The sequence below is a fragment of the Corvus kubaryi genome, unplaced genomic scaffold (assembly GCF_017639235.1).
Source record: "Corvus kubaryi isolate FWS band 111438036 unplaced genomic scaffold, C.kubaryi_AGA036_p1.0 37354, whole genome shotgun sequence".
In the NCBI taxonomy this organism is placed as follows: domain Eukaryota; kingdom Metazoa; phylum Chordata; class Aves; order Passeriformes; family Corvidae; genus Corvus; species Corvus kubaryi.
This window is the reverse complement of record NW_024581116.1, coordinates 14,736,416-14,880,594: the sequence shown is the minus strand read 5'-3', so window position 1 is coordinate 14,880,594 and position 144,179 is coordinate 14,736,416. Positions and strand designations below refer to the sequence as shown.

Sequence of the window (144,179 nt, the reverse complement as noted above, 5' to 3'; positions counted from 1 at the left end):
AGACAACACAGCAGGAAGATAATGATGGTACAGTATATTCTGAGTCTCACATTAAAGACCAATCCAATCCTACACTGTGACTGAGGGTGTGAAGTTAGAGCAGTCAACCACAGTCTTACCCACCTGGTAACCTTCAGTGTTCATACCTTCTTGATGTAAGATGGAAGGGGTGTTTTACTCTTTCAGCATAAGCAAACCTCAAATTTACACATACTTACAGAATGATCATTGCATTTGCCTGCAGGCTCCCTGCAGTACCAGTTTCTAATCAGATAATGTATTTTCACTATGTGTAATGTCTAGAAATTCATTCTGAATTACCCATGATTACAAAGTTTTAAGCTGGTACAAAGAGAAACTGTCATAAAATGAAATAAGACCCTGTCTAAATAAATCACTGATAATGGAGAGCAAGGACATTATTTCTTTTTGTCATTTTAATATTGACCAGCACTGGCATAACCAAATAAGAAGAGTTGTTAGCTTCAGAGATTCCTACTACATTGGGAACAGAAGTGACAGTATGCCAGTATGCTGCATGTGCATCACTTCTGTCTCCTAGGCATAACAGGGAAGCAATTTATCACTATAGTGCACCTAACATGTTCCCATATATTAGACAGTCCCTTCGTCATATGTTTTTGCCTCCATTTCAACAGCAGGTATGAAATGTCACACTTGTATTTACTACTACTGGGTTCTGCTGATGCAGGCTCTCAAAAGCCTTTGTACTACAAAAGCCAATCTTTCACGAGAGAAGACATGAAAAAAATGTACAAAGACTGTGCCAAGGTAGGTGTCTGCATTGGATTGGCTGCTGTTGGCAGAAACCCAAGGTCTAGGTAAACTGTTTTGGAAGTGGTTCAGATGCTCAGGCAAAGTCTAGACTACAACCAGCACACGAACTTCACCGGCTGTCAGGAGATTTCCAGGGAGACAGCTGGCAAGTGAGGAAGTCTATCAGCCTGTGGAGGCCCAGACATGTTGATGTTGCCTTTTTTCATGCTTCAGCCAGAGCAGCCTGAGGATGGTCTTTGTCTTTGGAAGGGCAACTACCTGTAACTCTGAACTTGTTTCAGTCATTTCAAAGTGAAAAGTGTTTTCCATATGCTGAAGATTTGTTGTTTTATTTATGATTCTGTGATGGCTTACTGTAATGAAAGAGTGCAATATGGGCAGTAATCTCACTGGAGCAGAAATAAAAAATTATCTTCATGTATTAAGATAGTTAAGACTTCAAATATTGTTAATTTCTTAAAATAATTCTTAAATGAGAAAACTGAATCCACACAAGACATTTGCTTCCAGTCTGTGCAATGGGCTTGGCTCTCAATGCTGCAGTGACTAAGAAGTGCTCAGATATCTCTGATAACAGAGATGTAGTGGTTTGGTCCAAAATACTCATTACTGTTTATCTGCTGTGAGATAAGAATTAGGAGAAATGCAAAACAGGCACCAAACTTGAAAGAATATAAAGAAGTTTATTAACAGACCTAAAAGAAGAAAAAAAAATTATACCACCTTCAGAACTCTCCTCCTCCCCCCACCTTCCTCCCTTCTCCCACCGACAATGTAAAAAGACAACCCTTAAGATGTTCAGTCTGTTTACCACTGCCATAATAACCTTGTTCAGTCCATTTAGAAAGAGAAGTCTCTTCTTGCTCATGCTATGAAAACATTATCACAACGAGACAGCCGCCCACTTCCAAATATTGTTCAGTCCATTTAGGAAGAGGAGTCTCTCTGCCTGCGTGTGAGTCCTTTCCCCCGACTTGCAGCTTTTCCCGCAACTGCTTTCGAGGGTCCACTCTTGAAGATTTTTGGGGTACAATTTTAAGGTTGAGCCGTTCAGAAACAAAAACAGAGGCCCTTCTCCTTCCCTGGGAGCAAAGGGTCTTCATCATCTTCATCGTTAGGACTATCTCTGGGAGCATCTCTAGGAACTGAGGTTTTCTCCTTTCCCATTTGGAGCAAAAGTCCTCATCTGGTTCATCTCTACGGACTGAGGTTTTCTCCTTTCCCGTTTGGAGCAAAAGTCCTCATCTGGTTCATCTCTCCCTGTCCAAACTTCTCATGAAATTACAGCTGCGTCAGCATCTGCCTATCTCAGCGCAGGTGCTTTTGCTCACGAGTTGAACACTCCACCCCCCATATCTTCATGAAATTACAACAGGGTACTCTGATATATCATAGCTTCACAACAGACTTTCAGCTTTAAGCATCTCCTCTCTCTCTTCCCTCAGGTTTTCAGCTCTTTACAGCAATAAAAAGGGTTAATCTCACCTCGGCCTTGCAGCTTTGCAGCTGGAATGTTGAATTTTTCTTATCGCAGTGGAGAGGGGGGAGAGCCGAGCCGCTCCGGCTGCCCACGGCAAGGCAGTGGGGGGGGTTCCACGGCTGGAACAGGTCCATCGGCTCCAGGATGGCCGTGGCCTGGCCCGGCCTGGCCCGAGCAGGGCCTGGCCGGGCCCGCTGGCCCCCACACGGGGCCTGCAGCCACCTGTGCCAGCGCCGGAAACGAGAGAGAGCTTGGGGGGGGGAGTTTGCCTATTCTTAAATGTGGATCACAGAGGTGATCACAACTTTAAGTGGCTTAGAGAATTGTCCATATTCAAACTGGCCAGCTGATAGGTTCTATCAGTTCCCAGAGGAAACTGTAAGCACCCCTTAGCAAGGACATCCCTTCCGGGACTATGCTTGCTAACCTATCACACAGAGATTACATATATGTTTTAACTAATCATGTACAGAAAAATTTTGCAGCTTTTAATTCTAATTTTGATCCATTTCCTATAAAATTCAAAGGTCCTTTCATTAACTGAAAGACTTGATGGTGATGTGAGATTTATAAATCTGGATTTTAAGTTAGGTAATTCAGATTACTTGGGATAATCCAAAGCACATTCTTAGTTTGACCAGCAGATGCTTTGTGTCCCAAAATGATGAATTCAGAAATTTTTAATTTACCTCTTGGGAAAGCAGAGACTGCTCCTCCAGAATAGGGTACACGTCTGGGCCACACCTGCATGCTGAGCTGCTGTTAAATTCTTAGCACAGTCCTGAGAATGTTTAATGGACTAATACAAAATACTTCTCTTTCCAGGAGGAGAGCAGATGACTCAAGAAACTGTCGAGGCTCCTCCTCTGGCTGAGACACCGTTTGCCACTCCAAAAAACAGTATTTGATATTTTCAACCTTTTACTCTGGGGCTTTGCAAAAGTTCCTAAACTCTAACTGTTTGAACTGTACAAGCTATAGACAGATCTTAAAATGACTGCAACACCCAGATGAAGTCTCTGCCTCAGTTTCTCCAACAGCTGTGCCCATTCTCTGCAAGCTAGGCTGGATCAGCTCAGAATTCACAAATCTTCCTGTGCAGAGCTTGCCCCAGAGAAATGCTTCTGAATCTCCTGCTTATGAAAGCACAAACAATTTTCCTAGTTTGAATAAAACTCTTAGCGTTGTCTTACCCTGTAAGGGCTATTAAAATGTTGCCAATTTATGCATTGAAACCAAGCATTATGGCATCTTGTGTTTACCTTCAATAGACAAGAAAAAATGAAGCAAAAGCTTCATTGCAAGCATTTAGTACAAGGAGTTCATAATTTTAAATTCATGAATTGCAAATAAACAGGCCTATAATAGGTGATGAACATAAGTGCCAAGTAGTTTTTATGTCCATTATATTCTCACCTTAGCAAATCAAAATGATTAAAAATTACTTTGATGGCAAAATAAGAACAGGTTTAGAAGGGAAGATACTACTGCTTAAAAAACAGTATTTGTCTCACAGTAATAGGTGAAATTTGCCCAAATCACTCATTTTGGCCATCAGCGTTTATGTGATGGAGCAGTGGAAAATGTACAGTTGGGAAAAGACCTTTTTTGCTATTTTAATTTAAATCTGCTACACTGTCTCATATAATGCAGATGAGAACGCATTGAGGGAACATGCTGGTGAGTCACATGGATTAAGTCAGCCTGGCCAAGATTTTATTAAACTGAGAAAAGCAAAAGGTTATACAATTAAGTGCAATAGCAGAAAGATGACAGGGTGCACTTTTTCTATCCAGAATACACACACAGCAGAGAGTACCAGTCTCTGTGTGATTAGTTGTGTACTGACACATCTAATATGCGTTTCAAAGAATTTGTAACAAAAGACAGGCTACTCCAGCAATTTGTTTCTCAAAATACATTAACTTCCTTGGGGCTAAATTGCGGCGCAACTTCCAGAGCCATACAAGGGAACAATAGGACTCAGACACTCCTTAAAAAATTATACTGTGAGTGACTGAGCTTGCCTTGTAGTCTGCTGCTGGGGCATTGGAACATTATCCAGGCCTTTGAATGGGTTTCACAGAAAACCCACAGTTTGGCCCTGAAAGAATAAATCTTCATCATTATATTATGCCTGAATTGTCAGCATTAACATACCAATGGTTACTTTTGGAAGTTGCATGGTGTTGCTGGTTAATAAAATGGTCAAGTACATGTAAAGAGGGAATTCTGAATATTGCAGGGGAATATTTATAATTTAAGTTTTTCAAGGCAAAATTCAGTATTACTGTTGGTTTCAGAGTGGTGGCACAGTCTGCGTTGGGGCTGAGGGAGGAAGTGTAAAACGGGAAAGGAAGGTTTAAGGGGGCAAAAGTTTCGATGAAGGGAGCTTAAAAAAGAGGGTAGTGAAGGAAAATTTGTGGCAGAAAGGAAAAGCAGCAGAAAGCTATAGGTGGAAATGCTTTCCTTTCCTGATCAGAGGTGGGAATAGAGGCAGCAACTTCATGCGGGTGGGAGCAGTGCATGCCAGCCTGGGAAGCCGGGCAGCGTGGCAGGGCTGAGTGCGGCCGGAGCCTGGGCACAGCCGCACGTCCAGATGGACCTTGCAGACACTGCCTCGCGCATTTTCTCCTGCAGCCAGCACACCCCTGCAGCCCTGCTCGCACAGGCACCAGCACACACACACGAGTGCCCCTCTGAGAAGGTTACAGTAACCAGCGGATATAATTTTACTTAATCCTTTATGACGTTTTTAATTAAAAAGGCTTTAGTGCTTTTCTAGCGTGACATTTGATTGCACTCTAGATAATGCACCCTTGCCGATTCTGGCAGCAGTAAAGCGCTCAGAAAATATATGAAATATTTTTATAAGGAATTCTGTCTGATCTGTCTTCAATGGGAAACACAATGATTTCAAACCATGTGTATTCTTTTCAATAAAACAGCAATATATGCCACAGCAAGATAACTGAAGAAAATCACCCTGTCCAAATTACTGTACACTCTAAACTGTTTTCATTCTTGCTGCTTAGATTCACATTTTTTTTAATGTAAGAATTAACTGAAATTTGTTGCACCATTTTGAAGCGCTGACTGAAATGAAACCTGCTACAAGCTGTTTCTAGCCTGTCTGAAAAAACCTGGATCTGATTCTCTTGTCATCCCTACCATTTTAATTTACTCGACTTAATCCTCATTTTCATCTAAAGCAGAATCATAGCTCCTCACTCCTCAGAAACTGTCAGAATTATGTCTTATTTTTTATCACTATTATATATACTCCTTTGATTTATTCAGATGTATTCCTTTATCCACTTTGGTCAGCAATAATCACACTTTGCTTAAACACAGTACCTTGTTAATCTCTGACACTGAGCTGTAATGCTATGCTCTTACCTGGATTTATGCAAATCTGAAAGCAGAAATGCTGCTACTAAGGACTTCACACACTTTGATGACAGGCATGCATTTGCAAGATCAAAGAACAAACTTCTAGTCCCACTGTAGTCATCTGAAGGTAGCCATTGACAAAACGAGCTCCTAGATTTTTCTCAAAATAATAGATCTCCTAGAGAATTATTTAGCTGGTTGTTTCGGTGGTTTGTTTGTTTGTTTGTTTGTTTTCAAAAACAAAGCTTTTAACGTTTCAAATTGTTTCTACCAGAATTGAAGGAAAAAAGTATTTTTTATTAATTCTGAGGAAAAGAAATCCTGTCTAGAGAAAAGTTGATGCTTTTAACAAAAAAAAACCTTTTTTTTTTTTTTTGCAGTTTGTTGCAAAAACCGTGTATGTTTGTTTTGTCCTGAGAATAAAAATTCAGTGGAATATTCCTGAAGAAAGCTTCAGTCATGGGAAACAAATTAGTCATTTTTGTGACAAATTTGTCTATAGGTCCATCACAATAGTATGTAAATGCTTCCCAAATGGATTTGTCCTCATAGCATCCTTATGACATCAATAGTTCTTCCCCTTCTTTGGTGTGGATGATGCAAAATGCACATCAAGACCTCCTCCTCATTTGTTAAACCCTGATTTTAAATGCCAAGCCCCAGATTTTTCAAACCATGCTGTTAAAAGGTGCTTTATTTATGGTAGAGTGTTTTATTTACCCTGTGTGTAATTCCCACTGACTCAGACTCTCCCTGAAAGCTCAGCATTGCTGCCAGCCAGGTATCCCCTGACAGGCACTGCAGTGAGGAACACGCACATCTGGGCCACTTGCTCAGGGACACAGGGTGACCTGACCTTGCAAGAGCATTGGTGCTCGACTGGACCTGCCCCAGCCTTGGCCCATCAGCCTGTACAAGGAGAAGGATGGACTGGCAGGGGACAAGGCGTGTGTGTTGCAGGAAGGAGGTGGCTCCTCAGGGGACAGCTCTGGGGGCTGTGTGTTGTCTAGGCAGATTTCTTTGAATTTGATAGATACTTGAAAAAATCAGTCCCACACTGGATATGCTGTAAGACTATTATCTCAGAGGGGCTGGTGAGGAAATTGTTACCCCCCCACTGAGATGGCAAAGGGCTTCACAGTCAGAGGACACACTACTTCAGTGACCCATCCAACCTTCCTGTGGCTGCAAGCCCTTCGCTGCTTTCCATTTTTATGGTAAGATGAAGGTCCTTTTTAACAAAGCATTGCTAAAGCCCTGTCTTGAGCCATTTCCTGAATCCCATCCACCTCTTGTAGTGGGTGAAGTGGGGATAGAGAAGAAAATGTTTTGTCCGACTGGATCTGGTGAATCCTGTCTCATTCACCAGCACAGGAGCCTCAAACAGTGCCATCTGCCCTTTGGCCGCATACAGAGAGTGGTCCTCTGTTGTGCATATTCAAGTGCATAGCTCCTTGCTTTTGGGTTATCCCCAAACTTTTTGATCCTTCGGCTGATATAACAGAGCTCTTCTTTTTCCCAGTGAGCTGGGAGAGCTGGTGGAAGCAGCCCTGTGCCATCGTGCATGATGCCCAGTGCTGGATGTGGGTGATGAGGCTGCAGGGAGAGCTCTGCCCAGCCCTGTCAGACCATGCTCACCAGCAGGAGCATCAGGTTTCTTTAACAGCTTGCCACTGCAGTGCAGAGGCTTATGACTTGCCCAGATGCTGGTAGGCTTTGGGTTGGGTTTCTTTGTGAGTGCTGCCCTCATGTTTCTGACACGTAGTCAGGAGTGGTTCATAACCCAGGTTTCTGCTGCAGTGCAAACCATGGAGATGAGAGTCCTTTAACCAAATGGTGGCTGAAACTTTCTAAAATGGGTGACGCAGCTTGTCTTTTCCTACGTGCCATGCTGGGAAGTCAGTGTGCTGGTTTTGAAATGTTTCTCCTGAATATTTTGCTAACACTTTTCCAAAAAACATTAACTCTGGGGCAAGCATGATGCAGGGGATATTTCAACTCAGAAAAACTAGCAAAGTTATGAAAAACTAAAAATGGTGTCTTAAGACATTTCAAACAACATTCATGTCTTGGAGTGACTTTATGATGTATATCCCCTATCACCGCTCTATGCCTAGATGTGATTCCTGTGCCTTTCTGTGTCTTTAAAACTGGGTGCGAGAGAAGGTGAAAAAAAAAAAAAAGCCAGATAAACTTTTCAAAGCAGTTTGTGCTCCAAGGACACAGAGATAGCTGCTACTGCTGCTGCAGAGCGGAGGCAAGCACCTTCCTGCTTTTCCCAGCTCTTGGCTCCCTTTGTCAGAAGAGAGAGACGGAGAGTTAAACTCATTTGTTTCCCTGGGACTTCCGTTTCTTCTTCTTCTCTTCTGGAACTGTTTGGCAGCACCAGAACATACCTGGGAGACAGTGTATCTCTGGCCCGGAGGGGCCTACACCAAAAACCCAGCTCTGAAGAGGAGGAGAGAAGCCACACCCACAGAAAGGACTCTAAAATCTTCCCAGGTTTCTCTCCACAGCGAGAGGTTTTATTATTTAGCATTATTATTCTTTTCCCATTGTGCATTGTGTCTGTTAAATAAATGGGTTTTTTCCTTTTACCTTCCTCTGAGGAAAAATTCTTTTTTCCCGAACCTGGTGGGGGAGGGCTGGCTGTAACCTGCCTTCTATCAGAGAACGTTCAAATTTGGACCTTCCTCCAAATTTGTCTCAAACCGGGACAATTCACCATAAAGAACACTATTTATAAAGTTTAGAAAAGGCATGGACTTACACAATACCTGTAACTTTTAAGGCACTACAGCTATTTTTTCAACAGTAAATCTTTCCCTTGCTTTAAAATCAAAATTCAATACAGCCTTGACTATGGAGCTAATACGTTATGCCCACAATGAAAAAGAACTGGCTGGATGGCCAGGCCCAGAGAGTGGTGGTGAATGGAGTAACATCCAGCTGGTAGCTAGTCACTAGTGATGTTCCCCAGGGCTCACTTTTGGGGACAGTCCTGTTCAATAGCTTTGTCAATGACCTGGCACAGGGATTGAGGGCACACTCAGTCCATTTGCAGATGACACCAAGTTGTGTGAGGGGTTTTGCAGCGGCAGTGAGCTGGCAGAAGGGGGTTTTACCCCTCGTGTGCCGACACAAAGAAGCCCGGAGGTCAACGCTGAAACCCCTCTGGAAGGTGGCACTCAATGCCCATCACACAATGAAAAGGGGTAGAGCTCCTCACCCTGAAGGGGCTGTATCCTTCAATCGCCGTTAAGCAGGCACGCAGGCGAAGGCAAAGAAGAAAAAGAGGGGACTCTCCATATGTGTTCCATGCAGGTTTATTCCCGTGAAAAGACAGGGACGAAGAAGCCAGTTGGTGGGAGGGTCCAGGGATCTCATACTGGGTACAGAATAGGTGGGGAAAGGGATCTCAGCCAATGGGATAGAGACAAGCAGGTGGGATTGACAGCAAGGGAACTAACACATAGGAGGGACTGAGGGAAGGATCCAATGGGGCATCGAGGAACAAAGAACTTTCTAGAACTGATAGATATTAAAGAAGGGAAATGAATATACATAACTTCATACAAAAAACAGGGAAGGGAAACATTAACCAGTTGGGAGAAAACATGCAAAAGACAGAACAAGGGACTCATGGGTTCTCACCATGATTGAAAGTTACATGCTAAACTTGGGTTGCTGACCACCACAGCTGGTTGTTTGAGTTTTTGTCAGGAGACAGAGTGGCTGGAGCCACTTGTACTGCCATAGTTGTGCAGCAGTGTTGATCTCCCAGAGATTAGAAAGGCTGTACGGTGATGTTGGGCCCAAGGCCAGTGGTATGAGATTCAGTAAGACCGAGTGCTGAGTCCTGCCCTTGGATAACAACAACTGCAGGAAGTGCTACAGGCTTGGGGCAGAGCGGCTGGAAAGCTGCCTGGTGGAAAAGGATATGGGGGGGCTGAGAACCAGCTGAACATGAGCCAGTGTGTGCCCAGGTAGCGAAGAAGGCCAATGGCATCCTGGCCTGTATCAGCAATAGAATGGCCAGCAGGACCAGGGCAGTGATTTTCCCCGTGTACTCAGCACTGATGAGACTGCACCTCGAGTCCTGTGTTCAGCTCTGGGCTCCTCACTACAAGAAAGATACTGAAGGGCTGGAATGAGTCCAGGGAAGGGCAACAGAGCTGGTGAAGGGTGTGGAGAGTTAAGTCATATGAGGCACAGCTGAGGAAGCAGGGGGTGTTTAGCCTGGAGTAAAAGGAGGTTCAGGGGTGACCTTATTGCTCTCTATAACTACCTGAAAGGAGGTTGTAGCCAGGAGGGTGTTGGCCTTTTCTGCCAGTTAACAAGTGATAGACAAGAGGAAATGGCTTCAAGTTGTGCCAGGAAAGGTTTATATTGGATATTAGGAAAAATTTCTTCACAGGAAGGGGTTTTTCCAGCATTGGAACATGTCATGGAAGTGGTTGAGTCACCACCCCTGGAGGTATTTAAAAGATGTGTAGATGTGACCCTTTGGGACACAGTCTAGTGTGTTTTAGATTAAAGGTTGGACTCAATTGTCTTAGATGTCTTTTCCAACCTAAATGATGCTATAATATTTAACACCAGTAATTCATATTACTCCTACCATTATGTGGTATCAGGAGAAGGATGGGGATGAATTCCAACTTTAGAACCAATGTTCTATGGAGTGCAGTCCCCTTTTTCTTAGTAGCCCAATTTGATTCAAAGAATGCTTCAAGGCATGCTTTAAAAGCAGCAGGTTCTCAACTACATATGTCAGATTGCAACCAAGAATGAAATTTTATAACTCGCTGAAAAATAAGATCTGTGATGGAAAAACGTGACACACCCTTATGTATTGCATCCTGAATGAACCCAGTACAATAACAGAAACTGATAAAACTTGAGAGACACAAAGGACACGTCTGTAACAGCAAGACAGACTGATGGTGTGTGTGCTATGCTGCAGAGTTCTGGAGATCTTGACTTTTTAATCAGAGTGCCTGGCTCGTAGCCTTAGCAGCATGCCTTCTGCATGGCTGCATGGAAAACCAGCCCAGGATGTCCTTGAACAAAAAATGTTGTTAAAAATCCCGCTTATTTTATGCTAGTTGTAACAATCAAAGCCCTTGAGCCCCAGGTCCCTGAAACATATAATCTTACACTCTTTAGTGCCCTGAGCATGATCTGTTTCTCTGTGAGGGAAAGAAGCTGCAGCTCAGACACATAGAGCAAATGGAGCATAGGGGAACTAGGGCTACCGTATTATTTAGGTACTTGAGTTCTGCTGGTTTTCAGAGTGTTAGGTTTCCTTATTATCAATGAGGATCTGAGTTTGGGTGATTTGCACATAGCCACACGAGAGAAATGACAGAAAAAGCAAACCTTGCTTCAGCAGTGCTGTTGTAGAGTATTGTGTTTAAATTCTGTGCAACTGAGGGTCATATTAATCACTTTATTTAATATTCCACTTTTGCCTTTCTATTAGAGGGATGGTATAATGTACTTGTAATAGCTACATCTTTACACCATTTAGCAGCTTATGCAGTTTAGCCAGGTGGATTGTAAAAAGAAATCAAGAATTAGAAAAAAAATCAAAAAACAAAGAACCCAAAAAAAACCCCACCAAAAAACAAACAAAAAAAACCCCCAAAAAACAAAAACAAAACAAAAACAAAAACAAAAACAAAAAACCAACACCTAGCACATGCATCAAAATGGGCTTTAGAATTTCTTTGGGGTTTCTACATCTAAATGCAACCACGTACATTCTGAGCCATGCCTCCTCTCCTTCTAGCTCTTTATGATTTCTGTGTTTCTGTCACTCTAAAGCTTGAATCCCAAACTGCCTTATTCAGTACTCTCACTCCCTCTGGTGGCTCTAAAAGATTCCTTCCAGAGCTGCAAACAAACACTTCAGAAGAGACAGATTTCCTCTAATGTGCTGCAGATTTCCCTTTATGCACAAGCGTGCTTCATACATGGGATTAAAGAAGGAGTAAAAGAAAAGAAATTTAAAGAAAAGGAACTGGCATCCTAACTGGTTTAGGCACTCGAATGGAGTGAGATGGGTGGGTTGCAGCCCACCATCTGATCTGCAGTGTTTCCTTGTTTGATGGAATTTATGGCACGGTGCATTTGGAAATCAAACTGCTCACATAGCTCGTGCCAGATCTGCTCCCTGTGTGGGGAAATCTGGGCAAGCATCAGGAAAATCTGCAAGGTTCCCTCCACAAGCCTTCCAGCAGATTGTTTTGTCAGATGTTGGCCACCCTGCAGATAAAGCCTCAGGCTCTGTAGATCTCTGAGGGTGCTGCCAAAACCCAGTCACCTCCTGTGTGTTGCTGGGGCTCTGCCCTCCCTCCCACCTCCTCACAGACGTTGTGGAGCAGAACCCAGCTCCCTGTATCTCCCTTTGGCCCCCATGATCCTGCAAGGAGAGGATTTCGTAGTACCGGGCCTGCCTCAGGCAAAATACACTCTAAAATATCTTTTCCCAGAGGTCAAAACAGAGGATCCTTATGTCAAGAGGCAGTGTTCCTTTCTGTGCAAGTCTCTGCACGGAGCAACATGGACATCAATAGGTCAGGCATGCATAGGTCAGGCATACAGGCAGACAGCCAGTGATGGAAAAAGCCTGCAATCTGAGATCTCTCTGCTTCTGTCTGTGATGGGCAGACAGCCCTTACAAAGGACAAGGTTTGACAAAAGAAATAAGTTATTTGTCTAAAAGAAAAGCTGTTCTTTCCATGCCCTTTTATGCTATAGAACAGATTATGAGGAGGGGAAGTCCTTTGACATTCTTTTAAGTATTTCCCATACAGCTCTGTTGCTTCATATATTTAATTTTTCTTATTGAGGCATTTGAAAATGAGTATATCCTGAGGCTCTGAACCCTTTCCAGTGTCTGAAACAGAGCGAGACACTTTCTCACTGCTGACCAACATGCAGGACCTGCTAGCCCAAGTCTCAGCATGTGCACAGTTCCTATCAAAGATCGGGGCTTAGTGCCCAGGGCTCTCCAAATCTGAATATTAGATTCCAAATCCACCATGTGGATCCTGTTAACTCCACACTGAGAAAGAATACCAGAGCTCAGAGTGATAATCTGTAATGAGCCTAACCCAAAATCCCCAGCCAAAGCAGCTGTGACCTCTGAAGGAGCTCAGACCCAGATCCAGACTTCTGTGACTTACCCCAGCTCCACAGGCTGTGCATGCAACATTAACACAACCCCAGTCCCAGGGGACAAAAGCAAACCACAGACTTGCTGATGCCCCAGCTGTGCTTGATTTACTGAAACTGGATTACAGGCTTTCCCTATCACAACTGGCTGTACCACTGTCATGGCTGGAAGCAAAGCACATGATTTGTTTTCTCCTGCAGTGTGCTAGCTAGTGTGTTCCTGCTTATTTTCAATACTGTAAACCAAAGTAAAGCAAGGTTTGCTATTTACTCAAAAGCTGTTTCTCTGCAGAGTGAGAATGAGAACAAGAGCTTGATTACAGAAATCTTTCTACTCCTCCTTCCCACTGGTCATCTCCTCACCCCTTCTTGTGCCAGTACCTCCAATTCTGCAGCTATTTTCTGCTCCTTTACCTGGCAATGGGAAATGCTAAAATCACTCACTTCTTCAATTTTTCCTGCATGATATGAATCAACACCATCTAAACTATATTCATGTCTCTCTCAGTAAGTACAGCTGTGAGGAAGAGAACAAAACAAAAACAAATCTTCAAATAGAGAGGTGAAACAATGGTGAGAACAAGCCTCCTGCAAAGCTTTCAAGCCTGCTGTGTTTTTATTGATACAGACCCCTCTGTAAGCAGGATTTCTTACAGCTTCAGCATTTATAGTCTTGAGTGAAGGCAGGGAGAGATATGAGAGAAGTTGAGCTTCAGAACATTCTTGAACAGTTTCTCGGGCCGTAATTTTGGTTTAAGAGTTTTAGTTTTGTCTACAATGCATCTCCCATCCCTATTGCTGATGTTCTCTAAAAGCTAATCAACACAGCATTTTTTTTGCTGTCCTCCAAAGATGAAGTGAGAAATCTGAATAGGTATCTGCACTTTAAATGCAGAGTGTAGACTTTGATCAAGGAACTCATTGCAGAAATTATGCATAGCTTAAAGGTCTCCAAAAATAGTGAAGTGGAAAGACTGAGAAGAAGGCCCATGTTAGATCCTCCTCACCATCAGGTGCACCACTCACATCTGCCCAGGAGCACAACCTTACTTTGGTGCTACCCTTCCAGTGAAAAGCCTGTCCAGGGCTTGCCCACCTACCTTGAAGGAACAGGGACAGAAATGTTTCTCCTGTACACAACAGATTGACACAATACACTCCAAGAAGACATAACCACAGGTCAGGTCCTTACTCTGCCTTCAAAGGTTCAATCTCTTGTCTCTTTTCTCTGGTAAGAGTCAGGCTAAAATTGCTTTGGGAATAAGAGAGTTTTTGCTCTTGTAACCCTGTGGGGAAAAGATTAGGAAATCACAAGCCTCGTCTTATATATGTGAAAGCAGTCATGCTTCACTAACAGATCACAGTGCTTTCTGAGAAGATATGCAGTAGTTTTAGAAGTGTGCTAGATGGCACTGAGGGCTAGAGAGCCAAAACTGTGTATGCAGATCATTGCACTCACTGGAGTGTCCCTTGCACGGATCAGGTTATGCATGAATCATTTCTCCCCCCTGGTGAGCTATACAGGGGGAGGCAGCCCAGGGAAACATCTGGGATCCACTGACCTACAGTTGCCATTTCTTAGGGATCTACATTAAACTTCCAGGCAGGAGACACTTGAAACAAAATACCCATCATATAATAAAGTCATGTATTAGAGACAGATGTAATTCCCTATGCCTTCCCACAGCATGTGTGTGTGCACACATACCCACACACAGGTACACGTGCACAGTTCAGGATGGTGTGCATCCAGTTCAGCCTTCTTGCATCTTTGTATCCTTTCAGTTTTGCATCAGTGTGATTCTATCATAAATTACGTTTTTTTGAAACAAAAATGCCTCTACTGTTGCAATTTTTTCATTTTTTCCCATTACTGATTTTGTATGGGATATTTACTGCACTTTGTGTGGCATGGCCTTTCAGGAGAGAAATGTATGTTCCTTTGAGCCTGCCTTTTGTTAGAATACTACTCACTTTTCCTGTCTCATTCTTTTTCCTGTCTCATTCTTTATAATGGCTTGGGCTGAGCACAGCCCTTGATGGCTCCCCTGTAACTCAGATCTCCCCTCTGCCTGGTGGGATGCAAACTTGGAGCAGGTCCCAGGTTGTTTTGTTTCTGTTGGAAGACTTTTCCTGTTTGCCTTTGTCCTCCTCAAGGGGCTTTCTGCATCCTCCTGCAATCTTGTTTGATTGTATTTCTAAGGCATGGGCAGTGCCCCAGGGTTCTGTGGTCAGGCTGGTGAATTTGTGTGTACAACTGGCTGCAGACCATTCTGCTCCATTCTCCAGGACAGTTCCACAGCTGCTCTTTTGTTTTGCCCTGAAAAAATCAGGGTAACAACACCTGTCTCTTCTGATAACTGTGAAATTTTCCTGAAAATCCACCCTGTAGATCCAGTGCTACTGGAGACTTACATAACAACATGCTTTCTCCCAGCTGAATTAGATTTATAGGAAAACCTTTGTAAAAACCAAGAAATTTCTTCCTAAGGTCAAACACTTTGAGAAAGTGAATCTAGTTTGGGGGATTGCTGGCAAAGCTACATATAGGTGCATCCTTTGAATTGCAGCTGCAGACAACAAAGTCCTAATTTCCTATGAAGAGCCCACGTTAGATCATTTCCGATCTGTCTGCTCAGTGAAACTCCCACACAGAAAAAAGGACAGGCTTTTCACAGTACCTTGAGAGCAGTTGTTGCACAGATGATGCATCCTCCAAGAAGGCAGCTGTAGCTGTAAAGGAGATGAACTCCAGAGCTGAACTCTTTGCTGTGTTACCAGAGTCATATGGGAATGCTGCTTGGAGCTGAGGAGCTGCACTGCCACAGGGAAGCACACCCAATTCAAGGCTTCTGATCTTAAATATCACAGTTAAACCTAACAGCAGTTCAGAAGCTGCAAACTGCTAAATAAAAGCTAATTTTAAGTACTTCCCCTTTACTAAAATAGCCCATATTCCATTTACCAAACATATCTCATAAGAAAATTGGAAAAGCAGAGCAAAACCCATAGTGTTTGGGCAATACACATACATAGTGCACAAAAATGATGTACAAACTACATTACCAAGGAAAGTCTATACAGCTCATTTGACACCTAGGTAATCAGCTCTAGGAAAATATGGTTGTAGAGTGAATGAATTTTTCAAATTAAAATATTAGTTTTTGCCGACTTGACACAGAAGCATTGCATCCCGTTTTGGAAGAAAACAATAAATAGTCTTAAGATGTTTGAGGATTTCTTTTTTGGAGAGACAAGATAAGAAGCTTAGGCTGCCACCACTTTGGAATGCAGGAGGGAAAGGCAAGATTCTGGTAGCTGCAGTCATGAACTGGAGTATTTGCCCCAAAAGTTTGCTGTCTGGGAACAAGGAATAGATGCAGCTGGATACAGACCAAACTTCACAGACAGCAGCACAATATCGTCTGTGTGTCAATACTATGAAATCTGTTTCCATCAGCAGATGAGACTCCTTAGCCTGGTGCATCATTATTGCTCCAACCTCTTCCAAGTCTGACCAACACCAGAGTCAAGGAAGACCTACATGGAAATGGTCAAAGAATCACAGAATCATAGGATCATTTAGGTTGGAAAAGACCTTCAAGATCATCGAATCCAACCGTTAACCCAGCACTGCCAAGTCCACCCCCAAATTGTGTCCCCAAGTGCCACATCTACAAATTTTTTTAATACCTCCGGGGATGGCCACCACTTCCCTGAGCAGCCTATTCCAATGCTGGACAAATCTTTCCATTAAGAAATTTTTTCTAATATCAAATCTAAACCTTTCTTGGCACGACTTGAAGCCATTTTCTCTTGTCCTATTGCTTTATTATTTGGGAGAAAAGACTAAACCCCACCTCACTGTGGGGTATGCCCAGTCCCTGCCCTGGAGGGATCTCTGCTGAGATAAGAGATTTTGCAATCGCCCAGCAGGACTCCCTGGAAAAGCAACCACTTCTTTGGTCATGGCGAAAAAAGACAGACCCACAATCCTTTAGGAGACCCTATGCAGATCCTTTGTAACCCATTGGCCTTCACCCATCCCCTGTATCCCTATAAAAGCTTTCCCCTTTGCTGGAGGGAACCAACAATAAAGCTGCCTTCGTGTGGAACCAGCCACACGAGCCTCTTGTCTCTCTCTCTGGTCTGGCTTGGCCTGGAGGCTGCCCTGCAGAGCTGAGCTGAAACCACGAGCTGATATCTCTAAAGAGCTGACAGCCTCTGCAAGGGCCCCTCTGCCAGCAGCTGAGGGAAGACACCGGACCTCGGGAAGGCGATTCCTTTCGGGACCATCTCCCTGGGCCGGTCACCTCTTCCTGGGTCAGAGCCACTGACCCCACACCAGCTGTAATACCTCACCACAGCCTCCTCTCAGGTACTTGTAGATAGTGATAAGATCTCCATCGAGCCTCCTTTTCTCCAGGCTAAACACCCCCAGCTCCCTCAGCCACTCCTCATAGGATTTGTGGTCTGGACCTTTCACCAGCTTTGTTGCTGTTCTTTGGAGACACTCTGGCACCTCAATGACTTTCTGGTAGTGAGGTGCCCAAAACTGAGCACAGTACTCGGGGTGTGGTGTTTGTATCACCAGCAAAAGCCTCAGCACTGGCTCAGGAGACTTACAGCTGTGGGATGTGGTCTTGAACATCTGCAAAAGTTGTGTCTTCTTTCTTCTCATGGGAAGCTGTGCCTATTTGGTTACAACATCCTGCACGAAATAAAACTGAAAGCCCAAGCAATTCTGCAGCCTGCACTAAGCTTTCACTAGTGTAGCTGTCCCCAGGGAGGGGGAGAGAAGCAGAAAAAGTAAATTACCCTACTGGAATTCATTCTGTACTTGCTACATGCTTAAAATGCAGCTTTTCTGTCTGGGTATTTTCATAAGCAATGAGGTTGCAGACATAGCATTTTTCATCATATTTCCCCTGCTTTGGAGTACATGACATGCACTGTCTTTATGGCTGAATAAAAGGTCATAACTGGCCAGCTGGTAATACAAAATGCATTTTTACACTAATGGAAAGGTATTCTAGCTTTTTTTCCTATTGCACTGACTGCATATTTACATAAACTCTACATCTGTTTAGTTAAGTTAAGCCAGGGGGTGATGATCTTTGTCTTTACGAAAGAGCTGATTTAATTTTATTGAACAAAGCTTTCCATTTAGAAGATCAAAGTCAGTGAAGCCCCCTGAAGCAACAACTCAAAAGTTTCTTCAACTATTTGAATTAATAAAATAGGGTAACTGGGACTAAAAAAGCAGGAAAAAGAAAAAAAGAAAATAAAAACTCCTTGGGGGCTTTGTTTATCCTGAACTTGGAGAGAGACATTTTTCCTTTTAACAAAGTCCCATTGAGTGTCCAGACTCTCCTGCCTCTGAAAAGGCAGGAATTGATAGCAGAGGCAGCATGCACAGTTTTAAACAAATTTCTGAAAGCTGGTAATGTTATGGGGAAAAGACACAAGATACAGCACAGTGAAGAAAACCTAGTGAAGAACTGGCCTCTCTAGCTGCCATGTGCTAGTTCCAGGCACTAGTGAACTCCTACTTGATAAGATATCAGTTTTTATATAAAATTTCTTCATAACTATACAGAAAATAATGATAAAAATCATGAGTTTGAAACTGTAGCTGTTGTGGAGATAAATATTTCACATCTTCTGAAAGAGCCTGCATGTTGCCTCCTAGCATCTGACTTTGGGGAAATTGTCTTGAAAACTTTTATTTTGGGGAGGAGAATGGCTGAACACCTGCCTTACATTTCACTGCGGGAGTTTGGTATTTGCTTGCAAGTAGCGCCCTCACCTCCCAGACTGACAGCAGCACTCACTACTGATACACTGGGTGAGCCCCATGGCTACACCTCATGCTATGACAGGATGGGGTCAAGCATGCACAAAATCCACTCTTTGCACCTGTCCTGAGGTTATATCTGCCAGGTAGCCCAGGAACATGGACCTGGCCCCAAAGTCCGTTTTAACTCCAAGGAGACCTTTTCAAGAGATCTGTGTTGCTTCTACCTCTCTTCTACACAATGCATCCACATTAGCACTTCAGCTTGGATCAGCAGTGCTGTGGCAGTGTTCCTCCTGACCACCCATCCTTATCATGCTTTGCTTCATGTGCTGGTACAGTCCTGGGATCTATCAACTGGACTCCATCCAGACAAAAGCCAAACAAAAATGATCTGGTGTAGGAGCACACTTACTGCACTACAGCTGCTAACATGAGGTCAGTCAATGTGACCAGATTAGAGCTGGTCTAAAATAAATCTCTGAAATACACAGAGGGCACACACTGGGTCCCCTGTGCCAGCTCCTCTGTGCTACAGATTGTCCCTACTTGTTCCAGGCCACCTGCTAATGTAGACACAACCCAAAGAGACTGCACTGCTGCTTTCTAAGCCTCTCACTGCTTAAATGGGTGAATGGTGCCATTTTAGGCACCATATGGTATCCCTGCAGGCCTCCAGCTGCCACTCTGCAGATCAACAGCTCAACCAAATGTCTCGTGTCATATCTGGCAGCCCCACGCAAACATCTCAGATACCTTAGGGAGACTAACTGCTGTGGATGTCTATGTTTAGACAACTGAATACCATTTTATTTTAGCATCTATTCCCCTCTAGACCAAAAAAATTGAAGCAAAAGAGATTAAAGAGGAGAAAGAAAATGCTTGAAATACTATGATGTGTTCTATGAAATAAAATACATGATATAGAATAAACAAAATAATAAAAATAGCATTTATTGTAAAATTCCCTCATTTAAAACTCTTTTTTTAATAAACTAAAAAGTATACAAAGCTTAATCTGACAGCAACAAAAGTATTGCTTTGTCCTTCAAGAAACAGATGAATTTTACGAATTGCATTTATTGTTCAGCAAGGGCTGAATTCACTGGCTTTAACAGAATAATTTCAAAGCTTGAGATTCAGTTTCTATTTGTGTAACTTACTGGCCTAATGCCCCAGATGCTCTGGGGACTGTAGCATCAGAGTCTTTGCAGGACCATGTCCTAAAGCTAGTAAATCAATAAATTATCAAATTACTAATTTTGCTGGGATAGTAATAAAAGAAACAGGCTTTGGCATGTTTCCTGTCCTGAGGGTGACTGACAGAGAGCAGTCCTTGTCTGTACCAGCAAACTCCTGGCATCCAGCATGGGCTGGCTGCAGATAAGCAGGGATGCTCCCTGGGCTGACCACACTCAGGACTGCTTGGCAGAGGCCGCTGGCCACGGGCCAGCACTGTGCCATGGCTTAACCTGCCAGTCTTACACAACAAAGACTATCCAAAGCAGAAGAAAAGCACATTTACCTGCCAAGGAACAGCCTAAATTTCTGAATCTGCATGGAAATACTTGGAGATTACGAGCCTTTCAAACACTTGAACAAAAATTCTGACCTCTTGTGGCCATCAAACTGTCCAGGAAAAGTTTCTGTGAGTTTCTAATCCAGGTGATGCTCTTGCCGGGTATGGGATGGCCATTTGTGCATTCCTGCTGCTCCTCTCCCAGACCTGCCTGTGTACTAGGAGGCATTGACAAACCTTTGACAAACATTTGAACATCTCTGTGGGTCCAGAGGAAGTCACAAATGTGATCAGAGGGCTGAAGCACCTCTCCTACAAAGGCAGGCTGAGAGAGTTGGGGCTGTTCAGCCTGGAGAAGTGAATGCTTTGGGGAGACCTTAAAGCAGCTTTCCAATACCTAAAAGAGTCTTATAAAGAAGAGGGAAGATAGTGACAGGACAAGGGGAAATAGTTTTAAACTAAAAAAGGGGAGATTTAGATTAGATATTAGGAAGAAATTCTTTACTGTGAGGGTGTTGAGGCACTGGAACAGGTTGCCTAGAGAAGTTGTGGGTGCCTGATTCCTGGAAGTGTTCAAGTCCAGATTGAATGGGCCCCTGAGAAACCTGATCTAGTGGATGGTATCCCAGCCCACAGCAGGGGGTTTGGAACTAGATGATCCTTAAGGTCCCTTCTAACCTAAGACTTTCTGTGATTCTGTGATTTGTTCTGAATGTAAAAGTGCAGTCCTTTTAGACACTGTGGACAAAAATCTGGCAGAAATGCCACAGAAATGGGAAGCATGGGAGTGATTCCGCACATTAATATCCTGCACATGGCACACAGCTTCTTGCAGACCTTTAATTCTAACAAAGATGTGAGAAAGGGAATGTTGGTTTTGTCTACCGTTCTCTGTTGTTCTCCTAGTCTGCATCAGTAGCTTTGGGTTATAGAAAAACTTAGACTATGAATATATTCTGCACGTGTGTAATTAACAATGTCTGATGTCAATTTTTGCAGGTATATATATTATCAGCACCATTTCGAATACAAAGCTACACTTGTAAGAACTCAGCATCAAAACCCAGAAAGTCTGGCTTCATGTGCAAGTTTGCGTGCGGGGCTCAGGACTGCTGAACAACGAATCAATATGATTTCACAGAAGCCATTTATTGTTTACATTACACTCTACTTATGCATTTTGCAACCACTGTACACGTGCTCACACACTACTTGATTGGTCCCTCTACCTTGTCCACACGCTCTGCACGCACTTTTCAGAAAATGTCACTGGTTCTAGTCCAGTGCGGCACAGTCCTTCTCTATTTCTTGCTGTCTTAGTATTCTGCTTCTCAGCTTCTTCTTTCCCAGTTTAGTGCAGTTTGCATTTCAGTAACCTCGATGAATTCCTGAGGGCTCTGATAAGAATAACTGAAGATGGTTTGGCTGGGGCACACTAACAGGGTTCAAATACATTACAACATTTGCGTAAGGAGAAAAGGCCAGTGGAGTTTCTCAGGCCCGGTTATCTTTTACCTACACAATGTTTAGGACAGGCACATATTTGCACCCTGATCATTCCTATGCAGTGGTGTCTTCTGGATGAGAATTTCCTCTATCCAGGACTGAATACATGAATGCTTTATAATTTCTAAAATAATTGGAGCATCTACAAGTGTGCATTTTCAGTCTGCATGTGTGGCAAATCCAAAGGCTGCTGAAATACAAATAATATACAAAACACAACAGCATCTATTTCTAGGATTTATAAATTTATAGAATGTATAAATTATATAATATATTAATAACATACTCAAAACCATTAAACAGTGTATGAATAAAATGTATTTTAGAAGTTTTTCTTTCTATCACCGTGTATATACAGACTGGATATAGGAATTACAGTACTGAGTATATTTTTATTTAGAAGATAGATTCATTGATAATTGCACTTGCTTAAAACAGGAAAGTAAATAAAAGTGCTTTAAGTCAGATTTACATTTTAGTTTGGTTTTTTTTTCTGAAACTGCAGCTTAATTTCTGACCTCACAAAGTCTTATCCATAAGTTTAGCTTTATACTTAGGAGTTACAATAGTGAAACTAATGTATGTAAAAAATAAGCCTTTGCAGACCTGAAGTCTTGATGTAGCCTGCTTCCACATTCAACCTGTGCAAACACCCACTCAAGAAAGAAAAGTGAAAAGGTGCAATCATTGCCATTGCTCAGAATTTCTGCAGTTTTTCATTTCTCATTCTCTCAAAACACTAGTTCACATTAAAAATATTAATAGGACAGAGAAAAATTTTTGTAAAAAATATTTTAGTGATCATTTATAAGTTTTTAATTCAGGTTCCCCTCAGGTCTCTGTTTCTCATTTGCTGGCATTGTCTGGTTTCCCTCTGAAAATAATTGATATTTCAGTTGCATATATAAACAGGCTTGGACTTTATTACTTAGAGCCCTTGGTGTTTACTGGCACTCATTTACAACATGTTTTTTTCCAAGATGCCCATCACAGCAACAGCTGCTCATCCTCTATTCCAAAAAAACAGCACTGGGCCACTGGATTTTCTGTTCCTAAATGTTATGACATTTAATTACAATGAAATGTCATTTTATTGTTTTAGTGCTGATGATATTTCAGCATCTCCTTGGGCATCTAATGCTCCTGATGCAGTCCAGCAAATTTTGGTACACAATAGATTCAGGAACAGGTTCTCCTGGTGATGAAGATGCATCATGATAGCATCTCAAAATGTCCTGGTGTCAGAGAGCACTCTGAGGTACTTCGTACATGACAGTAGTATGTTTGTTTCTTTACTAACAATGCTGAATGATGTGAGTAGCATTTTGCCTTATACAGAAAAGTACAGTAGCAACCACAAAACAGATAACCTTCACAGATTACTGGTGAAAGAATAAAATAGTATTCAGTATTTCTGTGAGGCAAAATGCATCACTGTGCATTTCCAGGTACCAAAACCAGTGGGGCAATAAAAAGTATCTTTTAAGTGCTACTACACAAAAGTTGCTTTCAAAAAGCACAGTGTTTCTTAATTAGTTGTAGCACTGTCTTGAGAACCTCTTCTTTGGAGGGGCTGGCATCAACCTCTTGGCATGCAGGATTCACCATCCTTCTGTATGACTCTTCAACTCTATTTAAAACAAAACAAGAGAAATTAAACTTCAAAAGGCAGGCATATGAAATGGCATTAGTCATCAGTCTCAGAAGACAGTGCTTGCACTGCAAAGACAGAAGATAGAAAATCTAATATGAAGCTAAGAATGAAATCTACTGCAAAGAGCAATAAACCATTAGTAACTATTACAATGTAAATCTCAAAGCATATAGTTTCCTTGACATTGATTCCCAAAGCTCCAGCCACTTTAACATGGCATGGCATAAAGGCTTATCACTGTATACAGTCTGGTATAGCAGTAGAGTGGACAGTCTGCTCCTAGCACCTGAATTAATTTTTTCAGTTTCTGCCAAGGTATCTCTGAACTATTTGGCATTGCATTGTGTAGGTGTGCTCATTGACTGATCTCAGCTTTGACTCACTGGATTACAGAGTTGACATATCATTCAACCTCTTCCTCTGATCAACTAACTGGATAAATAAAAGGATGAAATACAGGATGAAAACCTCCTCACTTAGGCTATAAGTGTAATGCAGAACTCTCTCACATTTAGCCTTTGAGGGTGTGAATGAGGATGTGAATATTATTTTCTATGTTCCCATAATGCCATTCAGGATGGAAGTCACAAGACAAATCAATGAAGATTTTGGATGTTTTCATATTTAGATTGACATAATTAACAGGTGGAAATAACTAAGGGCTTTCTGACAAGAATAAGTAACAGAATTAAAACATAAAAGCTTCTTAAATGTCAGTGTGTCCCCTAGCTAACTCATCCCTCTGCAGGTCCCTCTATATGAGCTCTGTGTCCACAGAGTTTCTGTCAAAATTAAGCAATCACAGAAGCATAGAATCATAGAATGTTTCTATGGAATGGACTCTAAAGACCATCTAGTCCCAACCCCCCTACCATGGGCAGGGACACCTCCCACCAGACCAGGTTGCTCAAGGCCTTATGCAACCTGACTATGAACACTGCTAGAGTTGGGACATCCACAGCATCTCTGGGCAACCTGTTTCAGTATCTCACAACCCTCACAGTTAAAAATTTCTTCCTAATAGCTAACTTAAATTTCCCCTCTTTCCATCTGTATCAATTACTCCTTGTTCTATCTCTACAGTTCCGGGTGAAGAGTCCCTCTCTGGCTTCCCTGTAGGCCCCTTCAGATACTGGAAGATTGCTATGCGGTGTCCACTCAACCTTCTCTTCTCCAGGCTAAACAGTCCCAACTTTCTCAGTCTGTCTTCATAGAGGAGGTGCTCCAGTTCTCTTATCAACTTTGTGACCCTCCTCTGAACTTGCTCCAACAGTTCCATGTCCTTCCTATGTTGGGGACACCAAAACTGGACTCAGCACTCCAGGTGGGGCCTCACAGGAGCAATGTATAGGAGGAGAATCCCCTCCTTCAACCTACTGGCTTTTGATGGTGCATCAACCCCCAAATCTTTCTCTGCAGGGTGCTCTCAATCACTTCTCCGTCCAACCTGTAGATGTGCTTGGGATTGCCACGACCCAGATGTAGGACACTGTCCTTCCCTTTGTTGAACTTCATGAGGTTTGCACAGGTCCACCTCTCAAGCCTGTCCAGGTTCCTCTGGATGGCATCCCTTCCCTCCAGCATGTCCACTGCACCACACAGCTTGGTGCTGTCAGCAAATCTGCTGAGGGTGCACTTGCTTCCACTGTCCATGTCACCAAAAAGATGCTGAATAATATCAGCCCAAATAGCGACCCCAGGGGACACCACTTGTCGCTGTTTCCCATGTGGACAATAAGCCATTGACCACAACTCTTTGTGTGCTGCCATCCAGCCAGTTCTTCATCCACTGAATGGTCCATCAATCAAATCCACGTCTCTCCAATTTGAAGATGAGGATGTCATGTGGGACATTGCCAAACACTTTGCAGAAGTCCAGGTAGGCTTTGTCAGTTGCTCTGCCCTATCCACCAATGTTGAATTTGTCAGGCAAAATCTCCCCTTTGTAAAGCCATGGTGGCTGTTGCCAGCGACTATTTTTAAGGTATATCATCACCAGAAATTTAAAACCCTAGAGGTAGATTTCAGCCTTGCTTGTAGATATGGAAACCAATATTCAGGTGTCTCTGCTGAGGTATCTACACAAACACTGGGTATTTAAGTTTCCACCTTAAACAAAGACGATCTAATCAATACATTGGCAGAGCCCAGACAGAAATTCAGCACCCTCTAAAGTAGGATACCTAGGGTGACATTCAGTTGCTTAAGTTAATGCACCTAGTACTGCTTGAGATGTTCTGGACTATCTCATTTAGCTTCCAGTTCCTAGCCCAGAAAGTCTCCACAGGTTCTGCATCACATCTGTCACGCTCATATCAAAAGGCTTTAGATACTGAAGTTTAGATCACTGAGCTCCAAATGAGTGGTGAGGTGAATCACTTTGAAGGCTCCACTGAATGTATTGACTATACTGGTACCTGAGACACTTTGCATAACTAAGGAAATCTACAAGAGGACATTTAAATTTTATTCTCTTAATCTGGAGCTCAATTCCAGAATTTCCTGGGGAAGCTGTGTGTTTCAACTTCTTGCCTCCCAGTCCTGGAACTTTTAGGTCTCTCTCCTTCATGACCTCACTAAGAAAGGTGCTCAAATAAAAGCAGCAAAGCAAAATAGAAGTATTTGAACTCAAAGCTTCTTTACAGGACAATTAAATTCTACATCTGCATCTTTCAAACAGTTTCAATTAGACGTGACAGAATTTACTCTCCCTGTCAGCCATGAATCCTTTCCAAAAAAAAAACCCAAACCAAAAGCTTATACAAAGGAAATTCTTATCCCAATAATGTGAGAGGCACGTTTGTTATTGGTCCTACAGGAGCCAAGATTGCCTCCAGCCTCGTATTCCCCATTAAAGGGTACCTTTGGCGAAACAAATTGTTAGCTTCCAACTCAGCTTCCTCCTTTGTTTTCTGCAGCCCCCGATGCTGAAGTCTCCGGACTCGTTCGTCAGGGTCAACAGTCAGGAGAAGAACAAGATCAGGTTTAAGCAGATCTTCAGGCCACTGATACACTTCATCTTGAACTGGTGGAAGATCCTGGACTTCTCCACTTGTTTCAGTAGCAATTGTGTAGGCAGCTGTGCTGTGCCAATATCTGTCAGGAAAACACCAAATGGAGGGAGAGAAATTTTAAAGAGGACACTAATTCTTCAGTAATGTAGGAGACAGTTGCCACTATAACAACAAGTCATTAACAATGAGACAGGTGACACCATGGCTTTGAAGAGAAAACCAAGTAACAGTTCTGTGCTATCCATTATTTCTTAACAATGATATTGCTCGGTGCACTATTCAGAGCTAATGTGAACTGTTAATTAAAACATTATGCAAAGACTGTTCCAGATACTCCTGTCAAAAGAAAGTCTCCTCATATATTGAGACAGGTCAAAGAAGAGATTCACTATATCTCAAAATACTTTACTCTGAGTCCCCTTTTTTGTGGTTCCTATCCTACTTCAAGAAACAGATTTGGTAGAGAACATGCAGTCTTCACAAACATGTGAATGAACACAGACATTACTAATGCTACTAATTTCACTTTCTTTAACATTCTCACCACTACAAGGCACTGTGTTTGATAGATTTCAGTGGATTTGAGGCTGGTTGAAAATAGCACTCACATGCAAACAACTCTGTGTGTGTGTGTGTGTGTATTGCAGCAGGAGGTTACAGTACACCTACTGAAATAAGCCAAAGGGTTCAAAGTGCATCTAGACTTTTTATTAAAAGTAATATTGTAAGCTGCCTACACAGTTAGTGAAAACCAGAAATAACGCAAACAAACCCAAAAAAGTGGGAAGCATATTTCTGGCTTTACATTCACAAAGAGTGAGTCTACCTAAAACTCAGTCATTCCAATTCACCCATATCTCAGACACGTCTTAGAGACAGCCATGACCAGCAGCCCACAGTTTCCTCTGGTTTGTCACAAAACAGTTTTAGCTCAGGATGCACAATCTGTGCCTCCACTATTCCTAACTGAAGATGTAAGAACTTTCTTGTGTCCTAAAGCTAGTTAGGACTAGCTTTAGGAAGTTCCCTATTTTTATGTTATCATAAGTGTTACTCTTTAGAAGACATAATGTTTATCTGACTCTCTGCAGAGTGCTTCCAAAAAACCCCAATACAAGCTACAAAAAAACCCAAAACAAAACCCCTGAAGAAACATAATCACTGACTGCTTGTAACACTGAACAACTGTGTGATGGCACTGATATAAGAGGGCTTCTTAAGTACACAAACCTGTCTACGATCACAGGTGCCTGAGTGGATGCTTTTGCTATCTCTGAAGCCAGAATGTAGTTGCCTGCAGCATAAAATGCTCTTTTAACGAGTGTTGGCTCATCATCAAATACCGTCCTCCACTGGCTGATGCAGGCTGGTGGGGACCGCAGCAGAACACCATTCAGGGTGTCCTTAACAGCCTGGGTCACCGTGGTTTTGCCTACATTTACAGAAGGAAAGATTTGTTATATTATTTACCAGATACACCTGAGTTTTAAAAACTGAAAAACGCTCCTGTCTGTTCATGTGGAGCACAGGTTCTGACATCTGAATATGTAACCTGAGTATCTTGTCATAAGGTTTCCAGCGGAAACTGATTCTGAGTCTGGTTGCAGGAATTCCTCCCCTTCCTGCTCTCTGGGCCTTCCAGTACATCCTTTCACCAACTCTTAGCCTTCACTCCCTTAAATACATTAACTGCATGGCAATTTCTCTGTATAGTCATGGCAATTACCCTATATATTCATTTATAATATTTTTCTAGGTTGCAATTTATGTTAATGTTGTCATGCTGGTCATCCAGTTCTTTCTTTTTATGGAGATTTTCAATTCTCTTTAACTGACAAGTCAGAAAGCAAAGCTATTCAGAGGCAAGTAATATTTCTCCCTGAGACAAACTGCTGTCAGTTTCCCAGACTACCACTATTTTAGTTCATTTATTTGAAAACTCTCCAGTAAAAGTATGTTTCATCATCTGCACAAGAAATTTAACTTTCAGTACTCCACTCTGTATTCTTTCATTTACATAGGTAACGAATCAAACCACTGAATGTAAATTAACATACACTAATCTTTTACAAGTAAGGAAGAGAGATTGGCATTTATAATTACTAACTCCTTTTGTGTCACAGGAATCCAGGCTGGGTTTTTTATTATTATTTTATTTTTAAGCCTTATTCCTGAACAAAAACCATAGCAGTTGCTCTTTTCAACAATTTCTCATCTGTAGTTCTTCAACCATACATTGCTCTTACCTGTGGCATCCAGCCCCTCAAAAACTATGACGGGAAAACCTCCTTTTTTTTGGTGCTCTGGACATTTCTCCAGCAGGTCGAGTACTGCTTCAGCCTCTGGGATCCGTCCCGCACACTGCAAGGAGAGATCATGGAATCATAGAATGTCCTGGGTCGGAAGGGACCTTTAAAGACCATCCAGTCCAACCCCTCACGCAGTGCACTGGGACATCCTAAACTAGATCAGGTCTCTCAGAGCCCTGTCCAATCTGACCTGGAATGTTTCAAGAGATGGGACATCCATCACCTCTCTGGGCAACCTGCGCCAGTGTTTCGCCACCCTCACCGTTAAAAACTTCTTCCTTACATCTGCTCAGAATCTGCCCTCCCTTCGTTTGAAACGATTACCCCTCGTCCCCTTGGCACCCGCCCGTCGCACGGCGCTGAAGAGCCGAACGTCGGCCCCGCGGCCGCGGTGCTGACCTGGCGCAGGCGCTGGCGGAGGGCGCTGGCGGAGGGCGGCAGAGCGCGGACCACGGGCCGGGGGCCCGGTGACCCCGGGGCGCAGCGCCGCAGCATCGCCGGGCCCGGAGCCGGGAGCCGGGAGCAGGGAGCCGGGAGCCGGGAGCAGAGAGCCGGGAGCCCGGGGCAGGGGGCAGGGAACCGGGAGCCGGGAGCCCGGGGCAGGGGGCAGGGAACCGGGAGCCGGGAGCCGGGAGCAGGGAGCAGGGAGCCGGGAGCAGGGCGGAGAAAGGCGGGCGGAGGCGGAGGAGGAGCAGGAGCCAGCGGGAAACGAAACTGGCCCGGCCGTCTGGGAAAGCGCCGATCTTCGGGGACCAGCCCGGAGCAAGGGGCAGCTCCTCGGAACGCCCTTCTGCCTTCCCCGCCCTGCGTGAGTGGCACCGGGATGAACGGGCTCGGTCCCGCGGGGAATGGCTCTGTGCGCGGATGGGCGCCAGCAATCATGGGATGTAAGGTCCCGCCCGCCAGCAAGAAAGGGTCATATTCCCACGGGCTCTCGTGGCTGAATCCTGGCTATCTCCTAAAAAAAGAAAAAAAAAATTAAAAAAAAAAGAAAAAAGAAAAAGAAAAAAAGAGAAACAAAAAAACCCCAGAAGTGCAAATATGCTCCGCTGCTTGAGACTGGCCCAAAATTGCAAATAAGCTGTAAATAAACTAAAGTGTTTTGTTGAGTAGCAGTGCCCAAGCACCACTGGGCTGTCAGGCATATCAATAACTTGACCCCATTATTTGGCCACTCAGTGCCTTGATAACAAGACCAACAGACACAATTTTTGGGAGCAAACCGGACATTAACAAGCCTGTTTTCATAACTTTGCAGTGGCCAATTTCAGCTTTCATCAGCTCAGAGGCAGGAACCAGAAGCACTGAAAACAGCAATAGCACTGAGTCTCATGACAGCTGTTATGAGTAACACTGCCCAAAATGTAGTTTTTGAGTTTTCAGAAGATGTAGCTTAAAATGCTGGACAACCTGCATCTCTGTAGAAAACTTTTCCTCTTTTTCAATAGTTGAAAAACTGCCACTTAGAGATATCTAAAGTTAAACTTTTGATGCATTTTCTGAACAAATATACTCTACAAGCTATTATACCCTACAAGAAATTCCTTGGAAACTTGTCTTCCTCTGGTCATTTCAAAGACATGCACAAATACCTTTTGCTGTAACTGCAGGGAGCAGGGAGCAGCTCATAGGCAGTAACAGTTGCAAATCATCTGTACTAGTTGGAAACTGCCCGTCCCGAAGAAGCCGGTGAAAGGCTGGGTGGAACTGGAAATGTAGCCTTGGAAGCTCTGCAATACAGTCTCAGCATCATGTATCAAAATTCATTTGGGTTTTTTTAAGGCTGTTTCATACCTGAGAACTCCAGCACCATTCCACATCACTCAAACATATGGCTATGGCATTGGGTATGGATACCAGAAGACACAGGGTAAAACACAGTTCATTATACAGGAAGCCAATAGATAGTTTTAAGACCATAATAATATGCACTGATTAAGAGTAGGGGCTCTTCTCAGCCAATATTTTGTCTGTCAGAATGACATGCTGTACATATGCCTGGCTTATCTGTGGTCCCTTCTCCTAGTCCCTGTGCTCCTCCAGCATCCACATTCACCAAATTAGGTAGGTTAAACAGTACATCTTCATCTTTCCCTTTCAGCACCTGTTGTAGACCGTTGCTTATGGAGTTACCTAAATGTCTTTTTGACTCTGTGATGGAATCTACCTCCACAAACCCCTGTGGGCTCCAATTCCAGAAATGCAACTGTTGCATAAAAACTTTTCTTTTATAAGTTTTAAACTCACATCCTACTTACTTCAGCAAGTGACCCTTCTAACAATATTACTGATTTTGGTGAATAACAGTTCAACATTCAGTTTATTTATTACCTACAGGATTTTTTTAAACGTCACTCAGATTTCCCCTTCAGCTTTTCATGCCAGAAATGACAGCCTCCATCCCTTGCAAGGCAGCTGCTTCGTCTCCTTGATCATTTAGAAACAAGGATAACTTGTTTAACTCCATAAGGTCCTGCCAAGATGCGGAGACCTGAACTGGACCACTAGTTGGAATTTGGTTACACTTACCAAAGTTTCACAGACTGGCAGAGTAATGCAATCTACCTTGTTTCTGAGTGATACTAAGCTTTAAGTTGACTTTTTTCTCTGCTGCCTCCCACAGAGCCATTGATTTCAGGGGAGTAGCAATAGTGATTAAGATCTCCGTCATCAGCACAAGTGCCACTGCTGAGCTCAGCATCAGGTACACAAGGTTTCAATGATTCTTTCAGATCTGCACTGCCTCACCTTTATCCATACTGAAACTTATCTGCCACTTTTCTAGTCATTTGTTTGCTTGAGGTCCAGCTGACTTGAAGCCAAGTTTCATTTCATTTCACTTGTAAAGCTGGTCATTTCCCTCATTGACCTCATTTCCCTCACTGACCTCTTGGCTTCTTTCTCTTCTGGTTGGTTTTTGTTGTTGATTGGTTTTTATTGTTTGTTTGCTTTTGCTAGTGTAGCCTTTCCACTCTCTGAACAAATGGAAAGCGCTTACTTTCGTTTTCCCTATTCCCGTCTCACTGCCTTGATATAACCTTGTTACAACCATTCCTGAGCGAAGCTGCTGGTGATTCCTTCATTTATAATAGGCTTAGGAGATCATTCATAATAGGCATGTGATGCCTGTTCTCCTGCCTAATTACTTAAAAGTACTGTCTTGCAGGAATCAAGTAAAAATATAGGAAAAAAGAGTTGTCTTTTATGCCCAAGATGTTTTGTTGTATTTAAAATCAGTGGGGGAGTATGACTCAGTTTTGAAAGTAACTTATAGTAAGCATTTTTCAGCCTCTTTACAAGGACCTTTATAGTTTTGTCCTCTGTATAATATGAAGCAGTGTTGAAGAACAAATATGCTAATTACTTACAAAACACTGCTCAGGAGCATTTTCACATTTTTGAGTGTCCACTGTGCTTACGCAGAGCTATAGGGAAGAGATACAGAGACAACAAAAGGCCATATGAATATTCAAAAAATTCTGATCCACACAAGGTAGAAAAAGAGAAAAAAAAAACCAACTGAAAATTGATTAGCCTGTAACTTAAAAATATATCTAAGTGTACAGTCCTGTAAACAGCTGTGTCACACACAGGCAGGAAAAACTTAAGTTGAAGGCACATAAAATTTATAGGTACATGGAATACATGCAAATAAAACTGCACTTTTAATGCAGAATAAACTTTCAAGAATATCACTAAAGGGCCCTCCAGTAAAGAAAAAGGTTTGGAGATAAGACCATAAGAGCACCGATGTCAGTATAGTGTCAGGCCAGGAGAGATTCCTCTTCTGCCCATGACAGTGGCCACTGCCAGATGTTTGGGGAAGGCTGTGGAAAGGACACAGAAGGATCCTTCTTGCAACATACTTTTGTCAAGAAAGGATCATCAGATCCTTTCAGTCCCTCCCAACCTGGTATTCTATCATTCCACAATTCTCTAATCTTGTTCTAGATCATAGAAACTATCTTTTAAAATACTTTCTGAATGGTAAATCACATGTACACTACTAAGGGCCCGTGGTGGACTTCTTTCAAATGTGCCTAATCTGTATCTATATTTATATTGTGTGTTTCATATGTCTTTCATAACTTAATTGCATGTGAGTTTTAGCTTTCTGTTTGGTAATTTCCCATCGGATTTCTGCATCCAAAGGAGAGATGAGTCACTCTAAGTACAAGGTCCTTGACAGAATCCCATTTATAGTGCTGCAGATGCAATGAGAAAGAAATAATTTCCAGCTGAGACTAGAGCAAGAAGTAATACATTTATCAAATGCTAAAAATTACATCTGCCATCGAATGACTTGCCTGGTTGTCCTTGAACCATTTCTAGTCCTCCCAGGTGACGTGATATGACTCCTCCTTTAACCTTTTTTATATTACTGGTTTGTATCAGTACTTTGGTTTCGCTAGTAAGAAACTGTTTGACTGAAACTGCCAAACAGCCACACAGGAAAAAGCAATATATTTATTTAAAATATAAAATTACATTAATTAGATAAATATTAGATAGTTGTTTTAAAAGTTTTGCTTTCCTAGCAACTAAGCACAAGAGTATTATGTATGTTTATCCATTTGGATTCTTCCATGCTAGTTGTGTACTTATTTATTATCTAGTGCACCATTAATAACATTATTCAATCATTTTTGGAAAATTCTATTAATCTTTAAAGGGTTTTTAGATGCAGATTTGGAGAACTGAAACATTTTTAGTACTGGGACTCCATCAGGCCACTATAAGATGATTTCTATAGGAAGCTAGAGGAAGGAATCATACTTCCTACAATTTTCAAAGAACATTTATGCTTTTCTGAGACTCTTCCAGAAGGCATCAGGACAGAAAAATCCATTACAGTTCTTGCTTGCAATATTTCGTGTAGATTCAAAGCCTGTGCATAAAAATGCACACTTGTGTTTTCTTGTAGGTCTCACCATAGAGCCTGTGAGCTAAGACAGTTTGGGATGTCAAATGTGAATGTCTTTCTTGATGCTGCTGGGACTTGTACATATGCAGGGGGCACATCCCGGTCTGGGTTTACTTTGTGAGGCTCTTTAGTAATGCAGAGAGTGTCATCTGAAAACATAATTAGTTGAGGAAAAAAATAAAAATAACTTTAATTTCCATTTTCTAAGAAAGCACTGATAGAATTACAAAGTTTTGGGTACGCTTGGGTGCAAAGTTCCCTGCATGTTTTGTTCCTTGAAACAGAGATCTGTGATTTCAAAGAAAAAACAGTCCAAACATGCTAATGTTTTAGTTTTCTGATTCATTGAGCAATATTTTTATGACATGTTTTTGGAGTGTTTGGGTATTGGATGTAAGTCTTGTGTTGAGAGAAATTGATAACCATCAAGGATTCTTTACTGACTTTGGAGATTAAGTATTTTGAACTTAATTTTTCTAGCCAGCTGAGGTACTAGGCAACAAGCTCAGGGCTAGTAATAAGGTTTCCACCTCAAAGAAGAGAAAAAGGTTGTAGTTTCTACACCTGCATTGGCTCAACTTGACATGAACAAGAGACATGAATGGGGAAAGAAAGGAATTTGAACTGGGAACAGAGAAGAGAAGAAATTGAATAGGATTCTTACCATGCAACAGAAGGGATGTATGGAGTGAGGAGGAAACAGGGTATGTCAGACTTCTCCAAATTATTTGAAACATTGACCCTACCAATGCACAACTTCAATGTCAGATTTCAGTTTAAATTTGCATTGTCTTGTCCACCTCCCTTTCCAATTATATTTTCGAGTTTGTGATCAACAAACTCTTTATTTATTAGAATATCCTGCTTTTATCCTTAAGCTTGTGTCTTACATAAACCTCAAGGAACTGGAAGGGCACATGGTTAACTCCTGCTGGAGTAATCTCTGCTGACAACCTCTGAGACCATTTTGGAAAGCCTCAGAAGGGAGATGTTTCCCATCATGCTGCAGCAATACCTTTGTGAGGTGGCACTACTGGAGCCAGACACAGCAAGAAGTCTCTCATCCTTCCCTACTGGCATGAACCTGCTCCAGCAAGAAACAGCTGATAGAGATGACAATAAAAACTGTTCAAACAGTAAAAACTGTTCAAACTGGTTTTTGCTGATCCAGACATTATTCAGCCAGTAGATCATCTCCAGGAGAGTGAGGGAAGGATGAAAGGAATTTGAAGATAGCCAATGACAGGCATAACTAACATTTCTTATTCACAATCAGGTTTTGTTTTCCATGAAAATTTGCAAGCAGGATGAAGATAGTTCCACCCCTTTTTTCAAAGGGGAAAGAAAAAGGAGATAAAAAGAAGGCAACGTGAGGAAAAGACTGCTTGGCTACATCAGCAGTTCTGACTGGCCAATGAAAATGAGGCAAGCTCCATTTTAGGCCATTGACAACACGCAGTTGGAAGGTGTTAAGATTTGAGTACCACTCAAATCTTAACACCTTGGCAGCAGCGGCAACATTAAAAAGCTCACACAAGAGTGAGGACAGGCTGGCTGAAGACAGAGTGAGGCTGAAAATTCATGACAAACCTGTTGGTGCATCTGGACACACTGGAGGACTGAAGACAGCAACTGGTGTTATGATGGAGGGGCTCCTTCTCCAGCAATACCTGTTGTGCTACCAAGGAATTCAGGAATATGGAAACTGGCAGTTTGGTCCTGGTCTTTTCTGGTGTTACCATGAGTGGGCAGCCACCAATGTCTCACCTCAGGCTGCCAACTGTTCCTGTTGTTAAGGCTAACCATATGCTCAACTTGGTGCAGTAGCTTTGTTCGAGGTGCTTTATTGGAGACCAAGAATTACAGAATCTGCAATTATTTTCTTTTCATGTATTTGAAGTCATCAGGCTTCCTAACTTGGATTGGTCTTCCATGCAAAATTGTTTAAACTTACAGAAGCTCCTGACTGCCTGACAAGGGTGCAGTGCAGTTATACAAGCTCAGTTTTCCCCATGCTTCATGAGTTTAACCACAAGAGACAAAGTCACTGGGACCTCATACACCAAAAGGGGTCCTGGATGCCAGACCCGCTCAAAGCCAGAGGTGCTCAAACCTGCTCCCAGCCCCGGGCAGTCGGCGGGTTCCGCGGTGGCCGTGGACGAGAAGCGGCGCTGGGGCGTAGGGACACTGGGGTCACACGTGGGGCGGGGAGGGAGAAGGAAAACCTCGCGGCTCGGTGCCAAGTTTCGTTTCTGCGAGAACGGAAAACGAAACCGAGCGGTTCCCCCGCGGTCCGGCACGGCGGGGCGGGACGGGCGCGGAGGGGAGGCGGTCACCGCGCATTTAAATGCGGAACGCCGGGCACCTCTCTGCAGCCTGCGAGCCGAGCCGAGCCGGGTCGGACTGAACCGAGCCGAGACCAGCCGAGCCAAGTCCAGTCGAATCGTGTCCAGGCGGGTGCAAGTGAACGGCAGCGCATCCCATCGGGTCCGAGCCGAGCCGAACCATGCAACTGGCCGTGCTGGGCCGGCTGCTGTCCGTCGGGCGGGCGGTGCTGGCGGCGCTGCGGGGGCGCCTGGGCGCGCTGTGCTGGAGCCTGGCTCCCCTGTCCCTGCCCCTGTCGCTGTCCCTGCCCGGCTGGCGGGACTCGGCCCCCCGGCCGGAGCGGGAGCGGGAATGGGAGGACGCGGCCCCGACACCCACCAGCGTCAATTACCACTTCACCCGGCAGTGCAACTACAAGTGCGGCTTCTGCTTCCATACGGCCAAGACCTCCTTCGTGCTGCCCCTGGAGGAAGCCAAGCGAGGGCTGGCGATGCTCAAGGAGGCTGGTGAGTCCAGAGGAGGGGCGGCCGGAGGGAACCGGGAAGGGAGGACCCCGCAGGACCAAGTGCCATCGAAAAAGTTATCCCGGGGATGTCCCTGTCCCTCTGCCGTGGGACACTGATAGCGTTGAGCAGGAGCAGGCGATGGGCAGCAGAAGTTCACAGTATCTTACTTTGGTCCTTCTCTAGGAATGGAGAAAATCAATTTCTCGGGAGGAGAACCGTTTCTTCAGGACAGAGGCGAATTTGTAGGCAAACTGGTCCAGTTTTGCAAGCAGGAGTTGGAGCTCCCAAGTGTCAGCATCGTTAGCAATGGCAGCCTGATCAGAAAGCAGTGGTTCGAGAAGTATGGTAAGGAGGAACCAGTGGGCACAGCTGCACTGGCAGGGCTGGGGAGCCTCCACGGGGCAGCCTCACCCATAGATGGGCTTGGGAGCAAGTGGGAGATGGTTTCTTAGTGGTTCATTTATAGTAAATGCAAACCAAATGTAAATACCAGTGAAACAGTGTTGATTATCTGTTGTGAATATAGGCATTATACCAAAAAATTTTTGGTATAATGGTGTAACAAAACAATAGTTCCGCCTGTCTCCATAATGCTGGGGACACACACACACACACACACGCACACACACACGCGCACACACACACAAACTACGTTTTGATGCTGCTGTTGATGTGGCTTTTGTGGTTGATGGGATGACTCCACAGAACTGTATTTACATGGCGTTTCGTGAGAGATGATAAGGAAGTGAAAGCGAGCAGAGTCCTGACAGCTTTTAGCTGAGGGACTAGATATTAATCAATTTTTAAAACTTGTTTTCAGGTGAATATTTAGATATTCTGGCAATTTCATGTGATAGTTTTGATGAGGATGTCAACATTTTAATTGGCCGTCGTCAAGGAAAGAAGAACCATGTAGAAAATCTGCATAAACTGAGACAGTGGTGCCGAGAGTATGCTGTTGCTTTTAAAATAAATTCAGTCATCAACAGATTTAATGTTGAGGAAGATATGAATGAGCAGATCAAGGCACTCAACCCTGTGCGCTGGAAGGTAAGAAAGTAGTGTTACTACAGATTTCCTGTCCAAAGAAAAGTAATAATGAAGTCCTGGAGTTGTCTGAACCTCTATTTTACCCGAGTCTTATCTTTAGTTCCAGCTTAGGCTGGTGTTAGGAGCCTTCTTGTCAATGTTGCATAGTGCTGAGATAGGTTCTCTCTCTTTCTGCACTTAAATGGAGCCCAGTAGATCAAGAATCTTTTTTGGGTTTTGTTACGTACAGAAAATTACTGTTTCAGTGTGTGTAGATCTAGGTTGTTTTATTATATTAAAATTAATACAGAAAGCCTTTAACATGTGAAAATATGTTATGGTGTAGAGAAAATTAGGAAAAATTACTGAACATTAAAGTCAATATATTGTTAGCAAGATGTAAGTGTATATTAATTTTCTCTTATAGAGCATTAGAGGTTACTGTACACACATGATTTTTTACTAGAAATAACTCTGAAAATGGGTAGAGATTATGTGACATAAATATGGGAGAACTTGTGGAATAATTTCTCAATATTTGCTTCATGTGATTTTTTATGCACACTGAATTACTCAGAAAAAAAAAACAAACACCAAAACACACTGTAAGTGAAATCTCAGATGGTAAGGAAAATCATCATTTATAACATTTAAAACTCTGTAATGTTAATTTACAAAAAATAAATCTGCACCATGCCCTTTGTGTAGTATTCGGTTATCACAAATTGTGTCAGTGTGACTCCACTGACAGAAAAATTAAAGACACTGCTACTGAGACTGTTATCCTCAAGGCAAGCGAAAACATAAAGTCTTAACCAGGTGTTTACTGTGTTCAGGTATTCCAGTGCCTGCTTATCGAAGGAGAGAACAGTGGTGAGGATGCTCTAAGAGAAGCAGAAAAATTTGTTATTAGTGATGAAGATTTTGATCGATTCCTGGATCGCCACAAAGATGTCTCCTGTTTGGTATCTGAATCTAATCAGAAGGTAAAAATTAAACTGTCCTTTTGTAACTTTGTTTTTAAATAATGTTAAAATATTTGAAAGGAACAAGAAACCTTCATGGCAATTAGTATTTTTCCTATTAAAGGTAGCTTAGAAGAGGTGCAGTACAACTTTATCAGCAACTGGTTTTGTAATGGTGGAAGCCAAGAGTTTTAATTTTCTTTTAGGATTTTCATTGACAACAAAGTTATTAGCAAAACAGTAAAAACCCATTGATTCCAGTCCTGTGGACACCAGTGGGAGTACTCTTCCTGACTTGGGCGCAAGATCCTGAAAAGGTTCAAAGTTAATGTAAACACAATTTATACTCTAAGTATTGTTTCCTGACAGAAATTCACTATGATGTTACATTATGCCAGTGTCATCAACCTACATGAAGTAAGACAGCATGGCAGCCAGCAATATATTTAGTGTTTTTAGGTAATCCCGCTCACAATAAAGTTACATTTCTAACATTTTCTGTCTGAACTCCTTTGGATTGCACACTTAGGCTCTTTATTCAGGAGATGACTCTTTGTGCTCCTGCAGAGCCTACCAGTTAACTTGATCAGCTGCCATCCAGCTTACATTAGCCACACTAAAGTACTTTGGTGCCTAAGGGTGGAGCTCTGGCCATTTTGTAAATGCCTACAGACCCTAAACATGGGATGGGAAGAGTAAGAAGACTCATCGTTCAGAAAGTTTATGAGCTAAGTGAGGAAATAGCAAGTTGAATCAAGTTCAGGAGTGCCTTAAATCTTCCATCTTGTGTTCCTTTTCCTCTCCACAGATTAAGACTCCATTTACAGTTTACTCTTAATGTATGGAGAGCTCAAGTGAGCAGACTGGGTTGCCTTTGCTATGTAAGACATAAAAGTGGGACTGTGCAGTTCAAGGCTTTTGGTGGGAGGGAGCACTCATCAGAGAAGGGGTAAAGATGAGAACCCAGAACTGTTTCTACTTTTATTTTTTCATAAAAGAAGTCCTACGAAAAAGGCTTCCCATGGTAGGTTTGCTTCCAGAAGACTGTTTCTGATTTCTGGTAAACCTGTGTGAAAGAGGGACACCAAACTGATCAGATTTCCTGTCCTACACAGCAGCAAGCTCCAGCTACCCAGAGAATTTTAAGGAGGATTACTTAGGAGATGCCCATTTAGCTAAGCAAACCTGTCTTATTTCAGCTGTTGGCCTATTTCTTGGTGCAGACCTGAGAGCTTTTTTACCTTTGAGCTGGGAGAACACCTTTGTCTGGTGGGGTAATGATTAAATACCCCAGTTTAAATGGTCATGTCATTTGCTTGGAAAATGGCATAATCATTCCAGCATGCAAAACTCTTAAGTTCTTCTGGTGTAGAAGTTAATAGAAAACTTGGATATTATTTAAAACACCTTTATCCAGTTGGACACCTACATTTCAATTAGAAACTGGACAGGTCATATTCCAAGAATTATTAATTTATTCATACGTAAAGTTATTCTAGCAATTCTGTAATTTATTTCTATAAATTTCATCCAAGCTCACTGAAACAGTGGTCATACAGCAACTGTTTCAAAGATTTGTATCAGACTTTGAATGAATAGTTGTTTGTTTTGTCCCTCGTTTTTCACTATAATGGAATTTTGATTTGTATATTAATTTAGTTTTTCCTTTTGTTCTATTACAGATGAGGGATTCATACCTCATTCTGGATGAATATGTAAGTCTTTTTTGATACGTGGTATTTGTATGCTAATATATGTATGTATACAACAGTGATAACCAGTTAAATTTACTCTGCATTCTATAAAACAATTTTACCATCTAGTACAAGGAACAGATGTGATTTATTCCCATCAGACATATTGTGAACTATAATATAGTATGACCTAAGGAGAAGTTGCCATCAGCTTGCATGCATAATCACTGCATCACAAATGTTAAAGTGTAGATGTCTATTTTTGCAGGACATCTTTGCTTTTTTTCTTCTGTAATATAAAAATACAGAACTTGCCCTGAAAGTTAAGTTTCAAAGTGCCTACTTAGTTTACATGTAACTGAAGAGCCAACGTTTAATCTTCATGAATTATGATATTGTTTTGTTCCTGCTAAGATAGGTCACGTTTAACCATGAGTTTTTGAGCCTTCTAAGGACTAGAGTGAACCTCTTCATGCACTTACAAAGGCTTTTGTGGAATTGCAGTCCAACTTGCTTAAGTCTGTAGAAAAATTAAGCTTGTGGAAATTGACTTTCCAACATCTTATCATCTTGTATATTGATGTTCCAGATGCGTTTTCTAAACTGTAGAAATGGACGGAAAGAGCCTTCCAAATCTATCCTGGATGTTGGTGTAGAAGCAGCTATAAAATTCAGTGGATTTGATGAGAAGATGTTCCTAAGAAGAGGGGGAAAGTATGTATGGAGTAAAGCTGACATGAAACTGGACTGGTGACTCAGTATACTGAGTTAGGGCAGTGCATTCTGTAAAAATAGGTGTATATTTATAGGTGAGTGTATACTTGTATCTAATGCTTTTAACTACACTTGGTATTTTACACAGACTGATGTTCAGTATAACTCTATATGTGAACATGTTACATGTTTTTTAAAAGCAGGTTATGTTGTTTATTATTTTCTTAAACATGACCAAGTACTTTCAGAGCTTTCACATGAACAGATCTCTGAAATAAACTTTCTAGTCCATTGCACAAAGGATTTAAGTGCAAACTGTTAACATAATGTCATGTAGGAAATGTTTATAAAACACTACATGAGTGTGCATGCCAGATAATAAACCAAAAAACACCCCAATCTCTAATTCATTATAAACAGCTGTAATGATGGAGAAGTCAAAATTCTTATAGGGGAATGCATTCTGCCTGTTTCTCAGGGAAAGATGGATTGCAGTTCCTCAGTAGATCACACAAGGGCCAGCTGGCAGGCCTCTGGAAGCACCCTCTGCCTTTTTCAGGGGTAATAGAGGGTAAGAATTTAGGAATCATTAAGTAACCATGTATTTAAAAGGAAATCAAGGTGAAAAAAATGTCACTTTTCATTCTTTAAGATTTAACTGTAACATCATCTTCTCCCTCTCCTCTATATACACATGATATTTGCAAAAATGTTGGGGGATGTAATTTTCTGTGAAAACATATTTTTAGTCATGAAAAAATATTGTATTTGTGGGTCCTAAAACCTAGAAGTACATTTTACCTAATGACAAACAACATATTTCACACTGTCAATGTCCTTGGTTCTAACAAATATTTACAGTGAAACATTGTTTTCATTTTATTAATTAATTGCTCCATTTTCCTTTCATTTGTAAATATTGATTTATTATTTTTAACTATATTCTCTCTGTGTGCATACAGTTCTGATGAAGATTCCTTCTCAAACTAATTAATACCATGTAGAACAACCTACATATATCTTCTGTTGCATACTAGCTTTTTTTTTTGCTAAGCCATGGAATTACAAACAACAAAGTTCATATATCAAACAACCTTGTTTTAAAAGTTGCTTGTCTCAGTAACTAAGTAGCTTGCTGGTTACAAAGCTGCAGACATTAAATGAAACTAATTGGGTTTTGTGAGAGCTGCTTATGATTTTAAGAACAGGTAGCATCAATATAAAATACAGAAAAATAAGAAAAATCCCCAAAAACTGAAAAATAATCTAATATACTGCCCTCATTCTTGGTTTTCTGGCAATTGTTATGGCTTTATAATTGAGGTTTTTCAAATTTAACTAGTCCCATCCTCCCTCTCTCTGAAGGGCACGGGGATAAGCACTGCACAGAGCAGAAGTGAGACAGCACTACTCATTCGTCCTGTCCACTGAACTCAATGTCTGGGCTGTCTCACACATTTAAATATTTGCAGCAGTTGGGAGCCAGCATGCATTAAATGTACCACGTAGAGAAAGTGACACCTTCTTTCATTTTTTTGGAAATGTTAGTTTATTTTTTAAGAGGTTTTTGAGAGAAATGTTTTGTATTCACCTAATGGATCTTCAAAGTTGAAGGGGAAAATGCTTAAATAGGAGCTGCTACTTCTGTGTAAAGGAGAGTGCTACTCTGAATGCACTGTGAAAATGTTTCCATTTATAATTCCTTCAGTTTCTATTTTTACTATCCTAACTGTAAGTATACTCAGTGGTGCTCTTTTGTCCCTTTGTATTTTGAATTTTGCAATCACAACACTTCCTAGACACTGGCATTTGAGTATTTTTTTTTTCTTGTATTAACACAAAGTGACATTTAAAATGTGGCCCACACACAGTAACCCCACAGTCTTCTGGCAGCTGTTTCACTGACCTTGGCTGGAATTCTGCCTGGCTCTATGGGCAGTGCAAATTTATGTAACTGGGGTTTGACTTCCCCTGCCCAAATATTAAATCTAGTCTCTTCCCCAGTACCTACACCACACTGATAGAAAAGAAGCATTTTCCTCTGCTGCTGGCTCAGTCCCAGCATGGGCAAAGATTTAGTGCATCAATGTACCAAAAATCTACCACCTTGCAGCTTCTGCGGAAAATGCCAGCTGTAGCACAGCACTCAGATGTGAGGTACGCAAACTCCTGTTCAGATCCAGAAATCCTGACATTCTTTGCTTTGCATTTTACCCTGTAAATGGTTATTCTTTTGCTTCCTCTATGCCTATGGAGGAAGCTGCAGGAGAAACAAGGAGCTAAAAATGTCAAAATCCAGTAAATAATGGACAGACATTTAAGATGGCTTTTGTTAGAAGGTTCTACATTCTTACCTTCTTAAAATATTAGGGATTTTAGATCACCTCTTGCTACCATACATAATTAATAAAAAGTTTCTGCTCTGTGTGATACTCTTTTTCAAAGGAAATACGAGTTGTGTAAATCAGAAAGGAAGAATCTGACATTACACAGTTTGACTGAGAGTTATTTAAGTTAATGAACAGCTATTGGCATTTTTATACACAAAATCTATTGTTGTGTAAAACAACAAAAATTTGGCTACAGTTGATTAATCTAGTTTATTTTAAAAAAATTATAAACACAGTTCATATTGGACCAAAAGTGGACTTTAGGCTTTCATTATGTAGTAGGGGCTACCTTTCAGTATGGGACTAGAAAAATAAAACTGAATTCAACAGGGTTACTCCCAGGTTTAGGGATTACAGATATGCCGTGATCCTGAAAAGTCAGGATTAAATTTAAGTCTTATAAACACAGATATGCTTAATTGTATATTTGTGTGTAGTATCATAGTATTGCAGCTAAGCACTTGCTAAACAAGCTGAATTAGGAACTAACGCTGCATTCTACTAACATTATACAGTTAGTATAGTAAAAAATTTGTAGACAATGAGTGTTTGAGAGAATGACTTTGATAAAATTGTGACTATACCTAGGCTAATGAGTAAAATTGTCACTTAAGATGCACTTTAGGATGCCCTCTTTTTCCGTGTGAAGGATGCTGATATATTTGAATGTTACAAATGCTGAATTTTGGAGTAATAGTGTCAAATAATTAGTGCTAAGTATTTCACGAGTGTCTTGCACATTTCAATAAATGTTTCTATTTTCCTAAGTTTGTCTGTATTTTTTTTTTTTTCTGTAATATAAGCCATACTCACAGAGTGTGTGGCTGCATTCACAAGAGATCTGTAATTCTGGATGCATTTAGTCTGTATTTGGGGGGGGGGGGGGGAGCAACTTGCACGGTGCCAAGGGCAGCATCTAGGCTGAAATGGAGAACAATGGTGGTGATTCTCCTCGTGATGAAAGGCACTTGTTACAAGCCTGAGTGGACTGGGCTGTGCTGGGAGAAGACAGTTCAAATACCTTGTGCTGTTCAGACGACAGCTGATATGAAAGGCACAGCTATCCATAAATATCCGGGGACAAAAATAAGATTATCTTCTGTTACGGTAAATAAGAGAGAAAAGACAGTCTATTTAGAAGACTGGAGACAAGCAGCTTCTCAAGCTCATCTTCCATCTTCAGGCTCGGTGTAAACTCTTGTACTAGACAATCTGAATTGAGCTTTTCACAGTATTTGGCTGTGTGTGAGAGGATGCTTAGCTTTTTACGCCCCCCCACCCCGTGCCATCTCCCCCCCCGCATATTGCGGTGGTCTGAGGGTGCCCAACAGCAGTGCCGCAGCGAGATGCTGTGTGCCCCGTGCGCGGGGTGGCTGCTGGGCTGTGTGTCACCCCGGGGTGGCTGCTGGGCTGTGTGTCACCCCGGGGTGGCTGCTGGGCTGTGTGTCAGCCCGGGGTGGCTGCTGGGCTGTGTGTCACCCCCGCAGCGGCCCGGGCCAGGGCTGAGCTGCGCCGGATGAACCCACCACACAGCTCCCATTCGCACGCCAGCTCGGTGTGCATCCTGCTGTGCCTCCCTGCCTGTCGCAGGAGCACCGGCCCTTGCTCCGTACAGACACCAGCAACAGGGAGGCTCGAACAGCGCTCGCAGAAGAGCCGTGCCCGTCATGGTTCCCGTGCGCTCCCCTCCTTCCTTCCCTGGAAGGCAGGACAAACCCCCGCCTCCTCTGCACAACCAGCCCCGTTGTTCTCTCTGCCGCTGACGGACCTGCTGGGCCCGGGCTATCACGCTCAGGCAACCCGAGGTGCTATTGCTTCAAGCAGATGAAAAACCCCACGGTAAAACCGGCGGCTCGGCTCGGCTCGGCACGCCCGGGCCGGCGGCGCTGCCAAGCGGGAAACCCCAGGATCCCCGCGGCCGCGGGCCGGGAGGCGCCTCCCGCCGCCGCCAGGGGGCGCCGCTGTGCCTGGCGCGGCGCGGCCGCTTCAAAGTGGGCGGCGGCGCGAGCGCGGCCGTTAATGGCGACCGCCCGCCGCGGGCGCGCCCGCCCCCGCCCGCCCTCACCCCACCCCCTCCACCCCCTCCCCCGCCGGAGAAAAGACCGGGAGCGGTGCCTGCCGCGCACACTCCGGCTCCGCGGGAGGTGGAGATCATGGATAGGGCGGCGGTGTCCTGCCGTGGCTCCGCGGGATAGCGCGGGACAGCGCCGCGCACCGCCCGCGGGCCGCCCGGCGCTGGCAGGGGCTGCTGCGGCACGGTAAGGCGCCCGGGGCGGTGGGGGGTCGTCGCTCACCCCGGCGGGGCGGTGGGGCAACGGAAGGCGGCGCCGGAGCGCGCGGGGGACCCGCGACCCCTTTACGGAAAGGGCTGTGCCGGGCGTTCCCCGGGGCGGCGTTATCCCTATCCCTATCCCTGTGTCGGGAGCGGTGCCTGGTTGTGAGGAGGGCACGGCAGGGCACAGGCTGCCGGCTGGAAGCGCTGCCGCCGGCGGAGCGCCGCGTCGGGGGCGTAATGACAGCGGCTCCTCAGCCCCGCGTGTGCTCTGTCTTGGGGTTTCCGTAAATGAGCGAAAACGCCTCGAAAGAGCCCAGTGCCCTGGAGTGCAGTAGCCATTCTTCGGGGAGGGAGAAGTAACGAGTATAGGGGTCTGTGAAGTGCCATCCCCAGCCAGTGTTCTTGGTAGAAGCGAAGTGTGCAGCTTGGGGAGAAATTGGTTCGTTTGGGTTGCAGGCGTGGTAGGAGTAGGAAAAGGCTCGCGTTTTCTTTCCCTGAGCTGAAGAGATGTTACTGTTGACTTTTTTGAGCTGTTGGAAGAACCCATAGGTACGATAATGAGGTTGCCCCCCCCACCCGCTGGCTCAAGGGTATCTTGTTCCTGAACAGATCAGGCCCCGCATTATGGGTTTATGACTTCTGTAGAACTGGAACAGGGACTGTCAGCGGGGAAGGCTGATGGAAGAAGATACCAGCTGTTTGAATTTTTGCTGTGTTCTTGGAAATACTGTCACTTCTGCCCTGGAACATAATATTCCTGTTCTACAACAAGTATAAATAATGATTTATAAATAGATGCATTTGTTTATATTGTTTTCCGTGTAGCCAAACAACTGTTTACATTGTGAAATGGATTGCTTCATTTCACATTATCTTATCAGCGCTGGCCCAAGGGTGGCTGAACTGAAGTTACATGTTCTTGGGCAGAGTGCTACCGGAGAGATTACATCAGTAGTTTAACTTCTGGTGGCTGGTTGTCTGCTTGTTTATGCTTCTCTCGCAGGCATCAGAAGCTAGTGAAGGGGTGATCGGGGTGGGTAAAAGAGTGTGTGGGGTTATAGTATGGTGAGGGGGAGATTTGTGCCTTTAATGAAAATGCTTAGTTTATACTTAAATGGGACTTTACAGTGTGGGAAAACTTAGATTATTTTTTCCTGGCAGTGAGGTATCAAAGTGACTTGACATGAAGTTTGTTAAATATCCAAGAAAAGCAAGATCACGTGAGAAGAGTGGTGGTAGGAGGGAGAAATAGTTCTTTTGTTTAGGAGTGTCTTGAAAAAGACAGGCTTTTTCCCACCACCATCCTTGCCCCGTGGGATGAAATTTTATTTCTTTACTCCCCCCCTTTCCCATCATGTCTCATTATCATTATCCACTTGTGCAATCTGTGTATTATGAGCGGGAAAAACCATCTGTGATTGAAATAATATTACAATGATGGGTGTTTCAATTTGATACAACTACTTTGTATAAGCCATCCTTTATGTAAAACAGAAGGTTGATTTTTCCTTATTTCTAAATCACCATAATTCATATCCTAGGAGCTGCTAGATCAAATCATATGTTTATTGTATTCACTTATTGTAGATTTTTGCCCTTGAAGCACAGTATTGTAAGTTACCTTCACTTAGAGACTGTTGTTTTGCCTAATTCAGTATTTTAAGGCAATCATTTGTAGGGGAAAAAATACTACGTTTGCTTAACTTTTTTGGTTTTAAGTGTGGGTTGTTTTTTTTTCCCCCAAGTATTTGTCATATTTCTTGTGGGGTTTTTTTATAACTTCTGACAGCTTTTCTTTCAGTTACGCCAAAGGACAAGGCTGCTGTCTTAGACATGAATTTTGGCTGCAGTGTCATGCAGTGGGTATGAATGGCTTCAGTATATCTGCTGTATTTACAAGAATGCTCTCATAGGCTGGCAGAAAACTCTTGTTTGCCCTCCCAGTGCTGATTCAGGGAAAAATAATGGCTCTGATCATCCTGCAGCCTGGTCAGCGAGCACAGACCTTTTCTCTCCTAGAGACCTGATGCAGCAGGGGAATTGGAACCTGTTATACTTATCACCATATTTCCTGTGGATTAATATCAGTAGTTATGCAGTTGAGTTAGTAGTCTGTGGTTTCATTAGAAGACTTGCTTTTCACTATGTTCCTTTTTACATCTTGAATTACAAAAAAGAAATGGAAAACAATTACAAACTAACCCACCACTCAGTTTGAGTGGTGTAGTGATTCTGCCGTGTCCAACTGGGGCTGTGCTCAGCTGTTCTTTTTATAAGGCAGGATCCTTTTCTGTTTTGCTTTGCAGAAACAAGCTCATAAAATTCATCTTTCCCTGACCTTTTGAAGGAGATCAAACAAAATCATCATAATGATAATGTCTGTTTTTCACTTCTGATGGCTGGGAGGAGCTGTTGAAAATATACTTACTCCTCTGGCTGCGTGCTGCAAAGTGATAGGAATGTTTTTTTGTATTTCTTAATCAGCTGGGATCAAAAATGCTTGCAGTTTTTCTGCATATGCAGTCAGCAAATTCTGGAGCTGACAGTGATCGTACAAAATGGATTTTCAAATAGCTTGACTGTTTGCTGATGGTGCCACTTAAAGTGGTAACACTATAAGTTTAGACTTTTCTCAAAAAGGCTGAAGAAAATGAGGAACAGAGAAAGTGAATCAATATGGTAACTTTTAGCTACTGTGAGGAAAAAATATCTTTTCAGAGGGTTCTAGTCTTGGCATGACTATGTTATTTCCTTATTACAGCAGTATTTTCATCTTTTCATTCAAAGAATAGCAAGTGGGTGGTAGCTTGTTGCATTGAATCACCTTGCTGTTGTCCTCCAGGTATCACTATGACAGTTTAATGCAACTACATCATGTTTATATTGAACAGAAATGATTTGTGTTTGAAGAAATACATTACAGCTTATTTAATATAAACTTTTTCTTGTTCATGATCTCCAATGGATCATCTGAAATACTTCAGAGTATAGATGGGTCTTGCAGGCTGTCTGGAAAATAAAATTCTAACTTACCAGGTTCAGGCATAATTTTTTTCATGACGTACGAATGTTCAGCTTTGTTTGTACTGATCACTGCTTTGCCAGATTTCATAGTTTTGGAGTCTTTATTCTTGAATTTCACTTGGAAATTTTACTGAATGTTCTGTTTCTGGAGTATTTGGGTTATTTCCTGTAACCATAAAACTCCAGTATGAACTACAAGTTATAAAAGCTATCACTATGGTTCTTGGAGGCAGTTTCAGCTGACCAGCCTTCATCTCAACTCCAATCTCTAATAAATAGATCATGTGTAGGATAAGAATCGTATACTGTTGCACACATCTAGTCCTTGTAGAGGACTCTTACACTTAGCCAGGAATAGGAAGTATGAGGAATATGGAAATGAATTAGGAAAATATATTGAGACAAAAATCCATTATTGGTCCTTGATAATCTGGTACATGATCAGCTTCTTCCTATGCTTACTTCTGTCATTGCTGTTTAACTGTTGATTTGCTTCATGTTTTATCACTGATGAGGATCTGTGTATGGATTTTATAATCTCACAGATATTAATTTCCTTTTATATGTGTATGTATATAAACATATGCTCTATACAATATTTTATGTAATGTATGTATATAAATACATTTTTTTTTTACTCTTTCGTTACTCTAAACAGCATCTGGTGGGAGTAGGTCTGACAGAAGCATCAGAAGTGGTTGCATTCTGTCCTACACAATGTTTTCAGTCAGGGCTGCGTCCCTTTAGTGACTGCACAGGATGGCTGTGGTGATGTGGGTGGGCAGAGTCTGTTCCTTGCCCAAATGCACCCTCCCTCTGGTGATAGGAGGGGTCTTGCTGCATTCTGTAAAGCCACTGTATTTTTCTGGGCCTGGTGCTTCAGACAATGTTTGTCCTCTTTTGTTAAGTCTGGGTTTCCTTCTTAAGGGAAACAGTTTTCCCTTCGTCTCTCTATTCCCGTATTAAGAAGTACATCCATCCAGACAGAATGAGAGCAATGCTCTGTGACTTGTGTGGTCAGGCTCATGTCTCCAGTGCAGTCTTATGACAGATGCTGCAAGTTCAAGACCAAGCTATTTGCAGTCAGTGTATGTATATTTTTAGCCTGGTTTTCTGAGAAAACAGAGATTGCATGCAACTCTCTTGTGAATGTGTAACTTTCATTCTTGCTCTTAGTTTCTAAATCTTTTGAGCAATTCCAGTTGCATTTGTGAGAGGGTGGTAGCTTATTTCCAATAAATCTACACCTTTTCTGGCAGTAGGTAGCCTCAGCAGATGGAAAGATGCCTGCTGAAGGAGAGCTTGAACTCTTCCTGCAACTTTGACACACATTCCTAGGAAACTGAGTTTTACTGGCTCAGTTGCTTACAAATCAACTTACATTGTTGACACAGTTTCAAATTATACTGTTCCTTCATTTCTGAATATTTTTGCAATAGTTTTGAATATGAAGAAGAGCAAGTGTTTAGTCTTTAGCCCTAAGTAGCCTTGTAATATGGCAAAAGTACATGATATGAAAGGAAAGATTCATTGGTTTATAAAAGATTTTATTTTATTGTTGTTCTTCATATGTCCTGCTTATGTGAATTCCAGTTTAATAAAAGGCAAGACTTAAAATAATTCTTTTAACAATTTTGATTTGTAATAACAATTCTTTAGGCACCCAGAAGTTTGTTTTTGTAGTTGTATTGTATAAAGATTGTTCCCCAAGTGGAACAAGACTTAATAGGATGCAAATTCAAACAGTTCCATCTTATTTCTGTATTTCTCCTCAGTATGTGTTTTCTGTAAACAGACTCTGTGTGAACCTTCCAGTTAGCTGATCACTTTTGCACACTGGTATCTGTTGAATACATCTTGTGGTCTTTGTTTGTCTTGTCATGCTGACTTGATTAATGTTGTACCATCATCTTCCTTCATGAATAATGTATTTCCTGTCATGCAGTTGGAACCTAGAGGAGAAAACACCTACACTTACTTTGTTAGATTAATTATGCATTAGTTTTACCTTTGATGCGTACTGTCCTTACTTTTGTGGAAAAAGTACTGACCAAAGATACATGTTGAAGGTATATAAGGTGTGTTAGATTTGTGGAAAGGCAGACCATATTTAAATTAAAAAAAAAAAACAAACCCAACCAAGCCACAGCTTTTATTAAAGCTTTCCAGTTTTTTTTCTTTGTATTTGAGATATTTATTGACATCTTATCTTTTGAAAGGTTTGCTGGTGATTTCTCTCTACTTTAAAATCACTAGGTTATGCTTGTGTCAATTACTGTTTCTTAGTTGTGTTTGTGTGAGTCTAGCTTTCTAGGGAAGATGTAGTGACAGTGTTCATTAGGTCTCACTAACTGTTGCTGGAAAGCTGTGAGAAGTAGGATAACCACAGTCACAGCTGCAGGATGCACGTGCCAGCTCCAATGGGTTGTTGATGCTTATTCCATCTTGAAGTTTGGCCTCACTGATCACTGAGGACCAGACTTTGAGCCTGCTGGGCTCTGGCTTGCTCCAAAGACCAAGCTGAGGTCATAAGCTTTGTGCCTCAGGTAAAACAGAGTAGTCAGCTCTTCCTGTTAATCACTGAGAAGTGAAATCTCTACAGGTTAGGCACAAGATGGTGGTGAGCCTTGTAGTTGCTACGGGAGCTGAAGCCAACCACTTCCTAAGGGTGTAGCTGTAGCTCTGATGGTAAGCACTCAGAAGGTTTTTAAGTTTATGGATGTTCATCCGTTCATACTCACCTGCAGGGTGTAAGTTTATCTAAAGTCTGCAAGCTTGTTTGTTTCTCTTTACCATGAGATATGTCAGTCTTGGCCTTGGGGAAGGTTATGCTGGAAAAGTTGGTGCTGTGTGAAGCTTGCTCAAAGCAATGCTGCTGACCCTGGCACCTCTCCATGCTGTTGTCTCCGCTCTATGCGGTTATGTCCTTTACTTTGGATCCTTGTGGCTCTGAGAGAGCCATTCTCTGCAGTGTGAGTTCGTCCTTCTCTCCTCTGTAGTTTTTTACCTCTGCTGCTTGCTGGAGCAAACAGCTTGACTTCATCAAACTGCTGCTGTCACTGGGCATCAGCTGTGGTGGTGTTCAGAATATATGACCTGCCATCACCTATCTCCTTTCTTCCATTATGTGATGTCCCACTGGAGCAGCAGCATTGGCCATTTACTTTGCATGGATTTATGTCTGAAAATCCATTCTTAAATGTTTTACCACTGACTTTTATTGAAAGTGAAACATAATAGTTCTTAGTGGTCTTACTGTCTTAGCCCTTTTGCATCTGTAGAGTCACTAGGAGTGTGATAAGCCACTTCTCTGTCTTCTGTTCTCTTTTGTTCCAGGTCGTCATTGTCTTAAAAATAAAGTCTCACTTCAGAGGGAGCAACAAGGTAGTTCTAACTTCAGTTTATGTTACGTATTTAGTCAAAAATCAAGGAATGACAAATTCAGATACGACTCATAAATCCAAAGAATGTGATAGTCTTTTTAGCAAACTGTCATTTAGTGCTAAATATTTGCATCAGTCACTTCACATTTCCATTAGCTCCTTAAAAAGCTGAAGTTCACAGATTTGAATGAAATACAATGTTTATGACTGTGTTCCCTGCTTTTTGATTTAGACTACTGCTGTGAAACTTTCTTATAGTTACAGATAAATGTGTTTTCAGGGTCTGCTCTTTTTTGGAAAGTTTACTGTTTTGCTCTGTCTTGTCTGAAAGGTTTGCATGGGTTTTTGGGGGGTTTCTTTGGTTTTGTTTCCTGTCCTCCATGATTCTACTGTATTGGTCTGAAGACCAATACAGGCATGTCCTTGTTGCTTTTATTAATAGGAATAGTTGCTTTTGGATGGGATGATTCACCACGGCTCCCAATATAAGGAAGAGTCAAACTATTGTGCCCCTTCGTTGTGCTAATAATAGTGATGTACCATGTTATTGGCAGGCAACACTGCTGTTAGTGACAGCTTCAGGAGGGATTGCTGCAAGGGCAGCAGGGTCGGTGAGGATCTCTACTTTTTCCCTTTCCCTTTAGTATCTTTTCTTGTGCAGCTTCATTTTTCACCCCATGAGACTGAACCCATCCTTTTCATAGAAATAACAGTGTATTTTCACTATGGTATCAACCAGTTCTGATCTTGAACTGTGGGAGGGCAAAGATGGTGTTATTTTCAGAGGGGAAAAAAAAAACCCACAAAACAGTTTTTGTGCTGTGCTGGACAGGGTGTTACTAAAATTATAACCTGGAGAGTTCTGGAGTAAAACAGTATGTGCACATAAGGATGTCTTATCAAGACCATCTCAACTAATGTGAAAATCCACGTGTTTTCTCAATACCAAGGGAGTTTTCATGTGAGTGCCTTAACATGGGACTTATCCAGCCCTATTCTTTATGAAGAATTCACAGTATCTAGAGCTTTACAGGAAAGAGAGGAAATCATTCTCCTAAAAAAAAAAATCTTTACAATCAAATAAACTTAAAACAAGCAGGCTTAAATTCCAGACAGTATGTATCTGAGCTCTTGTAAATTGCTGAAAGGCTACAGAAAGTTAGTATCTGACCATCAGCAAATAGGTCTTCCTGGAAATGTGCAGTAAATGCTCTTTGTAGGAGCTGTAGACCTGAGTTTAGGTACTTCATGTTAGCTAAAGTCTTTGTGTTTGCTGTCCAAACGTTTCAGTGCTCGAGTGGGAGAAAATCGGCAGTTACTCAACGAGATTGTTCCCAGGCATTCATCAGGCTTTGATTTTTTTCATTCAGTGAAAATATGTAGAATTCCACTACCTGAAAATAGTAAATGCTGTAACAAGAAAATAAGAAAAAATTTAAAACTTGTGTTCCTGTTTTATAAGTGTTCATATTTTATACAGACACTTAATTTTTTAATGTATGCATTAGATAAAGCACATCATGTTTTAATGCATTTTTTAAATGCTCAAGAGGGCTTTGTAACAGTACTTTCTGTTATTGCATCATTATCTGCTTAGGGAGTCTAAGTGCCAAATTAACTTTCTCTTTAATTGAGGTGGCTCTTGACACTTAAAATTATTATCTGTACCTACAGTGATGGAAAGTCTGCATGGATCAGGAAAGATACCCTTGTTTAACAGAGAACTTTTTTTTCCTGAATATACTGTTTTCATATTTCTGTAAAAGAAGTTACTTTTGATACAATAATACAAAAAGCCTCTTCCAAATTCTTCTCCTCCATACTCTTTTTCCTACTCAGCAGCCATTCAGTACATGGAAACCAGGAAATGAGGATATTTTGAAATAAGGATACTTTGCATAAATTATTTCCAAAAATATTTTGCTGTATTTGAATGTTGATATTTTCTGTTGATGTTAACAGTTAAGGAATATAATGAAACTGTCAAAGAAAATGAGGTATGAACTCCTCAGAAAAGAATAATACAAATACAGTTGTTTTCATCTGAATGCAGTATACTTTTGTAGATGTCATCTATTCCAGAGAAGTACCACATATGCAAAGCATGCAAATGCAAAGAGAGGCTTTGGGGCAGTCTGTCCCAAAACAAACAAATGTTGGGCATTTGATGGTACATCTTAAACTGTATGAACTCTGAATGTGTGAAGGCTTAATGTGCCCATTAGTGAATGAGCAGTGCTGTATGATGGGAAAGATGTGAGTTATTCCAGAACCCTCTCAGGGTTGTCTGGTGTTAGCCATGAAGGCAGCCAGGTTGAATGGGCCTGTGGTGTTATGAATTGCAGCATTGCTTCCCTTGTCATAAATGATTACACAGGGAAGGGGCTGTGTGCTCTGTATGTGGATCTGTATTCTCCTTCATGACAGTTCTGATTTGGATTCCCTCTTTTCACACACTGTCCCTGTGTTCTCCTGTGTGTGATAGGAGGGGCGTGTTGGTTGACTGACTTGTTTTTGAGACTACATGGGAAACCTGAGGCAGAAAACTGAAGATAAATTGCATGTCTAATTCCCTTTTCCATCCAAGAACCATAGTCCTCTCTTAACTGATAGAGTGCCTTTGGGAAATGTTTGACACGGAACAATGTATAGAAGAGTACTGACAGTCACTGTACAGCTCGCATGCAACAGGCTTAGGGAGACTACCCCAAAACTTCCAGAGTTACAGGGAGCATATGCTTTGGGATAATGCCATTGTATCAGTTTCTTGCCTTCTGTTGTGCCTTTGTTTTGGCTGTGCAGCTCACTGGCAGTCGCAGTGATGGAGCCATTGCCAAGTCAGTCCATCTGGCTTAGGCTGTGCAAAATGCAGTTGTACCGCAGTTCACATCTGTGCCCCTTCGTGTGTTGTGTGGTCACTTTGTAGCCTGAGAGGAGTTGCCCCGTGTGTTTCTCTTCACCCAGTCCATCTTCTGGGTGGTCAAGTTTCAAGAGGGAATGTAGATGCTTCAGGATTGCAGGAATGTGAATCTGAGGTCTTCAAAATGGAAGAGTGTATTTCCTTTTTTTTCTTTCTTTCAGTCAAATCCCTTGTGTGTTTCAGTGTATCTGAGATGACTGGCAACTTTTGGTCCATTTGTGATTGACTGTCAAAATGAAGTCAAGTTAAGTGTTGATTTCTAGGTCAGACTGAACCTTAGACCCCTGTTTAGTTAATTTCTCTCTGCTACTTGTAAGTGAACAATAACTTTAAAAATATTTGTAAATGAAGGAATTAAAAATGGGTTTATGTTCTCATACAGTTATGAGGGATGGATAGACAAGTTGCAAAATTTAGACATTTTTTACACTACACTCAGGTCCCAATAGTGGTTACACTATTTTAATATTTTTTCCCCTAGGAAATTAGACTAGCCATCTGGAAAAAGCTTTTTTTTTTTTTTTCCTACACAATTATATTATTTTTCTAAATGATGTGATATGCCTACCTCTCCCCATACAATATTTATTCAACTTTACTGCATTTGGGGATCATCTGGAAGGCTTAGAAAAGCTCATCCAGTAAAATGAATATGAAATGGTGATTTCATTGTTTTAACCATAGGTTTTCATTGTTTGTTCTTCATTGGAGGGAAAAATAAATACAGGGAAGACATTTTCCATTCCAGCTTTTTAATGAGCAGGTGTGTATGTGGTGGGGAATTGTCTTCTCACAAAGGCTTAATTTGGTGTGCTTTTCTATTGCACATATTATAATAAACCTGATAGTTAAATCCAACCACCTCTTCTTAAAAATCTAAAATGACAAAGCTTCTTTGGAAGTGCATCCAAGAGTTAGTAGAGTAGTAATAGTTGTCAGGTTCAAAGCAAAGCTAGCAATTAAATCTTCTGGCCTATCATGCTAGAAATGTATTATATTTCCCTGTTTTCAGCACACAGTATCTCCTGTATTAGTATGAATGGATCTGTTAAAATGTCTTTTATCACTGTGCTTTGAGCTTTTCTGTCTTCATGAAATCATGTAGCTGCTTTCTCTAAAAAGTCTTTAAAGGGCTTCCCACATCTGATCTGATGAAAAGCACCTCACTGTTGGGAACCAGCCAGTCAAATAGTTGTTCAGCTGTGGTAACCTGAATAGCACTTGCCAAGAGAAAATGGTCTGGGATATGTAAACCAGAGGGAAGGAGGGGAAGGACTGTGGCAGGTGGGTAGCTGCCTACTCTGCTTCAGAGAATCCATGGGAATTTCCTCTCCTGGCTTGAGCAACAGCATACTTAGGCTGGCACTGCGCAGCAAAGAGCTTTACCTGGAGTTCATATGTGCTTCTCTCTTCTCTAAGCTGTACACTTAAATTTTGCTTAAGTTTCCAGGACATAGCTCTGTGTCTCCTTGGCACAGGGCTTCAATTTGTTTGTGTCAAATACCTTGCACAGCAGAATTTCCCTTTGAGCAGTGTGTTGTGCCCCTGGCTGCTGTGGGATCTCATCTTTCATCCCATGTCCCTTCCCCCTGTGAGTAGGGGTGACAGTGTAGGACTGTATGAAATGCTGTCTCCTGACAAAGCTAAGGAGGTTGGTGAGGACATGTTTTGCATAATCACAAGTTGTCACCACTATAAGTAAAGTGAGAATCCAAAGCTGAAATTCCTTCTTGTGCTTATAACCTGTCAAACCTCATCCTCTTTCCTATGTGTCCTTTAGCGTTTGTCCTTGGACCCTGTGGCTGCCAGGCTGTGAGCTGCATCATAAGCTCTGACAGGATGAAGTGGAGAGAGATGAGTTAACAGCCATTTGTGCCTCCTGGCTACTCTTGGCTGACACAAAAAACAGATGACCCATGGGCTGTCACACAAATAGAGAGTAGATCCCACAGCCTTTCTTTCCACATCTGCCACTGGCTCTGTGCTGAGACTGACACAGGTTTCCTAATTCTGTCTGTCAGCTTGTGGCTCTGTACAATACAGCTTTCTTGTTGGGAAAAACATTACAGCACATCAGCAAAAGCCTGCCAGGTGAATGGAGCAGCAGCTGACTGTAAAATATAAACAACTAGATAGATATCTGTGGGAAATAAACTGAGAATCAAGATGTTCCAGGACTGGGCTGAGACAAGACAGCATTTAAGATTTTCATTTCTAAGACAGAAGCTTAAAAAAAAAGGCATCCAATTACACTGTTTACCAGTCTGTCATTACCAGATTGTAATAATAAGTAAGTAGCCACAAAGAATGATTTCTTTCTTTTTGATGAGTAAAACCAAAAGGTATGTATACAGGATGTGGCTGAATTCAGGTTTTTTGGTGAAAAGTTTTCCAGACATGAAGCATGAGGGACTGCATCATGGAAAAGAGCAACTCTGCAAAAGTGTAGGGATCAAGCTGGATACAGAACTCTTAAGGTACCAGTGCACTGTTACAGGCAGAGAAGAGAGGGCTAATTAAATCATTGGCTGATGGGATTTATAAAATAAGCATTTTTCTCCTGGCATGGCATTAATGGCAATAACACTCAAATTCTGTGTCTGATCCTTGTTTTTACATCTTTAAAAGGTCTTTTGAAAACCTTCAGAAGGTATAGAAAGACCCACAATCATCATTAATTGTGAAAAAAATGCCTGGAAGTGATTTAATATGGAAAGGGTGGAGTGTGAGCAGCTGCTTTTTTTCTGCCTGCATTTTTATTAGTAGTTACTGGTTTCTGTTCAGATAATTTTAATGCAGACTTCATCTCATCCAAAGACAAATGTCTAAAAAATGTTGAATGGATTGATTAGTCAGGTCATCTTTGTGAGATAAATTGCTTTGTTGCTAATGGGGGACAAAACACTAGTAAAAATGATCAAGAGAAAACAGACTGAGAAGGGTATTAAAATCATGGGAAAAGAGTTGGGGGGGGGGGGAGTCATGTGAATTAAATAGCAATAAAAGAGTTAAAATAGTCCAGCGGCATGCACACGTGATGACCATTGCTTATGTCCTTTCAGAAGTTCTTGAAGTTGGATTTACTTGGTTGAAGCCTGAGAAAAGGAGGAAGATCTTGAGTACCAGGATAACCATTTTAGTTGTCTAAGAGATCAGAAAAAAGATTGCATTTTATGTACATTATATGCATGTTCTTTCTTACAGGATTTAGACGTACAGCTTCTTGATCAGTCTGCTGGGGGACTGGCAGAATGCTGGCTAATCAAGAAGAGCCTCTTGGGAAAGTTTGTATGGGAGGGGAGATAAGAGGTTTGTCCATATCTGTGTAGAGCTTAACCTAATAGCTGGATAACTCCAAGGAAGTGTCAGAGAGAAGAGTTGAAATTTCTAGTTTGGATAAGGAGAGAGAGAGAGAGACTTGGAGTAGGAGGTAAATCTGTGAGGTCGTTCTTTAGAGAGGGTAAACTGTTTCTTTGTGGTTCGAAGAGATTGCCCAGGAGCAAACAGGAGGAGTGACAAACGCTGCTGATAAAGAACTGTTTGTTTCCTCAGGAACTCTCTCACCTTTGCAAGATAGAGGTGGGAGAGGGCCCCAGGAAGGCAGCTCTGGTAGAGAGGTTAGTGAAGTGCTGAGTGAGGTGCTGGCAAGGGCAAGGTTTTAAGAGGAAGAAAGAGATTAGGAGATGCATAAGTCAGATGAAGCTGATGCAATGACTGAGAGTGCTGGCCCAGGACAAGTTGTGTGCTAAAAAGGAGGGCTGGCAGAAGAAATGAAAAACATCTGTGGTAGAGCTTTAGGAAATGAGTTTGAAAGCAGCTTAAACACTAGCCATACCCTGACTGTAGGAGAGACTGAGCATCTTAGCTCCCTTGACAAGAAAGTGTATTGTACTCAATTTCTTTTGCTTTCCTTTTTAAATTTATTTTCCTCTTCCCATTTAGAGAGTGATAAGCATAACTAGAAACACTGTCTGAAGAGCTAAATGGAAAGGTGAACAGCTATATCTGTTACTTCAAACCAGTAAATTGCCCTTCCTGCCATTAGAGAAAGCAGTGAATCTCTCGAGGTTTCCAGCCCAAGGCAGGTCGTATGCCCAGGCAGTATTTGTAATCCTTGTAAAAGTTACTTATTGCTGTCCAGGTATTTGGGAAATGTGTAATAATTTGTGGTGTTCAGGTTAACAATCTGATATATCCCATGGACATTCTGACCCCAATGTCCAGGAAGCAGTGTTCTGATTTTACAAGTAGATACACCATAATGAAAATAGATTTTGGTTTTCCTCCTGAAAGGTCAAGATAATTTAGGAAGAGGGCAATGATAATTTTTGTCAGTTTCCCTAGTTTTCAAGCAAGATTTGTTTTAAAGAAGGAGGGGAAGATTGAAGTGAGGAAGATATGGGAGAAGTGAGGGGGGAACCTTGTTTTGGTGACACATGTTGGCTGAATTACTGATCAGTAGCCTAGAATTTTAGAGTACATATATATATATCTCTGAGCTTTTTTTGAGCATTGGTTGCCTGAGTAGCAGTAACTACTGTTTGTTTGTTTTTTCTAGAAGTATAGTAGATATTTTTCCAATATCGCATCTCCCTCTAAATGGAAATCAGTGGAGGATGAGAATGTTGCAGGAATGAAATGCTTATTTTTAGGAGTTTGAAATGTTAAGGTATACTTCAATAATTACAAATATTTTTAAATAGCATGTTGAGGTGAATAACGAAGGTCAGAATTGTGTGTGTTTGGCTATAAACTAATTCCAAGCTGCATTTTTTTTTAGATTTGGTAACAAAAGACAGGTTTTATGTTAAAAATCTATATACTCAGTTTGAGTATATAAGTTTTATAAGTATTTGTTGGAAAGGAACTCAGCTGATGGTTTATCTCTGAGAAAAAAATACTGTTGGATAAATCAGAAAAATGGGAAATAGCTTGCAGTGAAAGTAGGGCTCCTGCCAATTGCTATTTTCTGAATTCACAGAATCATAAAATTGTTTAGTTGAAAAAGATCTCTAAGATCATAAAGTCTAACTGTTAACCCAGCTCTGCCAAGTCCACCACGAAACCATGTCCCTGAGTGCCACATCTACACATCTTTGAAATACCTTCAGTGATGGCGACTCCACCACTCCCCTGGAGAGCATATTGCAATGCCTGACAACCCTTTGAGTGAAGAAGCTTTTGCTAATATCCAACTTAAACCTCCTCTGGTGCAGCTTGAGGCCATCTCCTCTGTTCCTATCATTTTTTACCTGGGAGAAGAGGCTGATCCCCACTTGGCTACAACCTCCTTTTGGGTAGTTGCAGAGAGTGATAAGGTCACTCCTCACAGCCTTGTTTTCTCCAGGCTAAACCACCCCCAGCTCCTTCAGCTCCCTCACAGGATTTGTGCTCCAGACCCTCCAGCAGCTCTGTTGTTCTTCTCTGGGCACATTCCAGCACCTCAGTGTCTTGAAGTGAGGGGCCCAAAAGAAGAAGAAGAAGAGGGGCCCAAAACTGCACCCAGCTCTTGAGGTGTGGCTTCACCAGTGCCACATATGGGGGAATCTTGTCACCTTGTCACAGAAGGAGGTCAGGCTGATCAAGCAGAAACTGCCTTTCCTAAGCAGTGCTGGCTGTGCCTGATCCCCTGGTTGTCCTGTACATGCTGTGTGATGTCACTCAGGATGATCTGCTCTGTCACCTTCCCTGGCACTGATACCAGGCTGACAGGCCTGTAGTTCCCCAAATCCTCATTCTGTCCCTTCTTAGATGGGTGTCACTTTTGGTAATTTCCAGTCTCCTGTGTCCTCCCTGGTTAGCTAGGACTGCTGGTAAACGATTGAAGGTAGCTTGGTGAGTATGTCTGCCAGCTCCCTCAGTACCCTTGAGTAGGTCCCATCCAGCCCCAGTCTTGTGAAATATCAAAGTGGTGTAGCAGGTCACTGACAACTTTGCCTTGAATTATTCATTCTGCTCCCTGTCTCTGTCTTCCAGCCCAGGGTGCTGCTTAAGAACAATTACTCTAATGTTGAAAACTGAGGCAAAGAAAGTATTATTACCTCAGCTTTTTCCTCAACCTTTGTGACTATGCTGTCCCCCCTGCATCCAATAAAGGATGGTGGTACTCCTTAGCCCTTCTTGTTGCTGATGTATTTATAGAAACTTTTCTTGTTGATGTATTTATGGAAGTTTTTTTATGGTCTTTTATGGCAGTAGTCAGATGAAGTTCTAGTTTGGCTTCAGCTGTTCTAATTTTCTCCCTGCATAACCTCGCAACATCCTTGTAGTCCTGATTTGCCAAGGTCATAAACTGTCCTTCTTTTGGCCTCCTTCCTTACTTCTTTAGGAATCAAAAACTTCATGATTTTGTGATTGCTATGCCCAGGACAGTCTCCAACTATCATATCACCCAGAAGTCCTGGGTTTGTGAAAAACAGGTCTAGTGGAACACCTCTTCTGGTTGACTGATTCACCAGCTGATTGAGGAAGTTCTTCTGCACAGTCCAGGACTAGACTGTTTTCTCTCTGCTGTATTGTATTTCTAGCAGTTATCTGGAAGTTGAATTCCCCCACAAGAACAGGGCTACTGATCATGATGCTTCTTCCAGCTACTTACAGCGTATTTCATCTGCCTCTTCATCCTGGTTGGACAGTCTGTAACAGACTCCTGCTAGGATTACATCACTCCTGCTGCTTTTATTGGCTTTCCCCTGATTCTTACCTATAAACCCTCTTGTCATCATCATCAAACTCGAGGTAGTCAAAACATTCCCTAATATACGGGGCTACCCCCACTGCCTCTGCTTCCTTGCCTTTCCCATCTGAAGAATTACAGCCATCCATTGCAGCACTCCAGTTCTGCTGGCTATCCCACCATGTCTCTGATGGCAGCTGTGTGATAGCCTTCCTGTTGCACAATAGCTTCCATCTGATCACAGTTTTTAAAATGTTCTGCCTACAGAGTGATTATTGCTCAGCATAGTGGGCTTTGTACATTGTTTTGTATGTATGTTTGCCCAGTACAATCTCGAGAATGGCTTTGCTAAGTGTGTAGAAAGCTGTTGTAGCTCACTGCTGGTTTTGTATGTAAGAAGTCCCTGAACCTAGATCTGGATACAGTTTGTGATGTTTTCCTGAAGCTCTGGATAATGTGGGCTGCAGGTATGCAAGATGACAGTAATATGTAATTTTTTTTTCAGGCTTGGAAAATCATTGTTAAAAATAAAATTAATAATAGTAAAAGTCTCTTGTGTAATGAGATTAATCTTCCCAAGCTGATAAGTACAAACTGATTCAGTAAGTGCAGAGAGTAGGAAGGGTTAGGAGGTGAATTTTGTCTGTCTTTGCTAAGACTGTTCGTGCTATCAAATTTTAAAAGCTCCTTGGCAAAATGGAGCTCTTAGTTCTGTTTTATACAGTCAATTGAAATAAAGTGTGACCCTTATTTTTTCTTCTTTCAGGCTTGTCTAACACTACTGAAATCATAGACTGGTTGGTGCTTTCTCACGGGATCCCTGTGACTGACAAAGGAGAGATTGTTGTGGTAGGTGTTTGCCTTGACTGTCTTGACAACACTTGGCCAGGGCACAGACAGATGCAGTTTTCAATGCAGCCACACTTTCATAGGACTCATGCCAACAGAAGGTGTGGGAAGGGAAAAATATGCCTGAGACATGGGTTTTACAGTCTTTGGAATTGCTCTTGTGGTTCCCCTAAAAGTGGAAGCCACATAGCCTGGGGTAGTATAGAGGAGGGAATTTGTCAAAGTTTGCTTTTAATTATGGATCTCTAGCATGAAAAAAATTGGTTCATTTACCAAAGAAATGTAGGAAAACAACCAAATCTGTGTTCTAATTAGCTTCCTAGCAAAATCCAAGTCACAGAGACTTGTTTGATAGTAGTCCTCAAAGTACAGTTTTATGGTACTACCTAAAATGGGCTCACTAGGCTTTTAAATTTAAATCTCTAAATATCATACATATGTGTGTATATATATATATACACACATATAAAACACATATATCTTTATCTCTGTAGCAGAGCCTATTTTGCTTTCATATATGGTTTTTGATTTAATAGTTCCATATCCCATGTCCTCCATATGTCCCATATACTCCAAGTAAGGGAGTGAGATAATAGTCATTTCCTTTTTGAGATAGCTACAGTTCTATATGTACTCCATAGCTAATTATTGATAGAATTGGTAAATGTATCTCCAGTCAAACAAAAAACAGAGTACATACTTATCTTCGGATCTTTTACAAGGCAGCAGAACTTGTGTTTAAATAATTAAAACCTATCTGTTTCTCTGTGGTTTGGAAAAGGTCATCCCGTGAATATGGCTAGAGCTGCCAGTTCTGCATTATGCTTGCTCTAATATGTGGCTATATGCAGAAATAATGACAGATCTAGATTTTTCATTTGCATGAGCTTGTGACTTGCTGTTGGTAGCTTTCCATTTTTCCAAGCACTACCACTTTTGTACATATGCATCTTCTGGAAATAGTACTAAAAAGTCATATACTTATGCACTGGCAGACTGTACTTTTTTTTCCCCTCCTTTTTGAAACTCATGTTCTTGGCTTAATTATCAAAGTGTAATGGTGTTCTTGCTTGACTCTTTGATCACAGGAAAAACCTCTTGTGGAAACATAATCATATCCTCATTGGCTTGTATTTGAGTACTGAAGATTTAATGTAACAATCTGTATGCTCTGTCTGAGTTACATATCTTAATATAAAGAAGTACTTCTTAATTATATAGCTAGTTGAAATATTTTTCATCTAGGCTTTTTTTTCCTGCTCCATTTTTTAGTACTAAGTGGAAAAGTCTGTATTGTCACATATTTTTATAAGCAGAAAATCTAAATGGAGGGGGAAGAAGAGAGATAAAATTTATTTTAAAACCAAGATGTCTGATGCTGTCTGTCACATCCCTTGTTTAAAAAACATGTTGAGGTTAAAAAAAATAAATCTACAGTTTTATTGTTTTCTTCTTTAACTAGTTGATTTAAAATTTAAATACAAAGAATCAAAAAGAATTTTTTTGTGTGTGTCCATCACAGTTTGGGCTGTAGATAGTTAATTCCTTTTATAAACTTTCAGTTTACAAGTAATCAGCATTTTTCCTACTTTTAGAAAGCTATAGTAGAAACACATTTATTTCTGATACTTAGAAACTTGAAGAAAATTATAAGAAGTAGAAAATGACAAGTTTATACATGTCTGTCCTTGGGGTCAATGATTTCTTGAAACAGTTCCTCTCCTCTTTGGTGATGTACTTTACCCTGCATCATGGATATTCCAGGAGTGACTGTATCTCTTCTTGATCTCCATGTGGGAGGCTAAATGAGCCAAGGTCCCTCAGCCTCTCTCCCTTCCTTCAGCTCTCCATCCCTCTCTTGAAGAGTCCCATGCCTTCAGGCACAGTGGTCTGCTTCTTCCCACATTCACCACCATGTTCTTACCAGCAGTGCAGCTTGTTCTGTTTGCACCTTGCTGTTTGTTTAGTTTTCTGCTGAGGTGCCTCTAAAGATCTTCAAACCTCTCCAGGCACCATATCTCATTTTCTGAAACACAAAGGAAAAAGCATTTGTAAAGTACTCTCAGGAGCTGTGTCTGTTGTCTTGAAAAAGCATGCATAACTGGTCAGTCTTTCTTTCATTTTCTCAAACAAGTGGAAACCTAAGTTGAGTATGATATGTTCTGGCAAAAGTCAAACAACTGTGAACTTCTATAATCATTCCTGGCCTTCGATGAGTGTGAGAGCAGCTCTGGCATCTTGTGAACATACATAGTTGAAATGTGCCTTGAGTTCTTGAATCTTTCTGCTGCTCTCCAACCCTGTTTCACTGAAATGGCTCTAAAGGATTACTGAAATGGAGCATGTCCTGGCAGAGATCTGTATTAGAAAATATTTGTGGCACACAGATGATCATGAGGTATTTGTGTAAAGAACAAGAACATACCATACATAGCTCAGATGATTAATACAAAGCAGAGGAGTGTTGCCCTCTGATTTTCCTCGTCTGGCAGGCAAAGGCCTGCCACTCCTGTCAGTGTGATACTGAACATAGGGGGACAGCTCATTGATTTTTTGCTAAGCATCTAGAGAAGCTTGTGCTCTTGTCATCTTTAGACATGCTTTCATAGCTTGCTCCTACTCATTAGTAGAGAGAGAAGGGAGCAGATGGGGAAAGTCAGAGTTTGCCAGTAAAATGCAAAATTCTTCTCTAATGATCTAGTGTTGGCTTGCAGTTGTGGGACTTTCTATTAGAGTTGATCATGTGTCTCATTGTTTATAACCTTAAAATCGTTCTAATGTTTCATTTCATGGTGAAAGGAAGCAATCAAAATATTTTGGCTTTGCTTCAGAAAAAGATGTTTTCTAAGTAGCTGTCTGTAACCTTAATGCAGCTAAGACCTATATGAACTGAATCGTTGTACCGTAATTTAGTGACAAGTGGGTGATCAAGATCTAGTGATACAGTAATAATTTGCATTATTATTATTATCATAATCATTATTGCTATGTCTTATAGCAGTAGCCAAAGGCACAGCTTGGCTCAGTCCAACACAGGAAACTAGTAGGTAAAATGAAATTTAATAAAGATGTAAATATCTGTCTACAAAAGTGAAGAAGTGTTTTTTCAGCCTGTGACATGAAGAAAGAATTGCATTGTGGAGGTGACAAACTCATTCTGTGCTGTCAGCCGCAAAGTGAAATTTATTTTTAATTTAGTTTTTCATCCTATTTCATGAACTATAATGTCTTTATTCGCTTTATTCACAAAAAATCTTCCCGACTAATAAAGAAAGGTTTGAAGGTGGGAAATATTTATCAGTAAGCAAAATTTGTAAAAGTAAATTAGCTCATTTGAAAGCCATCTGTATTTCCTTGTTTACCTGGTTGTTTGTATGTTTGGATTTGTGGCTTGTTCAGAGCAACATGGAAGTGGTTCTGACCAGACATGGCCTTCTCAGCCTTTGTGATTTTTAATTCTTAATTTTCAATGTCCCTCTGTTGCTGCAGAAGAACTTGGCATCCTGTTGAAATAAATAGCTGTAGATAGCATTTCTGAGGCTTTGTTTCAAATGTTGGAGGGGTTTTCTTTTCATATATTTTTGTCATTTTGCTGTTGCAGGCAGTTTTTTTTTTAATCAGTATTAGCTTCTAACATAGAGACGTTTTAGTGTTGTACCATGTACCAAAACCTGATTAGGAGTTACTTCTCCCCTCTTTTGAAGTTTGTAGGACTAAATCCGGCTGTGAATGTTTACTTTTCATATGGATTCTGTGTATGTGTGAAATCGTCTTTTTCTGGTTTGTTCCAGGTTCTGTAAAATTGGTCACCTTTCTAAGAGGGGATTGCAAGAGTTAGTGGGGTTGGGAATGGTTCATTTTTTCCAGCTCAGCGTTTGAGAAAGGGTATAGAGGACATTGACTACTCCAGATGTACAAAGTATTAAGTGTGCTGGAATGTACTGGCAATGTATGAAGCAGGGAAGGAGGCACAAGTCAAGACATGTGTCTGCTGTTGTATATTTTGACCTTTATAAAAGAGTTAAGCAACTGCTACATACCTTGCAGCAATCATATATCTTGTGCAAAAGAGTCTTGTTGCTGCGTAACAGTCAGTTCCTAAGCTTGCACAAGCAGTCTTCCACTTTTTTTTTTTTTGAATGCAATGTACACAACTCCATTACAGCAGTACTTGAGAATTTTCTTGTCCCTAGATTCAGGCATTACAGTGGAGACTCTAAATTTCTTTGATCAATTTTCCATTCTCCTGGTAGTATATTGATCCTTACAGGGATCGATAGCTCTTTCTGTGTTTCCTGTCATGTCTATTACTAAATCTTCCTCCCATCCACAGTAGGTACAAATTCAGCTCTTCCTGTTTCTTGTGGCTTGCTTTTTGCATGTCTCAATCCAGTTTCACTTTTCTATAAAATTTGCAGGTTGGCTTGAAGTAACACTGCAGAATAAGAACTGCCAATAGGAGAGAAGCTGCTTGAGAGGTCTGGATCTCAGAGAGGGGAACTGTCCAGTTAGTCCTTTTCCTTTTCTGCCATGGTAAAAGGCTGATTTACAGCTTGCCATATTATTCAGCAGTCCTTTTAATGTCTGTCATAAATTGAGATGCTGGTTCCCATTTCTGTAAAGCCTTGAGCTCAGGGCTGGCGAGGAAGTTGGTTGGTGGCTGGCCTGTCAGGCACAAGCTGAGCTGCACGAGCAAGCTGGTTTTCTCTGGAGCTATGGAAAGAACTTCTCCAAGTACTTGGGAGCCCTCTCAGACCTCAGAACTTGCTGTTCCAAGCCCAGCAGCCACTTTTCAATGCTGCTTTCTTTAACCAAAAAGCAAAACCAGTCTCCACAGAAGAAAACATTTCGTTTTGAGTATTAGTAGGGAAGGCAGGAAAGAGTACAAACTGTCTGTGTCACAGGATAATTATATTGTCTTATGCACTACATACCACTTTGTCTGCTTTTTCCATCTGCTAACTCTCTGACCATTGCTGTCATTGCAAGAACCTGGACCTTCTGGTTATTTCTGGTCACTAGCAGGTATTGTAGCATCCTCTTCAAGCCGGCTTAGGTGATTCAGATCTGTGGTTAGAAGTTAAGCTCAGTTTGTCGCTCAGTATTGAAGTGTTGTGCCCAAGTGTGAGAGCCTGTATTGTTGTTCAACACCTGAGTGAAGAGGTCTCTGCCCAGCACCCTGAATTCTTGCTCTAGTGCTATTTTTCTGTGTCCATGATTGGTTCCTTTTATAGTGTTTCAATTATTTTTTTTTTATACTTTTTAAATCTTCATTAGCCATTTTTATAAATGGTTGGTTACTTTTATTAATTTCTAACAACCACATAGTTAGAAGCCCCATGTGATCAGCTTTTGCTTTATGTTTTTAAATCTAGTGTTTGGATGATTCCTGTCTATCCTTCTCATTTCCACTGTCTCCCATGGGCCTTCTTTAGTGGGGTTTGGGGTTTTTTGTTCTTTTAAAGTACAGATAAATTATGAATGTGCTGGTAATAACTGACCTAGTTGTTTTGTCAGTCATATTCCCAAACTCCCCATTAACTCAACTGCATGACTTCAGCTATCAGGCTTCACAGGTTTAGAGTTTATGTAGCACTGCCTTGGCTTACAACTGGTCCAGTATGGCTGATGCTAAATCCTCCCTATTCTCTATCCAGAACAGAGTCTGATGTGGCTGAAATAAAACCTGAATTTCCCATATTCTCTTGCATTATGGGGTCTTCCTACACTGCTCTGCTCTAGCCTTTCCCACCTAAGTGAGTTCTGAAGCCCACCAAGTTCTGAAGCACCTTGCTTCAAGCTGCAATGCTCCTGCTCCCATCTGTGCTCACCAGAGTAAAGGAGATGCACTGCTTTGTGTCTCCAGTTTTTCAAGGAATGGCTTGTTCCAAATCTTTTGGAGAAGCAGCAGCCAGTTCCTGTGCTCCTCCCTCTTGTTTGCTTTTTAAAGCAGCACTGCTTTGCTCTTGAATCTATTTAATTGGCTTCCTGCTGGAAAGAAACTCAAGGGCTGTCTTTGCCAATTAACTAGGACAAAACACTCTATTAGTAGACAATATAGGTTACCCAAGGATTTCAGAAAAGAAATGTGGGATACCTTTGATGGTTAAACAGTTGTTCTTTGGTGCTGGGGTCTTGTCATTAAACGTGCAATAGGAATTCAAAGATGTTCCAGGTTCAGTTTCTTCCTGACAGCTTTTCTTTTGTGCATAGTTTAAAATTGAGAAACTATTTAATCCTAAAAGCATGTCAAACTTCTAACTCCTAGTCAAGCATTTACTGTCCGTTGATCCAAAAAAAACAAAAACAAAAAACCAAAAAAACAAAAACAAAAAAAAAAACCACCAAAAAAACCCAGCAAAATCTAGAGAATGCCTCAAGGCCTATGACACAGCTCAGTCACATAGTTCTTTATTTTGGAACGTTAATAGCAATATTTTGAATGAAATTTCTATTATTGGCCTCCTAGATTGCTAGGTGTGGTAACTTGAGCCAAGAAAGAGCAATCAGATTGAGTTTGTTACTAGGAATATCTAAAAACAAGCCACAAAACCTAATTTTAAACAGTGGGTTGTAATCCATGTTGTTTGGTTTAGAACCCCTGCAGCAATTCCTTTCCAAATGTCTATTTTAAACTGGTATGTCAGACCTCTGGCAGTATTTTCACAATGTCCTGAACATAAAACACTATGGTGACCATTAAAGTAAATAGGAAAAAGTAACAACTACAGAACTTAAAATAAAGAATTATTTTTTAGTACAGTGGATTCCCTTTAAATAGAGAGGTATGTTTGAAGAAGTGGGTGGTGGCGTGTGTACCATGTTACTTGGTTGGGACCATAACTGAACAACCTCATTTGTGATCTTCCCAGCAGCTGGAAAGAGGGCAGGCTTCTGTGGTTTGTGTCTTGTTTGGTTTGGGAAAGCATAAGTTGAACTTGGAAAGTTTCCTACTATCTAAAATGTTCTCCACTTGACCTCTGGGAGGTGTAGAGTATCTTTGCTTAGCAGTTTTTAATTCAGCCTTTTAGTCATAACTTTTTAAAGAAAAAAGGCTTTTTTCTTTATTAGCTATTTCAATGTTAACTTGACTTGATTGGGCTGCGTACAAAGGGAGGGAAGCTACAGGAGCCAGAACTGCTCAGACAAATACTGTATAGGGATACTTCCCCAAAGTAGACACCCAAATGGCTCTGCGGAAAGTGGTTGCTCACTAAATTCAGCTAGTTGTCTGTTTTCTGAGGGAGAGAATTTAGTACCAAGGCTATTGATATTAGTTGAATTGTCTTACAACTTGTCTGTATTGATATAAACTTCAGTAACCCATGGCCCACTGCAGTGTGCACTAATCAGATATAAAAGAAAAAGGGAAATCTTTTTCCCCGAGAGGAATTTGCAGTTGGTTTCTGTTAATAACCTGGGACTGTGCAGAGTACCCATATGAGTATATGTCAAGCTCCTGAAAAGGTGTTTTTCAGACATAACTGGATGTCCAAGGTAAAAGACTTGACATAGATATTTTACATAGGGAGAACCATGTTTTCAAAGAACTAGTAGCCTTTTCTTGGATCCTGTTTTTGTGGGACAAGCTTTAGTTACCTTTTAGGTAATGGACATAGACTGATCATATGTACCTGTGGAAGAAGATAATTTTATGAAGTTGCTTAGGGAATATATTGTGTATGTCAGTGCTTTAAATATAAGTATCACTGCTTTATTTTGTTTCCTTCTTTAGGAAATAAAATTACTTAATTCTGGTATTTTTAACTTCCTTTAAAAACCATCACAAATCACTGAAAAAGCTTTGTTTGACTGTTTTTGTTTTTAAAGCTTTTCTTTATAAACCTCTAGAATGATAACCACAAGCTTAAGCTGCCCTAAAAATGTTTTTCTCCTTGCCAGAATAAGTCTATGCAAATTTCAGCTGCTTTATGCAGCAAGCCAGATCTCTCCACTGTGAAACTGAAGAGTAAGTAGGTGTTTTCTATCCCGGGTCCCAGCATGCTTTCTGCTAGTAAACAGGTCAGCACTATGATCCACAAGATGTGCAGGGAGGGCTGTGTTTCAGCATCCTTTCTGCCCACGTGCATGAGCAGGTTAAAGTTACAGATTGAGCAGGATGCCCAATGGTTTGTACTGACACAAAACCCAAAAGTGCTCCAGTGAATGTGCAGTATGGGGTGTATTCTGAATACCAGGACTGACCACCAGTTGCAATGTCTGTGTTAATTGGGGGAAGGGGTTATTATGGTCTAGGAGTGTTAGGAGCCAATGCAAAATGGTAGCAGGCAATTCCTCTCTTGAGTCGGCTGTCACATTCACTGCATACCAAATCTACAACAGAGTTAAGTAGCTGGTCACACTTGGTATTAATGCCTGCATATCATTGTACCTGAGGTGTTCCCTCTTTAACAGGATGAATTACATGAGTATGTAGACGGTGTAAGTGATTGACTTAAGTTACCTTCAGCTTCCTCTTTATAGCAATACAGTGGTGTGTAAGGCAGCATCCTTTTTCTGTTTATATTTTTATTGCAATACAAATTGATTTTGTTGATACCATGTTAGAAAAGCTTTATTTAATTTTTTTTTTGATAGCATATTCTGTTGGTATATTCCTTGAATAATTTTAACATCTGTTCTGTTTGTGTAAATCAAAAGCCAAGTCCCTTAATAGTAAAAGTTAAAAATCCCAAAGGTCTGAATCACAGAATGGGTCAGGTTGGAAGGGACCACAGTAGATCATCCAGTCCAACCTCCCAGCTCAAGCAGGGTCATTTTGCAGCACGTGGCACAGGATTGTGTCCAGACAGTTCTTGAATATCTCCAGTGAGGGAGACTCCACAACCTCTCTGGGAAATGTGTTCCTGTGCAGTTACCTCCACAGTAAAGTTCTTCCTATATTCAGGTAGAACTTACTGTGCATTAGTTTCTGCCTTCTGCCTCCTGTCCTTACTAAATGAATTAGTTGGCAGGGAAAGTGATTTGCCACTGTAGAACTCTCAGTAGCTTGTTCTTAACATTTTGTTCTAAATGAGGAAGAAAACTGTAGTTCAAGCACTAAAATTTAATTTTTAATCTTAATTTACTACAATTACTCATGAGTAGAAGGAGGAAACTAAATGTAAACTAGGAGTAATAAACCAGAGACCATCACATACTCATTTTTGAGCTGTGCTCAAGTGTACAAAGTGGTACAGATTAAATCCCAATAGCACTCTGCATGTGTTCCCAAAATCAAAAGGTCTGTAACTTACTGTATTTGCTACCTAAACAAGGGGAGCCCTGAAGGAAGCATTTCCATCACGGGTGATTCTGTGCTCTTTGTTTCTTCCCTGGTATGCTTTCAGTTGTCTCTACGTGCCCTCAGTGCTTCAGCCTTTGGTTTTGGTATCTCTGCCTGTGTTGCCGGGGCGTTAGGCACAGTCGCTGCCACGTGCTGCTGCTTTCTGTAGTGAACAAGGGTTGTATATGTATGTTGTACTGCAAATGTTGTTTTAAGGTGGGGAGGGAGGAAAAAACAGCAGTGAAGCATGAAGCATTACTATGCAGCAGTAATATTACTGTGAAGGATTAGAGCTGGGGCTGATGTTGAGGCTAATACATTATACCTCTGAAAATACTGTTAAATGCAGATTCTCTGCAGAGGGAGAAGTGAAGAAAAACATGTATTCAGGCAGCTAATACACTACTCATCCACCATCCTCTGCTCAGCCCATGTGCTGTAGTCAGTACCAGCTGATGTGTCTGTCTGACTAAGCTGTGTGAGCTGCTCAGTTATGCAGTAAGTTTGGGACAGAAGAGGTAATCAGTTGTTCCTTCTAACTTAGTTGATGTTCTAATCATCAGATTCTCTTTTATTTGGTGCACGCAGTCTTAGTGGTTCACACTGACATAAGAAATTGTCTTGACTGTGTTTATTGAAGGTCTTGCAAGGCCTGTGCTAAATGACTTGACCAGACCATCACTTAGAGAGAAAGTAGACCAAATTAAGCATCTGCCCCTAATCCAAGCACTGTTATGTATTAAACATCTGTCTTTACGTTCCCTGGCCCATGTGAGTGACACATCTGTGCACAGGCATGTGCTGGCTGTCTCACCAGGACATGGAGATACGTAGTTGGAGCATGGAATTTTGGATGTGCGAGATGAAATGTGGAAACAAACATCACTTTATTCACCAAGTTAGCATGGCTAGATATTAACATAGACCAAAGTATAATTAAATTTTGTAACATTGTGCTTAAAGGCAAGATGCCCCTTTCCCAGAGAGAAAAGGAACACTTGTTCCAAGCCAGTTGCCTAGTAGGACAGTAAGAGTGAAGAACTGGATTGTGCTACAGATGGTATGATGGGAAGAGAGCAGGCTGCTTCAAGCAGGAGGAAATCAGAACGACAGTATTAAGTATAGGAAAGGAGATAAAAAGACAAAACTTGCAGGATGGTGCAGGGGAATAATCAATTAGATTTGAACAGTGCAAGAAGGGAGATTTGAATCCAGAGTCATCAAGTTTGTCAGGCCAGAGATTTGTTGTAAAATGTCTTAGCTGATAGTTGTAATTTTTATCATGTAAAGCATCAGATGATATGAATAGTGATAAAAATATTTTGTTCTCTTATCTATTTTGAAATTTAGTACCACTAGTAAGAAAAACAGTGAGTAGCAGCTAGTGTTGACGAGACTAGATCCTGTCTGCAGGATGTACTGAGGAGGCTGTATCAGTGTTTTCAGTTTTTGAGAGGGGGAAAAAAATGTACTGGCACATAATTCAGCCCATTGCACAGCTCAAGCCATTTGGTTTATTATTAGTAGACAGAATTCTACAGAAACGTGGTGGTTTGGGGTTTTTTTCCTGTTTGGATCGGGTTTTTCCCTTTGGCTGAGGTGCCTGGTATTAGATACACTGTCTTCCTGTGAAGATCTTTAGAATCACTTTCCTTCCTCTCTCTGAATAAGTAGTGTAGGCAGTTACCTGAAAATCTGGTTCTGTAGGCACCAGCAGTAGGGTAACTATCTTGGGCAGTCTAAATCCCATCCTAAGTTTTTCCTTATGTTTAGTCTGGTGTGTCACACCAGCATGGTGAATGTGTATGCCATGACGTCTAATTCACAGGGTGAAATGGTATAATAGAAGCTGGTGGTTTGGGAGAGAAGCTCTGACTTCTCGCTAGTGTAGCTGGTTTTAGGCATAGTTTTGGAAAAAGTAAATGTAACTTTCCATATGATTGTAATGAGTACACAAAATACACCTATAAAGATTTACTCTGTGAAGAATCTTTCACTTTTTCTGTGTTTTGGCAATACATTCTTTCTAATCCTATTGATTATATGTGCTCTCTTGGTTCTTCTTCCTCTTAATACTGAACAAGGGAAACCTTCACTCTGATCTCTGAGGGAATGAGACCGGGAACTTGTCCACACCGAGAGCTGTGAAAGATGCTGTCTCTTACCAGTATCTACCTGGAATTTTGTGGTTACTGAGACAAAAGAACAAAGAGCTACAGTTAATAGCCTTAACCAGACTTTACCCCCCTCTGAATGCTGCTTTCAGCCAGCAGCATATCTGCTTTGCATTTCAGATCTAGCATAGGAAGGGCTGGTACTTAAGATATGTGTTGTCTTAGAACTAACACAGGAGCTGTTGTTCAAACCTGAGCTCCACTGTTAGTATGTAAGTGACACCTTGAGAGGGTTTGTGGTGGGCTTCTCAATCCCATGTACTCTGCTCCTCATCTGAGACTTGCAAAGCACAATGGAAATACAGCATGCCCTGAGCATGCATTTTGTCATAGTTGCAAGTAAAAGAACAGTTTTGATTTCCTTTTGAGCGGTGGTCCAAATGTCTCGGTAAGAATTAGGGTTCCATTGCCCTTGCTCATATTTTCAGTTTCACAATAACTTTGCATAGTTTTAAATGTGGTTTCTAGATTTAAGCTTCTAAGGCTTTTCTCTTTCCCCCCAAGAAGGAAAACTAAAGAGCTCAAACTTGGTGTTATTTGGACTTGGTGTAAACATAGCTCTTACTTTTCTGAGAGAGTCAACTCTGGAGAAGGAAAAAGCTTGTGGTATGTCAGAGCTTCAAACTGCTCCTTACTGATTTATTGCTGTTGTGGAGACAGCCCAGAGTGCATTAATTCATCAATTCCTGTAAGCAGAGAGGAGGGAAAGAATAGGAGGAAACAAGGAAAGGGGTGGAGGGGAAAAGAGTTGGGGAAGAGAAAATAAAAACATGGGGAAATGTAAGCGATGGGGAGAAAAGACATAGCAGAAAACATAGTTGTTTTTGAGTGGGTGGTCTAGGAATGTCTGGAAAATAATAAAATAAGATGTTTCCCTAGAGAGCAGTGGAATTGTCTGTGCCCTTCTTTTTACTGTGGCCTTTACAGGCTAGGATGCTATTTGGTCTCAAGTCACTTCTGAGTGCCAGATAGTGTTGGAGGGTCTATGCAGTTGTGCTTAGGTTACAACTGACTGTAAGATCAGTCTCTTTTAGGTTGACTTCACCTTGCCTCACTTTAAGACCCCTTCTGTGTGCAGCTGATTTCCCTTCTCTAAAATACTCAAAGTTTAAACATTTTGACTGTTAGTGATTTAACCTGTGGCCTCGCACGCTTCGTATGGGTTTAGTCATTGCCACGGTAATTCACAGATGGTTGCCTTGGTGTTGGCCCCAGTATTCAAAGACAGTGGTTTACTGTGGTAAAGTATACGAAGGGTTTTAATAAGGATCTAATAGTTTCATGACTCTTAAAGCAAGAAAATGAGATGGGCAGGCTTGTTCTTTGTAGACCAAAATGTGATGCACTCATTCCAGTTTCAGATCCAGTTGATAAACCAGTTCTACAGTGTCCAGGCTTTTCTCCCATATTATTTGGGATGGAGTTTTCCCATCCAGCAGAGATGAGGATGCTTTTAAAATGCATATCATCTTGACCTGGCTGTTTCAAATTATCTTAGGCCTTGTGCCTTTGACTGCTGGGAGTGCTCTGAGGTGTGCTGAGGATCTGGGACTCCAATGCTGGGAAATGGCATGGTGCAAGGATTTCCCAGCTTTTGCCTGTCATCTGCTGCTCCAATGCTTTTATAATCTCTTGGATAGCAAACATTGATTAGATGCATGAGTTCTGAGCAATGTTCTTTAGTATTTACACACCTGTCCTTTTGTTTGTGTCATCTTTTGGGAATATTGAATGTTTGGGCCATGTTGCAGTGGGATTCCACTTCAATTGTTATTTTACTTTGTGTAACAAAATATGCAGCTTCTGGGAAGAGCCAGGAGGATGATCTGTTTCGGCTATTTTCTCCAGATTTCTCCCATCTTTCCTATGTTTTCAATTGTCTTACTTATTACACCATTTTTATATTTATTAAATTTCTTTTTTCTTACCTTTGACTCTTCCAGTTCTTTCCCTTCTACCTGTTTGCCTTTCCCATCTGCAGTTTCTTTCAGATGGAATTAAGTGATTTTCTTTTTTTTCTTTGAAATGTTTTCACCCTTGCCTACAGGATCTGAATAACAGCCTCACCCAGTTTATTTCAGGTTGCTGCTGTTTGGCAGTGCTACAAGAAGCCACAGTGGCAGCAGTGCCAGTGACAAACATAGGAAAATGCGAGGTCAGGAAAGTCTTTGGCTCTGTCACATTCAGTGACTGTGTTTTTGGAATATGTGCAAGGATCCAGCTCTCTGGAGTACTTCTGCATGGGCAGCTTATGGCATGTCTATTTGTAGTATTCTTCTGAAGGAGGTTATAACAATCTTTTGTTTTCTGTGTTTGTCTCCATATTTTCCTCTCTACCCACCCATGTGTTTGATAGGCAGTATCCTCATATCCATAGGTCTAGAAACTGTCCATTGCTTTTCTAATATTTAAAATCTTTCATGGTCTGTACAGTAATCAAACCACATTGTCTAAGGTTTTGGCAGGGATGGTTGCCTTGTATAATACTCTCTTTTCTCTGGAAAAGAAACAAGAAAAAATTTTAACCAGGTATTTAGCAATTAAATTGGTGTGGTTTTGGTTTTTTTTCCGTCTTCTAACATGTCCTAACAGTGTTTTTTCCCTGAAACAGTCCACTAGATTTATTTTGTTTTGCACTCGATGTTACTGTTCAGATACCTTTTATCAGTGAAAAAAGACATTCTTTATTTTCTTGGCATTGGAATATATCAATGTAATCTTTATACATGTATATATTTATACATCTATATGTACACGTAGATACGTGTGTGTATATATGTTATATATATATTTAAAACATAGGATTTTATCAGTCAGGGAGGTAAAGCAAAGAAACATAGTGGTTATTTATGAATGGATTGAAGTCCCTCAATTCAGAGCTTGTTTCCCCTGTGCTATGTTGTCCAGGAGACTGAAGTTGCTGACAGTGCTCCAAGCTTATACATGGTCTTTTATCTCTTCTGGGTTTGGAATAGCTTGAAGATAAGAACCTGGAGAGGTTGAAATTAGTGGTTAGCCTGTGTAGGGACTATACTCTGTATAAACAGGAGTTTCTTACATGTTGAAAAGAGTTATGCCTATAAACAGCACTCTGTTACACTGCTGGAAGAAAGAATGTGGCTTTAGTGGTTGGGGTTGTCTGGAATTCACAGGGTGATGTGTATCTGCTGGACTTGTGCAGTTGAATGTGGATCAGATTATGAGTTAAGCCTGGAGAGTTAGGTAGGCATTTGACAGGTTGACAGGATTTAAGAACCTAAGGAAGGCAGGCATCAAAGCTCTGAAGTTAGTCATCTCTAAACATCCTTGTAAATCAGTCTTGTGTTGGTGTGACTGATACCTCTCACAGAGAGTGATTTGCTTTACCTCCCAAGCAGTTCTGTGAGGATTAAGACTTGGAGACACAGTTACTGCAGTGATAGATGCCAGTAACTAACTGTGATTGATAAGTTAGAGATAGTAAGTCTGCCTGCCAGTTTGTGTTATTGTAAAATCCACCTGATGGGGGAGTGTAATAATTAATTTGTTTTATAAAGTGACATCAAAATTACCTTATCTTTTGTGTAGTTGCATAATAAAAACTGGTGACACCAACATGAAACAGTTGCAAAGTGGTCAATTATGTGATGTAGGCTTCTTTCCTATGATCTGTCTGAGGATCTCTGGAAAAGCCTAGGAAGAATGAAAAATGACATCACATTCCAGCTCTGATGGAGGGGTAGCAAATAATGCAAGCTCCAGGACTGTTGCTGAATACCCTTAGCCATACCTGGATCATGGGGCTAGCCCCTGCTGGCGTGAGGGTGCGGCCCATAGCTGTGGGATCGTGTGCACAGATGTGGCTGCAGAGGAAGGCTCAAAACTGTTTAGGTCAAAGTCAAAAATATTCACTTAAAGGATGTGGCAGACAGGGCCAGTTTCAAGATGCAGTGTAGTAGCCCTTCTACAGATGACTCCACTTCAGACATCTGTAGACTTCTTCCATGTAAGTAAAAATCTGTAGATTTTTGTATAGATTTATATTTTTATATATTTATAAATATTAATTGTATAAATATATAGTATATAAACATACTTCCTATGTATTAAATAAATACATACAGTTGTACTGACAGATGTGTTTGACTTTATATAGGAGGAAATGTTATCTGAATTATATACTTTTTATATCTATAAATATATATACACAGTACTAAAACTGTACTATAGCAGATGTCTGATTTCATCTAGTAGCCTCTATTATTTTAATTAGAGTTATTTTGACAAAGAGGAACGAGAGGATTGAGAACAAATTTTAAATCCCATTTAAGTCCCTTCCTTTGATTTATAAAAGAGCTGCTTTTCATCATGTCAGTAAATTCAGATTAAGTTAACTCCTTAAGGCAGATGTCTTAAGTGTACCTGATTAACTGTCTGTCTGGTAGGAGACAGACAGTTTAGAAATTAAACCCATCCCTGACCTAAAGCTGAAATTGAGATTCTGCTGAAATCTCTATTTTGAGTCTTACTTGGTGGAAAAGACCCACCAGTTAGTGTGACTAATGTGGCTGCATATGACTTTTTATTCAACCCTATTTTCTAGTCACTCTTCTCACATAGGTAGTCATGTATCCTAAGTGTTGATGATGCAATTGCAGTTTAACTGTACAATGCCATTAAATACCTGACTAGCATGCAATAAGAAAAATCATACTGTTTTATGATTTCTTGAATGACTTGTATATAAGAAAGTTGCATTATTTCCTGCTTTCACAGGAGTTTTCACAATATTTTTTGTTTCACTGTTCTCTGCAACTCTTTGAGGCCTAAAAAGAAAGAATTGTTCTATTCTTGACTTACCAGAGGTCATCAGCCACTTATTCTCACTAGAAAATGTAGTCTGTGTAGGTGGACTGAAAACTGAGGGATTACTGTTCAGAAATACAGTTCATGTTCACTTAATTCATTAATTGTTCTTCAGAAATAATGAAAGTTTCCTTCTCACTCCATGCGCATCTGCGGGAATGCCTAAGAGTTGCATTCATATATACTAATGTGTTATTACAGTAAGAAGACTTCAGTCTCTTGTCTCTCTTTGTGCAGAGGTTCCCTTTCAGTGTGGATGTGCACGTAATTGTAGAATTAAACAGTCATTAGTCAGGCTGTTAATTATTTATGACAAGACTGCTCTGAACAAACTCTTACTAAAGCTATATCCTATGCTTCTGACTTCCAGCTTGCTTTGGGATGCTGTCCCGGAAGATTGTGTGCTGTCTTACCATGGATCTCACAAATTCAGTGTTACCAGATATGGACCATGGCAAAAATATGTAAATGAGACTGACCTTAACTGCAGTAGAATTGGGAGTCTGAACTAATGACTAACTTCTCTTCTAATTTACTGTGCCTCTAAGTCTGATTTGGTGTATCTGCTATCAGTATTGATGTTTGGACTGAGTTTGGCAAGTAACACAATCTCCAGTGAACTATATATTTAGTGTGCTAAGGTCTATTGGACTGTAGTTCTGTACCTTTACTAGCTGTATTTCTTAGGACCTCCTAATAAATAGCCAAACCATGGGGCAGAATTTTCTACTGGCTGTGTAACTGGTGTTGTCATTCAACACAGTGATGTTTTTCAGTATCTTGTTCCTCTAGAAATCCTTTTAGTTACCTTGTTTTTCTTGCAATTACTTAGCATTCTCCCTGAAGCATTGCAAATCGCTACAGAGCATGAGAATACAGTCTGAAGCCATAAGAGGCCACAGTTGTGGAACAGTAGGAGTTTTAATCTGGTTTTGACAGAAGGTGTTTGTTTTTCAGCTTTTCTCTTACGAATTTGTTGTTCAGTTTTATGCTTTATTAAAAAAAAAAAAAGCTTTTTTAAGTGTTGTGATGTAAACATAGAGGCTTATTATTTAGTTGCAGCAATGTGCTGGATGATCTTGAAACAAGATGTAGTGTGTGCTTTTAAAAGCTTCATTCTCTGTTCCTTTACAGGGGTACCCAGGAGAGATGATCCAGTGGGGTGTGGAGGCTTTTTGTACAAGTTTTTCTAGGCAAATTTCTTGGTCTTTGCTTTAATGGCACCAGTGACATTGCGTGTCCTCCCCTTGCCCCATAATGAATGCAAAATTTCTTTATTAAAAGAAGGTGTTTGGCAAGGAGGGGGGGTGAGCAGGAATGGCTCTGCTACTATTTGAGACTGAATTCAGGTTTTGCTCAGTTATCACCATGGCTGAATTCAGCATGGATTACATGCCAGCTGTTTGGGGCAGCTAATTTCTGCTGGTCTCTTGAAAGCCAACTTGGAAGGAATTTTACTTGGATTCATTCTTGCTTTGCAGAAGACAAAGAGGAGAAATATTTCCTAGTGAGGTGTTATTGAAGTATAGTTGTGCTGCCAAAGTGGAATTACCACAGTGATACCAATAAGCCTCTGTTGAATGTCCTAGAAAACAAGGGTAAGCCTTGGGGCTGAAAGCTTGATATTTTCCCTTTGTTGTCACTTATTGACCCACACTGAATATATGTATATTTAATTTTTTTTTCTGGATTGAGCCATGTCACATATTTGGTAAGCTTTAGTCTGAATTGTCAGATTCTACATCTTAACTGCAAAATTTGCTATGATTTTGGTCTGCCTGATGTATGCAAGTACATTCTTAACACAAATCTGTCCTTCATTGTTCATTTCCTAGTATCATCTACTTGCTACCACAAGCATCAAATACACAATAAACTAGGCAGGACAAGCAAATAACTAATAGCAGACAGTTCAGATGTGTTTGGTCACTACTTCTCAAATACCTCATGAATCTGTCTGTAAGTGTCAGATAAACCAAAGTTTGGAAGAAGAAAATTGGTTTTGCTTGTAATTTGTGTGTAATGAAAAAGTAGTGGTGAAGTAAAGAAGCAGTCTAGTAGCCTTAAAAGTCCTGGGGTTTCATTCATATCACCATGTCAGACTTTCCTGCTGAGGTCTACAAAAAGACTGCACAGCACAAGTTGTATTTTGTGAGGAGGAGCCGTTATTCATGTGCTGTTCTGTGGGGCTGTTCCATCTGTTTCCTTAGAAACTGTGTGGAGTTTGTGTGTGGGCTTTCAGAGGAAGTGATCTAGAGCAGCCCTGGAAATCGGGTTGCTTAACCTTTCTTCCCTCCCCCATTCTTCTCCCTGTTGACTGCACTAGAAAAATGTCTTTTGGTGGCCCTTATGTACCTTATAAAAAGCATCTTCTAATGAGTTGGACTGAATGGGAGGTCTGACAAAATCTTCACTTTGTTTCAGAAATGTGTTAGAGACCATGGTGGAGTCATACCCACAATTAATTGAATATCAAAGACTGGTACTTCAAAGAAATGTTTGTGAAGTCTGCATGTGATTTCTTGGGGGACAAAAAGCACGTTTTTCTTGAACATCTGCCTAAATCTAGTCTAGTAAACATTAGTTGGTTGCAGTTCTGGAGGTCTTGCAAAGTTCACAGATATGACTTAAAAATAAGCAGTTCCTGCGAGGGCGGGTGGTGGAAGTGGGGGGGGAAGAAAAAAAAAAGAAAACAAAACCTGAAAAAAACTGTAATCATAATTCAAGTGACATAATTGCTGGTGTGACAATGTTAAGGAAACACCTAATTTTGGGAAGAAGGCAGGCACAATAATGTGAACCTCTTAGCAGCTTGGGATGTGAATTTTCTACACTTTGGAAGGTCAGTGTCACAGTGATAAAACATTACTAGTAAATAATGTTGTTAAGATTTGATGTACTCCATAAGTTACCCTAGATGTTTCGGGGGAGTGTGGGTTTATGTTTTGTTTTTCTTCATGTAAAATTCATAAATTAGCTTTCCTCTTTGTGAGAATGTTTCTTATGTGCAAGGTTTTCTTTCTGCTTAGTCAGTTGACAATGCTCCATCTGGGCCCTGAAGCCTAGGATAAAGATGCTCTGCATGATCCTATCATATCACTGTCTTGAGGGTGATACGTAGGTTATTATAGCCTCTTCTTATAGTTCACTTTGTGCTCTTATTTGCACCAGCTGGTTGTTGCCACAACAAAGTTGTGCTCTTAGCATATCGAAAGGGTTGGAGGAAAATGCAGGCTAAAACTTGTAGTGTACTCAAAATTTATTGTTCTTGCTAAAATTAACAGCAAACTGATTGATCTGTCATGCTCTTGGGAACAAAAATATCTGGCTCTGTGAGTTGAAATATCATGCTGGAAAAGGGCATAATAAATGTCTGACTTATGAAACTCCTTTTGAGTCTTGTCTGGGTAGCTGAGGTTAAGGAATGTCGTGAGTAAATTTTAATGTCGGTGAGAGAAAGCTTGTAACTAGTGATGAAAATCATAGGAATTGGAAACGAGACTTTTGTATTTGTAATGTGCGACAAAAGCCTGTGACCTAAGTGTATTCCTGCTTGCTCTCATACCTTCAGTGTATTAGGTGTGAGGTTTTTTTCCTTCTGCTTTCTGTATGCAGGTTCTATCAGGCAGGGGATATAAAAGGGAGTGCATATGCTGGCACTGTGAAGTTAACTATTGCTGGTTTTTTGTTAGGTCATTGGAAAAAACGAACCCAACAGGCAATAGCTGACAATGTGATTTCCAGTGGCAGAAATGTACAGAGTATCAATATAAGGAAATAATGGAGTATCTTTGCTTTTTGTGCTGTTCTTCAGACTGCTCTGCAATGACTACAGCAAGATACAGGCCTACCTGGGACTTGGTACTTGACCCGTTAGTGTCCTGTAAGCTCTGCCTTGGTGAATACCCCGTGGAGCAGATGACAACAATAGCACAATGCCAATGCATCTTCTGTACCCTGGTGAGTTTGTGTTCTTTATTACACGTAAAAAACAGGACGGTTTTAACTGCATAAATACTGTTTCTTCTGGGTAGGATTCACCCTGAAGTATTGCTCTTGCAGTGGAAATGGTGTTGTGTACATGACACAAATACTGGCAAGTAAACCTTCATTTTCCTGTAATAAAAAAAAATAAATTACTTAGCACTTCAATATACTGCATGGTTATCTCCTTACCAAGGTTATTCACACTTTTCCTTTTATCTGTCAGTGGCTTGGATTTGGGGGTGGTTTTGTGGTTGGTTGGGTTTTTGTTGGGTGCTTAGGTGGGGTTTTTTTCTGTTGGGATTTTGGTGGGTCTTTGTTTGTTTTGGTTTTTTTTTGATTTTAGAAGAGAATAGAACCTTTCAATTGAAAGGGATCATTTCAACTGAACAATCTGTGGTCCAAGTCCCTGGTCCCGGGCACTTCATGGCTCATCAAAAGCTAAAGCATGGTATTAAAGGCATTGTCCAAATACCTCTTAAATACTGACAGGCTTGGTGCAGCAACCACCTCTCTAGGAAGCCTGTTCGTGTTTGGTCACCCTCTCTGTAAAGACATGCTTCCTGATGTCCAGTCTGAATCTTCCCTGGTGCAGCTTTGAACCATTCCCATGTCTCTTGTCAATGGATACTAAGGAGAAGAGCTCAGCACCTCCCTTTCTACTTTCCTTCCTCAAGAAGCTTTAGAGAGCAGTGAGGTTGCCCCTCAGTCTCATTCTCTCCAAACTAGACAAACCTAAGGCTCTCAGCTGCTCCTCACAGGACACTCCTTCCAGCCTTTCTGCCAGCTTTGTTGTCCTCTGGAGATGTATCCGAGGACCTTCACATACATCTTAAATGGTGAAGCCCAGAACTCCACCCAGTGCTGAAGGTGAGGCTGCACCAACTGAACAGTGGGACAATCGCCTCTTTTGACCAACTGGCAATGCTGTGTTTGGTGATCCTGTGATGGGCTTTGCCCTCCTGACTGCCGGGGCACTGCTGACTCATGTGGAGCCTGCTGTCACCCAGCACCCCCATAACGCAGCGTTTGGTGCTCGAGGCACCAACTCTGGCGTGCCCCAGGTCAGAGTCAGTCCAGATGCGTTACCTCCACGCGTCGCTGAAGCGGCTTCAGAATCAGGAAAGGTGCTGCTGGCTGACCTAGCTCGATGGCCTCTTGGCAGAGGAAACACAGCAGGAACTGATGGTATCAGCTCACCTTAGCTTGGAGACAAAGGAAGAGAGAGGCTGTTCTGGTCTGGCTCCTAACAGGTTTATTGTTAGAAGTTTCGCAACCCGAATGAACTCGGAAGGCTGGAATCCGATGTGATGGGAATGATGGGATTGTGATGGGATGGCTCCTCGGAGCCTTATCCTCAGTTTTATAGGGAATTTGAAAACCCCGGTGAAAGGGGAAAACAACCAATAAGGTACAAGCCAGGGGGAGGATACAATTTAACAAGAGCCACATCCGGGAGTGGGGGTGGAACCGAGAGGCGGGAGTTATAACAGAGAACCAGTGAACAACCGAGTAACCGGGAATTTTCCAGAACCGGGGGAGGCGGCTTGGACCCGGGCACTGCCCAGGGGGTGCGGCTTAGGCTTCTGAGCCGCCCCTGGACCCACCCTCTGAGTCTGCCTCTGCGGGAAACTCCATCCAGGGGAGGGGCTGGGATTGACTGGCATCTCGCTGCCCCAGCCCTGCAGGGGACTGGGTCACCCCAACACCCGCAGATCCTTGTCTGCTGGACTGCTCTCCAGGCACTCCTCTCCTAATTCGTACTTGTGCCTGGTGTTACTCAATGCCAGGTACAGAATCTGGCAATTCAACTTGTTAGATTTAATCATTTCCCTGCTCCAATTCATCTAGATCCCTCTGCAAGGCATCTTGTCCCTCAAAAGAATCAGCAGCAGTTCCCAGTTTCATATCATCATCAGACTTGCTAATGGTGCATTCATTTCTTGCGTCCAAACAGTTGATAAACGTATTGAACACAACTGACATTAGAACTGAGCTCTGAGGAACAGTGCTGGTGGCTGGTTGCCAGATAAATGTAGTCCCATTTGCTACAACCCTTGGAGCCCAGTTTTTCACTCAGAGTTCATCTCACAGCTGGACAGCTCATGCAGAAGAATGCTGAGAGCGTCAGTAACAAAAGTTGTACTAAAATACAGAGGAAGTACATCCACTGCCTAATTCTTAGCTCAGGGTGGGTGACCTTGTCATAGAAGGTTATGAAACTAGTTAAACAGACTTTCTTTTTATAATCCCATGTTGACAGTGCCTGATGATTGCATTGTTCTTTAAATGCCTTTTAAAAGTACTCAGCATAGCCATGCACATGCTTGTAACTAGAAAAGTATTTAATGTATTACAGATTCTAATTTCGCTATATCATAATTAGTCACATAACAGGTTCACATTACCGTATTGTACAAATGCTTACCTGGAATAACAAGAATCTTGTCAGTTAAGTACAAGACACTGCGGAGCATAAGTGTAGTATTTGACAAAGAACATCATCATCACAGTTAATGGATATTGTTAATTTAGGAACAGAGGAAACTACTAGTAAGTTTTCATCCCTAATACTGAATTTAAATTAAAATTTTAGTTCATTTAATTTTGCAATGGGTGCACTTACACCAAAAACCTTGTAATGATGGTTCAGCAGAGGAAAAATTGGAGTATTATCAGTAAGACTATAACTTCTGGAATACATGATGCTCAGACTTTAATTTCCCAAGGGTTTATGATATGGTATTACAGACTTGGACATGGGTTTGGGTGACTTTTTTTTTAATTTGAAAGTCATTTCCAGCAAAGTTTTCTGGGTATGTGTTTTTAGTATTTAAGATCAAGGATTTTAGTTAGTTTATTTTATTTTTCTTCATGGAAATACTACCATTTTTTAATAGCAGATTTTATTTTTCCTGGTGGTTATTGAAGATAGGAGGCAGCCAATGGAACAAGGTGGATCAACTGTGAAAAAAGTGTTTGCTCAAGCATGCAAAAGCATATAAAATAATAGACTTCATGAAAACTGTTCTCTAGTGTTCTAGTACTTACAGCTGAGTGTTGTTTCTCCCTGTTGCTTGAATGCAGAGAATATTTAAATGCCAGTTTTCAGTAACATTTCCATGGCAGCAGAAAGACTGTGTTACCAAATACACTTTTTTTCATGTTCGCTTTGTTCCTTCTGATGTTTACTGCTGTCCCTGATCTTCTGCTTCTTGGTAGGATGTGGTTGCTGACTCTTCCTGCTGTTTTGAAAGATACAACCAGTTACAGACACCAGATCTGTAACCTTTACCGATAACCTGTTCTTAGCAGCTGACATAGTAATCTGACTGGTGACATGGAATTTGTGTTTTGAACTCTGTTCAGGTGGAATCATCAGCCACTTTTACTACTTGTATTTGATTGTCTTGAATAGTTCTTTCAACTTTATCCTGTTTAAAGAAATTAGTAGTAGTTCGTCTGCCTCTTGTTTGCCACTTAGAAGCTTTACTACGGTGACATATGAGCGCCCTGAAAAAGTTATCTATCTTCAAGCTTTCCTGTGAATTAACAGGAAATACTACCCTTACTTTCTTTGATGATGGTGAGGGCAGTATTAAGAATCAATCCCAGTAAATGCAAGAGGCAATAGCTGTAAACCTGTTACAGCCCAGGCCTTCATCTGAAACCCAAGGCCATCATCTCTATCTTTTGGCCAGCCTGAAGGTTGATAAATTGCTGAGGAAAATACTCCCATGAGTCTGGCAAGATTGTTTGGCCTATTGACAGTTGTTAAGGAAGAGTGTGACAGCTGTACGCAGAATCCTCCACTGGTGTTCCTCCAGCGACAATTTCCAGAAACACCAGGGACACAGCATATGAACTGTGCTTTGTAAATGGCCAAATTAAAGTTGTTTGAAATCAACAAGAAAAAGGAGTAGCCTTTTGACTCAAGATTTTGCATGGAGTTATGTACAGTAGACCCAGTTCTTCTCTGCTTTGTTATTGTTTGACCACTGTGTAATTCTGTTCTGGCTTCCGTTTTGTAAATGAACAGACATAACTGATCGCCTTTCCAGGAATATAAGCAAAAAAGAAAAAGGGATGTCCATACAAATGTGAATACTACTTTTGCTACAGCTTTTACCACTAGCTCTAGCCCTCCTGTCTAAATCACAGCAAGCTGAAACAACATGAGTATGTATTACAAAGAGACCTTTCAAGTGCAGTACTACCGGTATGTTGGCAGTATTTGGATCAATATACTGGTCTCTCAATCCTATATTTTTGTCTGCAAGTCTTCACCCTTTATAATCATAGAAGTGCTGTAGTAAAGATTCCATGAAGGATTGTCTCTTCCTGACACTTGTACAGTGGTTCAGCATTGCTATTCAGAAAGATAGAATGGGGACACTGTTTCCATTTGCTTTCTGGCAGAGCTGTGCATGGATTAAATAGAGCAGACTGCCACTCCTCTGCTGATAAGGCATAGGCACTACAATTTCCCATAGTATTATTTTGCCAGTTAGTACAATACTCCATTATTGTTTTTATCATTATGATCATTAATGCCCAGGAAATGCTGTGGGCTCAAGTTTTGTATATCTCATGCATTAGGAATGTTATAAGAATGTATTTTCTCTGGTACCTCAAGCAAATCTGTTCTTGGATTGCTTGAGGTACCAGAGGAACAAAAGTCTAAAGAGCAGAGAGGAAAACAAGATACCTGCTGTTAGCTTTTTGTTTGTTTTCCTGAGTAGTATCAAGGGACAAACCAGTATCTCTCTTTTTACAATCATGTTAGCAATAGGACCAATCCTAAGCGTGCTTGTGTAATTTTTGGACCAAAATGCCTAAATATAATTTCATTAAATTATTTTTCCCCACTTAAATAGCACACAGTACATAGCTAGTAATCTTAAATTTTTAGATAGTCACTTAGGAGTTGCTTGCCTCAGAAGAAGTAATTGATTTTGCATTTTTTTCTTCAGAAAGCTTTACATTTAGAGAAGGAAAAGGAAAGTAAAGCAGAGAACACCATTTCTTAAATTTTTTTTTTGGCATTATTTGCTGCACTAAATTTTTTCACTTACTACTTAGCCTTGGTTTTTTTAAGGGGATCATGGGAGATAAGCAGGGAGCAATTTTATCTAATTCCTGTCTGAAATTCTGATTATTTTGTAATCTATGATGAAATTCTCACGTGTCTTAAAAGACAATGTTCCTTTGATGTGTTACCAATTGTATGTGTGCTGAAGTTACAACAGCTTTTTTCCAGTTGATACTCTTGCATGGAAGTCAAGCAGTTAGTTGCTTGAATTTGTTCTGGTTCAGGATTTACATGTACATCTGTGTACATAAATACTGTATAATTTATATATATATATATATATAACACACAGATCTGTCAATGTGTTGCAAGTACAGTGATGCCACTATTGCTCAAGACAGGCTAAGCTCCTTTTGACCTCACATTAGGTTGTTCAGTTCCCTTCAGATGTTATGCAGTACTGATCATTCTGGTACCAGCGGATTCATTGCTTACTTTTCTCAAATTTAAAACTAAAATCTGTCAAGTAGGTAGTCCAAGCAAGCAAATGTCTTGAAGAAATATGAAGCATGACAGAAAACTTGTCTTTGATGAAAAATTTTGATTACTCCTCTGTAGTCTTCCTTCTTACTGATAGAAGGAGAAACTGTAGTCAGATATGTGAAAGAGAGGGCCACCTACAGTTAGAAAATGACAAAACTAATGTTAAGATCTGCCTTCTGCTGCTTGTTTGTGCTTTCTTTTTGGCCAGATACACACATGTGGATCAACTTTGGTGTTTGAAACTAACAGTGCTTAGTAGATACTCATACTCATCTTGCCCCTAAGCTCTAACCTTAAGCCCTTGAGCCAGCTGGTTAATCTTACCTGGACCTTTAGGTGTCCCTCTAAGTTTGTTGTATTCTATCTCAAGTAGCTTGACAAGCAGGATAGTGACAAACTCCTGCTATCAGCCCTTATTTGCCTAATCATGACTGTTTATACTCTAATCATTCCCCTATTTGTGCTTCCTTATAGGCTGAAGATCAGTAAAGCAAATATTATCCTGCCTATAAGTGATATCAGGCATCCCTTTTTTTTTCTTATTGTCATGCTTGACTGGAAGCACATGGAGCTTCTCTGAGTTGAAGGACAGGAAAAGATGTGATTTCCTTAGTGTTATCCCTCACTCCATATAAGGCAGAGTGCCTCCTCAGCCTCTCCTTCCCCCAAGGCAAGGCAGACACCAAGAGCAGTGTGGATGGAAACAGGTGGGCTTGGCTGCCTTCCTGATCCTGTGCAGTTTGTTTCTGCTTGCCAAGAGAAGCTTACCTGAGCAGGGCAGGACCGTGCTGATGCCAGGCTGTTCCTCACCTCTATCAAAGGAGATGCCCTACTTGCTTGGAGACAGGAGGGAGGGGGAAACCCTAATGGCTTGTGAGGTTTTATAGAGTTCAAGGTCCTTCTTAGCAGCTGTAGGTTTCCCTGTTTCCCACCAGCAAAGCTTAGAGCTCGCTGCTTGAGCTCACGCACCCCAGCCGTAGCACAGAACTGATACTGACCTTGACACGTGATGTGTCAGTAGAGGCTTCATGGTTCGAGGTCACTGTGTGTTTGCATAGCAGTTCACATGGCTGGCTGGGTTCTCACTTGTCGTGCAGGTGCTGGGATGATAGAACTCCCTGATTTAATAGGCAGGAACCACAGAACCCTGGGTAAAAACTAAACTTAATCCAGAGCCTTCAGCTTTCCTCTCCTGTGTGCTGTCACTAAATTAAGTTAATGTTATCTGTCTTCATCAGGGTGTTGGGAAAACTAGTTCATTGTTGTTTGCATAGGGTTTTGCATGTGAAAAGGGAAGGCCCTTTGTTTGCTGCAGGTGTATTTTCTTCCCACTCAGAATTGCTGTTTCTGTTTGGAAATAGAATAAACTTTTCTCAAACATATAAAGAAAGACTGGTTTTTTTGTGTGGTGTTTTTGCCTTCTGAATATTTGTTTCATCCCACATATGTTGACATTTGAAAATAAATTTATTTTCCTAAAGTTTATTCTGTGGGTTTTTACCAATTGCAGCCCTGAATAGCTGAGAACAAAAATTTTATGCAAGGTAATGGAGGGATAAAAATCCGTAATGAAAACAGTTTACATGTACATCCACTTCGAATACCTACTCAAAGATGAAGATATGCCCACATCACAAGGTATTATCCTTGTCTCATTTGGCCAATTTCTGCTGTCTACTGATATGATTGATTTCTCTGAAGAAAAATTGTTCAACTTCTATAAATCTTACAGTACACAGCCATGAATAAGTGTGTATATAAGAAAAACTAGCCCACCTTTCAAAGGCTAGGCAGCTCTAAGTCTGTGTTGCCTTCTCTTTCTCGATACTCCGCTGGAATAAGGCACTTGTTTTTCCAGTGCATTTAGTTCTGGTTGCTTGGTCCTGCTTGTGGTTTCTGCAGCCATTGATTGCTGTGTCTCCAAGGATATTTGCCATGTCCTGATATTTCTCAAGCTGAAGTAAACATCAGGCCTCCTCTTTCTGCATTCTTGATAGTACATGCATTTCTTCTTGCCTTACTTCCATCATTTGTTGACTGATGGGCCTGATGGTGCTGTTCCCTGTACTCAAACTGGCAGTCTTATGGAGCGTTAGGAGGTGATGTACCTCATCCGTAATATGAACATCTTGTCTGCGGGTTGTTGTTTGCATTGATTAAGTAGTGTGTACCGGAGACTGCTGTGATACTTGGGTTTACTGTCAGAAGGAGTTTAGACAGAGGTAGAACCAAAGCAGCAATGTCTGCTGTGCTGTCCACAGGATGAATCAACAACCCTCATTGCACTAACCACAGCAGCATTTGCAATGGGTGAGTGTATTCCTGCCAAGATGCGGTCAGTCCCCATACGAAGATTCTTCCAGGGGCTGGGAGAGCAGGGACTCTTGGACAAGAATAATTTTTACAGCTCAGGAAAGAATGCTCGGATGGTTTGTCCTCAAACATGGAAGCACATGGGTTGTGTTTATCTTTCCCAGCCATCATCCTGTTTGGCCATCATCACAGGCAAGATGATGTGATGGCATTTAGATTGTCAATATAGTCTATGAAAGGGCTACAGCACAGCTGACGGAGTCTTTAATCATTGGCAGCATGATGGGAGAAAGGGGCATTTACCCTTGGCAATTTCAAACAAAAAAATGTCTTTAAAAAGAGGCCAAGTATCGGGCAGGTAGAGGCAGGAAACCTCTCAGAGGTCTTCCAAGTTGCTTGCCACTTTGGGGAAAACATGTATCAGCTGTGATGTTACCTATCTCTGGTCCTGACCAGAGTCTCTCGGTGTGTATGTTCTTGTTCACAGCATGAGGCTCTGGATATTTCCCTGCAGCAGAGCTCTGGAGTGCCTTGCACATGCTTGTCTTGGAGTCAAGGGTTGATAATGCTTGTGTTGCAGAATTTCTGTCTCTGTAACAAAACCAAGGATATAAAGGCTAAACATGTAAGAGTTCTCTGTTATTGCTTTCAGATTTGAAGTACTGCATGTCAAGATAAGTGGATTTTTTCTTCCTGTGATTTATTCTTAAGATGATAAATTAGGGTTTATAAAAATTTGAGTTGTAATAGTGAGGATTTCTTTGCAAGTTGGTAATTTTTTGTGAAAAAGTGTCTATAGAAGTGGAAATTATTTAAGTTCAAAGTAAACACTTCTAACGTACATCTGTCTCCAATCGAGGTGGTTTGTGACGTTAAGTATAGCTTGTGCTTGTGGATTTGGTCAGTATAGCTGACAGTTTATCTAGTAAAGAAAAAAAATCCCTCCCACAGTCACGCATATGCCTCAAACAGATCTCTGTGATTAAGTGTGCATAGGTATTTTCCAGTAAGTCACTTGTCAACTAAGTAGGATTAGGGTGATATTAAAAAGCTAGGTTGTAGATCTACTGTAGAGAATTGGGCACACTGGAGCAGCAATGCAAGAGTTGTTCCAGGTTGAGCCTGTTATTAAGCAGCTGTAGATTTGAGGCAGGTTTATAACTAAACACAAAAAGGCCACGTAGTAAATTCGAAAGAAGCTTAAAAGCTCTCTGAGGAACTTCCCATTCTTCTTCTTTTCTCGCACTTGTTTTCTTGTGTGCTGTAAGTATACCATGGAAATTTCTCAGAAAGTAGTTTTCTTTTTCTGTGAAAAACTAAGTTTAAAATAATATGGCTCCTGTGACTGGAATGTTGGAATGGAAGGATACAGGCTCTTTAGGAAGGACAGGCAGAAGAAATGGAGGTGTCACCCTGTATGTCAGTAACCAGCTGGAGGGTGTGGAGCTGTACTTCAGGATGGATAAGGAACCGACCAAGAGCTTGTGGGTCAGGATTAAAGGGAGGGCAGGGCCAGGTAACCTTATAATGGGGTTTGCTAAAGGGAGTCCAACTAGGAGGCCGTACAAGAAAATTGGAGGGACTTTTTATAAAGGCATGTAGTGACTGGACAAGTGGGAATGGCTTCACACTGGAAGAGAGTAGGATTAGATACTAGTATAGAATTCTTTATGATGATGGTGGCGAGGTGCTGGACAGGTTACCCAGAGAAGTTGTGAATGCCCCATCCCTGGAAGTGTTCAGGGCCAGTTTGGATAGAGCTCTGAGCTCTGGGCTAGTAGAAAGTGTCCCTGCCTATGGCAAAAGGGTTGGAACTAGACGTTTAAGGTCTGTCCCAACCCAGGCCATGCTATGATTCTGTGATTTGTCCTGTTACCAGATGAGCATTCCTGTTGCTTTTAGAAGTATCACCAAAATATTTAAAAAGGTAGCATATGATAGTTATATATGGCTACAAGAATCTCTTTTTCAGGAGTAGCAAAGACCCTAGCATTATATCATTCTTCCCTCTTCAGAGAGCACCTGAGACGTAGGCTGCTTATTTTAGGGGAGTTTTTCTTCTTGGAATTGTTCAGGTTTTTCTAAATGGAAAATATTTCTACAAAATGACATTCAGGTAAAAGCTCTCTACCAGAGTGAATTTGCTATTTGGACAAAAGGGATGGGAGCTATTATTCCAAGAGTATTAGCCTTCGCCTGAGACATAGACACTCAGGTTTTTTTGTTGTGGAAGAAATTCACTCACTCTCACACACACTGTCTCCCCTTGGCCCAGTGAGGATTGCACACTGCATCACTGTAGTGTTATAATTTGAAGTTAAAATAGCACATTACATCACATTACCCAAAAGATTGACAGGCAATGTGTCTACCAGTATAAATACCTATTCACCAGACTGACTGCAGAATTGGCTTAGGGGAATTAGCACAGAGCAGTATAATAACCATGGTGTTGCACTGTCTTATGGAAGGAAAAGATACCACCTTCTTTGTAGTCATTTCAAAGCAATGTAAAGAAAAATTCCTTGTATGCATAGCATAAAAATGCTACAAAATACTTGAAAAAGTAGTTGATGCAGTAGTAGTTTTTGTCATCTCTGTACCCCCATCACATGAATTTTGAGCTTTAGCTTAGTATCCTATTAGCATAAAAGCGACCCATAGACCAAACTGTACATTTGTAGCTACAAGACACTACAAAATAAATTCTTCTCACTCAATATCCTTTCATATTCTTCATATTCTTTCCTAGAATGTAGGGCCCAAAGGGATCTTTGCGTGCATCTACCCTGATGTCACTTGTAAAGTGGATCACAAAATACCATCCAGTGTTTCCTGAGTCTTCATGTGGTTGAATGCAAGTTTATGTAATTATATGTATGTGTATTTATGCATGTATATTTTTAGATGTTCATCTAACCCTGGTTTGCAGATGATACAGAATTTGAGACCGGCAATTTAGTCCACATGTTAATAATCATCCTATTTGAAAACATTTTCAGCTTGAGCTTTAAAAAATCACCCTCATTGAAAAAGCATGTCAGCCCTTTCTTGTGTTTCTGAAATGCAATGTAAACTCTTAGTGATTGTCTGCCTGAAGTGTAGGGTTATTTCCAAGGTTAATGTTTGTGCACAATAGCAACTGCCTTTGCCTACTTTTAATATTTATTGTTACTAAATGCATTGTAAAAACCCAATTCCCTTTCTTTTTTAGAACTTGATTAATGCTAGATTTCTTATTTTTATTTTTTTCCCCTTTCAGTTTTACCAGTGCATGTGTTTGGTTTTTTAAAAATTGTTTTCCAATACCAGCATGTGACGATTCTGCATGTAGTGCACAATTCATTTGGATCTGATGACTGTGGCCTAGTGCCCACACTAAAATATATTTGAAGTTTTAAGAAATAAATCAAGTGATATGGTGAAGATACACTTGACTCTTGTCATGTGTTTTTGGCCTTTCCAAATCCCTGGACTGATTTAAAATTTCCCATATGATTTGGCATTTGCATCTGCAGCATTAGTATAGTCAGAAGTCTCCATTTTGACAAATTCCACCTATCAGCTGTTAAGAAAATAGTGCAGGATAATCTTTTTGTCTGCCTAACTCTCAAATAAAAGGTGACATCTTGAAAAACCATTCCTTGTTTGCTGCAATAGCAGCAATAACACGTTCTTAAAAGTAAATTGGTTATAACTTTCCCAAACCATCGAAATGTTTTTAATTATGTGCATTTCGTATTTTAAAATGACCTCAGGCACCAAATGAACACATTTTTTCTGTCAAAGTAGATGGTAGATTAGTGTTGCCTCCCATGTAAACAATGAAAGTTGAGATTCCTTTTTTGGAATTATGGTGGGGTTTATTTGGGGTTTGATGTCAGGAGAAATAAATCAAAGCACCAACATCAGAAGTAAGCGTGATTGTTCCTGAAATTCTTCTAAAAGAAAAGGGAAAGCAAAAAATTTTAATTCTTTATATATAAACTTTGCTGTGGCCTGTGCAGATTTGTTAGAGCTAAATGCAGCAAAGCAAGATTATGTGTTATGGTTTTGAAATTAGGAAAAAAATAAGCATTTTGATTCCTATATAGGTACGTTGATCTTTATAATGTTAGACAAAAAGATATGCAGCTCTAAAGCCATGGCACATCAGTGGTCACTACATGTACCTTTCTGAGTGGCACAATCCTTGATGTATAAAAGTTAGAAGTACAACACATCTTGCGAAGATTTAAATACTACACTGTGCTTGGCAGCTTCAGAAAAGAAATCATTCCTTTATTAGTCATCTGTCTCTGAGGCAACAGAAAAAAAAAGCGTTCCCAATTTATATAGGCAGCTTATAGTAAAACTGCTGCTGAATTGGGCTCTCAGTTGATCTTTGTGGGGGAATGGATCTGGGCTAAAACTCCTCAAAGTGGATGTGCTCCTGCACTTTGTCATGGGGACAGCAAATGCCAGTAGGATTTATGGATTACCATGTGACAGAAAAAGTTATCCACACATCAGAAAGGACAGCAGTGATGGAAAGAGGACAGAGCAGGGATGCACAAGGAGTATGTATGCACGGGGAACCATACAGGAGTAGTGCTCAGGGGAGCTAACTGGTCTCTTCTGACACACGTCCATTAGAGGAATAATAAATACATTCCTCAGCATATTCGTTTTACACGGATCAGTGTACTCTTGTGACCTTACTCCAATCTCAGCCCTTAGGTATCTAATTTTGGTTCCTGTTTTTCTCTGAGAAAAGTTAAATAATACAGTTCATTTTGAATTTGTTTTGGGTGACTTGCACTCCCACATTTTTTGTTTGTGCTATACAGTACTTTATTGCCTTAATGGAACGAGTATGAACTTCTTCCAGCATTGGGTCAAGTTGCATAGAAAATTAGCAAAAATCTGTCATATTTTTGTAATTGTTTTACAATGAATTTTTCATAGTATATGATTGAATACCTAATCCTACTTTGTTGTTTTGCTTGCATTCTGCTGCATTTCTGGTACTGTAGCCTGTCTGATACAAGTTGCGCATTTTGTGTCCGCTCTCAAGAGAAGCCACAGGTACCCTGTGCATCAAATTCCTTCACAACCGCTTTGGGTTTCTCTTTCTCCACCCAAGAATTCTCAGGGGAGCCTTGAGTTGATATGTGTTTTATCCTCTGCCTATTTTCCAGCAGTATTCCGTAGCCTTGAGGCATTTGTCAGAAGGTGAAGCATGAGAAATGCACTTGGTAGTGCTGATTTTGAGAAGGCAGGGGCCAATGCCCCATCAAGGGAAGGGAAAGGCCATGGACACTGCTCATGACAGGGATGAACTGTGTTGTTTCTTGGAAAATGAGAGGAAAGGGAAGCAAATCAAATAGGCTTTGGCAATAGTCCTAAACAGGTTGAGGAGGAGAATTAGCCACATTAATGATTAATGATAGCAAAGCTCATTCAGCTTGAAAAGTTCTTTCTATAAGTGCTAAGTGCTGGCATTAAAAATGTATGCATTTTCATTTTAATCCACACTTTGCATCCGCAAATGGAGAGGAAAGGGAAGAGCCAGCAGTGTCATTATAGGAGTACTAATGACCTCACTACAGCTGAAATCACAGCTTGCCAAGGTACGCAACCTAGGGCCTGGGTCTTGCAGAGTGCAGCCTGTTGGTTGCTGGTACTGACTCTCTTGAAGTGTTCCACCACCCGCCCTGCAGAGCTCCAAATAAAGGCTTGGAAACCTTCTGCAAGTCAAACATCTTCTAAGTGAACAGTTGCCTCATTAAATCCCTGCTGAGGAAGACAAAGATTACATGTAGTCTGTCATGCATGGATTTCTTTGCACAATTAAAAGTTTTATAAATATCAGTTATCTGATCTCTGTTTTTCTTTCCCAAAAAATTGACCTGCTTTCTCTAATGCATGGTAGACACAGGGAAAGGGGGCTCTAACAGAAATGATTTGTTGTGCTATCAAGGTGGTGGCAAGTTGCCACCAGAAATGCTGTGGACCAGAGCAACAGAGATTGTGTGGGCAGGAAGTAACATCTTTGCTGCAATCAAGCTGCAAGAGGTAAAATTTAGAATAATTTGTTAATAGAGGTGTCTGAAAGGAGCTGAATAGACAAATCAAGAGGCAGAAGAGAAAGAGAAGAGTTTTGAAGTCTGAACTTTTAACAGCTATAAGCCACATGCCTGAGGGTTAGGCTGGAAGGTGCTTGTTGACGGGCTGTTTGATTGCACAGGCTGAAGGCAGAAGCAGTTTGGGAGAAGCAGTTTTGTGCTCTGACCTGAAGTTAGGCATACCAGCCTTGGCAAGGTCAATGCAGCCCGTTGCCTTCCAGGCTGGTGGTGAGTCAGCAGCTGCATGCCTTTTTCAAATGTCTGGAAATGGTAACTAAAATCCTTGTTTTGCCAGTTTGCTGCAGAGTGTGTAATCCTTCTTGCCTCCCACACAGCTGTATGCAGAGCTGGTTTCATTTCTCTCTGCTGTTGGTCTAGCCTCACTCTTTATTCACACATCTGCTAGGAGAGAGTTAGGGACCTCGTTCTGTAATTGTCTGCAGTTCGCTAATGCCAGCTGAGCTCACAAGCAAAATGAAAACATCACAGGGTGCCCCATCCACTGGGAAGCAGACCCTCGTTTGCTCTTTCTGTGTAGCGTTGGGCAGGTAGAAGTTGGATGGTATCAGCAGAGAGCTGGGTCTCTTCATCACTCCCTTGCCTTCCCAATAGATGCCTATGCATTAGCTCTCAGCTTGATGTAGGAAGGATGGAGGTGGAGGGGGGTTGTTGCTCTTCAAGAATAACAAGGTTTGATCTTAATTTGCCCTTGGTCAAAAATACCCACTTTTCTTCTCTGTTTTGTTGACAGCCGCGTGGTGCACTGCTGTGTTAGAGACTACATTTTCAGTTATGAGTTGGGTAAAATGCTGTGGTTGCTAGGGGAGAAAAGTATTAGTATTACCAATATTTATTATTTGGTCCCCATGGAAACTGTAGTTCTTCAGGGAGTCCTAATTCTCACATTTTTCCTTTCTATGGAAAAGTTACTTCTTTAACTATGACGTCGAAATAGTTATTTTCCAGGAATAGATGGCAAGATACACAACTCCCTTTGTGCTCTAGTATGCTTGACAGATGTCTGTCTATGGGGAATTACTGCTTACTAGGCTATGTTGTGGCTTCCAGTTAGGCAATGATCTTCAGAGTGTGGTTAATCTAATTGTGTCACGGAGGTGTTTTATTGTTTTTGCCCCCTCTGCTTCTTGTTCGATTTGCGCTTTCCCCATTGTTATTTTTTAATTTGCTGCATATTTTAAATTGATGAAGAGTTATTTTGTTAATTTTGGTTTAAGTGATCCTAGAGGTCTTTTTCAACCTAAATGATTCTATGATTTGATAGGGAAATGAACTTCCTGTTTTCTACTTGTAGCAAAAGCTATGAGTGTGGCTCATGGCTGTAAAAGGGACACAGTAGTACCTGTTTGATTTCAAAGTTTGAGTTTTCAGATTTTTAGACTAAAGCTGTTAAAATACTGAGTGATTTATCCTTCACAGAATAGTTAACTCAGTGTTTGGCTCTCTTACAGTGCCTAAAACAGTATGTGGAACTTCTGATCAAAGAAGGTCTAGAAACAGCAATCAGCTGCCCAGATGCTGCCTGCCCAAAGAGAGGTCATCTGCAAGAAAATGAGGTACGCTTTTCCTGCAAACAGGGTGTTTTATTTTCCTTACAGGATGTTTAAATAGGTCTTGCTTTTTATGTTACAGCTTCCATTGCTGACAATATATATCTTAATTAATTCTTCAAAGGTCAAATACTCTGTCTCTCTTTGTTTAAAAGGACTTAGATTATTACTGTTCCTAACTAGAATTTTTTTCTTCTTTTCCTTCTTTGAACAGATTGAGTGTATGGTTGCATCAGAAATCATGCAAAGGTATAAGAAGCTACAGTTTGAAAGAGGTAACACGTGTAACACTACCCACTGAAGGCTGTGAGAATGGGTTTGTTTCAGAGTGATCCTATAAATCTGAATCTCTGTATATGTTCTTGAAGTAGCATTGTGTGTTAATTGCTTGGTCATCAGAAAGAAAAACCCTAAAACCTAAAAAGTAATTGCTTCTGTTCTTGCCTGCATGATTCCCAGAACTGCAGCACTCTGGGAATAAACTAAGGAAAGAAAATTGCTATGTATTATATTCCTAAATAACTAAGGAGGGAGTGACTTCTATTTTGAGCTTTGCTGTTTAAGTTGCCTACTAGTACTGTAGGGGCTGGAGAAGAATACTGACCTCTTTCACAGAGCCAACATTATCTCCTGGGATGGCATTTGGTACAGAATTAATGGGTGGTTCTGTGTGTAATGATACAAGCATGTTAAGAACATAAGCTGACTGTGTGCCTATGGAGATGTGGAATGGTGTGGCCATAGAGAACTTACAGTAAGGTTTTACTGAGGGCAGGACCCAGCCTAGAAACCACAGCAGTAATTTATTGCCTTCAGTAGGCTTTGAAACATGAAATGACTTACGTGTAAGGAGCCTCCAAGAAAGGGAGGAAACTGTATCTTATGCTATTGTTAATCATGTGGTTACATTAGGGTAGAAGTCAACTTGAAATAGGTTCCTCTGGGCAAGGCATTGTAAAAACACTTTCTGGTGGGTTTTACGGCATAGTATACGCTGTATTTAACTTCAAGTACAACTGTAAAAAAACACATCTCATTCTCAGAACAAGTTTAGTTCAGTGAATGAAAGTGGGCAATTAATTTAGACTTGTGAAACTCACTTTGGTTTGGTGCCTGTTCGCAAAGCAGGCCAAATTTATGTCAAAGTAGGTTGCATAAATTAAAAAGCTCCTTTTGAAAATTTGTGTCTTCAAATGCCGTGCCAGTCAACCTCAGCTGGAACGCATTGTTATGGAAGGCTGATCTTGTATCCGCCTTTGAATTTGGTTCTTTTATGTCCCTTTGCAGAAGTGCTTTTGGATCCATGCCGGACTTGGTGTCCATCCTCTACTTGCCAGGCAGTTTGCCAGCTCCAGGAATCAAGCCCACAGGACCCTCAACTGGTGCAGTGCAAAGTGTGTGACATTGAGTTCTGCTCTGCTTGCAAATCTAATTGGCATCCAGGTCAAGGCTGTCAAGAGAACATGCCAATCTCTTTTCTTCCAGGAGAAACAAGGTAAGATACTGCAAAAAATCAAGTATTTAGAAGCTAAACACTCAATCGTTGAACAAATCGGATTATGAATAGTAAAGAAGCATTTTCCTGATGTTTTGTTCTAAAGCTGTTTCCTTCACTTAGTCATTCCTGTTCTTTAAATGCTGTATTCTAAAACTGAATAGCTCTTGGCAGCCTTACTCTGCCGCCATTCCCAGCAAAGCACAAAGGAGCTGCTCAAGCCTTTGGCCTTTTGCCCTAGTGGGAAAAATATGACATCCAGGCAGCTCATCAGCTTCTCTTGAGAGATGATCTTGTTACTGCTGCTCTCCTGGACAATGTGAGAGTTGATTGCATCATGCCAGACAGTGATTTTTAGGATACCCTGTCAATCATCCCCTCTGCTGCACATTTGGCCTATGATCTTAGGTTCTGTTTCAAGTGGTCTCTGGTGGCAAACTGCAGCCACTGAATAAGAAAGGCCATTGTGCATGTGTTCCACGTCATGTTTGGGCTTTTTCAAAGATTGTATTGCACTCCAAGGCATCATTAAAGCCCTGCCCATCCTTGGACTTAGTTACTCATAACTTATCTTCTTTGACACTTTGCTGTAACAGATGACTAGCTAGGGTGCTGTCATGATGAGTTCCTGATCAAATACGCTAACTTTTGCACATGCTTTTGTGTGTCCTTGACAAGAACTGAAGGTTGCTAAACTTCATGGCGAGGTAACAAACTTAATCTACTTTTGTTTAGTGCTCTGGTTGCTTTTAGTTTTCATTTCACGCTTCATTTTTTTACTCCACCAAGTAAAAGTAAAATTTGTTTTTTCATATTCTGGAGCATAATGTGCCTCTTAGCAGCATTTGGAGTTTCATATACATTTTATGTATACAAAGCATTTTTTTCTAGTACAGTAGCCCCTAGTGTTAGTAATTAGTGTGTGTCCTTTTATCCTGCTGTTGGGCAAATCAATCAATCAATCATCAGTCCTGCTTTCCAGCAAACTGTTGATTCCCCTTCAGTCATTATTGTATTTCACACTGGCAGTAGCTGCAGGAATTGTCATTTAAGGTACATTTTAGTTGTTAGCATAAAACCTGCACACAGTAGAAAGCTGCTCAAGGGAGATAAAAGTTGTTCCACTGTTTCAACATTCCTCTGTGTTGTGCCCATTATGTGAGGGGACACCTGTGGTTCTGCACACTTGTGCAAGAAGAGTCAGTGCTGACCCTAACTCATGAATAGTGACTTGTTAGCACTCTATTGACAAAGTTTAACTGAAAATGAAAGAATGACATGCACCAAAACCTTAGGGTTCTTGATTTGGAAGGAAACTCCTGGGGAGAATCCTCAAGGAAGGCACAGACGAGTAATCTATCCCTGGTGCCTGCCCTAGTCCAAAGGAATGTGGTCTGGGAATTTTTGTGCAATCATGGGATTGTTTCTTCATCTGAGAAAGAAAGGGGAGAAAAGGAAAATAATCTAGATGTACAAAACATTTAGGTGTGAGCTAGCTGCTGCTCATCTGATACATTACAGGAGAAAACTGTTCAATATCTATTAGTACCACTCTATAACAAAACCAGCTGGTTTTTACATGGTAAAGAAAATATCCTAACTTTTACGTAGACATTGTAGTCATTAAATATCTTTTTCTAGAGATATGTTTGAAAAGTAGTGTGTAGCCAAAATATCTGAATAATAAAACTCACTTGAATACCTGAATCTCTAGTAATTTCTCTTTTTTTAAACAAAAAAGCAGGCTTGCCTTCGTAGCACAGTTCTTAGTAGACATTCTTCTCTAAACTGACATGGCCACACATTTTACTAATTTCTCTCTCCCACAGTTCAGTTTTTAAAATGGAAGATGATGATGCTCCAATCAAACGCTGTCCAAAGTGTAAAGTTTACATTGAACGAGATGAAGGCTGTGCCCAAATGATGTGTAAGAATTGCAAACATGCCTTTTGCTGGTACTGTCTGGAATCTCTTGATGTGAGTACATGCAATGCACTCTGGCTCTCAGAAGCTTAAAAGTTCATTGCTTTGCCATCCAGCTGTCTCTTTAATCAATTAAATAAATAGCTCACTAGCTTCTGGCCATAACTGACCAGAGCTGATGCTGGGAATTTGATAGGATTTGTATCCTCTGTTTTACTTGTCTGACCTGTATGAACTTAGCATTTGGTCTGAGTCAGTAAATAAATAGTTAAATGTTATGACAAGAATCTGTTCATGATCTTTACATGGCACCTAACATGGAGAGGGGTGTGTCTTTTTTTTTCCAGTAGTGACTTTTCAATGTTGCCTTTCTTGAAGGCATTACAGTGTGAGACTAGCAATGCTTTTAGTCTGAGGAAATTTAAAAACCTATATGTGGTATGTCACTAGCAGTCAGATTTGTTTACCATTCATTGTATTCTGTTGGACAAGAAATAGATCTGACATAGGAGAAAGAATGCAGTGTTCTCACAACACCAGGAATTTATTGGTCTATAAGCTGCTGCTGTCATATGTTTATATTTTTTTATAATCAGCCTGTTATCATGCCTACAGATCAGAGTATGTACAATACACAGCATCTGTTTCCATGTCATCAGTTTTACTTTGTAACATTGTTAACAATAGCAAAGGAAATTAGGTTCCTGAAAGCTACTCCGACTATTCAAATCCTGTGGTTGTCCCATTTGAATACTTTACTAACAATCCTGAAGTCACAGGCTTCTCGCATGCTCTCATAGATAAAAAAAGCAGTGTTCACTTATAACTAGGCCTGCAATCTTGGCTGGTTTGTGAGATGCTTACAGGACCGATAGGGACATAATATCTGAAGAATCTGTATTGTCTTTCTGTTCTTCAGCTAGGTAAAGGAACCAATTTTGGGAAGTCTGCAGTACAAGTACTGATTTTCCTTTGCTCCTTCTGTATGTGTGTAAAATACATGTAATGGTTGGCTTATCTTCTTGGATTCTCTTGCTAAACTTCATGCTAGCATTTAAATATGCAGCCTGAGACCTTTTGGGAGAAGAATTTGTTATAATCTACAACACACGCCAAACAAACGTGTTTGTGAAGACACCTAACTGTAAACAAAGCACTTTGGAAAGGTTGGACGTGGCTGTATCTGCTTGCTTCTATCTTCCTGTGTGATTCCTGGGTTTAAATTGTCAGGATATAATATTTTGTAACTTGAAGAACTTCTGTTTATTGCCTACCTTCTCATTCAATATTTTGTAGGATGATTTTCTCCTTATACATTATGACAAAGGACCTTGTCGAAACAAGCTGGGGCACTCCAGGGCGTCTGTTATCTGGCACAGGACACAGGTAAAGCTCAGATCTTTGAAAGCTCTCTACAGGTCTGCTGCTGTCATTTTAACGCCTCATTTTAACACCTTAGGGTAAAATTCTGTGCCAAATGGTAACTGATTTTCATAGCAGATAAAAAGAGGGCAGTAGCTTGGAGTGGAACAATTAGCTCTCCTGGAGAAGAGCCTCCTTGGCAAAACACCACTGAGAAGAAAAGATACATTTGCAGAGCAAGTTCAGTGCCAGTCCAGATATCTTCTCACTGAATTTGGAGGATGAATTAGGTTGCCATCGTCAGTATTATTTTCAAGCAAGCTCTTCCTGCAAGGCATTTTTAGCTCTGGATCCAGAGTTGGAAAGGAATTAACCTGAATACAGTCATTAACTAGCTATGGACTCCATCGGACTCGTTCCTGTAGGCTGGATAGAAAGTAACCCTGAAGGTTTTTCAGTCGTTTCAAACACAGATTCAAACTGACAATTGCAGAGAGTGTGGGAATACCTCTTGTAGTCTAGATTCAGTGTTGCTAGACTCAGCAGGAATGCTGGTAATAAAAGAGCTCTCTGCAGCACTTTGATGCATGCAGTATAAATGCTCATGTGTGACTTGGTCCAATCTACCGCCTTTACAGTCACTTCAGAGATACGGGGACATCTGCATATCTGAGTCATCTCTTCCTAAATTAACTGTGTGCCTGTAAAAAGCTACCTTAGCTTCAGATGAGGTACTTTTCTTGACGTACAGATGTCTTTCCATGTGAGCAAAAACGCCAAGTCTATAGAATAATCATCAAGTCTGGATAAACAGCTAAACTGAAATACAGAAGGATCTCACCCCTCTCCTTCTACCCACACCGCTAGGTGTCTGAGCTGTGGACTGGGTTTTGCTTGGATTAGCCAGTGGTATCTCAGGAAGTGAGTACATTAAGCTTACTTGACAAAGCTGTAGTATGAGGTGATTAATCTGGTATTTGGAATATGCTCTAAGCCACTGCAGTTTGTGCAGATCTGTTTGATACACGGCATGTTTGATAATCTGGTCATTGTTGAGAAAGGTGATAATTCACTACTAGTCAAAATATAATTCTGCTAAACCCACTGAAGCCAAATCAACGCTGCAGTTGTTTCCTTATGTTAACTTTGACTAAGTTGTTAAATTTCTTCTTAGATTTATCCAAAGCAAATTGAGGTGAGTCTTTGGTTTGTTTTTTGTGGGTTTAAAAAAATACTTGTTTTGGCCAGAGAAAATGGCTTGATGCCTAGTAGGGCAGCAATTTCTTCAGAAGAAAAAGAACCAAGTAAAAAGTAAATAAATAATACTCAGCACACAGTTTGACTTAAAAATAAACACCTCCCTCCCCCCCCAACCACATCAAAAAACAAAACCAGCAAAACAAAAAAAAAAGAAACTTTATGATTTATTTGATGGCATATTGAGGCTGAAAGGAAGGTGTAAATAGATGTTTTATATTAATTACGAGTAGTCAGTCTGGTGCACTGAATTGCCAAGTTCTAGCTTGGCTCTGTCTGACCAGTGCACTCAGCCTGGGCTGCAAAGAGCAGCATGGCAATAGATGCAGCTCATGTTTTTTAAAGATGAGAATTGAACTTTGGTTTCTGGGAAATAAATGTAAAGATTAGTAGAAGTTGCATCAGATTGTCAGCACCACCAAAATAAAGAGAATGAGTTATGAAACGTGCCCACCTCTGAAGCTGAAAAAGAAATTGTTGCTGGGAAGAAATAAAATCGTTAGAGCAAGGCAGCTCGGGCTCCTCATGGCCGGGCAGCCGGGCCCGGCATGCTGATCAGGGTGGGTGCGTGTGCGCCGGGAGCGCTGTCCCACAGCGCCATCTCCCGCGGCTGCCCGGCGCTCCCACCGCCGGAATTCCGCGGCAGCACAACCTCGGACCATGTGCAAGATCATCAACACCAAATTATCCGTGGCCAGCAAAAGTGCTACTGCATCATCCCATGCTAATTTAATATTTGCCAGCTAATTGAAGTGGCGTATCTAGCCCTGACTAGAAGAATTCTTAATGAGTAATGCACTCTTAATTTCGTTTCACCTTCTGCTGTGAGGTTTTGCTATTGCATTAGCAATCCACTCTTGCCTTCATTATTCAAAATTATTCAGAGACACTCTCATATGAATAAATTATTTTCTCAAATAATTTGTGGTCATATTGTTGCAGCATCACTCTTAGAGTTGCCTATGGCAAATGGGAAACTTTCTCAGGCAATGAAGCTCAACTTGAATGTTTTTTAAATAATTTTCCAAATCCATGCTCTGTAGAAATTACTCCTTTGTCACATTGACCGGATGGGTAAATCTATGGTCCTCTGCTCATGCTGGGAAGGAGGTGATCAATAAATGTCAATGGAAAAGAGTTAGATCTTGTTCCCTGAAGCAGCAGGCTGAGCTCAGGTCTGACTGCAAAAAGCCATTGCATATGCAAAGTCCTCCTGTAGCCCCTAGTGTTTGTAATCTGTGATTGAAATTCCCAAGGTTGTGGGTATGCTGGTGGGACATTTGTGGGAGTATTCCCAGATTCTCTGAACACCACCAACACCTTGACTAATTCTTCTTGAAGCTTTCCTCAGAAAAAAAGGGAGCATTTGAAAGTGGAAGTCTTAACTTTCTTGTAGCCTTGATTCCAATATTTAGTATTTAGGTTTGATCCAGAAAAAAAGTAGTGATTTGCTTCAGTATTTTTTTGAGATAAAGGAAAACTCAAAAAGGCAAATAGCCTTCTGCATCACTTTGTATGATAAAACAGTTGTGTGGCACAGTTTGACTGGAGCCATAAAACACAAACATTCACACTCTGCTTTCACTCAGATTTACTGGTCACAGGAGCTGACTGTAGTATACCTGTGGGAGGGTCCTGGCTCTGATAAGGTCAGTGGCATTTGCTGAAGTCTTTGATGGACACAGATGATGCAGTGGTGTCAGCAGACACAGAATCTAGGCAATGCTATCCCTGACTCAATGCTATCCCTTTCTCTTACAGGTAGTAGGCATTTTTGCAGGATTTGGTCTTCTACTTTTGGTGGCCTCCCCTTTCCTTCTACTTGCTACACCATTTGTTCTGTGCTGCAAGTGCAAATGTAATAAAGGAGATGATGACCCTCTACCTACCTAGCCTGGGAGAAGATTGGACTCATCACATGTTTTGATTTTACTGTTGCTGTTACGTTTCCCTCTTGCACTTACATTGCTGTAGCCTTACGTGCCCCATTCTGCTTTTCATTGACACAGTCTTGATTCCAGGAACTGTTGTTACTACCGTTGTACAGATCACTTGATAATAGACAAGGAGGGTAATAGAAGGCAAGTTAGGTGCTAAAGGGAGACCACAGACCTGAGTAGCTATCTGAAATGAAGAGGTGATACTGCTAAATATAGTACAAAAAGTTGGTGCTGCCTTGCTGGTGAACTGGAAACTGTACTGAATGACATCAGCAAGCCAAGCTGAAAAAGCATACAAACTTCTGCATATCTATTTGCTTCCAAATTTGGTGTTTTAAACATATGTTTAAGTTGCCTACTATTTAAATCAGATAGTCAACTTTGTGTGACTTTATTACACATCTGTTTTTGTTAAAGCCATCACAATGTCCTTTTTAGTACCTATTTTTCCAAGTGTAACAAAATTAGTAAGGTGCATATAGGCCATCCTATGCCTTTCTTGAAATTTTGGGAGGATCAAAGGGACAAGTTGGTCCTACTGCCTTCCACAAATTTTATAAAGTCTTATAGGAAATTTGTTTGGTTAAAAGCTACATTTTAAAATTAATTGATGAAGCTGAAAGGTTGAATGGTGACACAAACCTGCTATTTAATCAAGTTTCTTTTAAAAATGCATTGATGGTATTGATTACCCCTGGACCACTAGTGTTTTTCTGAATTGTTATTTTTTGCTGTTGTTTAGGGTTCTGGTACACTTACAGGGCTATGTAAGTTCTAATCCAGGTATCTTAATCTTTTTATAGATACATAGAGATATATAGATATATATATAATCCTATTTAAACCAAATGTGTAAATAGCTGTGCTATTGAAATATTTTGGAAATTCAGGATAGCTTGCTTCTGTCTTTAGGACAACTATTAAAAAATACAGGACTAACATTACTATTTAGCAGACTCTTGGGTTATCAATGAGTCTTTCTTTTTAAATACAAAAATACGTCATGGTTATCCCTGTAGTTAATATGAAAATGCCTGGGATATTTGTGGAAATTGTACTTTGCATTTAAACTACTTAGCCCATTTTCCAGAGTTAATATTGTATGATATGTGGTGTATTATGTTAATAACAATACTGTGACAAAATAAGTTTTTATTTGAGAACTAATCACTTGATAGTTTTGCAGAATTCAGTGCTGTGTTTTCAGGGCAGTAAAGCGTGCTGTTCAACATACTACATCATTGAGGTTTCTCTTTAAAAATATTTTGTTGAAAACCATTTTGCTCTGATTTTAAATGCTACAAGAATTTGACTAATAACTTCTTGCCATGAAATACGAAGCACCTGAGACAATGTGTATGTCTGTAGTACTGAAGCAAAACATTGTTTTGAATGGCTTCTGGACTGAAGTTGTACTGCATTTTTTCTTCATCATTTATTTCTTTGTGTCGGCAGCGTACTGAGATGGATGAATATCTTGAAGCCAAGATAACTTTCCACTGAAAATATCTTAATATTCTCAAATGGATCTGGCTGCTGTCACAGGCTGGGAATATGTTTTCATACCTCAACCATAAAAAAAAATCCTTGTTATCTTTTGTTTTACACTGTCTGTCTGTTAAATAAAAATGTTGTAGGATACAGTTTTGAAAAGGGACAATTTCTTTTTATGAAACTTCTCCCTTATCTTCCAAGTATAGTGCTATCCAAATACAAACTGTATGTAACCAGAGATTTTAGCTCTAGGAGCTGAAGATTATCTGCATTTCACTTGCTTGGCTTGATTTTAATGAGTTCAGCCTCTGTAATGTGAATAAAAAGGATAGCTGGTTTCCAGCAAATCTGAACTCCTTGTGATATCTTCAGATTGTTTATGGCAATGCACAGTTCATATCTTTTGTTATCTGAGTATTTTTAGTATTTCAGCTATCTTTATTACTAAAAATTGCTTAGTTGTTAAAGAATATCCATAGGGAAGTCTGGTAATTGATCCATGTTTGCCAGCTCCCAGGGGTGTGTCAAGCACTGCTGACTTGAGCAGGCAGGGAAGTGCTTGTGTTCCTCTGGCTCTGGCATCAGCTCAGTCCATCTCCCAGAGGGATCCCAAGCCACACACCTGAGTTGTCCTGCGTCACAGCTTCATTGTGCAGAATTAATGGAAACCCTTGTGCAAAGGACAGCTTCCTGCAGGTAAGCTTGAACTATGGCCTTTCCTCCTTGGCCCTGTAATTCTGTTTAACTGGAGAAAAAAACTCTGGACAATAGGATGTAAAGACTTCATGGGTTATTAATTTTCTAGCTGGGGGCACTGAGGGATTTTGCTGTATTGTGGCTGTGACTGATGACCAGTTCTCCTACTGGGATCATAGTAAGCAGGAGAGGTTCAGTGGCCTGTGAACAGTATTGAGTGTCCTGGTATGAGGAGGTTTATTTTCTCTGTGACTTTCTGAGAGGTTTTATGTGGAAATACAGCAAAATTTGACTTTTCCAAAGTGCTGTGCAGCCAGTTAATAGTCAATGTCAAAATTAATGCATTTCCAGATTTAAAAGAAAAAGAGAAATAAGTTCTTTGCAAATACAGAAATTTTAAAATGATAATTTATAATTGATACTCACAGGTAACATTATGTATAATCAGAAAACTGTGTCAGTATTTCTCTGATCTCAACGTACTTGAATTTCTACTGGTGATTTTAACGACACAGCTCTTGTTTCGCATCCCAGCTGTTGGGGTAGACTATATGCCTACATATATTTACCAAATACCTACCTAGTCTCTTCAGGTTTGCTAAATGTCATTCCATCTGTATTCTCGGGGATTTTTTGTTTGTTTTTGTTATTGTTAATATTATTATTACTACTATTACTATTTTTAATGCTGATTTGGTTCCAAAGTAGCAACTTTTGGTGGTGATGTATTAAATTCAGGGTGCTTTTATGTTACAGCTTATGTTGATACTGTGACATTTAATACCCTAAAACTGAATTGTAAATACATCATTTTAAACTCTGACATTTAAACCTCCTGCCATGGGAAAGGGAATGTTTGTTTCTTCTTCTTTTCAAATGAAAATCTGTTACAACAGCTATGGCTTTTTTTGAACCAGAAAAATAAGTATCACAGCATGATTTCTGTTGCATTTTTATGGTTATGCTATTATTTAGGGGGTGTATATTCACACAGAATCGTAGAATATTCTGAGTTGAAGGGACCCACAAGGATCAAGTCCAGCTCTTAATTGAAAGGCCTGTTTGTAAATGCTGTTTAATGGAGTTTGTAACAGTACATCATCTGCATGTTCTTCTGGGGTGTCATGTGGTGTCGTGTCTAGTGAGTGTGGAGTCCCAGCTCCGGAGGCTGTGCATCTCCCTAGGCTTGCCATTAGCTGGGCTGAAGCCAGTCCTGAGAGAGATCAGGAGCGCAGCCCACTTCATCTTCAGTGGTGGTAGTGTTGGGTTTTTCCCTGTGACATTGGACAAGTCACTTACCACCTTTTATCTCAGTTTAACCATCTTATAAATGAATGGACCAGTGTTTACTTCAGGAGGGCTGTGGGGGCAAATTCATTGGTTTTGAGGCTCTTCAAAATGAACAATTATATACAAAAGATTACTGTAGTTTTATGTTAATATTTCAGTTGTATTCATGTTGGCATTCATCCTGAAGCCTCCTACTACTGACCTTAGCATGTCAAGAATTTAGGATACTGTCCCCCGCATACTAAGAAGCATGATCTTTCCTCAGATATTCTGGTGCATAAATTAGGCAAAATCCCAAATAACAGCTGACTGGATCAACACTTCAGTGTACAGCTGAGCTCCTGACATGCAGAAAACAATCAAAATTAGTGAAAAGCTCTCATTTACGGAGCTGACAGGATAAAATATCCATAGGTCAGAAAAATACGAAGTTCTTTTTTTAAAAAATTGTTGTGGGCAGGAAGATTAAAATGAAGTTCTGTGTGCATTTCATCTATAGGCCTTTTACTGTATAGGAATAAATATTTTTAATGCAGACCATTATCATTATAGTGAGGTGCAGCATGCATAAACCTTTGTGCAGGTTTGCTTTTTTGAAACCAAAGTTTGTGCATTTCATGTACATAATCTAAAAGCCTGAGGGAAACAAGTAAATTACAGTTGTTGATCACAGTGATATTAAGGACATCAAAAAAGCCAGCATCAGCCCTTAATTGCTCATGCACTTGTACTAAGTGAGGCATGCTATTTGTGTTTAGAGCCCTGTGGCCTTCATTACTGCTTTGATTTGTGTATATGTTATAAGAATTCCAGGAACATTAGGTACAGGTACATGGTACATAACTGAACCTTTCTTGATCATTTCATTATGATGTATTTTAAAATTGTATAGGGATAAGCGTGAAGGAGTCATGCATATGTATAAATAATGTATTTGACCAGTGTAAAAATAGTTCTGTTGATGTATTTGAAATGTAAGTGCATTTTGTGCCACTAACACTGTGATGTATAAAGGAGCTGTTGAATGCCTTTTAGTGTGGTGTTTTGTACTTTGAATCATATTGGAAAGTTTAATTTGTAATTTCAATAGATATTTTAAATGAATGTGTTTCCTGTGATTCTTCATAGTGACTTTTCCCTGTGCTTCTCTGCCTCTCAGTCCTTTGGAGCAAGCACAGCCTGCGGCCTGGAGACCTCCTGCCACAATTCTGGGCATAATTGTGGTTTCTGACTCATCATCTCCCAGCTTAGCTAAAAGAGGGAATCTGGGTATCTCTAGTGCTAATTTGGTGCACAGCTGGGTCCTTGGCCTAGCTCCTGTTGCAGTCCAGGGATGGATGCTCTAGCCAGGTGAACATGCTGCCCCAAGGATCACTCTGAGGTGTGTGTGTGTGTGTGTTCTTGCACCATGGGTTTAGGTCTGGTGCAGGTGGCTGCAAGCAGCTTGTACTCCCCTCAGTCTGGTGGTGTGGAAGTGAAACTTAAAGGCAAAGCCTGATCCCCTGAATAAGTGAGTGTATTTAACTCTCCAACAGTGGTAATGACTTCTCGTTCTTGACTCCATCAACAAGCACTTTGCATTTTGCCTAAACTGCAGTTGAGAGTGGAGACTTTCCTTTAATCCCCACAGTATATTTCTCACTTGTTAGGGTACAATTTGTCTATAACCATAAAAAAAGCACAGGCACAATTTCTTCAAGAAAACAGTGTGCATAAATAATATGCATCCATGTGCTTTATACCTGACAACTTTAGGAAAGGCCACATAATAGCTGCTACTAAGTCATTTCTTCTTTCATTTTCATGAAGCATAGTGATTTTTCTCTGTAAGGGTAAGATCAAGTTAGATATTTTGTTCAATTAATTGGGCAGAAAATAGTCTCTAAAAGCCACAAGGAGTTTTGACCTCTTCTAGGAGCAGGTATTGGTAACAAAGTGATCTTTCTGCTTGCTTCTGCTACTCCCACACTGGGTTGTTTCCAATTAGCGTATGTTTGGTGGTGTAGTTTTCTCTTGGAGAGTAGGATTATTTCTCAGTCATGTGCAATAACTGTGTAGTTTAGTGATCTTTAGCTCCTGGACAGTCCCTCTGTTCATCTACCAGGTTCAGCTTCCCTCGCTATAGAAGGATTTTTTAAGCCATGCCTTTCAGATGCGTGGCTGGGCTTCTGCACAACAGTCTGTGATCAGAAAATCAAGCACTGCAGAAATTGAGTGGAGTGACAGTCAACTGTCTAAAATAAGAAAATTTAAGTTGAATTCTTAGGTGACAAACTTCTAGCACACGTATGTTCTAGTAAACAGTGTCCAAGATCATTCAGTTGCCAGAACTGAACCACATCCATAGTAGTAAGTTCTGTTAGGAGGGACCCCAGCCCCAGAGTAACTCCTGAAGTGCTACCTGGGCATTGGATGGAACAGTTCCGGTCAAAATCATGTCAGTAACTGTCCTGTAAGAACTGAAAGATTGAGACAATAGAATTGCACAGCACAAAACCCTTGTGCTAGTTCTAGCATTCTGCTAGTTACAGTGGTACTAATGGAATTAGTATTGTGTACACACACATGTATGGGGGGTAGTGCTAGAAATTGCCACTACCAACTTGTGAGCACAGTGCATCCACAAAGCACCTTTCTTCTTTTTTTTTAATTGAAGATCTGCTAGGAAGTTCCTCATAAGAGATTTTGTGCCGTGGGTACTTGACCTGTCAGCACTGCATCTGTACCAGGACTTACTTTACGCAGGATGTATTGAAACCAATGAAACTTTTGCTGAGTTTGAAGATGACAGGTATGGCTATTTGTACAAGAAAGCTTTGCTACCCAGATTCTGTGCTCTGGGAACCAAGATTCAGCCTAGTATCTGACATCACTTAAGTATAAGGTGTCTTGACATTTGTGTGTCTGGCCTTAACTAGTGCTAGTCAGTGCAAAGCCACATTTCCCGAGTCTTTGGGACATTTCCCTTCCCATTCTATGCTGCTTTTACTAAGGTTGTTGTCTAGAAAAATCAGCTCTTTTAGCCTCTCAAGATGCTTCTCAGGTGTGTTTTTTTCCCATATACTTTGAGGACAGAAGTCTAAACTGTCCTTGTCCTTGTAACTTTTACATGGCTAAAACTGAGGACAGCAGTTATAGAGTGCCTTATCACAAGGACTGCTTTCAGATACCAGCGCAGAACTCAGTGGTGCAAATAAGAACCAGGTTACTCTTTTTCCAGATCACTCTGTGTGTGATGATTATAACTTAACATGAGTCACATATACAAAATGTTTAGATGCTGTAAATCATACAAACCAACTCACACATGCAAGCAATGGAAATGCACTTAAAAGACTCCAGTTCTTTTGTGGTATGTGACAGAACAATGTCAAGTTGTGTGTGCTGTGAATATATTCCAGTGTTCCTTGTTTTATTTGTTTGTTTTTTTAAAGCCGAAAATGAAATTAACACTGTAAGCCCAATAAAGGGAGCCCCTGGGAGTAAACTGTAAGTGTCCTAACTCAGTGCAAAATTCTAAAATCTGGACCTATATATGAGTCTAGCTGATGTGTACTTTATTTTTATGCACAGCATCTCCCTAAATGTCAAATGTGTCTTTTAGTTTGTGTACTCATATATGACTACAGGAAGAAGAAATTCTGTTGCATAATTTTGTAGAAACTGCAATTTAGCAAGTTCTGTAGGCCTGAGCTGCTCATATCAGTCTAAAAGGTGTTGGCTCAGCCATTCCTGTAATCTCACTGCTGTGTGTTATTCTTGAGAACAATTGCAAACAAGCACACATTTTTTCTCTTTGCTCCCTCAAGATGATGATGTGGTGGGTGGCAGAAATGCTTGGGCTGCTTCAAAATCTTGAGATCTTACTGTATTTTGAGAATGCCACTGTCACTTCAGGGGTTAGCCACAAGAGAAATGCATGAGCTTGTGCAAAATTGCGTTTAAAATTGCCGCGGCAGATGAGCAGAGTGCAGCGTTTCTTTGTTTTCATGCCTTAGTAATTGTTAGTGGACTCATTTGGCTGAAGCCTCATGTAACTGCTACAAGGGGTACAGGTCGAGTGAGGGATTCCTGAGTTGGAATAGGGATAAACTGTCCCAGCTGCCTTAGCAAAGCCCCCGGGAAGGGTGTTCCGGGCAGTGAGCGGTGCTGCCGCGAACCAGCAGGGAGCAGCCGCCGATCGCCTCGGCTCAGCGTGGGCTGCCTTGCAGGAGAAATCCCTGGGAACCGGATTTCTACCTCGGGCTTGTAAAGTCTGTGTTTCAAAGCCTCCGCAGAGCTAATTGTAAAGACGGGGCTAAAAATAACGATGTTATGATGGGCCTGCACACTCTGCTGGGGCTGTTCCAGTCTCTGATACTAGCAGGCATTATTGCTCCTGTTCTCCGAGCATGTATACCTTTTCTGACAGGGAAAAAGCCCAAGTGTTTGAACTTTCAAAAGTCGATATAGAGATGTTCCAGCCTACAAATGTAAAATGAGAGGTGCAAAGCAGGGGTACCAGGGGTCTCTTTCAAAATGCCAAGTTCAAAAAACAATGACTTCACTGGGAGAAGAAGGGGAAACACTAAAAATCAGTTGGTTACAAACAGAGTAAGATTTGGCTAATAACACTGCATCTTCTCTATATTTTGTAATGGACGGATATTGTAGCTCAGCCAAATTACTCTTTTCTCCCTTCCTACCCACGCCTGCTGTTGTATCTGTGTTCCTTAATACAGATGTTCAGCAGAAACAATGCAACTGTCCAAACAATAACTGCAATCATCACTTCAACAGTCAACATGTTTGGCAGGGGAGGCAAGATGCAACAGGGGAGGTTGCTGTGAGTCCTTCTGCCTTTACCTCTCTATTTATATACATTCCAAAGTTCGCATGTCTTCCTACCCCTGCCTAGCCACCAAGTGCATCTGAGTAGAGCAAAGCAAAAAGCTGGTTTCTCATTTTTTTTGTGGCCTAGAGGTTTGTTTCAGGATCCTGCCAATACTAACACAAACTTTAACTTTAAAAAAAAAACATATAGTGTGCATTCCTGGCTGCCACCATCTCCCTGACAAAATTCCAGGGACTCCCAGGAAACTTCTAGTTCGTGCCAATTTCAGCCTGTTAGGAATGTGCTTGGAGCATGTTTTTGAGCTGAATCCGTTTTTCCTTTTCAGAACCTTGAAATTTTCTTATGTGAAATGGTGCAATTAGAGGATTAGGATAGGACAGTGTATCTTACCAGACCACTAGTGCTTTACTCCCACCATATCCATGCATTTTGTTCAGCAAATCCCAGCCTTCAATATCAATGAGGGGGCTACAGACTGAGAATCTTCTCAGTGAAGGACGCCTCCAGCCTTTCAGTGTTCCTTGCAGCTTTTCCTGGCTTCCCAGCAGCAGGGTAGTGTTTCTAGGTGCAGAGTATTGAAGAATAGCCCTTGAAAGATGCAAATCAGTGGGGGCTGGGGGAGTGCTGTCTTGCTGTTTCCCACAACTGGAATCAGCAGAGAGATCCAGAGCAGCAGAAGGGAGAGGCTCTGAGAAATTGCACCTTTCTTTCTGTCACCTCTATCTATGCTGTGACTAAAATGTACGTTGGTGCTCAGTGCCATCATCCTTACCAGCAATTTTTATCCTTTCGCTTGTGATCTCAGGATGTGCTGCATTGCAGGCTCTGCAGTCAGTTACTAGCATTTCCTTACACCTAAGACTTAGTAAGGGAGGCAGAGGAAGGTTGTGACTGGGTTAAAATGCAAGTGCCTTATGTGAGAGCTGACCCTCTGACTCAGCTTCTCCTTTGCCCTAAGACTGAGAGAATTTACCCAGATATTTTCTCTGGCACTGTGTTGTGGAAATAAACTGAATGTGAAAAGCTACAGCCAAGCAGCATCCTTTGTCCTTCTAGAGACATCCTAGGGCTCCTTAAACCTAAAGAATTCTGTCGGGTGCAACCATCTGTCTTTCACAGCTTTTAACATTAAGCCTGAGAAAACACCTTCTGAGCCACAGGGTCTAGCCAGAAGCTGCAGGGAAAAGCTATGGCTGTGAGGGAAAGGAAGCTGAGAAATGCTTGAGGTTGCAGCAACATCTGTTTTAAATCACAGGATACCTTAATGACCCTTCAGGACACTCAGTACTTAAAGTCTTTAAAGTCTTTGACAGCAACCTCAGATGTGCAGCCTGTCAGCACAGCTCAGTAAGGTTATAACGCTGCTCTGGGCTGGATGGACTATGACTTTCTTTATCCCAACTTGAATATGAAGCTTGCAGAGGAGCTCTAGCTGCTATCCAGTGTCAGCAAAGCAGCTGAGAGCTGCCTGCCTGCCCTTTTCATGCAGCTCACAGCACCATGGAGCACTCCCTAGCAATGGTCATGATTGTCTCTGCTCAGAGATGACCATCTCCAAACATGCGTGGACAGCAGCCCCACAGAGACAGCTGCGGTGTTTCTTCAAGCAGCAGTTAGTGGTCTTGCTCAGGAGGCTGCATCAGGTGGGATTTGCCAATAAAACAACTAACAACGCCCCAGTGGAAGAGTTTTATAGAGCTTTATGTTTCTGAGTGTTCAACAACCACATGTGAAGCACTACAAACAAAGCTTCTGGATACAAGGAGCACTCAACGTGTCGGTAGGGAGAAGAAAACCTTTTTCTGTTAACAACAAAGTGTAATAATCTCTTTAAAAGCCATAAAAGCAGTTAGAACAGGAGGTTCAGAAAAAATTTCATTCCTCTCTAGAGTGTCCTGTATGTTCTTTGTGTACAATAGGTTTTTTGCCTGAAGAACTCATTCTCTCCCAGCTTCTCTGAAGAGCTACTGAAGGCTCAACATAAGGTTTGTGTGAAGAGTGTGTGGGTTGTGTGCAGTGCTTGGGCTAATTGCTGCCCCTGAAGCAGCTGGGAGGGGGTAGTCACTTAGGAATATTAAATTAAGGTAGTCTGCAAAGATTAGAAAAGGTGATAATTACTTGATTTGTCAGGAGTAGAATCAGGAAATTTAGGCAAATATCTCTGATTCATTATTACTTCCTTCAACAAGCAAAATTTCAAAAGATACCTGGCATGTATCCCTCTCCCCCTCCACAGAGAGGAAAACTGCACTCGTGTTACTGCTGGCTTTTGTTTCACTGTTTTCTTCCTATTTTAAACATAAGAAGCAAACCCCAAAATTTCAGTGAGCTCTTGAGTACTGCACAATGCCTGGCTTATTTCTTTTCATGCATGGTGTCATGGCAACAGGAGGAATTCAAAATTAATTATAATCCAGGCAAGATGGCCTCTAGTTATGTTTGATTTAGCCTGGCCTCCTGATTTTTTTTTGACAAAGCAGTATCAGAGGTGCTCTTTGCTACCAAGGATTTTTCTTTCTCTGGTAAAGATCTTTTGGTCAATAACTTGAATATGTAGAAAGCTGCCAATGAAAATTATGACTTTGAATTAATACAGAGATATGAGACAAAATAATATTCAAAGGGAAAAGCAGGAAGAAGTAGTAAGTGATTAAGGAAACAGATCTTGTTAAACTTTAGTAAACTCTTGAGTAAAACAAAGCATGCTCTTTTAAACAGGAACAGCTCAACAACTATTGTTAACAATTGTTAACAATTTCCTTAAAAAGATTTGATTTATGACTTATTAATCAGGTATCAGAATGTGTTTCATCTGAGACATGCTCAGGACATGCTTTGATATGGTGATGCCTTAACCTGAAAGACACCTTGGTGGTACACAAAGGGAACTCAATAAAAATTCAGTTAAACTTTCCAGCCTAACAGGTGTTTCACTTCCTCATTCAAAGTCAAAGTACTAAATTCTTCATTTTTCTCTTCTCTGCATTGCTAAAGAGTCATAGATTGTATAGTTTTTATATAGAGAGGACTACATTCAATTTTTAACCATTAGATAGAATCCTTACACGTAGAAACCAGCTCTGGTTTGCCAGCTCTGGCAAACCTGCAAATCTGTACCAGTAAGTCTATTTTGCACTTCCACCTGCAGACACACTGTGCATCCTGTGAAGGACTGCAATGCAGACTGAGATACCCTGCAGCAGATTCCTTCAGCCTCTGTTCTGCATAATGCAGAAATAATCCTCATGTGATGTGTGAATGACCCATTTATGAGGCAGCTTCTGGAAAATCATGGGAAGTGTAAAGGCATTATCATAAAGAAAAAGGAAGTTCTGGATTATCTATGTCCGACTTTTTGGCTTTTGAACGATAAACATCCATGTGTGCAAGTTTTCATTCATTATGACAATCAGAACCAATATGTTTAAAAAAATCCCAAAACAAACCAAAACTAAGATACAACACAAGCTTCAAAAGTAGGATTTTTTGAATAAATAATAAATACAACAAGGTGTTGCATTTTATTCTTTGTTTTGTACAAAATATTTTGCATGCAGCTTAGTTCCTTTATGCCAAATCGGTCGGAATTACATGTCCCAGGTATAGGGTACCCAGAAACAACCTACCATTGGCTAAACTGAATAGTCTCTTTTTTTTTTTTTTTTTATTTTTTTTTTTAATGTGAAAGAGAAATGCTTTTTATATTGGCATGAAAATCTATATCTATCTGGGGGAAAAAACCCCAACAACCTATATTCAGATATCACTGTGCATTTAGTTTTTGACTTAGTGAAGAGTGAAAGAGATCTTTATCTAGGCTGATAATCCCCCAGAAGTCAGGCACTAGGCAGTCCTGCAGCTTGTGAGCATCACTGCTGTTCAAGCCTTTGCAGTGAGAGCTACTTAGAAGGCACTTTGACCCTAAGTTTCTCCACACTCACTTACCTCTGGGTCTCAACACGATTTCTAGAGTCATCGCACAATACGTGCTGGTGATTGGCAATTCCAGAAGCTAATGCCCTCCCAGACTTTGACATCAGGGATCAGTGGTATTGCATAAATAACCTGTGAATATTGTGACTAACTTCTGTCAGAACAACAGCTAACTCATTGCAACAACTGAGAAAGAATGTGGGAAAAGTAGCAAAAAGCACTGAACAGCATCTTGATGTCCTCCATGCAGAGTGTTGGGGAATTGATCCACTTGCCAGATATAAGAGACGAGTTCAAGCACCTTTCCTGATTCCTTGGGTCCACATATGGAGCATCGAAGAGGTGAACTCTGCTAGCCATATTTTTGAAGACAGAAAGTTACTCAGTTCAACAGAAATATTTGGGGGTGTAGACACTTCCCCAAGGTGCAGGATGAAGATATTCTGGTATGTGATATCACTTTAGTATCAGCTTTCTGAAGAAATATGTGAGGCTAAAGGAGAGTAGGTAGGAGAGAAGGAAATAACCAGATTTACTAGTCCACAATTACTCTGAGAAATAATGCTTTCCTTGTGGCTCTCTTACTGTGGCTCTCTTTCAGTGTTTTGAATCTGTACTGCCTGCAGCCAGCACTGGTTATAGATTATACTGGAGGATTTCTAGCATGTTTTCAGATAGTTCCACAAATTACTACTGCCATTTTTTTGGGATATTGTTTTACGTTACTCTGCTTCTTTTATGCATGGAGATAATGAGACACAGGTTTTGTTCCATATAGACTGGCAAGCAGGCAGCAATCAAGAGTCCTGATGTGTACCAGTGAGACCTTGCAGGCAGCTGAAGAGAGGCTGTCTGTTTAATCCATGGTTAAACAGAAGCGGTAAAACAGTAGGAGCTCAGTAATTTCCTGGATATGAACAATGTTATGTCAGCTGAAAACTTGGCAAAGCAGATTCATGTGGGGGCAAGGACAAAAGTGTAAAGAATTAGGGGGGAATTGTCCAGTAGAGTACAAGAGGATGCTGTACTTATTAAAAAAAGGAAACACACAGTAGTGTAATTAAAAACAAAAGAAAACCATTGCATAAGCCCATCAGGCAAATACAAGTGAAAGGAGAAAAAACACCATATGCAAACCAAGCAAGTGTAAAACGTTTATGTGAAAAACATACATACTTTGTTTCATAGAATACCTGTGTAAAAGACTATTTCTACTGTGTTTAATAAATTGTCTGTGCAGAAAAGTGCATATCAGGGTCACTTTACTTCTGCTATGCAAATCTGCTCAAGCCTGGACTGCTGGCAGGACACTTCCCTTGATGGCTGCAGCATTCCCGCTTGGCTGAGCACAAACTGACTTGCCTTCATTCAGCACTTCAACCAGGGTCACTGAAGAGAGTCACTTTTCATCTTCATATGGGGCAAGTTCATGGGCCAAACCTTGTAATACTGTAATTTTAGCATCTTACAGCTTAACATTTAATGAGACTTAGATCAGTATAAAGAATGATTAAATAGTTCCAAAGGTGTCCATGGGAAACTCTTCTCAACCACAGGGAATAATACTAAATGAAAAGAGTTTGGAAATTGAAAGGAATTTGACCTTGGCAGAAGGACTGAAATCAGGGACTGGCACCCTTTCAAGGGTATTTTTCCAGTCAGTATTTTTCCTGCCCAAGTTAGAGGTTAAGCATCCTAGTAGGAAGTTGATGGGGACCAGAGACACCATTCTCAGCCAAACAATGTGCCACTGCTGAAAGGTTCAAACCCCTCAGGAGACAGGGCTGGAAACTGCTGTCTTTTGTAGAAGACTAGACTTTTTAGGTGGCAGCCTATGCACGCCTTGCTGATAGAACCTGATGTCCTTGCAAAGAAATATGCCTGTATTCCACCTTTGCAAAGTTTTTGACCCTGAATTTCCCATCCTTTCTTTCTAAGAACATTTTGTTGTATTCAGTGTTGGAGGCAAATGCTAAGACCAGTCGAAAAATCAACCCAAAAGGTAACCACGGAAGTCACTTGTTTTATATTATTCAGCATCTTCTCTTGCTTTTAAGTATCCTGGAGAAACTTCTGATTTTGAAAAAGAGTAAAGGGATCTGCATCAAACAGCAGTGATGGCTCTAGTAGTGGTGGCAAAACATGCAACAAAACCTTTCAGTAACACAGCAAGTTTCCATCCCACTTTAGTCTGGGGACTGGGATATAAATAACAACAGTGAAAATGTGTCCAAAAGAAATGGATTTACAAGGCAGCCTTATTTCTCCAAAATCTTTCACTCTCTTTCTTTTACATGCATACATGCAAATTTCCAGCATTTACATTTGGTGGGCTTAATTACTATATTCTGTAAAATTATTCATTCATTCCTTTCACAGAGCTGTAATGAGGAGCCCAGAACTGAGTTTCTCACACTGATTCTCAGGCTTTTTTATCTCACCCAAACTGGATGTCTACAAATTAGAGAGCTAGACAGCAAAGCCTCCTGCTACATCCAACAGAAAGAAGCAGTTCCCTCCAGAGGAGGCTTATCTCACAAGTTATGCAAGTTTTAGTCTTGTCTCTAGGTTGGTATCTAGGGAGAATGAGATGGGTTTAAATGCTCTCTCTTTCAGTCCACTGATGTTAAAGAACCATGGGGTTGGTTTCCCATAGCCCAAGCAAGCCTGACAGAAGGTTCTTCTCTTCCCCAGAACCAACACTGGAGCTTGTGGGATACTTTTACACTTGTACATTTAGCAGCCCCTTGGAAGTATCACTGTAGTTGCTGTAAAATTGCAGTCTGAGATGAATAAGTTTTAGCTGCTTAAACTTCCGGAGATAAATTTACTTCTGAGGCGTTCTGTATGTTTGTTTTTGTGGAACTGGTTAGAGGGTTATGTTCCTGACTGCCTGCTGCAGAGGTTGGTTCTCATTTTGTTTCTGAGCTGACAGGATAGACTTGCTGTTTTCAAGTGTTATTTCTGTGAAAAAGTCTAGAAATCTTTTGGGGAAATGCAAACAGAGTGTTGCATGTGCTCTCTTTCAGCAATTGAATTCCTGAGGGAAGTACCTGATAGTAGAGAAATTAAAGCAGTGAACTTGATACAGCCATACATGGGAAACTCGAAGTGAATTTGATTAAAAGTGGCAAATAGTTAAGCTTTCATGCCTGTTCTGAACTGTGATTAGAAATAGTCATCTGAGTTATCTGTGGGGGACACTTGCCTAAACTCACCCAAAACACATGGGGCCATCTTGGTGACCCTTCTGCTTATAGTTGTTCATACCCACCAGGTCTGCAGGTGTGCCTTTTCCAGATAGCAGTTCACAATTCCATATATCCAGGTGTAGCCCGTATATAAGAAGATCCATATTGGGACATTCATGTTTTAAATCAATATAATTTTGGGTAATATTCATTCTTTCCATTCTCTTCTCTCTTCCAGCATAACTGCAGAACACTGGTGCCAGAAGCCATATGTCTTCACTTTGAATATTTATATGTTGTCTATAGTCCCCTCTGGTTTATTCCTTCTGACTGATCTTTGTTTTTAGAGCAATTCGTAAGTTTAAAAATAGATGGGTGTCTTACATTCAAAAATCCCAATGAAGGATGAATGCTTTGATCTTTTCTTATTGAAAAATGATAAATAATAATTCTTTGTATGGTGTGACTCTCTAAGACTTGCTTAACACAAGTATTTATGTGTTTCTGGGCAGTTTGATATTCCAAAATAATATTTTATAATGAAAAAGAAGTTCAAAAAATGCAGGTCAAACTAAATTCCCTTACTGTTGCCATTATCATATTTTTGGCAAGTCTTACCTCTTAATGTATTTTGGCTGAAATCAAGTCTCATGCTTGTGTTTTATATTCACTTTTGTTTAAAAGCATAATCTCCTAAATCTGAAGGCCATGACCAATGATATTATTTCTGGAGTAGTAAGACCTAGGATGACATATCTATTCTTTTTTTTTTTTTAATCTTTTATTTGGTGCTCTAAGTCCCTAAGTCAAAGTGACAAGGTTCTGGGGATCAGAATGAAAAATAAAATAGTTTATATTTTAGTCACTTGGTTTGGGGATTCTACAATTAGTGGCCTATAAGGCTACTGAAGTATATGTTGCATTTAAGAAAGGTTCTGCAACGTCCCCCACCAGAATGTGAGTTGAGCAAATGAGATGTCTGGAGAGTACTCCCCACCTCCTGGCTGCACAGGGAAGATACGTGCCTGTATGAAAAATAGAGGGGATTTCTTCAGCTTGTTCTGTTTTGGCATTTCATTTCAAATCCAGATAGGTGTTGAGTTTCCACCTGAAGACTGGTCACCCCTCAGCCAATTACTTTCATCTGCAGGTATGCAGCCCCTGAAAATCTAAATGGTAATCTTACAGAATCGTAGAGTCATAGGGTGGTTTGGGTTGGAAAGGACCTTAAAATAATCCAGTTCCAACCCCCTTGCCACAGGCAGCACACCGTCCACTATACAGGTTGCTCAGAACCCCAGCCATCCTGGCCTGGAATACTTTCAGGGATGGGGCATCCACAGCTTCTCTGGGCAACCTGTTCCAGTGCCTCACCACTCTCACTGTAAAGAATTTCTTGCTAACGCCTAATCTAAACCTGCTCTCAGTTTGAAGCCATTCCCCCTTGTCCTGTCACTACATGCTCTTGTAAAAAGTCCCTCTGCAGCTCTCTCATGGGCCCTCTTCATGTACAGGAAGGCAGCTATAACTCTTCCAAGTTATGAACCAATAGTTATGGAGTAATTTTAAAATAGGTACTTTACATGGCTAAATCAAATATTATCACAAAATTCGCCTGCCAGGGGCTTATTATCATTTCCTATCACCTTTTCCCACTATATCAGGCTATCCTGCAATAACTTGAGCTGCTTTATTTCCTCAGAGCAAGATCTTGAATGGTTGAGGCATGTTCTATCTGTAGTGGATGGGTAAACAGTGGCTTTAGCCCGCAGAAAAGGACAATGAAGTGAAGCAAAGGTTTACTAATGGAAGAGTTTGTGAAGCCCAAGAACAGGCTGAAGATTTTCAGATTTCTCTGTGCTAAAAGTTTTAGTAAGAGATTGGACAAATATTTCATAGGAAGAAGGTTGTTTTGGTGATGGATTGGGACCTCACAAAACACCTCTGAAATTTGCTGTTCGATGATTTTAAATCCACAATGAGACCTTGTGTTATCTGTAATGATTCAAGGAGTACCTACTCCAAATTTTTAGGAAAGTTCAGACCTGTGCTCACACACTTGGGCAAGTCACTATGGCCACTAAGGTATTTTATAAGATAGGACTGATACTAAAATCTCACTCCCTGAAGAAAATACTCAAGACAGCACATGGAGAAGGCAGCCTGAGTTTGTCCCAGCCGCCGCTTTACATGATTACCAGGATGTAGGTATCCATATCAGTATTTAGTGGCTGTTTGTGAACAAAGGAGAAGTCTTGCTTAACAAATGCAAGAGGCTTTTCCTTGCCTTTCCAGCAGCTAAAATGAAAGGACAGACCACCCTGCTCAGTGAGCTCTGTTTTATAGAGGCTTTGAGAAAAGACAGTAAGAGGGGAAAATATCTGACTTCGAAATAGTTTCAACAGAGGTTTGGAAGTGAAGAGAGCTCAAGAAACAACAGACAGAGAAAAGGGTATTTAGGAAAGAACAATGGTAAAGGAAAGCCTTGTTTCAAAGGCCTATGTCAAACCAAGTTTGCTTGTCCAGAAGGTAAGATCTGATGCAGACACATTCAATAACATTATTTTCTTTTTAATAACCAAACAGTGGGACAGTTTGGCACACCAGCTCTGCCATGCTGACTAGATTTAAAATAGAAGGACATACTACTCTGCTTGGATACAAGACTTCTTGTCTTTTCAGGTATCAGCTGCAGTGCTTAAAGAAAACTTTTTATGAGGGGAAAGAAATAGCAGGCAGTGATGTTTGCCAAGTCAGACTTATTTGGGAAGTCAATAGACTAAATCGCTACTCTCTTTGTTTTCTTATTGTTTTACTGGATTGAAATCATCTTTGAAAGCCTGCCATATCACGGTGTTTGTGGAATCTAGAGACCCTTTCTAGACCTACACATCCTCAATGCACAAAACCAAGTTGTTCCTGCTCCCAGTTTGTGTAGATCAAAGTGGAGATAGCATCTGCACATATTGACAGCGTACTGTTTTCCAGGGGTGTATTAGACACTTTCTGAGTCCCTTTGGGCTAGCTATGAGCATGCACTGAGGAGCAGTAGTCCAGCTCAGTAGTACTCATGCAAGCCTTACACAGGTTGGACTCACACAACTTTGCACGTGTTTAGGAGACCTCAGCTGAACCTAAACTCTCCCCTACTCCCAAAGCAATGGAACAAAATCATATCAATGTGTTTTCCTATGAAATGGAAAGCAAGGAAAAAACCTGCACTTTCATTTTCCCTGCATTTTTCTAATGTAAGATGACATCAGAACTTAAATAGGGAGAAGTGGCATGAAATCATGAGTTGAAATTTCATGTCCCATGGGAAAGGAGTGCTGGTGTTATTCCTCAGGTTGTCACAAATGCAATACTGTACTTCATTTCCACTCTTCTTACCTGTATTGTATTGTATTGTATGGTACTGTAGGGAAGAAAAAAAGCAGGGAAACAAATTCTATAGAGTAAACCAGAAAGTATAGAGTGTAGCTGGTCATATTCCAGAATGATGTTTTACATCTGATTATATATAACTTTACCTTGTGAAAGAAAAAAAAAAAAAAAGGGAGAGAATTAAATCAAGTAGGAAACAGAAAAGAGCCATGGGAAACAGATGAATGATGACATCCAAAGAATGGCATGAAAAACTGAAGAAATGCTACACAAAGCCAGGAAATTGTCAGTTTGCAGCAATGGCATCTATCTGTGATCGTCACCAGCACTGTTTCACCACATCCATCAATGAAGGACGCACAGATGTCACCATGAGAAATTCACAATTTGAATAAAGTTCCACAGCAAGCAATGGAAAGACTTATTGTTAACTTCAGAGGGCTTTGGATGTGACTCTTTCCATATCCTGGCTCATTTTGGCTCAGGACCTGAAATCACTATTTTTCTTTTAAATAACAACACTTTCCATTTCTGTGGTGACTTGCATCCACAAAGCTCACTGAAAGCTCGTAATATTTCCTTTTATGAATTCTATTAATATCAAGCTAGATAAAGACCTTTTGGTTTGAAAAACAGGTCTTCTCACCTTCTACTCCTCTCACAATTCAGTGGCAGCTGAAAATTGTAATTAACTTTGAATAAGAAATTGTAACATGTTGAAGATTGTTCTCATTCTGATTTAGAAAAATAAAATGTCATGAAGCTGAGTCAGGGGAAGTTTAGGTGGCATATCAGGGAAAGATTCTTCATGCAGAGGGAGGCTGGGCACTGGAACATTCTCCCCATGACAGTGGTCACAGCACCAGCCTGACAGAGCTCAAGAAGCATTTGGACAATGCTCTCAGGCACATGGTGTGACTCTTGGGAACAGTGCTGTGCAGGGACAGGAGCTGGACTTGGTGATCCTTGTGGGTGCCTTCCAACTCAGCATATTCTATGATTCTTTGATTTCTTATGACACAAATATTATAAAATATAATAACCTAAGAAGTTATTCACATTTTGAAATACCAAATCAGAGGTTATTCTTCAGTTTTCTGTTTTACTTATGAAATGGGCTTTTCTTCTTTTAGACGTATGACAGTCAACATCTATCATTAATTACAGTCTGAAATATAAACTATCACTGCCTGTAACAGATAGAAATATGGTTGAAAAATCCAGTTTGATTTTGTTTTCTGTTTTAGACTGTGGAGAAAACTGCTCTGTAGTAGCATAGCAACAAATGAAATTTCTCATTTTTTTCTTTTTTCCTTTTTTTAAATCAGTATCTCCTGTTTATGTTACTATGAAATTGTTTGATTATTTAAGGCAGGACAACACATTGTGAAAACTAATGGAAATAAAAAAAAACTCCCTTGAACACAAAAAATAGTAAGAAAGTTGTTCTGCTACATGTTTAAGAAATGGAAAAAGTGCTTGTGTACAGCAATATAGCTATATAGTATAGCAGATTCTTCTGGGAAATCTGTCCTGGATTATACATAGGTATAAAAAAAATATTTTGAATAGACAATCAGTGAATTGTAGACAATGAAGTTAAAATAAGTCTGCAGAAATATAGGCAGCAATGAGCACACATGAATGGTGTGTGCCTGTGTGGGTGGGGGGTCTGGGGGAATGTGTGTGTGCGTGCAGGTTGCCTGCCCTGGAAGGGATTTCCAAATCCCAAAAGATGAGGCCAATAAATGCAAACAATAGCACTGCTATTTGAGCAACAAGAAACAAGAAAAGAGCTGCTCCAACAGGAGCAGCTTGATGCAAGAAAAGGGCTTTTATCTCTCCTTCCATCCTGATATCATAGCCAAGCATCATGATGAGACTTTCAGTTCCAGGGCAACAGTACACTCCATTTTTAAAGGCCAAAACGGATTCTAGTGAGGCTGTCTTGATTAATTAAAAATAGCCTTGTGCTGAAGTGGAAGAGGGCTTGTTCCAAAGCCCGCTGAAGTCAATAGGAGTTGACTTCAACTGCCTTTGGATCTAGGCCACGATAGAGGCACCATGAGGTCATAGTTTAACAACTTTGTTCTAAGGGACAAAGCCTAAAATGTTCCAACACTCGTGAGTTCCTTACTTAACTCCAGGAGGCTTCAGCAGACAGTTTGCATTAGGAATTGAATCCACTTTCCTTTCCTTGAGAGGATGCTACTGAGTGCTCAAGTCAGAAAAGCTTGCGGTTGCAGTGGTTAGGGTTGCCACTAGAACAGGGAGGGATCTCAGGGAGCTCTGAAGCTTTCTCCATAAATTACAACCGTGCATCTCAACTCCCTGCTTCAGCTGCCACCACAGATGGCCTGGACCAGCTCAGGAACCGCGTGTCACTAGGGCTGTGATTGCAGGGATTGTCCTGAGGGCTTACGTCACTAGTTCAGCATCCAGCCCTCTGCAGCAACTTGTTCACAGAAGAATTTTTTTTTTTAGATTTCCAATAAAGAAATAAGAAGTAAAGACTCATAAATCTACTGAACACTATTTCCCGCACTCTCTCTCATTTGTAGAAGCCTTCCTCTTTTATCTCTCCTGGCTCCCAGCACCATTCCAGTCCTTTGCTCCAGCAGGCAGGTCCAGCAGAGCACAGTCCTGATATCCTTCCTGTCTTTGCACATCTCCTTTGGCCATGCGAGGACAGCTCACACTGGTTTGCTGGGTAATCCTGGGCCCATCAACTGTTGCTTTTGAATTTGTGCCACAGCCACGGGGTGGACTTTTTACTTCTTTATTGGAAACCTAAAAACTCCAAGATTGCCCTCATGGGAGTGCTTTCCCCAGCCCAGGGATGGGGATTGTCAGTGTGCTCTGCAGCAGCACCGCTGAGCTGGTGTGGGGCAGTGAGGGGTAAGGTGTTCTCTGGGGAATATGCCAGAGGGGGAGATATGTGGGAAGGTGGTGACAGCTTCCAGATGAGGCAGGTGAAGCACATGAATGGGGCCTTGCAACACACAGTCTTGCATGCAAAACACAAAATACTTGTATCTTGTCCCTGAACTTTTTTATGAAAGTTTGCTTAAATAAGTAAGAGCCCCAAAACATAGGTTCAAACAAAAGAAACATAAGAAAAACCTATTACAAATGAAACTAACAAGAAAATTGGTCCCATCTGCCTCTCTTAAAGGAAACACTATGACAGATTTTCTTTTTCTTTTTTTTCTTTTTCTTTTTCTTTTTCTTTTTCTTTTTCTTTTTCTTTTTTCTTTTTTCTTTTTCTTCTTCTTCTTTTTATTTTTCTTTTTTTATTCTTCTTTTCCTTCTTTTTCTTTTTCTTCTTTTTCTTTTCCTTTTCCTACTTCTTTTCCTTTTCCTACTTCTTTTTCCTTTTTCTTTTTCTTTTTCTTTTTCTTTTTCTTTCTTCTTTCTTCTTCTGCAACAGTTGCAAATACAAAAGAAACAAAATAGGATGGAAGAAAATGCTATGACTTTGGGCTAGATTTGCCTGTGTAAAAGAGTCTCATAGAATTAACAGCCTAGTCCTGTGTAACTATGGCTCGGATGATTTGGCTGACATACCATCCTTATCCAAAGTATCGTAAATAAATATTTCTGAAAGCATCAGTTTTTGAGAAATATTAAGCAGCAGATACAAAGAGTTGTAAAATCAAGACAGGCTTATTCCCAGGAAAGGGTAACGTGAGCCTTTGTTATGATCAGAAATTTATTAAGTCAGTATCCCAACAAAAACACAACACCCACCCCACTCCCCACCTCTCATCTATCTTAGGCTTATGTATTTCCCAGCATAATTATTTGCTGTTACACATGATAGATACAGTCTCCTGTCTGGTTCCAGTAGTTTGAGCTCTAGTCTGATGAGTTCTGCCACTAAGGATCTTTGCTGGTTCTTATCCTTGATCAAAGCTTATGTCAGGAATATTTTACACCAGTAGTATTAAAAAGGTAGTTTAAATAAATAACACAATTTTTACTTTCTGTACATGAAGTGATTCTTTCATGGACAGTAAAGTTTTTGTCCATTCTTACTGAATAAACAGTATTTTTAGTCTATTATCTCCCATCATTATTGTAATCTTACTCAATAAACTAAATGCTTTATTTGTTCAGCAGGGTGACAGTGTATTTCCTTAACAACACAACATCATTGTGTGCTTTAGGAAACAGCTGCACAAACCAGTAAAGTGATGACACATACTTGGAATTTTCTCCATCTCTCAACCACATTTTGATGAATATCCCATGAAATGAATAAAAGCTATCTGCTGTAAATGTCAGGCAGGTGCTATGCAGCTGCACACCAAACACGGAAAGACTATTTCATGAGAATCTATCTGCTGTATCTATCTCTTCATCTCTCCATCTCTGCACTGTGTCTACCCATCTACATCTTTTCTGTCCACTCTGCCTGAATCTCATCTCTAAATCTATTTCAATCTAAACATCAGCTTGCATCTCTCTAAATCCAGGTTTTACTTCCTGCTGTGGCTATGACATCCGAAGCCTTTTGTTAAAGACATTAAATACAGCTTTCTTTCTAGATTTGGCATTGGTTGGAATGTCCTTTTAAGGGACATTTGAGAATGTCAGCTCTCCTTTAGGCACCATTTAATTCAGTCATTTAAAACGCTCATCAAAATGCAACTAACTTCTGAATTTTGAATATAACAGTTTGCACAATTCTTGCAGCACAGAGAGTTTTTTAGAAGGAGTTTTGCCTTCACATTGCACTGGGTGGAGGCAGAGAGGCATTTTAATGCCATCTTTTCCATGATTTGGTGCCAAGGTAGATATATTTGGTTCATCTGGGTGACAGACAGCATGTGTTTGCTTCAATGAACCTTTATATTATGTAGGTACAACAATTCCACACTTCTGAAGAACTGAGAGAACCAGGAGAGTGTTGGTATGAGCCATCCCTGTGCTGTGCTTGGCATATTCTGGTGATCCGATTTGGTGTGGCTCACTGCCCACCATCATACTTCTCTCCATTGTCTGTGGCTTAGGGATGGGACTGACACATTCCAAAATATGTTTTAAATGACATTCATCTCCCTAAAATCTATTCATACCCCATGAATTTTTCTAGTATACCTCAGTGTATGTATATGTGTATACATATATACACATCCTTACATACCCACTTTTATATACATAGAGTAATAGAATACTTCAGATGTAAAGAAGCAGCAATGCTCATCTAGTCCAATGCCTACACACTTGTTCTATATATTCCAGTGCATCATATGTATATTTGTGTATGTATGTCTCTGTGTAAAGGAGAACCACCAAGGCTGTGCTTAAATTCATGGTGTCAGCTTATATTCATGTCACTGCAAAATTGGGAGGAGTAGGATTTAGGGTTAGGGCTAATACACTAATAGGTGCTTGCCCTGCAATGAGGGACCTCAGCTAGCTCGAGAAATGGTCCAGCAAGAATCTTATGAAGTTCCACAAAGGGAAATGCCAAGTACTGCCACTGGGGAGGAGTGACCCCTTGCATCAGGACACACTAGGGGCCAGCCCAGCTGGAAAGCAGAGGAAGCACTGGGGATACCCTTGTACACCAAGCTGACCATGAGCCAGCAATGTGCCCTCACAGCAAGAGTCAACAGTGTCCTGGCCTGAATCAGGGGCTGCATTGCCAGCAGGTCAAGGGAAGTGACCCTTCCTCTCTATTCAGGTCTGAATATCTGGAGTGCTTGGTTCAGATCTAGACTACAAGTACACTCTGGACCCAGAGCAAGACAGACATGTACATACAGGAACAAATCCAGGGAAGGACCACAAAGATGATAAAGGAAGTTGTTGCTGCCTGTTCTGAGCTTCCCCTTCCCCTCCCCCTCCACCTCTGCCATGTGCTCTGAACCCCTTTGTTCCAAGCGCGGGCAAAAACAAATGTAACTCAGACTCTTCAGCAGTGTCTGATTGGCCGGTCACCCCGGGTCCGCCCCCAGTCCTCCCCTTTCCCCTTCTCTGAATAAAAGAAAGGGCCCGCGAGGGGGCCCGCCGTCTTTGGCTTTGCAATCCTTCTGCAAACATCTGTGTGCTTCTGTTTCTTTTTGAAAGCTTCTAATTGCAGAAATTAGGCAAGCTAAGAGCTATATTGCTCCCTCTTTGCTTCTGCTGGTGGTATTAGATTTGCAGCTACCATTTTGCTGCTTTTAGAGCCACTGAAATGCTGGATTGCCTGTGCTACCTCGCTAGGCTGCCCGAGGCTTTCCGAGGCATTGAACTACGAGCCTAGCCGGTAAAAGCTGTGAGTATACCTTCCACAGGAAGTGAAGCATCTGACGTATGAGTAAAGGTTGATTCACCCTTGAGAAGAGAAAGCTTTGGGAGAATCTTGTCAATGTATATAAATACCTGAGCAGAAGATACAGACAGACTCTACTCAGTGGTGTCTAGTGAAAATACCAGAGACGATGTCACAAATTGAAATACTGATAATTGTATTTAAACATCAGGAAAAAGTATTTTAATGGGAGGCTGGTTTTACACCATAATAGATTGTTCTGAGAAGTTGTAGCATCTCTAGCCTTGGTGATACCTAACACCTGAAAGGACACAGTCCTGGGAAACCTGCTCTTAGCTGACCCTGCTTTGAGCAGGGAGTTGTACTAGGTGAACTCCAGAGGTGCCTTTGAATGCCAACAATTCTGTGATTCTGTGGGAATGTGATTCTGTGGATGGAGGTCCCCAGACTTTCTTATTTGCTCAGCATTTTATCTTAATTTTGGGTCAGTCACACTATAAACCTGGAAGAAACCTACCCTAAATGCATTCAACAAACTTCTAGAAACACTGACATTTCTCATTCAGTGCCTGAGAGACACCAGTGCCTGGACTGACTTCCCTGTTATTCCACACTCAAGTGCCCAAGTAGTACTCATCTTTTTTTTTTTGTACAGAGTGTTTTACCCAATAGATATATTATAAAGATTGTATCATCCTCACCTTTTCCTTTCAATTCCAATCCCTTTGTACTGCAAACCGCACGAAGTTTACTCAGTCAGACTAATGCGTGGTCTTTACCATTATGCTGGTCCCATGAGTAAGAAAACCTCAAAGTCAATTTTCGGCTTAGCTAGTTCTGTTACCTTGGTTTTACTGGCATATTTGCACTCAAAATCCTTACCAGAGAGAAGAAAAACTTAGGTCTGTTTTTCAGCTTTCCAAAGGAAGAAACAACATTTAAATGAATTAGTGTTCAGTCCTATCCTTACACCACTCTCAAAAAACAAGACATTCTCAACTGCAATGAATAACAATGGTGGGGACCATTTTTCTTATGACATTGTAAAAGCTGGATGAACACAATCATCTCCCAGCTTACCCTAGACTAAGCCTTGTGTGTTTTCATAGGACAGATGTATGAGAATCTTTGTCCCCTGAAAAGTTTTCTAAAATCAGTTTCTTTAAACTTCCAATGCATATAATGCAATATATATGTTAAAAAAAACTTCTCTGACTTTGATTGATCAGATTTTCTTTTTCATTAGTTCCTGAATGTTAAATTTGCTTTAGGTAGAATTGATAATAAGCATTCAACAAGTAGGCCTATAAGGCCTATCACTCCCATGTTTCATGTGAAATTACAAAAAAATTATCCACTACCTAAAAGGGCTGCTGAAGGCTTATTTTTATTTAAGTTTTCCTCCTCAGCTAGTAAACAAATACAAATGGATGAGGTCAGCTAGTGCTAGAAAGAATTTTATAAAATGATAGATTCTCTATAAAAATAAAATGTCTCCTTGGTGGTTTTTTTCTGTTACTTTTTTTTTTTAATATCTTTTTCTTAGGGAACATAAGCAAAATCAATGCAGTTATCATGAAATACTAATTCTTACCATACATGCAAAAGAAAAATTAAAGTTGGCCTTTGTAAGGATGAAACTGTAGGATTAAGACATGTATTAAAGACCAGAGAGATATAAGACAGTTCCACGATAATTAGAATGGAAATTCAAGTTGGTTTTTTTTAATTATAAAGGAGACCACCTGTGTTTATTTACTTGTCACACAGAATAAGATATCAACCTTTATTAAATGAAGAAAGCAACACAAATTCTTTTTGTCTTCTTTTTTAACCTGAAGATAAACAATTTTAGGGGCTTGTCATATACGTTTTTCATTAGAATTTATGATAAAAATTCACTAAACCTAGAGCTGAAAGGAATTATTTTCATGTTGTGTCTCTTTTTTCCTTTCTTTTAAATTTTATTAAAGCTGAGTAAAGCCCTCTACTTTTATTCCCCAAGATTAAAAGGGTTTTTGACTGATGTCAAAGATTTCAAGCAGAAGTGCCTGTGGGTAAAACTTTCAGTCATATCCTACTGATTTAAATGAAAATGAAAGAATGCTCTCTCTATCTGAGTGATAAGGAATGGCTGTTTGTGTCTTTTTCACCCCTCAAATGGACTAATTTTGTGTCATACTCCAGAATATGAATCTGTCAGCAACAACTTTTCTTCTGAACCTTTGAAATACTTTGTAGTCTAAACCAAGGATATCTAAAAATAACTCCCTAAATTTAGGCCCATGGATGGCTCAGTTCCTTTGGAATAACTTTATGCTGTACAGTGAGTCTCATCCACAAGTGAGATGAAGTTTTTCAAAGGAGTAGCAGTGATATCCATCACAGATCTTCAACCCTTCCAGAGCAGTTTGTAATCCCAGTGTCATGACTATTATACTCTCCACATTTATCTTTGTCAAAATGAATAACATGTCTAGCAACTGACAACAGGATTGAAGCACCAAAAAGAGGTTAATATTGCTCTGAATAATTTTTATTCTCTAAGATTATGGATTCAAAGAAAGCATGTAGGAAATAGCCTAAAAGAAGTAGCCCAAAATGCCTAAACCTAATGCAAAATTCCTCCTTCTCTCTCTTCCTTGTTTCTGTGTATAATACCTGTTTGCCTAACTTAGTCAACAAACTTTGAGGATACTGTAATCATCTGTGACAAAACAATCTGGAATTTCCTTCTCCTTACAGTGAGAAAACTTTGTAAAAGTTTCTACTGTTGCAATTTAAATCCCCAGTAATTGTTCTGTCTCCAGTGTGCATGAAAAAAATTCAAAACAACTAACGCCAAAACCTTCTTCCTCTGTTTCAGTAAACTTTGGTGTAGTTAAAAATTGCTTTTAAGTCTCTCCCTCACTTCTATTTGCACTTAAAAAAACCCCAACAGAAATCCCAAAACAGTGAGTTCAAGGCTCCTTGTTAGGTCTTCTAGGTCTTCAGACTTTTGATCAGAGTTGTCAGTGACCTCTGGACCTTCTCCAAAAGTGTCCTATTTTTCAGAAATACATTTAGAATGGACCTCTGGCTGAAGTCACACTTTATTTGAACCATCAGTTTATGTGCTGAGTTATTCACTGTAGCCTCAAGAGCTTTACCTGTAACCAGTTGATTTAGTGATGTATTTGTACTTCACTTTTGTTTCTCTCTCACAGTGCCATGTTTTGCACACAGCTTTGTTGAATTGTGTCCCATTTATTGCATGGCATTTATTCAATATCTCAATGTTGTTCTTGACATCAAGAATACATTCAATTTATCAAAGTCATTTTGACTTCTAATCTTGCTGTCTACTATATTTACAATTACAAGATTGTACAACCTCAGAATTCAAAAACTTATTTCTGTTCTCCTGTCCATATTCTTTAATGTCTAAATAATTTAAATGTTAGTCTGGAGACTACCAGACCAACAACAAAACCTTGTAGATCCCATCTTTATGCATCTTCCCATCTTGATGTTGCATTTATTTTTGTTAACCATATATTCCTAACCTGCTTATAGAATTGGGATAGAAGACAGTCAAATCTTAAAGAAACACAACTATGTCATACTTGGTTATTCCTTCTTTCCTATCCACGTACCCCTTTATTCTGTCATCAAAGGTCTTTCAATGGATTTGTGCTTTTTCTTTACTAGTCTATGTGTCAAATACTTATAGCCTTTTTCTTTATATATATTTATTCCAGTGTCATCACACAGCTGAAATGAAGTTCCACTGGTTTGTAAATGACTGAGGACTACTTTTCTTCTTTTTATACACATTACACTGTGTTTTATCTCTTCTGTCTTCTGTAGCCCAGCCATCCTCAATAAAGACTACATTTTCTGGCATTGCCCCAGACAGTGCCCTAATTTCTCTGAGGAGAATTTTAAGAGAGTATCAAATTATTTGAAAGCAGTTAGCTTATTTAGATAGCCTCCAAGATGCTCTTTTTCTGTGCCAGTGGACTTCATATCCTTTGACATTGATGCTAATTGTGTTAGCTATCTAATCACAGTTGGTGAAGACTAAAGCCAGAAACCCATGAAACTCCTCAGATCCATCAGCAACATCTGTCATTAGCCTTCCCTTTCCATTAAGCAGAAGAGTATATCTTACTACTTAAAAAAAACCGCAGAATGCTTTAATGTTGCTCCTTTTTTTGTGACAACTGTATTGAAATTATCTTGTGTTTGTTCTTTCTGGCATTGACTCTTCACATTTATGTCATTTGTCATGCTTGTCATTAAGAATTTGGCCAGTTTGTATTTTATATTCATTTCTTGAGAGTGAAATACTGAAGAGGTAGCTAAAGCATCTCTCTATTATGTTCATTCATTTGCTTTCAAGGAGAATCTGAGGTGGAACTTAAAAGCAATATTATTTTTCATTACAGCTAAGGGAAAATTAAGAGTTGAGGGAGAAAGGAACTTGTGAGGGAGTGAAAGATTTCACTTCTGTTCTGTTTGCAATGCTGCTGACAAAAAAGTTAAATCAAGCCTGGCAATGGCCGCTCCTCCTTATACTTACTTTGCCATTCATCTTTCTTTGCCTTATTTAAGAAACTGCCAACTGCAACTCTCTCACTCTTTCCTATAGTTGTGTTTCCTAATGGGTCTTATTGTTCAGTTCACTGAGTTATGAAAATCTCTTTTCTTGAAGCCCACTGTCCTGTTTTTCCAGTGTTCTCTCCTCCTCCATTTCCAAGATGTGTCAATTCTACCCCTTCACTGCTTATTCTCCCTTAATTTACCTGCCCCTCCTTATTTTCAGTCATGTTTTTCTTTTTGATCAGAATCAAGTCAAGACCAGATTTGATTTCCACTCAGATCTGTGAAAGAGATAATATTTTATTCTGAATTTTTTGCTATCTTAGGCACTTAGTTATCTAGGTTTCCTTCAGAGTCCATGAAAAGAAACAAACTCCTTCAGAGGCAGTTTTTCCCATCATAAAATAGCAGTCTAGGACAGGTGAAAGGGTCTGATTGCAATATAAGCCCACATGACTAGTTTAAATTAGATACCTAACTATGAAAATCTAAAATGAATTTAAACACACCCCGGGTTGCATTCTCTGCATCCTGTTTTATTTCTTTTCCAAAGATGTCCTGTCCTTCTTTTGTTATTACCCGGGAGAATTTCAACAGGTCTGTCTCCCTCCAGATTCCAGATCTCAGAGTGAACATGTGCATCCTGCATCATACAAGGCAAAACACTTTACACATATCTACAACCGGTTCAGTCATTTCCTTCTCATCCCTCTTATGACCCTATTATGAATACTGCCTCCCCCTTCAGGAAACCCAAGTACTCTAAGCCTCACCATCTGTACAGCCATATATTTATCTCCAGGATGTGTCTGTCCTTGCTTGGGCTTTTACCCTCTCTGGTGGGATTGATAAGAACACCAGCTGAGGCTCCAATTTTCTCACCATCACTTCAGGATCCCTGCTGTTCCTTATGGTTTTCCCTTGCTTGTTCCTAGAGCAGTGGCATTAGCTCTGAAGTGACTGAGCCACACGGAGGAGGTGTCAGAGGGCTGAACGAGCCTTGGCAAACTTGTGCAATAGCTCTGGTTTGGGCTAAGCCTCTCCATAAGCATTAGGTCATAGCAACAAACAGATGTCTCTGTTACCCAGAGAAGTGAGTCACCAACCACTGCCACCTTTCGTTTTCTTTTGAGAGCAGGGGTCATGAACCACTAGGCCTTCAGACCATGTGGTTTTTCTTCCTTCAGCAATGCAGTTGGTTTACCTCTCACTGCCAAGACAGTTTACTACTTTTTTTTAAAGCCTAATAGATTGCCAGCTGAGGCTGAAGCTCCATCTGCCAGCAATAGTAGGTCACAGCCAACTTTCTCCCTGTGGAGAAATGTGTTCCTTTTCTTTTGCTGAGGCTTCTGCAGACCTCAGCTTTTTTGTTCTTGGAGTCTCCATGTCTAGTACATCTATGAAGTTTTTGCTTTCCCTCATACTTCTCAGCCCACCCTCTCTTCCTGTAATTCTTCCATTTGATTTCTAGGAAATCGCACTTCCTGGCTCTCTGGATTCTGCTATAAACCACATACCCTGAAAATCCAGACTGTGATCCAGATAAAAACATCTACATTGGGATCCTAGTCTGGTCATAGCTCTGCTGAGGGCAGGTGGAGGAAGCATTGGCTGCTGAGACACCTCTAGCAGGGAGAAATCACCTGGCCTTATTACCTTCTTTTCCATAGCCTGTAAACTCTTGGTTTATTCCAATTTCCTTACAAAGTTCTCTCTTTCTGCCATCTGTTGCTGTTTAAGTGATCCCAAGCTTTCTATGGGAAAGGGGGCTTCTAAGTAAGTCCCTGATTTAATATTTCAAAGCTGAAACTCAAATTTGAATCAAAACGTGGTAGCCCATCAGCTGATGTTCTGAAGAGGTTTTTAGTCACATTTTACTAATCAGCATTTCTGCAGTGCTGACCCTCACAATTGCTGCCTCTTAGCCATGTCTCGGTTTTGAAAGACAGGTGTCTGCTAAGGAAGGCAGAGGCCCCCTTGAAGTGGCAGATATAACCCCTTTTCCCTCCAAGTTATTCTATTTTGAAATCAAGAGCCTTTAGGCGAAGATGTGGGAAATAGGAATAACAGTTCTTTACTATATATATATATGTATATAACCAGTCAAACAAAACAACAACAACTATGGCAGTAACAGCAATCACAAACCCAGTCCCAGCCTTCTCGGCTGTCAGGCTATTTCCCCTCGGGTGCAGTTCCGCTCGCAGCCGGCAGGGGCGCTGGCGGCTCCCGGTGAGCAGGGCAGGTGCGATGGTTCCCCCGCGGCTGCAGGGGGCGCTCCGGAGCGAGCTCGGGAAACCCGCGGCTCTGGTGCCCTGGGATCCCGGGAAGGGATGGAACAAAGGCTTCACAAACCCCTGGGCAGCTGATCCCGGGCTCTCAGGAACAGCAGGCTGAAACAGCAGGCTAGAACGGCGGCTGGAACGGCAGGGACGGACGCAAATCCCGGGTGGCAGGCGAGATGTATCCAGATGGGAGAACCCCACGGACGCCCAGGCAGGCAGGGCGAGCAGGGCTACAGCGTAGCGAAAGCTCGAAGCAGCAGTGGGGCAGGGCAGCCACAGCCCGGTCTCCAGCAGGGCAGGGACAGCGGCTTTTGGGGTCCCGGCGTTGCTTCCAGCAGAAAGAAAGAACGGCCAAAAAGAAAGAAGCAGCAGCTCCTTTCTCTGCAGCTTCTCTCTCCGGACGCTCAGAGCGAACTGACCCCACACCCAGGTGTAGACAAAGGAGTAGCCAGGCCCGCCCCACTCCCCTTTTTGTCTTTCTTAAGTACAGCTATTTGTCCCCTAGCAACATGCATATGGGAGAAAATTCCTTTAACAGGAAAAAAACTAAGACTAAACTAAAACCCCAACATTATCCACCCCGAATTTTTTCCCATACTAACATGTTACATGAAACTTAACTTTTTTAACCATATAAATCTATGCATTACCCAAATTATATACAAATATACATGCTGATACTGATACAAGTACAGAGCCATGGGTAGTTCACCCTAAAACAAGGTCCCCTTGAGGTATGCATCGGGTCTCTCCATCCTTTTGCATCACCCACCAGGTGCAACCTGGTCCCTGAGCAAAAACAACCCCACGGATGGGTTTGTCTTTGCTCAAGGCAGACTTTACCCAAACAGTTTTTCCAAGCATACCTCTCATGTGCACCACTGGAACCTTATCCCCGTCTGTTGTTTGTAGGGGTTCAGATTGGGCAGGGCCTGCTCGGCTGGTGGAACCTCGAGTGTTAACTAACCAGGTGGCTCTTGCTAAATGCATCTCCCAGTTTTTGAAAGTCCCCCCACCCAGTGCCTTCAAGGTGGTTTTAAGCAGTCCATTACACCGCTCAACCTTCCCAGCTGCTGGTGCATGGTAAGGGATGTGGTACACCCACTCTATGCCATGTTCTCTAGCCCAGGTGTTTATAAGGCTGTTCTTGAAATGAGTCCCATTGTCAGACTCGATTCTCTCAGGGGTGCCATGCCTCCAAAGGACTTGCTTTTCCAGGCCCAGGATGGTGTTCCGGGCAGTAGCGTGAGGCACAGGGTAGGTCTCCAGCCATCCAGTGGTGGCTTCTACCATTGTGAGCACATAGCGCTTGCCTTGGCGGGTTTGAGGCAGTGTGATGTAATCAATCTGCCAGGCCTCCCCATACTTGTATTTGGACCATCGCCCACCATACCACAGAGGCTTCACCCGCTTGGCCTGCTTGATCGCAGCGCATGTCTCACAGTCATGGATAACTTGGGAGATACTGTCCATGGTTAGATCCACCCCTCGGTCTCGTGCCCACTTATAGGTGGCATCTCTGCCCTGATGACCTGAGGCATCATGGGCCCATCGAGCTAGGAACAGTTCTCCTTTATGTTGCCAATCCAAGTCTATCTGGGACACCTCTATTTTCGCAGCTTGATCTACCTGATTGTTGTTACGATGTTCTTCATTAGCCCGGCTCTTGGGGATGTGAGCATCTACATGACGGACCTTCACGGATAGCTTCTCTACCCGAGTGGCAATGTCTTTCCACTCTTCAGCAGCCCAGATTGGTTTTCCTCTGCGCTGCCAGTTTGCCTTATTCCACCTTTCCAGCCAACCCCACAGAGCATTGGCTACCATCCATGAATCAGTGTAGAGGTAGAGCTTTGGCCACTTCTTTCTTTCAGCTATGTCCAGAGCTAATTGGACAGCTTTGAGCTCAGCAAATTGGCTCGATCCACCTTCTCCTTCAGTAGCCTGTGCAACTTGTCGTGTGGGGCTCCATACAGCGGCTTTCCATTTCCGGCTAGCGCCTACAATTCGGCAGGAACCATCAGTGAAGAGGGCGTATTGTCTTTCACTCTCTGGTAGCTCGTTATATGGTGGGGCTTCTTCGGCATGTGTCACCTGCTCCTCTTCTTCTTCAGAAGATAACCCAAAAGTCTCACCTTCCGGCCAGTTTGTAATTATTTCCAAGATCCCAGGGCGACTTGGGTTTCCAATTCGGGCGCGCTGCGTGATGAGGGCAATCCATTTGCTCCAAGTAGCGTCGGTGGCGTGATGCGTGGAGGGAACCTTTCCTCTGAACATCCACCCCAGCACCGGTAGTCGGGGTGCCAGGAGGAGTTGTGCCTCTGTGCCGATTACTTCTGAGGCAGCCTGGACTCCTTCATAAGCTGCCAGGATTTCCTTCTCTGTGGGAGTGTAGTTGGCTTCAGATCCTCTGTAGCTTCGGCTCCAGAATCCCAGTGGTCGGCCCCGAGTCTCACCAGGCACCTTCTGCCAGAGGCTCCAGGACAGACCATTGTTCCCGGCTGCAGAGTAGAGCACGTTCTTCACCTCTGGTCCTGTCCTGACTGGGCCAAGGGCTACGGCGTGAGCAATTTCCTGTTTGATCTGAGTGAAGGCTTGCTGCTGTTCAGGGCCCCAGTGGAAATCATTCTTCTTGCGGGTAACCAGGTAGAGAGGACTCACGATCTGGCTGTACTCGGGAATGTGCATCCTCCAGAAACCTATAGCGCCTAGGAAAGCTTGTGTTTCCTTCTTGTTGGTCGGTGGAGACATTGCTGTGATCTTATTGATGACCTCAGTGGGAATCTGACGTCGTCCATCTTGCCACTTTACTCCCAGGAACTGGATCTCTCGGGCAGGTCCCTTGACCTTGCTCTTCTTGATGGCAAAACCAGCTTGCAGGAGAATTTGAATTATTCTCTCTCCTTTCTCAAACACTTCTGTTGCGGTGTTCCCCCACACAATGATGTCATCAATGTACTGCAGATGTTCTGGAGCCTCACTCTTTTCTAGTGCAGTCTGGATCAGTCCATGACAGATGGTGGGACTGTGCTTCCACCCCTGGGGCAGTCGGTTCCAGGTGTACTGCACGCCCCTCCAGGTGAAGGCAAACTGGGGCCTGCACTCTGCTGCCAGAGGAATGGAGAAGAATGCATTGGCAATGTCAATAGTGGCGTACCACTTCGCTGCTTTGGACTCCAGCTCGTACTGGAGCTCCAACATGTCTGGCACGGCAGCGCTCAGCGGTGGAGTCACTTCATTCAGGGCACGATAGTCCACAGTCAATCTCCATTCCCCGTCAGACTTGCGCACAGGCCAGATGGGGCTGTTGAAGGGTGAGTGGGTCTTGCTGACCACCCCTTGACTCTCCAGCTCGCGGATCATCTTGTGGATGGGGATCACAGCATCTCGATTTGTCCGATACTGCCGGCGGTGCACTGTCGAGGTGGCAATTGGCACTCGTTGCTCTTCCACTTTCAGGAGCCCAACTGCAGAAGGATTCTCAGATAGTCCAGGCAGGGTGTTCAATTGCCTAATGCCCTCTGCCTCCACAGCAGCAATCCCAAATGCCCACCTGAGTCCTTTTGGGTCTTTGTAGTAGCCATTCCGGAGGAAGTCTATGCCCAGAATACACGGGGCCTCTGGACCGGTCACAATTGGATGCTTTTGCCACTCCTTCCCAGTCAGGCTCACCTCAGCTTCCAAAAGGGTCAACTGCTGTGATCCCCCGGTCACCCCAGCGATGGATACAGGTTCTGCCCCCACATGTCCCGATGGCATTAAAGTACACTGTGCCCCAGTATCAACCAATGCATCATATTTTTGTGGCTCTGATGTGCCAGGCCATCGGATCCACACCGTCCAGAAAACTCGGTTCTCCCGTGCCTCTTCCTGGCTAGAGGCAGGGCCCCTCTAGCCCTGGTTATCATTCTTTCCCTGGGCGTACATGCTCGAGGTCCCTTCAAGGGGATCCGACATATCATCCTCCCTTCTGTAACGCCTGGCAGCTCGGTCACGGGAGGCTGAGGCTACCTTCACCTTAGTGGAACCCCCTCGGTTAGTGCCTCCCTCCTTGAGTTCATGCACCCGCGCTGCCAGGGCAGAGGTGGGTTTCCCATCCCACCTTCTCATGTCTTCCCCATGCTCACACAGGAAAAACCACAGCTCAGCTCGTGGGGTGTACCCTCTCTCTCTAGCAGGGGGACGACGGGCTCTGACTTGGGGGCCTGTGACTCGCACTGGTGCCACACTGACCCTCCTCATCTCCTCCCTCATCTCCTCCATCTTCTCCTTCATCTCCTCTTTGAGGTCCTGGACCACAGCAGAGACATGAGCTTTTAGCGGGCCATTGATCATGCTGTCATAATGCCTGAGCCTGTTGGCAACAGAGCCCACTGTTTCTCGGGTATTGTCAGCATCAATCGTTGCAATGAAGGTGGTGTATTGTGATGGCCCTAGCCTTGCCAGGTTCCACATCATCTGTCCTGTGCACCTGACCTTATCGGGGTCATTATCATGCTGTCCATCCTTCCCAAAGAGTACCTCTAATATTGCCACCTCTCTTAGCTGTTGGATCCCTTGCTCGAGTGTCTTCCACTGCATTCTATGATGATACTCCTGCATTCTTTCTTTGTGAATGAACCTTTCTCTCACACTCATTAAGAGCCGCTCCCAAAGAGAGAGAGGCCCTGGCTCCCTCACAAATATCTGGTCCACACCTGGGTCCTGGGTCAACGATCCCAGATACCTTGCCTCACCACTATCCAGTTGCACACTTGTGCCCATAAGGTCCCAAACCCGAAGCAGCCAGGTGGTATAAGGCTCACGCCCCCTTCGCACAATGTCGTTTCGCATAGCACGGAGACTGTCGTGCGACAGGGACTCAGTGATGACTTCTGGCTCTGGCTCTCCTGCTGGTTGTGAGGGCCCTGGTTGCCCATCATCATTAACTGGTCGTACTGATTTGGTCTTATACTTCCTCCTTTGCACAGGGGCGACTGCTGCTGGCTGTGGTTGTCCTTGTGGTTCAGCTGAAGCCTGGACGGTTGTAACATCCGTAGGTTCCACTGCTGCACCATCGGACTCACCCTCTTTGGGGCAGGGAGAGGGTTTTTCACTAGCTGAGGAGGTGTATTCCCTTAGCAATTGGCATATCTCCTGGCGCACCTGGCCCATCTCCTGGCACATCTCCTTGCGCACCTGGCCCATCTCCTGGCATATCCCCTGGCGCACCTGACCCATCTCTTGGCACATCTCCTGCATCCCTTTTGCCAGTACCCCCACCCAGTTTGGGTAGTCCATTTCTGAGGTGGACTGTTGGGCAGCATCAGTCTGTGGGGCGGGATCTCTAGTGTCTGGGGCTGTGGCAGGCTCTGGCTCTGGGGTAGGATCTCTAGTGTCTGGGGCCGTGTCAGGTTCTGGGGCAGGATCAGGCTCTGGGGTAGGAACTCTACTCTCTGGGGCCATGTCAGGTTCTGGGGCAGGATCTCTAGTCTCTGGGGCTGGTGTCCGGGTAGATAGCCAAGCCAATCTCAACTTATCCTTGAATGCTAAATAGAGTAGGCCTATCAGCAGCAGATGGTTAGTATTCAGAGGGAATTCAAACCCTTCGAAAATTGATGGGGTGGGCCCAAAGAACTGGTTGAGGGGTTGGGAGAAAACTTCCCCTGGTGTCATTTCCTCACAGAAGGTACCATTGTTAACATAACCCCAAAAACATGTGCTCAGTGTGTGATAGCTGTTTATCCATGTGCCCACATTCCGGAGGAAGTTAAAAACCCATGAATTCCTCACCTTCTCGACCCATAACGCAAGCTGGATAACAGCAATGGTAGCCTTAGTCAGAGGACCCATATTCAAGTAAGGAGCTGCAAAGGGGAAGAATATAGCCACGGCTACGTGCCACCCAAACCAGGGTAAACTAGACCACATAGTGCTGCCTAACAAGGTTCCAATATCCAGCACACAAAATAAAGTTATCGAGGAACTGTTATTCCTTTTTCACCTCTATCTCTTAATGCCCTCAGGCCCCACGTTGGGCGCCAAGATCTGTCTCGGTTTTGAAAGACAGGTGTCTGCTAAGGAAGGCA

The 144,179-nt window shown here is 41.3% G+C and overlaps 3 protein-coding genes across 5 annotated transcripts; 2 read left to right on the top strand and 1 right to left on the bottom strand.

Annotated features, from left to right (window-relative positions):
* Positions 1–21,297: 21,297 nt before the first annotated feature.
* CMPK2 (cytidine/uridine monophosphate kinase 2) lies at positions 21,298–29,549 on the bottom strand. 2 transcript variants are annotated; one of them, XM_042033070.1, is made up of 5 exons: positions 29,052–29,549; positions 28,590–28,704; positions 27,574–27,775; positions 26,192–26,437; positions 21,298–23,305 (listed from the first exon to the last, which is right to left on the bottom strand). In XM_042033070.1, exons 1-5 carry the CDS (start codon positions 29,532–29,534, stop codon positions 23,185–23,187), a joined length of 1,167 nt encoding a protein of 388 aa, XP_041889004.1. In that variant the 5' UTR covers positions 29,535–29,549; the 3' UTR covers positions 21,298–23,184. The 2 variants fall into 2 exon arrangements, with proteins under 2 accessions (XP_041889004.1, XP_041889005.1); XM_042033071.1 differs by having other exon boundaries at positions 26,192–26,425.
* A 6,355-nt stretch (positions 29,550–35,904) lies between these two features.
* Positions 35,905–43,966, top strand: RSAD2 (radical S-adenosyl methionine domain containing 2). Its single transcript, XM_042033069.1, has 6 exons — positions 35,905–36,407; positions 36,591–36,752; positions 37,228–37,457; positions 38,273–38,422; positions 40,084–40,116; positions 40,685–43,966. The coding sequence occupies exons 1-6, from the start codon at positions 36,083–36,085 to the stop codon at positions 40,847–40,849; spliced, it is 1,065 nt and encodes a 354-aa protein (XP_041889003.1). The 5' UTR covers positions 35,905–36,082; the 3' UTR covers positions 40,850–43,966.
* A 1,332-nt stretch (positions 43,967–45,298) lies between these two features.
* Positions 45,299–110,739, top strand: RNF144A (ring finger protein 144A). Of its 2 annotated transcripts, none has more exons than XM_042033067.1 (9): positions 45,299–45,457; positions 62,244–62,326; positions 82,446–82,591; positions 98,080–98,184; positions 98,393–98,453; positions 99,466–99,673; positions 101,503–101,650; positions 102,893–102,982; positions 105,805–105,958. In XM_042033067.1, exons 3-9 carry the CDS (start codon positions 82,457–82,459, stop codon positions 105,880–105,882), a joined length of 825 nt encoding a protein of 274 aa, XP_041889001.1. In that variant the 5' UTR covers positions 45,299–45,457; positions 62,244–62,326; positions 82,446–82,456; the 3' UTR covers positions 105,883–105,958. The 2 variants fall into 2 exon arrangements, with proteins under 2 accessions (XP_041889001.1, XP_041889000.1); XM_042033066.1 differs by lacking the exon at positions 105,805–105,958 and adding an exon at positions 105,977–110,739 and having other exon boundaries at positions 45,304–45,457.
* Positions 110,740–144,179: the final 33,440 nt, after the last annotated feature.

What these genes read in the sequence shown, in the direction of transcription:
- RNF144A (XM_042033066.1), top strand. Translation starts at nt 82,457, where the DNA reads ATGACTACAGCAAGATACAGGCCTACCTGGGACTTGGTACTTGACCCG. An exon ending in AATGCATCTTCTGTACCCTG is followed by an intron (nt 82,592 to 98,079) that starts GTGAGTTTGTGT and finishes GCTCTCTTACAG; the next exon opens with TGCCTAAAACAGTATGTGGA. An exon ending in GTCATCTGCAAGAAAATGAG is followed by an intron (nt 98,185 to 98,392) that starts GTACGCTTTTCC and finishes TTCTTTGAACAG; the next exon opens with ATTGAGTGTATGGTTGCATC.
- CMPK2 (XM_042033070.1), bottom strand. Translation starts at nt 29,534, where the DNA reads ATGATTGCTGGCGCCCATCCGCGCACAGAGCCATTCCCCGCGGGACCG. An exon ending in TGAGGGGCTGGATGCCACAG is followed by an intron (nt 27,776 to 28,589) that starts GTAAGAGCAATG and finishes CTGTAAATGTAG; the next exon opens with GCAAAACCACGGTGACCCAG. An exon ending in GCACCTGTGATCGTAGACAG is followed by an intron (nt 26,438 to 27,573) that starts GTTTGTGTACTT and finishes CTCCATTTGGTG; the next exon opens with TTTTCCTGACAGATATTGGC.
- RSAD2 (XM_042033069.1), top strand. Translation starts at nt 36,083, where the DNA reads ATGCAACTGGCCGTGCTGGGCCGGCTGCTGTCCGTCGGGCGGGCGGTG. An exon ending in TCAACCCTGTGCGCTGGAAG is followed by an intron (nt 37,458 to 38,272) that starts GTAAGAAAGTAG and finishes TACTGTGTTCAG; the next exon opens with GTATTCCAGTGCCTGCTTAT. An exon ending in TATCTGAATCTAATCAGAAG is followed by an intron (nt 38,423 to 40,083) that starts GTAAAAATTAAA and finishes GTTCTATTACAG; the next exon opens with ATGAGGGATTCATACCTCAT.